The sequence below is a fragment of the Protopterus annectens genome, chromosome 4.part0, assembly GCF_019279795.1.
Source record: "Protopterus annectens isolate FY-2018-M chromosome 4.part0, PAN1.0, whole genome shotgun sequence".
Taxonomy (NCBI): Eukaryota; Metazoa; Chordata; order Ceratodontiformes; family Protopteridae; genus Protopterus; species Protopterus annectens.
The window spans coordinates 1,954,892,962-1,955,037,140 of NC_056733.1; positions in this window are offsets into that span (position 1 = coordinate 1,954,892,962).

Sequence of the window (144,179 nt, forward strand, 5' to 3'; positions counted from 1 at the left end):
TCCCATTAACTCAGACAACAGATACAGAACAGTTGCATAGCTAATGGAACACATGCATATATAGGACCACAGTTATAATAACAGCATGCAGGTACATTGATGGTACCATGGCACCAGTGTTGGAGTATTTCAACATAGCACATGCATGGAAACAGATTTAAATAATTATCAACCAATAGGACATATGTCTCAACAGAACAGTGAAGTCATTACATACCAGTTGAGTTGGGTATTTAGTTTATTGTTAGACATATGGTGGAGGGGAGAGAAAGATGTCAATTAACTAGTATATTCCTGTAGTTCATATTACTTTCCTAGTCAGTGCTGTTATCTGTACCTTACAAGTATTACTACACTACCCTATTTCCTTAGTTTTGACAGTGATATGGCTGTCATCATCTTTATACATGAACTGGTTTTATCTGCAGTATACACCTCTTACCTGGTATACCTGTGGAGGAAATGTTTGTTAAAACTAACTGTTTCTACACATACTCCCAGATTCCACGTTGATGTGCACATATCTGTCCATCTCTTTCTGAACATACTCTGGCCCTGTCTTGACCACATGCAGGAGAACCAGGACATATCTAGACTATTGCCCTCTTCAACCTTCAGTGACTTACCACACTCTTATACAGGCTTTCCTACACAGTTCCATTATGTAGCACAGTGTGGGTGACCGTGATCGGTGATACCTTATTATTCAGAGCAACTGCAACACTCACAAATCCATACAATGCCAGAGTAAATAGTACCAGTACAGTGTATCAAGCTTTTTATTTCTCAGCACAGTGTTCATATCTGACGTACCTGTGGGAGCAATGTTTGTTAGCACTACCTGAATGTTACCACTCAAAGTACCAGATTACACATTAGTATTATGCACATACAACTCACTGTTACTGTGCACACTCTGGTCACAGCTTGACAACATGGGGGTGTAGATAGGACATGCTTGGCTTATTACTCACATAACAGTTTTGGGAGTTGCTAGAGTGATAGGTTTGTTCTCATAGATGTGTGACAATCATTTGTATTCCCTGTTTGCTGCCTAAACATCTGGGATCATCCCACAGACTTCCCAGGGGGACAGGGTGACAGGCAGCAGATATGGGCCCATATACTGGACATTCTGGTCTTATCTGTACAGTTGTGGGGTATGATTCTATATGCAGCCTACTCCCACTCCCAGGATTCAGACTGTGTCTTTGTCTGCTACAACTAAAACACTGTCCATCAAAGTTGTGTGTGATATGTAAATATTGCTGTATATCTCCTATCTGCTTTCTGTCGTATAATTCTCCTGTAGTTTTGCATTCTGACCTTGAATTACAACACTCTTATACAGGATTTCCTAGACAGTTATATTTTGTAGGACAGTGTGGGTGACAGTGATGAGTAATACCTTATTATTCAGAGCAACTGCATCAGTCACAATGCCATACAATACCAAAATAAACAGTACCAGTACAGGGTATATTTCTTGTATCTTTGGGCACAGTGTTTGTATCTGACAGACCTGTGGCAGAAATGGTTGTTAGCACTACCTGAATGTTGTCACACACAGTACCAGATTCCACATTACTATTATGCGCATGCATTTCACTCTGTTACTGTACTCACTCTGGCTACAGCTTGACAACATGGGGGTGTAAATGGGACATACATGGCTTCTTTCTCTCATAAGCTTTTGGGTAGTTGCTAGTGTGTCAGCTTTGTTCTCATAGATGTGTGTCAATCAGTTGTATTTCCTGTTTGCTGCCTATATATCTGGGATAATCCCATTGATTTCTCAGGGAGCCAGGTTGACAGACAACAGATATGGGCCACTTTACTGAACATTCTGGACATATATGTACATTTGTTGGGTATGATTCTGTATGCAGACTACTACCATTGCCAGAATTTGAACCATTGCTTTGTGTGTTAAAAATACAACAGTTCATGTCTCCATTTCATGTGCTATTTGGATTTTGTTGTCTGCATTTTCATTGTTTTCTGTCTGTGTCTCTCAGTTGTACTACATGACCTCTGGGGATTACACCAGTCAAATACAGGCATTCCTACACATTCTGTTTATGGTGCACAGTTTCGGTAACAGTGCTTAATACAACAGTACTATTATGTGATTGCAAATCTACATTACCATATGATACCAGAGTATACACATGCAGTCCATTAGTTAGATCTTTATTGTCAGTCTATTATGCTTTTATTTACATACAAACTATATGAGACTCTTCTTGCTATATTCTTCTGTGTATACAGTACTTGCCTTAAACAATGCAGGTTTTATACTGGCAATTAATTTAGTAATATGTTTAGATTTATTTCCTATGACAGTACATGCAAGAGTATTACTAACCTGCCTCGCATCGCAACCCCTCCAGGTGACACCCATATGCTTCCTGGTTCATGGCCCGCTCACTTGCAACTTTGAAAACATAGATGAATATTTAGCCATACCTATCCATGATATACATGAGCTGGCAATTATTACATGGGTATATATTACCAGAGTGAAAGCTGAAAACTGCAAATACCATTTGGGCGAAATCAAATGGTCAGAAATGTGAAATGTCAGAAGCGTAAACGGAAATCACCTATGGGGATATTTTCCCTTTACCTCAATGTAGTGCAATCTCATAGCTGGAATATTTAAGTAGTGGGGGTGCAGCCCCACATAGAGAGCAGGGGCTTGCCCCTGCCCAGAGCATTTAGGTAAGTTTTTCTTTTTTTTAATTTTTTTGTTATGTTCGATGTTTTAAACATTGCTCATATGGTTTCGATCATATGCGAGTTGATGTTTAAAACCTTCGGACATATAAGGGCATACAAAGGGCAATTTCAGGTGTACTCTCCAGTCCAGCTGGTGAATCTGGGTATCCTGAGGCAATGTTAAAACTGCCTCATGTACACAGACAACCCTCTCCTCCTGCCACAAAACACTAACATATGCGAGAGATGCAATTATACAGCCAAACTGGAGGCTAAGCTGTCTCCACCCAAGACTGGAACAGACAGTTAAGTGGAGAATTTTAACACTTGCACCACACCTCCAGCCACACATAGACCTACTAAACTAGCACTGGCAAAAAATACACATAAATACACAAAATCATACTGGGAGGCTCTAAAAAAAACCTGCAAAAGCATCAAAGACCTCCAAAGCAGACACCCAAACAACCTGCACTTCCCGTCACAAACCAGACAGCACATAAACCACAAAATCAGTGTGCCGCATAATCACAGCCCTTAAGGTGAAATAACATACCTAACACACTAGTAATAGGTGACTCTATAGTCAGACAAACTGCCATCCCACTCACTAGGCTGGACAAGCAGAAGGTTAATGTTAGCTGCCTGTAGGGAGCCAGAATCCGTCACATAATGCAAGCACTCAGGTCACTCCAGAACAAGTACAAATATGGCTCTGTCATTGTTCATGTTGGGGTGAATGACCCGAGACGTACCTCCCTGGACAACATGAAAAGAGACATGGAAGAGCTCTCTGATCATGTAGCCCAGGCTGGTATGACCCTGACCCCGAGTAGCATCCTGCCCTCACCAAGAATGATACCTCAGTATAAAGAAAAAATGATCAATTTCAACAATTGGCTAAGCTTCTGTTGTCATTCAAAGGGGATCCAGTGTCTGTCAGTCTGGGAAGTCATACTCGACAAGCCACATTGCTTTGCAAGAGATGGCTTGCACCTGTCACCCCTAGGCTTTCGAATACTGGCCAAGGCTCTTGCTGCCCACATAGTGCCTTTTTTAGGCAAGGCTCAAAAGTCAAACCCACCTCCGTAAACAGCACAATTAACAAAAAAACTGAGGGTTATGCTACTCAACGCCAGGAGTTTAAATCTCAAAATGCACAGGCTTGAACCACTCCTCAATATGGAGAATGTTGACATCTGTGCAGTAACTGAAACCTGGTTCAAGGCTCCAGAGAGCACCCCAGCACTACCGGTCTACAACTCGTACCACACGTTTTGGCCACAGAACACAGAATGAAACACAAAAGAAGGGGGTGTATCCATATTCATCAAGGATACCTACACCTCCAGGTTAGTGGCGCAGCATGATATCTCTGAGATTATCCATGTGCAACTAACATCAGGCAAATCTGCAATGTAAATTGTGGCCTGCTACAGATCACCCTCCATGACCCAGGACCACCACTGCACCTTTCTGGAGACACTGGAAAACATGAAGGTCCTACTGAACACCCTGATATCGAGCGATTTCAATTACCCTACCATTAACTGGGAAAACTACTAGAGTACAAACTCCCAGGCCCAGTGCTTCCTGGAATTCATAAACTCAAATGCCCTGGATCAACTGGTAAACTCCCCTACCAGAGGTGAAAACATACTGTACTTGGTCATCACAAACATGGGCAACAGGTGTTCCACACCCGTCACTGGTTAGATCAGACAATAACTAATCACTCTGGATGTCAACACCCCACCACCACCCCCAACTAAGGAAACCACAGTAAAAAAAAATTTCTAAAGCAAACTTCACCTTACTTAAGACAGAGGCAGTAATTTTCACAGCCCCCACTCTAAAGGATAACACTGTCCAAGATGCCAAAACCTTTACAAATGCACTTTATGAGCACCTACAAGGATGCATGGATCATGCCATCCCTAGCAAAACCAAGATGTATTCCTCTAAGAGAAGGAAACTAGTCTGGTGGACCCCTGTCATAAACAGGCTATACAATAGAAGGAGGAAACTAGTTCAGAAAAAAAAGCAAATCCCAAGAAGGAAAGACATCTCTTATCAGTAAGAAACTAAGGTCCCTCATAAAATCATCCAAGGCTAACTTCAAAAGAAAAATAGCCAAGGATTCAAAAGATAACCACAAAGCCTTCTTTAGCTATGATAAGAATCTAAGTGGCAACTCACAGATATGCACTGAACTTGTGCAAAACAGCACAAAATATACTGAAACTACTGATATTGCCAACATCCTGGCAGATAGATTCAGTGCAAACTTCATCCCACTCTCACCCCCAAAAGGACCCACAACAATACCAGAAAGGTGTAGTGTCCTGGAAATCACAGATGAAAATAGCCCTTTCAAAAGCCAAAAACACAGTGTTAATGGGGCCAGATGGTGTCCCAGGTTGCATCTTGCATGAACTACAGAACAAACTTACCCCCCACCCAAAAAACGCTGTTCAACCTTAGCCTTTCCACAGGCTACATGCCCATAGAATGGTGCACAGCAATGGTTATTCTACTCCACAAAGGAGGGGTCACAACTGACCCTGGTAACTATCGCCACATAAGCCTGACTAGACTGGTCTGCAAGGCTATGGAGCGCATCTTCATGGAACTCATTAACAAAGACATTGGGAACCTCCAAACACTTGACCTGACCCAGTTCGGCTTTAAGAGCAGATTATGCCTACTAAACCTGGTTGACTTCTTTGAGACAGTCACCAAGGCCATAGACGAGGGAACGGTTGTTCACACAGCCTACCTTGACCTCGCCAAGGATTTCAACACCATTCCCCACTCAGGTATTACAGAAAAACTAACCAGCCTGAACAGAAACCCCTACTTCACGAGATGGGTTGCCAACTGGCTTACAGACAGAACTCACACGGTAAGAATAGCGGGTTCCATGTCTGATTCTAAACCAGTCACAAGTGGTGTCCTGCAAGGCTCAGTCCTGGGACCCCTACTGTTTGGCATATACTTCTCAGAAGTACAAGCAAACACAGGAGGACTATGGCTAACCAAGTTCGCTGATGACCGCAAACTGGGAGCCACAACTGACACTTTAACTGACACGGACATCCTCCAAAAGGGCCTTACTGAGACGGACACCTGGTGTCAAAGTCATAGCCTCCAACTAAATGCCAAAAATGCATAGTCATCCCATTTGGGAAAAACAAAAGCCCACAAATTACCACATAGGTTGCAGCCCCCTTAATACAGAAGAGGTAATAAGAGATCTGAGGACTCAGGTAGATAGTAATTTCTCTTTTGACAATCATATTGACAAAGTAGTTTGGAAATCCTTCTATGTGGTCCATGTAATTTCTAAAGGGTTCACATCTAGAAATAAAGAGATTATAGTGCCCCTCTATTCGTCACTCATCAGACCCATCATAGAGTACAATGCCCCATTTGGGATGTACCTCACAAGACACTTCCAACAGCTGGAGAGACCACAAAAGTACTTCACCAAGAGGATTACTGGCCTCAAACATATGTCCTATGCAGCCTGACTGAAAAAACTCTGGCTGTACTCAGTGACATATCGCTTACTCACAGGTGATCTCTGCCGGACCTACAAAGCCATGTCCAACTCAGAATTGATGGACATGCTCCACCTAAAGAAATCCAAATCACTGCGAGCCATGCACTCTAGTTAGCTAAACCTCGCCACAACAATAAATAGAACATGCTGTAGGGATCGATTTCTGTCACAGAAACTCCCCATGCTTTGGAACAAAATTCCAAACTACATTAGGCAGAGGCCCTCACTAACACTCTTCAACAGAAACCTTGACGAGTGGATGGGTAACAGAAAATACACCCCTGGGATCACTTCATTGGCTCTGCTTGACAGAGGATCAGTTAATTAATCAATGGAGTGGCGAAAGCCAACACACTCTGACTAGATTTATAAATGCCCTCAGGCAGATAGCCTAGTACCTACCTATGAACCTATAATATAGACCCTATTACACACATAGTGGAGTGATACTTACATACAGCTGGGGCAGCCCCAGCTATTCTAGCCTCTTGGATCCACTGCTCCAAAAGTCCCTTTTATGCTGCTTCAGGTCAGCATAGTGATGCCTGACCTGCTCACCAGTTCGGGGTATGCCAGTGGCACTGGTGAGGTCACATGCAAGACAGTCACAGGCATCCACCTTATATTGGGAACCCTGGTACTGGCCCTGCAGCAGTCTCTGTTCATGGTCTTTGACAAGGAGTCCTGCCATGACTCTGGATTCCTGGATACCCCAGCGCTGCACCTGGAAGCACACACCCTTTCCCCTTCCTAACAAGGTGCCTGTAAGGAGAAGCTACAACCAGTTATGAGATGTATTCCTACCTGTTGGTTTTAAGTAGGGCTGATTTCCCACACTTTGCTGTGATTGGACAGTTTTGAAAAGGCTAAGCTATGGGCAATCCTGCTTACCTAAGGTTGGCAATGTTTAAAGTTATATATCAATGAGCAAATTGAGTTAGCTGGCCTATACATTGCTTACACCTACTATGCTGGCCTTTGCAATGCTTAGCATTGCTTACAACAGACTTTGCATTATATTTTCTTTTTGGCATTGATTTATTATTCATTACATCTTATATATATGTCTGGTGTCCATGATTCATGTGTACCTACACTTTATGGGGTCCTTGTGTTTTACTGGGGACGTCAGCACTCTATTACAATTACACCTCACATCTGGGCTTACTGCTGTACTCCAGTTCACATATTTATGTTATGTAGTGGGTTATAGAACATATGACTGTATACTGATTCCTTTCACAGGTTCAGTTTGATTTTACTATAGTGAGGATTTGTTTGGTGATACCGCATTCTTCTGCTGTGATGGCTTGGTGGTTAACTACTGTGACTATACTATACTATAGTGTATAGGGTCCTGGGTTCAAGACCAGCAAGGCTGTTTATTTTGTTGCTGGGCAGGACAAGGCCGATTGGATACAGAGTTATTAAGGCACTTTTGAGCAGTTGTTATTGGGTTTGTGTGGGTTTGCACGAGGGTAAGCAATGCTAACCTCCAGTCAAATATGCTCATAGAGAGTTAGCTTTAATATTACTTAACCTGTGTGCACATTTGCTTACCTCCACACAAACACACTTAAATTCGCTTAATAGTGCTTAAATATGCTTACCACTGCTTATTGGTGCTTACACTTGCTTACTAGTGCTTACTCCCACTTCCAACTGCACTGATTTAGATGGTAATATGTAATGGTTCTTGAGAAGGTGGGGGTTTGGAAGCTGTATGGAGTTATCTTTCATGATTCTTGTGTACATACACTGTATGGAGCCTATGTGCTTATCTCTGGACTTTGCAACATTATGACCACTGACACCTCACATCTGCATTTAATGCAATACTCCAGTTCACAAATATATGTTATTTAGTAGGTTATGCAAGTAAAATATTGGTCATAACATGATTTGACATGGAAAATGGAATGTGCTGCAATGGGACTCGAACTGGGAATGCCTGCTCATAAAGCAAATGCTCTGCCCACTACACTATTGCTATATTGCTTCATTTGCATATATCTTTCTTGTTATCCTCTTCAGCCATTTAAGCTGCATTAACTGTAGCTAAGCAATGGGCAAACCCAACCACCTACAGTTAGCATTAATCAGATTCATAATAAAAAAAGGTTTATTTATTTGGTTTGTATTTACTATTGCTGTTATACATGTGGGGGGATGTTGCTGGGGATATGCTGACACCTATGAGTGGTCTCACTCATTCCTTTGGCCTTTCTGCTGTTCTTCATTGCAAGGGCATGTATATTCTGAGAGCTCTGCTCTTAGACACACCCCCTGTACTCTTACAAACTCCGTGTAAGATTAGCAGTTCAGGCAGCACACCTTCATTAATATGCATGGCGCACTGCCGTCCTGCTCCTAAACGGCTGCTTCCATGCAGGACTAAGCTAGTCCTGCACAGAAGATTAGTAAAGCTGGGGGTATGTTATTTTTGACGAATATAGTAGCTTCTTCTAAGTCATTAAAGGTTCTCATCTCATTGGCAAAAAGTATTTTTATCTTGGCTGTAAAGGCCTGCTGTGCCTTAGTGTTTAGTTTCAACAGTTTTATTGGCCAGACCTTTTTCCTGTGTTCTAGTATTCTGTAAGAATAATCATTGTTAAACCTTATCAGGCTTTGATTGTATTTTAAGAGTGATTTTTCTCCAAGCAGATGTATTTTAAGAGTGATTTTTCTCCAAGCAGATTTTAATATTGGTTACTTGTCTAGAAATAAAAGAAATTTTATAACTATGGATCTAGGTGGAGTATTTGTTGAGTTAGTGCTCTATGCGCCCTTTCAATTCCAAATGAAAGTCCCTCTTTCAAGTCTAAAAATTCAGGAATCCAGGTTATTAAGAATGAAATAATGTCTTCTCCTTCAGTGTTTTCAGGCTGACCAAAGATCCTTATGTTGTTTCTCCTTTCCCTGTTTTCTAAGTCATCTATTTTGTTAAGCAGCCATGTATTCTGTTTAAGCAGAAATTCTTTTTGGAATTCTTCCTGTTTGAGTCTCCTTTCAGTGTCATTTAGAGAAGTCTCTATATATGTTATTTTTGTATGGTGTTGCTGTAATAGTTCCTTAAGAGTATCAATCAGTTTTTGAGAATTTAATTTGAGATTTTCTTAGTCATTTTTAAAGCCATCCATCTTCAAAGATAGCTCCTGTAAGGTAGATGTCATCAATTGTAGTTCTTTTTTCAAAGCAGCATCTGGATGAGAATTCCTTGAGTTGTTCATATTCAGTTACTCAATATATTTCCAAGTTACTTGACAGGAACATTTTTGTATATCTCCATCAAAACTGATATGTATGTAGTTTATAGATTTCTGATGTTTAAACTTGAAAATAATTACATTTTCCTATATTATTACATTAGTTTATGGAGCTCTCAAAATTCACTGCTCTCAGCTGGCCATCTAGACTCCGCCCCCCTCTTTACTATTACTATCTTGATGTGCAGTGATCATGGGGTTATAAAGGGTATAATGTTGCTACACAATTCTGCCAAACTGAAATCACAGCCAGTGCAAAGAAAATGAATAACAGATTATATGGAAGCAAAACAGTCACTATGTAAAACTAACTGGAGTGATGTCTTCATTGGAAAAGCTACAGGATGAATGTAGCAAGCTATGATGAGAAATTGAATGCAAAACATTCAAAAAATGTTTAACATTAGCATTTTGGCACACTATGTCATGAGGATATGTCTACAAGAACAATATATCTGTTTAAGGTGAGGGACAAAAAATATAAGAATTGGAAAACATGTTGAACTGCAACTTTGAAAATGGAAGTAAAAAGGTTAGACAGATAGACAAATTAAACATAGAATAAGACAAGCTCAAGAATAATTTAAAGAAAACTTATATAGAGATGTTAAGCATAATAGGAAACCATTTTGTAGATACATAAGATTTGGTAGGAGTAAAAAGGCAGACATTGATAAACCATGTAGATTCTAAAAATTATTCACAGATGTTACAGATTATAGGTATATTTACAAAATCTTATGCAAAGCAGTTTGGCTCCACAAAGATGGTGATAAGTTATCCTAGTGGCATCCAGGTAACCTCAGATACTGATGTGAAAGTAGATTATATTAAAAAAGAACTGTGCAAACTGGGCCCAAACAAAGCACAGGGAGTAGATGGCATTATTAATGATGACTGAGAATGATTTGGTATGAATTTACATTGCCACTATATATGTTATTAACTAGGTCATTTAAATGTAGGGAGATTCTTCAACATTGAAGACATTTGATTATTAAACAGGTCTTTAAGGGAAAGAGGAGTAGGACAAATCCATAGTCATACAGACACATAGATTTACTTTCATGCTGTGTAAAAAGAATGGAGAAGGTTATTTTGGATAAATTATTGTCAGATATTGAAATGTTGGGACTTTAAACCATACATCAACATGCAAATGTTGAAAATAGATCTATAACCACCTGTAACATGATGTTCTATAACAATGTAATAACTGCTATAAATGAAAAACTGTACTGTGATGAAGTTTATATAGACGTAACTCTTGATAGTGTCATACACAAAATATTGACCAATAAATTAGAACAAGTAGGTATTGATGTACTCTTAAAAAGATGGATAGCTGCATTGCTACAAATAAGACATGTCAAGTATCATACAGCATTTGGATAGGTGAAATTACAGGTTACAGTCATGGTGTCCCACAGGGCTCTGTCCTAGGACCTAGCTTGTTAAGATTGTATCTTACAGCTCTATCTTGTTCAACAGAAGTTTGACACTCTGTATGTGGATGACTTGAAAATGAGAAACTGAGTATATGCATTACAGATAGGGTATGATCTGCAAAGGAACTTGATTAAATTGGCCATTTGGGCACAGAAAAATAATATGCTGATAAATGCATCAAAAAACTAAGCATATGGGATTTGGGCAACATAGATTGAAAGGGAAATACTTAATACAGCACACAGTGGTTGAAACTGTAGCTTCATTTAAGGACCTGTGTAAAGGGGGTAGATCTAGCTTTGAGTTTTTCTAATCATACTACAGGTTGTATAAAATGATTTATAGAGTATAGGAAATCTAAAATGATGAAATCATTGTTTGTTAGTAACATTAGACCAGCTGCTGCACGGACAGGGATTAAAGGTGGAGGTGACTTGCTTTACTTCAAAAATAAAAATACCTCATGTCTGGTCAAACTCAATGCACTTGAGCTATTCCACATTTGAATCAGCATAGGCAAAATCCCATACCACTCCCTTGCAGGTTATAGGTCCCCCTTTCTGACCTAGGAGACCCATAACATATATTTAAACATATTGGAAACACTCACCATCCAAGCCAATACCATGTTCATGGGTGACTTGAATTACCTTACTAACAACTGGGAATCATAAATGACACCAAACATACAGACACAAAGATCTCTGGATTTTGCAAACAAATTCCCTGGTCAAGATTGTTAATACACCAAGCAGGGGTTCAACCATACTGGATCTGGTCCTCATTAATATGAGAGAGTGATGCACACTCCATAATGTAATGTCTTCCCTAGTAAGATGAGACCACAGAATGATCTCCTTTGAAGTAAAAATAAAACCTGGAACCCAAATTTACCCTGGAATATTCAGGAACTATTGTAAGGTTAACTTCCTACTATTAAGTGATAACCTGGCAAAATGTCAAGCCCCATAAACTCTGAGAACACTGCTGCCAGCATACAACTGTTCACAGAAACCCTATACAAGCATGATGATAGCTGCATAGAGGCAGCTGTACCGACCAGGAAGAAGTATAGAACTAACTCAGAGCTCTCAGATTATGTAGCCCAGGCCGGTATGACCCTGACCCTGAGCAGTATCCTACCCTCACCAAGAATGATGCCACAATACAGAGACAAAATGATCAGCTTTAATAATTGGCTTAATTGCTGGTGTCATTCTAAGGGGATCCAATGTCTGTCTGCCTGGGATGACATGCTTGACAAGCCACGCTGCTTCTCAAGGGACGGCTTGCATCTGTCACCCCTGGGCTTCCGGATATTGGCAAAGGCTCTTGCCACCCCCATAGTGCCTTTTTTAGGCAAGGCTCAAATGATAAACCTACCGCCCTAGAAAACAAAAATGGAGAAAAACTAAGGGTAGTACTGCTCAATGCCAGAAGTCTAAACCTCAAGATGCACGCCCTCGAAGCCCTCTTAAGTATGGAGAACATCGATGCCTGTGCTGTGACTGAAACCTGGTTCAAGGCTCCTGAGAGCACCCCAGCACTATCAGGTTATACCTCATATCATGCGTTCCGGCCCCAAAATCCGGACCGAACCACAAAAGGAGGGGGAGTATCCATATTCATAAAGGATACCCACACCTCCAGGTTAGTGGCAACGCACGAAGCATCGGAGACCATCCAGGTGCAATTAACCATAGGTAAAACTGCCCTACAGTTTGTAACATGCTACAGACCACCTTCTCAAACTCAGGAAACCCACACAGCCTTCCTGAAGACACTGGAGAGTATGAATGTCTCTCCAAACACCATCATATTGGGTGACTTCAACTACCCAAACATAGACTGGGAACATTACTCAAGCCCTAACACCCTAGCCCAAAGGTTCCTTGAGTTCATAAACTCAAATGCAATGGAACAACTAGTCACCATTCCCACAACAGGAGAAAATATACTAGAACTGATCATCACAAACATGGGGACAAAATGCTCCGCACCGGAAGTATATCCCTCATTGGTGAGATCAGACCATAAATTAATCTCACTGGAGATCCACATCCCGCCCCCACCCCCAGCAATAAAGATCACAGTGAAGAACTTCTCAAAAGCAAACTTCACACTTCTTAAGACTGGAGTGGTATCCTTCAAGGCCCCCGAGCCAGTGGAAACCACAACCCACGCTGCTGAAACCCTTACAAATGCCTTCTACGAGCACCTCCAGGAATGTATGGATCAAGCAATCCCTAATAAAATCAAGACCCTTTCCACCAAAGGCAGGCACCTGGTCTGGTGGACCCCAGCCATAAACAAACTCTACAATAAGAGGAGAAAGCTACTACATGACAGAGCAAAATCCCTAAAAGGGAAGGCATCTCTGGTCAATACTAACAAAAAACTCATAAAATCATCCAAGGCCAACTTTGAGAGAAAAATCGCTAATGACACAAAAGACAATCATAAAGCCTTCTTTAGCTATGTTAGAAACCTGGGTGGAAACTCCCAGATATGCTCAGAATTAGTCCAAAATGATAAAAAAATCACTGAACCCACAGACATTGCCAACATACTGGCAGACAGGTTCAGTGCAAATTTCTCCCCTCCCTCCACCCCAAAAGGAGAATTATCTATCCCACCAGAGTCTAGCCTCCCAAACATCTCAGATGCCCAGGTGAGAGCTGCTCTCTCTAAAGCAAAAAACACAGCATCAATGGGACCGGACGGTGTCCCCGGCTGTGTGCTACACGAACTCAATGAGGAACTAAACCCACACATAAGGCTGCTGTTTAATCTTAGCCTTACTACAGGATACGTACCCAAAGAATGGCGTACGGCAACTGTGGTCCCACTCCACAAAGGCGGTGCTTCTACGGACCCTGGAAATTACCGCCCCATAAGCTTGACGAGCCTTGTCTGCAAAGCTATGGAGAGGATCATAATGGAACTCATAAATAAAGACATTGGGGACCTACAGACACTGGATCCTACCCAATTTGGCTTTGTCAAGGGCAGATCCTGCCTCTTGAACTTGGTCGACTTTTTCAAAACAGTCACTAAGGCCATTGATGAGGGTAAGGCAGTTCACACAGCCTACCTTGACTTAGCAAAAGCGTTCGACACAATACCCCACTCGGGCATCATAGAAAAGCTCACCAGCTTAGATGTAAACCCATATGTCACAAGATGGGTTGCAAACTGGCTCAAGGACAGAACACACAGGGTTAGAGTTGCTGGTGCCATGTCAGACACTAAGCCAGTCACGAGCGGTGTCCCACAGGGCTCAGTCCTGGGCCCCCTCTTGTTCGGCATTTATTTTTCTGAACTGCAGGCAAACATAGGGGGATTGTGGCTGACAAAATTTGCAGATGACTACAAACTGGGCACCATAATTGACACTCCATCAGACACAGACGTCCTCCAGAGAGGTCTCATAGAAATGGATAACTGGTGCCAGAGCCATGGCCTTAAGCTAAATGCCAAAAAATGTATAGTCATACCCTTTGGGAAAAACAAGGTAAACCCTAATTACCACATAGGTGGTAATCCATTAAACATGAAAGAAGTTATCAGGGACCTAGGGACCCAAGTTGACAGTAACCTCTCTTTTGACACTCACATTGCCAAAGTGGTTAGGAAGACCTTCTACATTGCCCACCTGATCATGAAGGGATTCACATCCAGATCAGGAGAGGTCATTGTACCCCTGTACTCTTCACTTATCAGACCAATGATTAAGTACAATGCCCCATTCGGAATGTACCTTACCCGACACCTGCAGCAGTTGGAAAGACCCCAAAAGTTCCTCACCAAAAGGATAAAGGGGCTCAAACATATGTCATACGATGCCCGACTGAAGAAACTCCAGCTCTATTCAGTCGCATACCATCTGCTCAGAGGTGATCTGTGCCTGACATACAAGGCCATATCCAACCCGGAATTAATGGACATGCTCCACCTCAAAAAATCCAAATCCACCAGAGCCACGAGAGCAAGAGACTTAAACCTCAACACGGATATAAATAGGATGTGCTGGAGGGACAGATTCATCACCCAGAGACTCCCTACACTATGGAACAGAATCCCAGTCCATGTGAGGCAGAGCCCCTCACTGACTCTGTTCAAGAGAAATCTTGACGAGTGGATGGGAGATCGTAGGTTTACCCCGGGAATCATCTCTATCACTGCTGGACAGAGGCACAGCAAACTAATGGGTATAGTATTCTCATCCTAAGGGGTGGTGAAAGCCACACACACTCTGGCTAGACTTATAAATGCCCTAGGGCAGATAGCCTAGTATGAACCTATGAACCTATGAACCTATAACTGAAAAAACAAGCCACCCTGGTAGATCACAGTATCAATAGGTTGTATAACAGTATGAAGAAAATCTTGACAAAAACTAGGAGGTACAGCACCAAGTAGGATAAAAGCACAATAATCAAACAGAACAAACAACTCAGAGGACAAATAAAGTCTACCAATGCCAAATTTGAAGTAAACATGGCCTCCCAGTCTAAGGACAACAATGTGGCATTCTTTATCTATGTCCACAACCTCTAAGGCAATGCACAGTTATGTGCAGAGCTCATTGCTAATGAATTCACCTATAATGATTCAGAAGATATAGCTGGCAACAAATTCAGCTCCAGCTTTACCCCTCTCTCCCCCTCAACCTTCACTCAGGAAATATAACCCCCCCCCCCTGCTATCACTAGGAAGCAGATCCTTAATGCTTTCTCATAGGTTCATAGGTTAGTACTAAGCTAACTGCCCTTGAGAGCCATTTTAAGCCTAGCCAATTATCCATTGTGAGACTCAAACCCTGCACCTTGTGTTTGTAAGGCAAACACCTTAACCATTAGGTCACCCTGAGCAGCCTCTAAGGTGAAGAACACTGTATCAGTGGGCCCAGAAAATATCCAGTAGGCCTTCTAAATAGCATGAAGCCTGATGTATCAGGCTTGCTGGAATTATTTAACTATAGCCTTCAAACAGGCTTTGTGCATCATGAATGGAGAACAGATAAACGGTCAACCCTCTGCACACAGTTGGTCCACCTACAGACCATGGAAACTACAGACCCATAAGTCGCCCTAGTCTCATATGCAAAGCCATGGAAAGAATTATCATAGAAATTGTCAGTAATGATATAAGAAACCTCATATATTCAACCCAACTCAACTTTTGCAGGTCATGCCTAATCAAGCTTGTGGACTTATTTGAGAAGGTCACCAAAGCAATGAATGATGGCAAAACAGTTCACACTGCCTACCTTGACCTGGCTAAGGCATTTGACACAATACCCCACTCAGGCATTGTTGACAAACTCAAGAGCTTAGCTACAAACCCTTATGTCATCTGGTGGATAATCAGCTGGCTCACAGACAGGACCCAGGAAGTTAGAACTGGGGAGTCCACCTCTACAAAAAGAGGCCAGTCTCAAGTAGAGTCCCTCAGGGAGCAGTCCTGAGGCCACTCCTTTTTGGCAATTACTTCTCTGAAATTTAGGCCTATGTCAGTCAACTCTAGCTGACTAAATTTGAAGATGATTGTAAATTAGAAGCTGTCACAGAATTCCCCAACAACACCCATGTTCTCCAGGAAGGACTGGCGCAGACAAACAACTGGTGTCAGAGCCACGGACTAAAACTAAGTGCCAAGAAATGTATAATAATATCCTTCAGGAAGACATCCACCCCATTGACAACACACCCCTAAGAGATGACCCAGTAGTCAGGGACTTGGGAACACACACAGGCAGTAATCTAGCTTTTGACCATCACATTTCTACAATAGTAAGGAAATAATGGTTACCTATTATATTCTCAAAAGCCGCCAATGCTGAATCCGAAATTGTCAACACGAGAGAATAGCGAAAGTGCAGAATGTTGAATGGGTAAATGGAAATCTCCATAAGGGGAAATTTCTGTTTACTTCAATGTAGTGTGGTCTCGGAGTTAGTATATTTAGTGGTGGGTGTGCAGGGGGCTTGCCCCCCTGCCTACACCCTTTAGATTTTCTTTTTTTTTTAATTTATTTTTTCTGAACATTCAAAATTTTAATGGCTTGATCATTAAAAATTAACCTTTAGTGATTCAAACCATGAAACTTTCAGTGTTCTAGTACAGACCCGAAATAATTTTATGTTATAAACAAAGGTATACCATCTAAGTCAAAGAAAGTAATTGTTCTATTGTATTTAGCATTCATCAGATCTTTCATTGAGTACAATGCCTCCTTTGGTGTGTACCTACTCAGGCAAATCCAACAACTGGAACATCCACAAAGGTTCCTCACTCAAAGAATATAAAGTGTAAGTAACATATCTTATGTAGACCACCTTAAGACCCTCTCCCTATATTCTGTCTCCTACAGGTTGTTGAGGAGATATCTATGCCTGGCATACAAGACATTGAGAGACCCCACATTGATGGACCTCCTGCATATTCACAAAACAAACAGCACCAGAATTACCCATGCTAAAGACATAAACCTTGTCTGTGATATAAATAGAACCTGATGGAGAGATAGATTTGTATTGCCAAGACCCCCTTCTCTAGAACAGATGCCGCATCCAAATTAAACAGAGTTCCTACCTAACCCAATTCAAGTGTAACTTGAAAAATTGGATGAGGAACAGGAACTTCATCCCTCATTTGGCACCTCTGTCTCTAATGGACATAGGCAGCCTGTAAATGGTTCATCTCCCAGGCTCCTGCTTGTAAATGTTTCATTTCCCACCCACCTGATTACACATATCAAGGGTACCAGAATGTGTCAGAGATTTGGGACGAATGGCTAGGCTTAAAAATGTTTTTGCAATTGTTAGCCTAGTAACCCACTATGAACTTATAAACTAATGAACTAAAATATCTGAACTTTTACAGTGTCTCATACAGATATTTAAGAGGAGACCTTATTGTGGTATCTAGAGACAACCATCTCTGGGAATAGTTATCAAAAAGTAGTAGAGCATCATCAGACAACCTATACAGGAATGAGAAGTGTACTAACTGTGTCTTTGAGAAACTAGCTGATGGATGGCATACACTTCCAAACTACATTAAAGCAAGTACTAGTTCCGAATGGAGAGATAAGTCAGCAAGCAAAGGAGAGTAGTATTGCTGAAATTGAATTCATCTTCAAGTCTTGGTGAGTACCTTCAAAAGTTGGACCCTGTTTTTCACAAAATCTCACCAAGACGGCACTGATACATAGACACTATTTTATATAGCATATATCATGGACAGAAGTAAATCAAAAATAAAAAAAGATAGCTGGGTGCACAAGACCCAGGATAAAAAAGTTCCCAATCCTGGTAGGCACACTGGTGCCAAGACTGGAAAATGACAGTGTAGAATCCTCAAAATATGGAAACATTCCTACAATGGGCCCCTCTGTTGAAGGAAGTAGCAATCCACAACAATCACAAACATCTATAGGCCAAAGAAGAGCCATAAAGACAATAGAGTGGACTATTGAGGATAAAAAAAATTATATATTGTTACTATTATGCAAAAAGCCCACAATTTCCAGGCATAGGATATACAAAATGATTTAAGAGAGAAATTAGAGGAAAGAAAAATACTTCCACAAGAAAAACTGTCCGAAGCCTCAAATAAAAATGTGTGTTCATTAATACACCAGATTTGTGAAAAACATTATATAGACCAAGAAACTTTAACCTGTTTTTAAAAAGAAGCATCGGAGGAAGGGCAAAAATATAAACAACAAAACCTAGAAATTTTTGAAAAATATAAAAAAGAAATATGGCCATGAAAAAGAAAGAGATTTGATATGGTGCAATATTTATGCAAATTTGAAAGCTAAATGAATCAATACAAAAAGGCAGCCCCAAAGATATTTGAAGAAAAATATAGACAAAGGCATCCAGATATGAACAATTTCACAATAAAAAAAGTAATATCGCAAAGATGAAATGTAGAAAAGAAGATCAGAAAAAGTAGAAGCTAAAAAAATAGAAGCTGAAGTTATGGGATGTGGTATAAAAGGTCTAACACAGGTTACATCACAGCATGATGGAATGAATCCCCAAAGTAAGGAGAAACAGGAAGATCAGGACACATCTGAAGAAGAAATATGAACATGGAAAAGAAAAATAGATTTAATATGGTGTAATATTTATGCAAATGAGAAAGAAAAAATAATCAATACAAATAGAGCAGCACCAAATATACTTGAAGAGAAATACAGGCAAAGGAATCAACACATGGAAAACTTTACAATAAAAACTAAGACAAAGAAGAAAAGTAGAACAGAAGTATAATAATGGAGAAGTTAAAGAAACAGAAACTGAGGTTATGGAGTACCTGCAAAGTGAAGGATTCAGTGCAGAAAATCTACCTTAGAAGGCACCACAGCAGAATAGAGCAATAGACACCCAAATTAAGGAGAAACCAGTGGAACAGGAAGCAATTGGGCAGTTGCCATGTGAAGATATTTTGGAGACTTCCACAGGAAAACAGTATAAATGTTCATTTAAAATTGGAGAGCAAGGGAAGGAACAACTGTGGCAACTCTGACACAGTCACTGTTGAAGAATGATTGACCAGTGAGTTCTCATATGACAGATAAATGGATGAGACAGAATGAAATTGAAGAGAATGTGCGACAGTAAGATGCTATAGAACTCAATATAGAATGCTCGCAGGAATGGAGAACAAGGAATGTGCCCTTGGTTTAGAAGAAAATGAGTTAACAGAAGAGCTGCTTGATCTAATATAGATAGATAGACATATTAAGATCAATGAAAGAAATAGATCACAGATGGTCAATAAAACCCAAAAAGTCAGAAGTCTGATAAAACAAATAAACACAGTAATTAAGACTGTCCATAGAGAGCCATGTGATATAACAGAAGTAGACAAGATATATTACTGTGCAGCTCAATTAATAACAGATAAAATTCTACCACAAGAACACAGGATAGTAAGGGAGGAAAGGGATAAACTGAATACCATCATGGAAGTATCAAACAGAGAAAACTATAAAGCAATTAAGATGTGTCAGTGCTAAGAGTATAGAAGAGGGAACATATCAACAAAAATACTCAGAAAGATAGACATGATAAAAGCAATGAGCAGTATTATAATGGATCAGGATCTATCTTGCACTATTGCAAATGACAAACTAAAAATCTCAGCACAGGCAGAAAAACTTACAAGAAACATAGATAAAAAGGAAAAGTACAAAATAAGCAACTTATTGATGACTCCAAGAAAGTCTAAAAAGAATTGGGAAACAAGGAAAATGGAATGGAAAGACCACCCAAAAAAAGAAGAAATAGATACATTTTGGAGAAAGATTTATGAAGATCCTGTGGAACATAACAAAGATGCTAAATGTATACAAGAAGTAAAGGAACGAATAAGAAGTTCAAAGGTACAGGATATGAAATGGGATGAGGTAATGGCCAGAGACATTGAGATAAAGTTAAGGAAAGCCTCCAATTGGAAAACTCCAGGCCCAGATGAAGTACCTAACTTCTGGCTAAAAGTATTAATGTCTTTGCACGTAGATTTAGCCATGAGGAAGAACTTTTAATAAGCGCACCCCAAACAGACACCAACCTGGTTAACAAGAAAAACAATGCTCTTACTTAAGAGTGATTCTGCAAGTTATCCTAAAATTATAGACCGATAACTTGCCTTCTGACAATGTATAAATTATATACCGAAATTGATGCTGACAGTTTATAGTCATTTAGAAGAAAATTCAATCATGAAAATAGAACAAAAGGGTAATAAAAGTAAGTCATATGGAACAAAGGATTATCTGTTGCTAAATAAAGTCATAATGGAGATCTGTAAAAAGGGGAAGAATCTATGTACAGCATGGATTAACAATAAAAAAGCATTTCATAGTATCTCACATTTATGGATAAGAGTGTTAAGTGTACGGTGTTCTTATACATTTTTACCAACTACATCACAGTGACCATGAAACAGCCACAACCCACTTTGCAATTAACTCATGGTAAAGGACAAATTATTATTCCAGGGATAAAAATTCAAAGGGGGATATTCCAGGGTAACTCCCTGTCACCATTGCTATTCTGTCTTGCCCTTAACCCTTTAATCTGTGTACTTAACAGATTAGGCCATGGCTATAATTTGGCTCATCGAAAACAACAAAGTGTAAAGATTTCACATCTTCTGTTTGTCGATGATTTAAAACTGTATAGTTCATCAGATGAGGAAGCACAACTGCAAGTAGTCAAAAGTTTCTCAGATGGCATAGGAATGTCATTACATCTTGATAAATAAGCAAAAGCAACCTTTAAAGTAGGAAAACTGCAGCACAAAGGAAACTTCAGTCTGGGACAAGAATGTGATATAAAAGAACTTGAGCAAGAGGGGGTGTGTAAATATTTGAGAATTGATGAAGGATCAACAATAAAACATGAACAAATGCAAATAAATCTTAGTAAGAAATATTTTAGAAGACCTACATTAATCCTGAAAACAGCATTGACATCTAGGAACAAAATTCAAGCTATAAACCAATTTGCTTTTCCTGTCCTAATTTACAGATTTGGAGTGATTGACTGGCCACAAAACATGTTGGAGAGATTCTTCAGGAAAACAAGAAGGATGCTTCATGCTCACCAAATGATTTTTAAAAATCAGTGCATACCAAGATTATATATTCCCCATTCCTAAGGAGGTATGGACCTCCTTGAAACTGATTACATGTATAGATCTGCAATCTTGAGACTGCACACATCTGCTGACCTCAGAAGACCCAACTGTAGTGAAAGTTTTGAAACATGAGGAGAATAAATCTAAGATGACTTCCCTGCTTATTCTAGCAGAAGCATATCGGCATCAAGCAGGAATGGAAATCAAACCAAAAGTAGATAAAAATCAGGTGGCAACTGAACATGCCAAAAAAACAAAAGAAAGACTATAAGGTAAAGGATCAGATGAGATGGCAAGAAATGTGGAAAATGCATAAATACCATTGCAAGTATAGAAAACTTCTGGATGAACATTAATGTATATCAGGATCAAATACAGGAATGGTTTAGGAGAGGTGAATTCAAACCAAAAGATGAAAGCTTAATATTGGTGGCCCAAGATAGTGGTCTTCATAAATGTTGGTTTACAAAATCCATTGAACATGTGGGAGAAACAGACAAATGTAGGTATTGTGAAACAGAATTGTAAACAGTTTCACACCTTATTGCTGGTTGTGACATACTAATAGCAGAAGGATTGTTTCCTGAAAGTCATAATAATGTGGTAAAACTGTTGCACTGGGGATTGTGCAAACATTATGCATTGAAGTGGCTGATAAACACTGGAAGAAACACGAGCCACAAAGCATCATAGAAAATGATGAAGTCTACATCACATGGGATTACCCATTACCAACAGTTCAAAAGCCTGATGCGAGAAAACCAGATATAGTGGTCCATAAAAAGAAGACAAAAGTAGCACTGACCATTGAAATCACTACACCCAGTGACTACAGTGTCTTGCATACAGAGAAACACAAAGTCATAAAATATCAAGATTTGCAGGCAGAAATGAGAGCACTGTGGAAGATATCTACCCAGACAGTTTCAAGAGTGGTAGAAGCAATGGGTCTTATAAAAAAAAATCTACAACTGTATTTAGATATATTACCAATACATGTACTGGTACTTGGTACATGGAACCTTGCAAAAAAAAACATATAACTAATGACAAAAAGTTATACTATAGCTCTGCTCAGCTTAACAACAAAACCAATCCTCAAAAATTTTGGTCAACTCTCAACAATATCCTCTGTCCTGGAAAGCCCTCTAACCCCTCCCCATACCCTAACTCTTTCTCTCAGGAAAGAGCTACCCTCCTGAATAAACACTTTATCTCTTCCATCCAAAATCTGGTAACCTCCAAGCCAAACTCTACTTTGACATCCACCCCTCCAAGTCCCACTAACACAATTTTATTTTTATTTGAGCCAGTTCCCATTACTTACATCAAATCTCTACTACTCAAGCTAAAACCTTGCTCTCCTTCCACTGACAATCTCTCCTACATTCATCAAACTTGCTGCTGACTCAATTGCCTATCCTATATCTATACTAATAAATCGGTCTATTCTGGAATCAACTGTCCCCACTCTTTGCAAATCTTTCTTTACTATCCCTCTTCATAAAGGTGGAAACTCCACTGACACCAAAAACTACCAACCCATTGCAATTCTGCCCCCCCTCTCCAAGATATTAGAAAAATGTATTCACTCATAGCTTCTCTGTCACCTCCTCACACACCAATTACTTACCCCTACCCACCACAGCACCACCACTGCCCTCCTATCCTTCACTCATATCATTGCAGAGGCCCTAGACAACAATAAACTAATTTCCTGTCTCTTCATAGAGCTCTCCAAAGCCTTCTATACTGTCTCTCATCCTCTACTACTATCAAAACTTGCAAATCTCCACCTATCCCCCTCCACACTTGCCTGGTTTAGTAGTTACCTATCTGGCAGGGAACAATCTGTCAAATGGCTCTCATCCTCTTCACCTTTCCTTCCCATCTCCACTGGTGTTCCCCAAGGCTCCATCTTGGGACCCCTTTTGTTTAACGTCTTCACCAATGATCTTTACTCCTCATGCAAAAAATCCTCCCTTATTCAGTATGCCGATGACTCCACACTTATATCCATCTCAAATAACATTCCTGAACTACACTCCTTGACCCAACAAGCCCTACTATCTACTGAACAATGGTGTTCTCACAACCTACTGATCCTAAATCACAAAAAGACCAAACTCCTACTTTTTCTTCACCATTCTTTCTCATCACAAAACCTCCTTTTTTATTACATCTTTTAACAATACAACTATCTAGAGATTCAGATATTATTACTAGGCTAACTGCTCTCATAGACCATTTTAAGCCTAGCCAATTACCCCCTGTGAGAATCAAACCCTGCCACCTTGTGTCTCTAAGGTAAACACCTTAACCATTATGCCACCCTCCCACCCTATGTGAAACCCACACAAAACACCTAGGGGTCATTATCGATGACAAACTAAAGTTCAACCTACACATAATCCGGTGTATAAAAAAAAAAAAACAGAAACTGGGTCTGCTATATCGGAACAAAAAATTCCAAAACCCTGAATCTAGACTTACCCTGGGCCAGGCACTCCTCCTCCCCTCCCTCTTATATGCTGCCCCAGTTCTTATCAATATCCAGGCCTCCACTCTAAACAAACCCCAACAGACTTAACATGAAATAGCCAGATTCATTACTAACTCCCCATACAACTCACACCACTGCATTTCTTTAAACTATATATATATATATATATATATATATATATATATATATATAATATATATATACACTCTCTTCAATGGCTTGAACCTCCCCAATTTCTGCTATCTTATCAATTTCATATGCTACACTCTATTCTTTATAAAACCTCCTTTTGTCCATCTCTATCTTCCTTTGTCTCCTTCTACATCCCATCCCAGACCCTCCGTACGTCTAACCAAAAATTACTTGATGTTTACCACCCAAAAAGGTCAGTTGGCAAACTACTCTACAAACACTTCCTTGCCCATGCTTGGAACAAACTTCCCCTTGACTTACGTTCAGTCTCCCACACCTCACACTTTAAAAATGAACTAAAAGCTTATTTTCTCAATTCCAGGACCTGCCCTTGCCATGACCCCACCTAGTCTTCCTTCCATTTATGTACCCTCAAAAGGTCCATACTTAGTACCTCATTACACCTCTCTCCAATGTGTCTACTATGCATTTGCATAATTTTATACAAACAAAATTATTGTTGACCTATTGAACTATATCAATGTAAAATGATGTTACTAAGCTTCTTTTTAATGCAACTTTAACTTTATGCGTGTAACCCAACATATGTGAATCTTTTTGCTATAACTGCTATTATATCAATATTGTTTAAAATTGTACTTGTTTAAAAATGTACTACTGGAGCTTTTCTCCTCGGGTCTCCACTGAAAATGGGCCACAAACCCAGTTGGACAAACCCAGTTAACAAATGTCAATAAATAAAATAAATAAAATAACTCCATACAAATTCCAGTGGTAGTCATTACTGGGCAAATTGCAAGTGCTGCGAAGGACACTTTTGGCTGACATCAAAGATTGAAACAATACTTATTTCATAAACTTCAATCATACTTTGAATTAGGAATGGGTTCCATTCCCGTCATATTAGAAACCCAAAGGAATGAGAAATTAAAAGAATGAGAAGTGAAGTAACTAGGTCTTTGAGGGACTAGCAGGTGGATGGAATACTTTATCAAATTACATTAAAGCAAGCACTAATTCAGATATCTTAAAGAACAACCTGGACACATTATGGGAATAACCATTTTCGTATATTGGTAGGCTAGAAGGGCTTAATTGCACATGCCTGAAATATCTGTATTTATGTATGCATATGTAGCTTGAGAGCTTTTCTAATATATATTTAATCAAATATTGATTTATATCGATGCACTTATATAACATTAGTATCTCAAATACTTGTAATGTGGTTCATTATCTAAGTATTCATTGATGTTTTAATATATTAAACTCTTTCAGATACTTTTACCTGTGTATGTACATATTTTATGTATAGCCTAATTAACTAAGGGAAAGGTTCCATGAACAATTCACTGACATGATAATGTTTAAATAAAACAAGAAAAGTAAATGAACAACAAAAGAAAATAAATAAATAAATAGAGGTTAACTTCTCCTAATTCAAGCCATTTACAACACGTACAGTCAATAATATAGTAACTCCCACACATTATTGTCTCAGAAGCCCAGAAGTTCCTAATGAGACTTCTGGAGATGTGACAAAAAACACACTAGTTTTGCCTTTGTGACCAGTTTAATATTGATATAAATTCAAATCAACGATCAGTACTGAGTAATAGCAAAACATAATACCATGAACATTAGCAAGTCATAACCATGAGATAATAAAGGCAGACAATCAGACTTGTCAAGCTTGTTATGGCCTCCAAGCCCCCAAAGACAGATCATATTAACCACCAAAGTTGGGGATTAATAGCTGTGCCCATAAAGAAATTGACTTTGAAAGCATGATTTTAGTCTCTTGACCTGTGAATACAATAGACCACTGAACTATAATGGGAATCACAAGGTGGTTAAGACTGTTAGGATACTGACCACCAGCGTGTATGAGTATGCTATTCCTCCATACATAGTTTATAACAGAAATTAATTATCGGGGGGGGGGGCATGACCAGCATGAGACCGGGATAGCAGCACTTCTTCACTGCTTTGGTACAAAAGATATCTTTATGACAGGAAATTTTTTGTTTGAATAATCCTAAACAGTTCATACTAGTAAATTTTGATAGCAGTTGGTATTATAAAGGATTATTTCAAGAAAAAAATCAAAAATCTAATAACTTTCCTGTTAAAAACTGTGTAAAAAGTATTTTCTTTCGCTGTGTCTGGCAGCAACATGAGCTACACTAAGGCAGCACTTCAGGATTCTTCATGTAAGAAAGTGCTTAATTCACTTTTTTCTCATATTCAAGAATTATCATTAAATATGGACAGATTGGACAATAAAATTGATAATTTAAGAAATATTGCTCCAAGCAAATGGAACAGATTAATGAGTTTCTTCAGGTATTCAAAACTCAGATCTGTGTCATTGAAGATTCCCTTCATATTATGGATGGAAGGCTAAATGAAGGCGAAAACAACACTGGATTTTTTATTGCAGCAAAATAAAATCTTTTCAGCTAAAGTAGATGACCTACAAAATAGATCTCAAAGGATTAATATTCATATATTTGGACTTCCTCAAGGTACTGAAGATTTTTTTATATCTTGGAGTCTGGATGGGTCTGTATTGCCGCTGGAATCTAGCCTGCTAAGCATTACTGCCTTTTGGTCTGTGGAAGGTACTGAAGGTAACAATATGATTTATTTTTTAACTGCCTGGCTTTCTAGACTTTAGATCTCCCTGAAGCTCTCTCTTTTGGGATATAGAGAGAACACTGGTGTCTAGGTAAACCTGCTGCAAAACCTGGTTCTTCTCTGAGATCTATAGTGGTGAAATTTATTTCATCTCAAGACAAAGAATTGGTACTTAAAACTGCATGAGCTAAGTCACCACTTAAATATGATAGAAATGTTGTGCATTTTGACAATGACTACTCAACAACGGCGATGGCAAAAAGAAAATCCCTTCAATGTATTAGAGAACTTAAAAAGAAGCAAGTGAAGGTACATGTATTGTTTCTGGTCAAACTAAAGATTTTCCTTACAAATGGGGTTAAACTCTTTGAAGATCCTGACCCTGCTTTGTCAGTTCTACAAACAAATACAATGTTTGAACAAACTGAGCAAATGAATTGGACTAATATATCCTCAAAGAGGTATATAGATTCAAATGGAAGCAAGATAAGTGAGAAAAAGAAAAAAAACATAAGGCGACAATGAAGATAAATTTCCTTTCTTCAATCCTTACTTACAAGGAAAATAACATGCTACAAAAGCACGTTTTTTTTTTTCCTTTTTGTAAACAAGCACAATTTTAGTTTATATAAGCCTTTAACAACAAAGCAAGAAAGTACAACATAATGACTTACAGCATAAATAGAAACTTGACTACAAGCAAGTAAACTGCATATGAAAGGAAATTAATTTTTTTCCTGCATTATATTTATTTTACAATTAATTGACAATCTTTTCATGAGTTGGAACAAAAAGTTATACATTTTTTAACAAAAACATTCAGTGTTTATATTACTATATAAGTTGCAGGCTTCTATATGAAATTCCATGCTTAGAAATTACTGCATATTTTATTTATGAAATAGAAAAGACTGCAACATGACACATAGTTGATCTCACATTTGTTTATCTTATATAGTTGCTATTAGAGGCTTGAACACAGCTTATATTCTTAGTACTGTCTTCCTTTATTGATGCTTTTGGGAAAAGTAACAACCATGTTAATTTCTAATAGTTACTTAAACAGTGTATTATACAAAATAAGATCACTGTCAATTTAATATAAATTGAATATAAATTATCCAAAGTAAATACTTGCTAGAGTAATATTTAAAATGAAGCTTTGTTAAAGCTAATAATTGCTTTCTAAAGCTGCAGAGAAATCCAATATGCAGTCTTATATAATAAGCTATTGGTTTTGCTAGACAGAATGAAATGTGAGGTGGGGTGGGGTGAATATAGTTGTTAAAGAAGTGTCGTTTATAGTTGTTTACTAAAAAGTGGTTTTAGTATATTAAACTACTTTAACACTATCAACATGAGTGAAAGATTAAGCTTATTCTTTTATGTAATGAAAATAATTGTTATCTGAGGGCTGTACTTATGTAAAGAGCTTCGGTATGATTTAGAAACGAAGTTCCTTTCTCTCAGGCTCAGGCCTTCTTCTTTCACTAGAGTATGTGAAGCTTTTGAGGTAAAACGTCTGAAATAATTTGAAATTCCCTCCGTTACTGAAATAATAGAACTGTTCAAGCTTGGAGATTTGGTTTGACAGGCAGCTTTGGAAAGATAATTTAAATAAAAGGTGGAACCTTCTGAATATGCATTCAATCAAATTTCACAGTAATAACACACAGCTACATAAGCTAGCATAGCAGAAGAAAGGTTAATATCATGTTACACGAAGCATAAAAGCTTATAATTGAAATAGAAAAAAAGTGTATTTTGTTCAAAGGTATTATTTGATGCAAATAAATACAAATATAATATTTAAAGTTTTATTTTTATGCAAAATAGATAAGTATAGATAAAACACACGGAGGTTCCAAAGAAATGAAGGTGCTGGGGATTTATCTTTGTAATAGTAAACCATAGTCTGTGTTCTTTAATAATTTGTTTGATATATACAGTTAGGAAATGTTTTTTTCCCTAGTATATAGGTCTAAAAATGAAACAACTGTTCTACTTATTTATATTAATAAAGACTTATAGGATACAGCTATACTTTTAGCTAATTGTTATTAGAGTTATATGGTAGAGTTGTTTGGGGATATCTTTCTTCTCACTATTTGTCAGAATAGTGGATGAGTTGGTTTGCTTGGATGGTTAGACTATTCAAACATGGAGTATTAGACTCTATGAGGGGTAGGAGAGGTTTTAGAAGTAATTGTTTTATGACAATCTTACTTATTGCCTTTTTACGAGTGTCCACAAATGTAATTATTTTGTTCTAAGATATACTCTCAGAAGTTAATATTTGTATGAGCATTATTAAGCAGTTCTTTATAAGTAGAGTGCCTTTGTCTATGATAAATAAATATATGTTTCTGATCAATAGGAAAAATGACATTTATTAACTGTATTTCTGTAAATGTTAATGGATTAAACAATGGAAGCAAGATAGGTAACTTAAATAAATATCTGAAGCTGTTTAATTCTCAGGTCATCTTTCTACAGGAAACATGCTTATTAGCAGAAGATATACATAGACTTACTACTAAGAGTTACACTATATTACCTAGTTCACAACAGATGAGAAAAAAAAGGGGAGTAGGTATTTTATGGAATAATTCTTTATCTATGCCTGAAGTTATGAGAACAAATCAAGAAGATAAAGGTATGTTTTGGACTGATATTATAAAATACAATACGAAGATATTAACTCTTGTTAATGTGTACTGGATTCCAGGAATAGGAGTCAAGACAGGTGATCAACATTTAGAGTAGGTAATTCAATGTGCAAAAGGCAGTATCATTTTGGCAGAAGACTTTAACTGTATATTATCACCAAGTGATACTACTACAAATAGTAAAAGGAAAATTCATCTGCCTGCAAAAAAGTTAATGACATTTACTGAATTAGGGATATAAAAGAATTTTCAGAGCCAAATTCTTTAATCTTTACCATTATTCTCATAGGCATGGAACATAATCCAGAATATACAAAGTTTATATCTGTAATGAACTAGTAGACAATACGGGCAAAATTAAGACTAACTTGCCTATTTTCAGATCATAATGCAATCACTTTTGAATTGTCTGAACTCTAATAATAATGTTAAAATAAGAAGAATACCAGCATATATAACAGGTTTACAAGAATTTAAAGTCTATTTTCTTAAAGAAATGTCCTCCTTTATAGAACTTAACAATACAGTGGATACTTCAGAAATCTGTATATGAGACACTCTAAAAACATATCTTTTTGGTAGAATCACTAATTGGCTATCAAATAAAAAAGCAATGGGACAAAGAATTACAAGGAATACAAGGAAAACTTGAAATATTGAACTTAGAAAACCAGAAGAATAATACGTGGACATTTTAAATCATAAAACCAAAATCAGTCTTGAGATGTTTAAGATAATTAACTTTTCTAGCAACACAAAGTATATGTGCAATCCAGCCACCAAAACAAAATTATTCAGTAAATCCAGTAACAGAAAATAAATCTATTCACATAGAAAGAAAAGAAAAGTAACAGAAATAGAAAATATTCTAAAGGAATTCAGACATTATTACAATGGAATTAATCAAAACAATATACTAATAGATCCAGAAGAAACAATCAAACCATTTATTAGAAAAAATATAAAAATGAGACTATCAAATGACCAAATGAAATTAACTGACAAACTGATTTCTATGTCTGAACTTCAAACCCAAATTTCTAAATTGAATTCTAATAAAGCACCAGGTAATAATGGAATTATATCTGAACTTTAGAAACTGTTACCTAAAGAAGCCCTACATATATTACATAAGTTTTTTTTTATAGTTAAGGACTTAACTAAAGTTTTTCCTTCTTAGAAATATACCATTATCTCTCCAATTTAAAAAAAAGACAAAGATCCTACTCAATGCTCTTCATACAGACCCATTTTACTTCTAAATGTAGATTATAAACTGTTCATGGCAATTCATGCTAATAGACTAAAACACATTCTACCTTCTATGATTGACGAAGATCAAACTGGGTTTATTTTAAATAGAAACACCTATGATACTATGAAAAGAATAATTATAATAATCAACTATGCAAATAACACAAATGAGAACTTAACATTAATGAGTATTGATATAAATAGTGCTTTTGACTCTGTCAACTGGAAATATCTTTTGCTAATTCTAGAAGAATACAAGTTTTCTTTTTCTATTAATTTTGCACATCTTATTAATCTTCTCTAGACAGATTGTTTTCCATATGTCAAAATAGGTACTTTCACATCTGATTCTATGGAAATATTAAAATGAACTAAACAAGGATGTCCTCTTTCAAATCTGCATTTTACCCTAGTTATGGAAACTTTTGCTAATTTTATTAGATCAAATACAGATGTAAAAGGTATTAAAATAATAGAATTCAAGGTCTAAAATTCAGTTGTTTGCAGCTGACATCTTTTTGACATTGAGTGATAATAAATCTATTTCTGTAACTTTTTAGCAATGGAACTATTTCAAAGAAAATGTGTTTTAATATGTAATGATAACACAACAAAAAATACCAATATACATAAATAAGAATAAAATCCCAAATAAGTTCCTTAAAAATATTGTTAAAGAAAAGAAAATGAATTACTTCGGCATAACCATAATGGATAATATTAAAGATATAGTAAATTTAATTATACTAATTGTATAAATAAGGTAAAGAATCTAATGGAGAAATGAAATAAAATTGTCTTTACAATGCAGGAAAAACTCTCTATTATCAAAATGATTATCTTGCCAAAAATCCTATATATTATTCAGTCATTAACATTAGCCGCTATGAAAATCTGTATTAAAGAATTGAACACTTTCATTTTTAAATTTCTTTGGTTCCATGACAAGCCAAGATGCGCATTAAATCATCATATAAGAGACTGTGAAGAAGGAGGAATAGGACTAGCAAACAAAGAATTATATTCATTATCACCAGTTATGAAAACAATGTCTTTGGATTAACAACAGTTATACAGCTAGACAGAAAGATTTTTTAGGAAACCTTTTTATGCATTCTAACTATAATAGATATACTAATAATTGCCTTATATTAAATAATATTTATTTTTGTTATTAACGTATTAAATTATAGGGAAATGCCACAAAACAAGTCATTCTTACTTCATTGTGACTATATTAAATGCTTTTAAAAATGTATAAATAGAAGTCTGGCTTATAAAGCATGGATTCTCCTTAAGTTTTCTATAGCATATACTCAAAATAATATCTCTACTTTAAAATTAGAAACAATTGCTGCTTTTAAAGAGAATAATCTGTTGTACTGGTTTCAGTTAATGAAATACAAAAAGCTGCACTCAGTAGATTACATTAGGAATAAATATGATTTGGCTAAAGAAATGTGGTTAGATATACAATCTTGTAAGCTATATATAGAAGGGAAATTAAGTCAATGTAACCAATGTTTAGGGATCATGTCCCAAAATTGATTGAATATATCATATTTTTATTGCAACAAATTACCCTGGGTCATGGTCTCTTGTCAAAATTTTATAAAGTGGTAATTTTACCCAAATCAATAATAGACCACCAAGTGAAGAAGGCAGAAAATATTTCTATTATCTAAACATACTTATTCATCTCTTAGATGGCATTTATTTATATGGAAGTTTTTACATAGGTTTTTCTTCACCGCTCATAAAGTTGAATTGGTGTACAAGGACAAGCAGCTTTGTTGGAGATGCAGGAAAGAACTTAAAGCAATATTGGCAACATGTGTTCTTTGATTGTACTGTCTTGATTCCTTTTTGGAATAATAATAATTTTTACAGGCATTTTTGGAGATAAATTTATTTTATCTAAATCATTAATTTTTTTTTAATACCCCTATTCCCACTTGTGTTAAAAGAACAAAATATAACACATTGTAGACTGAATTGACCATCTCCAGAAAAGTGATCACACAAAACTGGAAAAATGAATTTGCTCCCTCATTTAAAGAATCCATAAGTTTAGCAACAGAAGTAACTCATCTAGAAATTATTACAATCAGATTGAGAATGAACAGAATTATCTTTTGTGGACAAAATTTAAAGAACTGCTTGACAAGCAAAAGTAAAAACAAAATATTCTGGAAGTGAACAGACATGTAACAGGAATGACTAGAAGGTTGATGGACACTCTAGTAAATAGTTATTTTCTTCGTTTCTGTATTTATAAGATTAAATTGTTTATTTTTCTTACATTTAAATATGTATGTACATTTCTGATTACAAATTTTGTAGTGGTCATGTTTTATGAAAATTTAATAAAAACATTTTCAAAAAAAAAAGAATGAAATTAATTACCAAAACACACTAATCAACAATTACTATTCAGGCTAAAAAAAGTCATTAATAGACAAGGACAACTGTAAATTGCATAGGTTAAACCTAATTCATTCAATTGGATTCCATTAAAGTCATAACAATCCTTGTCTGGCTCTCATAAGTCATTATACTGAGTAACTTGGATGTCAGTCAATCCTGCTGCTTGCGCTATCCAATAATTGATGAAGTGTATTGTTAATTCAATTGCTAAAACTCTCAGAGTATCTTTCCATTGTAGTCTTGGTAGCATGGCAGATCAACAAAGATGACCATGTCAGGATGCAGAACATGTAACCTACGAAGGTCACATAAAATCCTTACTAACATAAACTTTTTTGGGATCAGAGTTAAATCATTGACTCCAAGGTGAAAGATTTGTGTGGTGGGAAAATCCCATTTGTATAATGGCTTTTTGTTTCCAGACATCTCACAGTTGAATGCAAGACAAACATTAGAAACAGACTCAATGAACTACCCAAACATCGTGAGCCAAAAAAATGTAAACCTATTCTGGCAAACTGTTCCACTCAAAGCCACTATTTGGATAAAAGAGTGCCCCAGAATCTGTAGCACCTTATTCTCTGAGTAGTAAAAAACAATAGTGCTGCTTAATGTAAGAAAAGAAAGCATCAGACATCCATCTACCCATCATCTTTAAGACTTTGGTTAAATGCCTTTCAAGTGAAAGATATGAGGTCCTGCATATTAAGAAGGAATGTGAGGAATAACTATTGGTGTGAAAGCCTTGTTGTACTAGAGCTTTGTGTAGGGCTACAGTAACTTCAAATAATCAGTTGACCTGATTTTACTCAGAAAATAGGACTAGAGTGAGCAGTGTTAGGCCCTATCATATGTTAAGTGGTTACTCAGTGGACTGGACAAGTGAAATAAGATTTGACCCTGTCCAAGCTGATTTGGTGCCCCTTAGTGGACTGATCTGTCTTGGACTTCCTCAACCAAAAAAGTACATAGTCCTTGGTTAAAAGCATATTGTCCCAGTGCAAACACCATTGTATCTCACTTACTGTAAATGCCCCAGAATACAACCACATAAAAAGTGGCCCAGAGAATGAAAGAATAAAAATCATCCATTGATTGATAAACAAATTGGCCAAGAGAATGAGTGCATAAAATTCATTCACTGAGCAATAAAGACCCATGACAATGTGACCCAAAATGTGGTACCCTGTCAGTTTCCTGGAATCTTGCAGCACTACCTTGAGATTTTCTCAGATCTGTATTAATCCGTTAACAAGCCCATGAATAGAAAAGTCAGGGAGTCCTAGCAAATGAGCTTACTAGCTAAAGAATGTTAGGTATATGAGTACTGTGCTGGGTGGTACACTTAACAAGCATCTATGTAAGAAACTTTAACAATACTGGAACATCCCAATGTTTGTAGTGTCAAGGTAATCTCTTGCAGAAAAATTTAAAAACTTTAAAGATATGGAATAAGTTTTTTTTTTTTTATATTTGGATCCCAGGACTTAAACAGAAGAGTGCTGGATAATCTTCACCAGTCAAACTTCCAGAGAAATGGATTTCCCCTGTGGAGCCACATCTGGTACCAATTTATGACAGCTGGAAGCAGGATAAATGTTCACCAATGCCATTCCTCCTTTCTGGTATACCCACATAGACTTTATAGACTTTTTTGTCGAGGGTTTGGACCACACTGTTAAATTATCAGAGTAAAATACAGCCATCCTGTTGCAAAACTGTTCTTTTCAAAGCAACATGGCTACCTAAACTGGCAGAATTTCTAGGAAGATGATACCCTTTTTTCTTCTTATCAGTCCATGAGATGAGCCGTTTAGTCATGTATCATCTGCCTCTTGGAAATAGCCACCCATCCCCACTAGCCTTGCTACTGTATCAGTGAAAAGCACCAATTCATCAAAAGAAACCCAAGGACCTGTGCACCTACATAACTTCATTGACTCTAACTTTGTTAACTTTAAGAAACCTGACAATTGTGGAGCTGAGGCTTTGCAACTTGTATACAGGGAGTTTAAAAGCAGAGACTGAGTCACTAAACAGTAGACCCAAACAGGTATTGGCAAGGCTGAGGCCATTCCATTTGTCAGTATTCAAAGGTACTCTCAAGTCACTGCAATGCTGCAAGAAAATTCAAATGCCTACTTTGGGATTTTCCCTCCTTTCACCTATTATCAGGTAATCATCTAAATAATAAGATGGCTTTTCTGGTTGTTTTTATCAATTTGTATTTGGACTGTGGTATTGGTCAATTATGGCCAGTGATCCTGATAGTAATTTCTCTAAAATATTTCGTGAGGGAAATGCAGACACCAGTCAGAGATCAATGGACAGCTTTATTGTGACTGCTAGTGAATGAAATACTAACATGGAGAATAGGTCTGTGCAGTCTGTGCAGGGATATAAAAAGTTGTTGGAAAAGATGGCCAATGAATGTAGACAATGAGGTGGTAATCCTTTTGTGTTTGTGGGCATGCGTGCCATGATCCATATGTCTGTGGACATCCAGGACTCATTAGTGGAGTTGGAAAAGTTAATTTTCAAAGAGACTTCTGTCTTTTTTTAACATTCAGAGCTTGCAATGATATGTTGAGCTCGACATATCTCCAAGGGGTCTATGGGCTGCAAAGGACCCTGCTACACCTTTTGATTTATCTAGTGAGGAGGATGTACAGTTTAAGTCCATATGGGCTGCTGCTGCACACAAGTGTTCTATGGAATGGATATTCAGTCTCATAGAATGGGACGTATTGAAGCAAAAGCATCTTAAAGAGCAAATTTCTACTTTAAGTTCCGATACTAATAATAAATAAATATTAATAACTAAATAAATAAATATTGCTGTTGCCTCAGGACTATGCTGCCTTGATAATCTGCTAGCAGGCATTAATGGTCGCCTTCGGAGTTTCAAGGAGAATTTAGCGGAGAGAAAGAAGGGCAAAATACGGAGAGACCTTAAAGACTATGAATCCATGTGTGCCTTTGATAAGGGAGCCAACTGCAAAGCTGCTCGACGTCATATGAGTTTTCAAAGGCAATAGGAAGAAGGTTGTTTCTAGGGACAGTTGTTTACATCTTCAGAGGATAATTTTACATCCCCAACCTGGGAGGAGTAAAAGGATTTCCCCTAACATCCCTCCAGCTCAAAACCCAGAACAACTACAATGGACTTTTCATACAGGTGAGGGGAGAACTAGTTATAAAAAATGTCAAAACTAACAATGGATACAGGAGTGAGGGCAGAATTAAACATAAATAACAGGGAAAATGGTATTAACAAGGAAACTGCTATCTCTACTGTTGTGAATAATTATGTAATTACAGGAGGGAGGGCTTTGTTAAACGTAATAAATGGGGAAATGGTATTGAAAATGAACCTGCTACCTCTGCTGTTGTTAATAATTATATAATTCACTTGTCTGGTTGTGAGTTATCAGTGGCAGAAAAGGAAGTATCGGATGGTGGCATTAAGTTTGTTCCCACTGTCCTACCATGGCTGTATTTGTGAAAGGGTGATATGTTTAAATTCGTTAGAAAAGTCTATTTAAAATTACATTTTTCTATAAACGTTCTTAATAATAATTCTAAGAATGTTGATACAGATGAAAATGAAAGTAATGAAAGCTTTTACTTTTGTGAGTCAGACTTAGCTGCAAATGCATATTGCCTGTTGAATACTTCTTATATAGATTATAGAAGTGAATTTATTCCACCTTTTAATCATGAAACAGTACAACAGTTTGTGTCAATGTTGAATTATAGTATTGAAAAGGAATATATTAAATTTTTTAAGAATATACTTACAATGGAATATAACCTAACAAAGAGTAAATGGCAAGCATTGGTCTCTTTGAACAATAGACGTGACATAGTCTTCAAGCTTCAGATAAAGGTAATAAGCTGGTGATAATGAGTGTAAATCAATTTTTAAAATGTGTTACCAACATCTGAATAACTCATAAGTATATGTAAATACTGATATTAGTAAATACCAGTGTGCCAAGTTGGAGTTTGATGAATTGGCACAGAAAGGCTATAGACTTGGTTATTTTTAAAACGAGGACAAAGAAAGAAAATTTAATACTAATTCTTGTGAGATGGCATATTTTTACTGTCTCCCAAAGACATGGATAACCCCCCAGGATGGCCTATAATATCGGCCTGTAATTATTTTAAACACCATATGAGAGTTTTTTTACAGTTATTTGCTCCCTTATGTCACTAAATTATAGCCTTATGTGAGAGACACTTTCCATTTTTTGGATTGAATTTCAAATGTTGTAAGAAAAAAGGCATGTACTGGATCACAGTTGATGTAGTAAGTTTGTATATGAATATACAACATTAGTTTGGCATAGAAGCACTTTCTTACTTTCTAGGGGACAGTCCAGCATCAGTATATATTATAGATTTAATTTATTTTTGTTTGATGAATAATTATTTTGAATTCAATGGTAATTTATATGAGCAGTTATTAGGTACAGCAATGGGGCCATCTTTTTCCCCCATGTATGATAATTTATTTATGGGTTACTTTGAATTTCAACATATTTTTGTTTCTAATTTTTTTAAAAAGCATGTAGTTGGGTATTTTTGATTTATTTATGATTTTTTTTTTATGACAAGATGGATTGGATTGTGTTGGTGAGTTCATTGATTATTTGCAGAAAAATAGATTCAACTTGAAATTTAGGGATCTAAAAGTAGGACAGAAAGTTTTTTTTTTTTTTGATATTGAGCTAGAAGGTTTGGATGAACAGCTAATACATACCAGAGTACATAGGAAATTTACAGATGACAGCCAATATTTAAATGGACAGAGTTGCCATCCAAGTCATACTATTGCAGCACTCCCATTCTTGAGAATGAGAAGACTATGTAATGATATGACTTGAATATACTCGAAGATAGTGTCACAGAGATTTTGAAGGCAGATGTACAAAAAAATAAGTATGTCATCAGGAACAATAGAAAAAAAAGTAATAATAAAAAAATAGTGGATAGTGGGACTGAAAAAAATGTATTTTATTACTACATACAATCCTTTTAGTGATACAGTGGTGGAGACTGTAAAGTACTATTGGAATCATCTGGTTAGACATGCAGATTTTCAAAATTTGTTACCTAAATCACCCAGCATTTCATTTAAAAGAGGGAGAATTGCTGGGGATATGATTATTCATGGAAAATTTGTTCGTCCAGAAGTATCCATTAATAGATATATTACTGATACATACCCCCCCTTTTAGAGGTAGTAAGCCATGTGGAAGGTGTTGCAGTAGTAAATATATAATACCATACTTTCCATGTATAAATGGTATAAAAATATGAGGCAAAACAAGTATATAGCTATGACTTAGTGGGAATTGTGTAGGCTATTAAGTGTCCTTGTGGCAAATTGTATGTGGGGGAGAGTAAGCAAGCATTTAAAACTCACCTACAAGAACATCTTAGAGACATAAGGAAAGGAAGATTAGAGAGTCCAGTTGCTTGCTATTTTACAGAATTCCATCAAGGAGATGAGAGTGGCTTGAAAGCTATTGTTTTGGATCAAATTAAGTGTGGCTTGTATGAAAGTCAGAATATTAAAAGAAAATTATTATATAAGGAAACTGTTTTTATTTTGAAATGTGATACCCTGACTCCCAGGGGTTTGAATATTGAATGAAGCTGGAAAGTTTTTATTTAATAGTATATGGTATGCAATTATTCAATTTTGTTATAATTGATGGCAATTAATGAATAAGTATATACGTTTGTTGGTGTGCTTGTAATAACTTTTACTCTGTAATGGCTGTATGCTGAGGTGCTAAGAGGTCTGTGAGTTTTATTAAAATAAGTTTTTGGCAAAAGTTCTGGTGTTTTGTGACAAATTAGTAATCTGGGATTACCTGGCTTTACTGGCTTTCCTGGTTGTTTTTATCAATTTGTATTTGGACTGTGGCATTGCTCAACCATCTAAATAATGAATGGAAGATTGCGTGGGAGCCCACTGCTGCCAAATTAATGTAGAACTGAAAGTTTCAAAAACTGAGCAGAACTTTAAAGAGCAGCCCATGGACATGGTGCTACTAAAGAAGAACAGAGAAGACAAAAGAAAACATTATTGCAAAGCCTGATGAGGAAGAAGCAAGCCACCTGCTTTCTGAGGTAGTAAGAAAGTTCAGCTACTAGCTACTATGTAAAGAAAGCAAATACTGGCCGGTGAAACTGGATACAAAGTTTAATTAGCACTTTCATCTGTTGTTACACTTGACTTCTTCAGATTAAAACAGGAAAGAGCTAATTAAACTTTGTATCCAGTTTCACCGGCCAGTGTTTGTTTTCTTTACATTACTGTCTTTGTCACAAAAAAAGAAGCCTGCCTGAAGGTGGAGCATACTGTCTTGAGCTAGAAACTTGCTCATTTAAACCTATGCAAAGGGAATACGTTGGCTGACCTAATTTCGACCAACACCTTTTCAACTAATGATACTTTTCACAATGGGAGCAAAGGTAAGAAAATCTGCAAGCAAGCCACAAATGTTTAATATTCTTGAAAGGTCAAAATTATTTAACTTTTAACTGGCTATCTGATGAGTTGATATCTCCCAGGTTATAAGCTTATCAAGCATGACATTAAGTCAAATGCTGGGGTGTCATTGATCTCACTTAAGGGACTGTTCTGTTACTTTTAACTTCCATAACCACTGGTTGACTATGATGCCCCCTACCCCCACCACATGAATGCGATGTGCTTCCCTGAGAGAAAGTAAGCTAGAATGGGGAAAGACTGATAAGGATCTTTTTCAATGAGGATTGCCATATATTTATATATATATATATATATATATATATATATATATATATATATATATATATATATATATATGTGTGTGTGTGTGTGTGTATATATATCCAATAAACTCCAAAATCCAATAATATCAGCTTTTAGCTATTGTTTTTCCAGAGGCTTTTTTACCTAGAGCAACAAGAGCTGTAGCAATACCTTTGAACCCTGAGTTCTCAGCCTCGTGAATCCTCTGAATGCCCTCCATATCAATTAAACTGAAGATACCTATGTAATTTCCCTGAATAGCACTCTCTTTAATATTTAAAGGAAATTGGGCTGTATCATGCATACCTGGATGTGTGGACCTAACACAGCTGTCAACTGCCATGGGAGCCGAACATTGCCCTGTATTAAGGTTTGTGTCAGTTTTTCATGACCTTCTCAATGAAAGGAGAAGGAATATATAGCAGCAGCTAAATTATGGGTATCCCTCTATGTCCCTCACCTTGATTTTTAAGCTGAAATTTTATTTGCCAAGTGGTCAGCCCCTATGGCTGGTTGAAGTCACCTTTTGCTATGTAAATGGCTGTCTTGATGTTGTGCAACTTCCAAATCTGAAAAAAGCCCTGGACCTAGAAGGTTAAACACAGCTTGCAGAGAGTCAAATCATATAACATTAAAGAAGATCTGATGTTAGTGAGTTACATCAAACCAGTGTAAAAAAAAATAGAACTTATATTAACCTCTATCACTAGAACTCCCCAGCCAGTCTCCATGACTCTCACAAAAAAAAAAAAAAAAAAAACAGCAAACATATATCTATCCCCTGAACATTTTTTTTATATTTATATAATTAAAGTACAGTGCATTCCAAGAAGCTAAAAAAGTATCTCTCTCTTTGTACTCTGTTGATTGTGTGAGAGTGACTATCAGTCAGTTATTAACGAAAATGTGTTATCAAAATTCACTACCTGAAACTTCATAAGGTTGATATTAAGCCAGATTTAATAAACCAAACATGGTCTGTTTCTACCATGTGGTTGTAGTATAACACAAAATAAGCACTGTGTAGAAGTGTGCACCAGAGCACAAAGAAAGTAAACACTGTGGTATGCTAATTACAACATAAGCAGCTGAATTGCATGCTAATCAACCAATCCAACACATTGGAGCTATTCAACAAGTGATAAAGCAACCGTGTAGAGTCAGTGCTGGTTTTCCTTGTGAATTCCAAAACCTATTGCAATACAGCCATGGAAAGGAGTCTACATGGAAAGACTGTTAGGGGCTGTTGCTGCTTAATTAATTTTTATGTGCAACAGTCTGAAGCCTATGCTGCTGCTAATAGACCCAGGGCAATAAGGAGAAGAGTTTTCAGGCCTAGTTTAACTTTACATAACCTACATTATGTGGAAATTGTAGAGCCCTGCAGGACAGACAGGGACACACTAAAAGAACTCAGCAGCTTCTGCCTTTGACAGCTCAGAGCCAGGTTCAACTAAAGGGAACCCATCCCACTGGAGACAGTTATGTGCAGTACTTAGAATCTTGCCTACAGCTACCTTTTAGAGACCAACAGTAAACATGCTGGGGGTGTCACAGGCATCCACATATAGGATCCTCCATCAGTTTCTGAATGCTATGTTCCAACATGCCAGTGACCACATATATTTTCCTTGTGCTCCTAAAGAGAGAGCAAGAAATATGCAGAAGTTCTACCATGTAGCACACTACCCTGAAGTACTGGGTGTGACAGATTTCACACTTATAGAAATTAAGGCACCACCTGGGGAACACAATTGGGTCTACATAATCAGAAAGGGCTACCACTCTATTAACTGCCAAGTTGTGTGTAATGCCAGCAGAATCATCTTGAACATGTGTGCTGGCAACCCTGGCTGTTACCATGACTCAAATATCTGGCACATCTCCCAACTGTACCAGATGTTCGTTAGGGAGGATATCCCACATGGTCATTTACTGGGGGATGCAGGCTATGCACTGGAACCATGGCTGATGACATCCATCAGAAATGCACATACACCCACAGAAGAATTCCAGAATGAGGCACATGCTCAAACCATAAATATCATAGAGCATGTGCTTGGGCTGTTGAGATCACAGTTCAGCTGCCTAGATACATCTGGTGGAACCCTGCAGTAGAATCCATGGACATGTACTGAAATATTCACAGTATATGCCAAGCTTCACAAAATCATCCTGAGAAAACAGCTTCAGCAAGATCAGCAAGGGGAAGCAGCACACATCACACTACCAATGTCAATGTCACCAAAGCCACAGGCATATGAGGAGTCAGAAGGGGAACCACCAGCTGCTATGGGTGTATGCAAACATAGCCGTGCTCAGTATGCCTTTGCATTATTTTTTATTTTTTATTTATTTTACATTTGTTGACCGGGATAGTCCGACTGGATGCATGTCCATTTTCAGCGGAGACCCGGGGAGAAAAGCTCCAAGGGTAATAAGCAGATACAGCATTACATAATACCAGCATTACATATTACAAACAGATTATTTACAGAGATTACATAAGTAAGCAAGTTAAACAAGTTCCACAGGTTAAAGTTAGTCCTGAGCACAAGTCAGGATTAAATTAAATTACACAGTAAACTGGTTAACAGATTTTACACATTCAAGTTAGCCAGGCTTGATACATTGACATAGCCAGTTAAGTGACAAATGTTGTTTGAGTCTAGTTTTAAATTGACCTAAGGTAGAAAGTAAGGTAATATCAGCTGGAAGTGAGTTCCAGGATCTACTTACAGAGTTTGCAAAGAGAGAATCACCGGCTGTGTTATTAATTTTGCTAGTCTGAATTAGTAGTTTGTTAGAGGATCGAAGCGGTCTAGGATTGTTATAGGGGGTGATAATATTTTTAAGTGCAGGAGTATTGTCCGGATTATAGAGGATTTTATAGGCCATAATCAGTTGGTTATACTGGATTAGGCTAGGTAGTTCAAGCCAACCAAGCTGATTTAGATTGATGCAATGATGTGTCCTAAAAGGCAGCCCAGTGGCAAACCTGGCAATGTGGTTGTAGCAAATTGAAAGTTTGTTAAGGACAGTCTTGTTCAAATTCGAGAGTAGAGGGGATGCATACAGAAGGGTTGAAAGAAGATAATTAGCTAAGAGACAAGCCATATCACACTCACTCACCACCTAGGGGCCTAAAACCTTTCTCCTATACACATGTATGTAGTGACATTGATGGCAGGCAACTCTCACAACCTTTACCTCCCCATGTATTTGCTGTTTTGTGGTTGCATCAGATTGAGTCAGTTCTGAACTAAAACTGTGGCAACTGCTGCATTTACAAGGTAAGTCTTGAACCTGCAGTGTATTGTATAATAATACGAATAAGTGGCATACCCTTGTATTTCATTACTTGGTGCTGTAAGAAAGTAAAAGGTGGGAGATTTTACAGAAATTATCTTAACGTGTGAAAGCAGACTTCTATTTCTTATATGTGTTCATTTTTAAGTAGTAGGCCTCAGGCATCAACGATTCACACAGTCATACCTCTCAAAAGTACTGATGATCACTGCATGCCCTCAGTTTAGAACCATACGTTTGTACTAGAAAATCATTAAAGAGAGAAGTTGGAAAGTAATAATACATATTTCCTTTTCTGACTTCACAGCTCTCACAAGATCATCCATAATAAAATTGGGAAGTTCTGATGCTATCAACTGTCTAATGTTCTAAGGTGAATATAAGTCAAAGGTGCAATAACCAGTTCATCACCACAAATACAGATGTACTAAGTACTAGGTCAGCTATGTATCGTGAGCATCAGACACAAAACTTATATATTCCTGCATCCAAAAGATAAACAGGGATATGTAACAGTTATCACTTGCACAGTGTGATGTGGGGGAGGGGGCAAGGATCCTAGGCTAACACAAAAGGTTGGTGAGTGTGTGTGTGTGTGTGTGTGTGTGTGTGTGTGTGTGTGTGTGTGTGTGTGTGTGTGTGTGTGTGTGTGTAAAAAGAGAAGAAGGCAGACATTTGGATAAACCAACAAATGGAGTTACATGGTTGAACTATGTAACTTTTGTGTGTGTCTGTAGGGGTCCCCCAGGTGAAATTGGTGTGTGAGTGTCTGCATGAACACAGCCACTCTGTGTTAGCTGTACATTCTGGTATGTAGGACTGGTGTGAGCCATGCATGGTAGAGGTGGCAGTTCATTGTTGTCATCCCCAACCACGAGAACTCTCTCTGCCAGGAGTTGCACTGGCTCATCCAAGTGCACAGTCAGATGCACTGCTGCTACCTGAATGGGACTGATGTCTGCTGGATGATTTCTCTTACTGGGGATGCCCAGGACCATGACCCCATAGCCTGCCACATCTGGATGTGGACAGCTTACCTACTGACAGAGCACTGGAAGTTCTTCCACTATGCGAGCATGATCGAGCATGGCCTCATTGGCTAACAGTAGATGCTGTGGCTGATCTACATCATAAGGATACCATTCACTCCCAGCAGATGTTCCTTTACAGACACACCCATTCCATGACAGACACCCTTCTTTCCATCACAGACACCCCATGTTCCAACATGTCATTCATCCAATCCATTGAATCTGCAACATAGTGGAACAGTCACACATGTCAGCCTGTACCACATCTACAACCATAAGTAGTTGCCTGGAACACCTATGGTAATGTGCCTGTGCTTCTATGATGGCCCTAAACATATGTTGATTCTCATTGGAAGAGACACCTGAAGCAGGTGGAAGAGGGACAGTAGGCCTCCTCTGAGCATCCCTAACAGCCCTCCTGAGTGGCACCTTGCCCACATGCATAGTCAACAGGCACTGAAGCCACAGTAACCACACTTCCTTGATTGACTGTCCCACCCTCCACCTGTCCAATTTCTGTGGGCTCACTGGGATGGGTAGGCATAGGCCTACTGGCTGTGTCTGATGGAACAGCAGGGTATGGCTGTATGTTAATCTCAGTGTCAAATTCATCCTCTGCAGCCCCCCTGACTGTCCCTCTGCTTGGCCACCATCATCATCAGAGTCTGCTGATACACTGACATCAGAAGGCAGAGGTCCTACGTTTCCACTGTCATAATCACATGTGATGAAAAGCAGCAAACACAGGAAAAAATTAATATACGCTACTATAGTCCAGTATATGCTAACAAACTAACAGTGGTGCCACTATTACAGAGCGTGCAGCAATACAAGCAACAGCTCTGACATCAACATCACACATAAAAAAGATTTATTTAAATTGCTCAGCAGTACTGAGATAAAAATGTTTGTAGTGCCATCTGCATATGGTATTCTCCTCTGCAAGCCAAAGGTCCTGGAATAAATTAAGCAAGAGGTAAGGGCAACATCATTACAATTAAAAGTATCACAGGGGGTAATATGTTCAACCCTTTATATGTCCATTAACTATACTTTCAACAAGAACTTACTGACCAACCTAAGCTAATCAATCAGAATGTGTTGTTAACTGTAGAAATCTTCAATCCCCCCCAAAAAATTCTTGTGACACAGAAGTAACATACTGATTTCAATGATTTTACTATACAGCAGTTTTCAACTGCTGAGAACAAAACCTACATGGAAGCTCCTCCTTGGACATGCTTGCAGTCCCTGACTCTGTGGTGCCGACATCCAGTACATGCTGTTCTCTACTCTCCTGGTAGCTGTCTGCATCCAGTGGCCAGGAGCTCTTCGTTCAGAGTAAGTGGTGGCTCCGTAGCAGGCACTCCCCTAGTAACCATCTGGTCAAAGCCCACTGTAGCTACTCTTCTCTGTGTAGATTTGAACATATCAGTGGCCTATTGGTGCACCTGCTTGTATATCCTGCCGTAGCCACCCACAACATTCACATCATCCACAGTCTGTGCCAAATTTGCATTCTGCATGCCATATCTCCCTCTCCCCTTTCAAGCAGGAAGGCACCATGTTGCCTAAAGGCATACACTATCACCTGTTTCTCAGCATCAGTGAAGGGGGTCTCCAAGGATTGACACACCTGGGTGGCATACTCCTAGGTGTCCTAGAAGACAACAGAAGGATAATACACATAAGTATCATAAAACTACATGATAACTGTTCCCGGATTAAACAGTAAAGGTATCCTCTCAGTATTACCCACTGGAGAAACATAAAACAGTCTAGAGATGTGAAATGTAAACAACAGGCTGGATGCAAAAAAAGGAGAGTAACAATATCAAAATATCATTGTTTGTGTCATAACAGTAACTCAACTTTGCCCCCCCCCCAAAAAAAAAAAGAACAGGCAAATGACACATTTTGCTAACAAACCATCTTTGAAATGCTAAAAGTGCTATCAAAGGAACTGTCCCTGAAACATTTGTACATATTTAACACAGATGATTCCATTTTAAGGTATTGGCACTCATGTTACTTGTGAAATGTCTTGCCAAACATGCCCATGAGTACACTTCTAAATAATGCATACAGACAAAAGAGCAACAGCCTTTGCATCAGTTGTTTCTTAAGTACATTCCGGCATATGCAGTATGTAGTTGATAAAATACAAACATACCTTCTGAAGTTCACTAATCCTCTGTGCAGATATATCCTGAAGAAACAGCTATGACCATTCTTCTCCACATAAACAAGTCTTCTTACTATCACTTTGCCTAGCTATATGGTTGCTTTTCTATAATAGTGTAGATACAAGGCTGTTAGCATGGTAAAGATGCAAATGAGGTGAACTGATTAGAGTTGCTGAATCCTAAATACTTGGATCTGTGTATGTGATGTAAACATAGTGCAGGCACTCCCTTAGTTTTTGTTTTTAGTGGATTGCAACTATGAATGATTACTGGCTGGGAGAAGGAAAACACAACAGTAATGCAGTCTGCTTTAGACTCAGTGGGTGTGTCAGGTTAGATCTACAAAGTGTTAGATGTAAAGTTGGAAATGTAAGTAAGCAGCATACAGTTCACAGGTTGTGTTCCTTAACATTCAAGCTGTCCTTCATTTGTTTGCAACTGCATATGTTACTATTTCCAGTTAATATCCTCACACATTTCATGGCCAATGATATAGAATGGGTTACAGTCTACATATCTCAGATTACTTATCAGATAACTGAAGAATGACCAACAAACACAGAGAGGTGAGATAGAGCTGTATATTTGCAATCAATAATCATAACAGGTTGTGTGATCTACATCCAAAAATTCTACATATACTATCTACAGTTGTATGGTTTCATATTACTGTAGATGATGTTGCAGTTGGTTGTTTACAGAATGATTTCAGTTTCTTGATGAAAAGCTGATTGTGTGGAAAAGAGAGATAAGGCACCCATCCTGTGTTCTGAAAGTTCACTGGAGTGAGAGTTCAAATCCAGATCTATGAAGACATATCTCATGTGAACCATCGTTTTCTAGTGTTTAAGTCATAGATTGAGTTTTCCTTATTTCAACTACTTGCCCTTTTTTTCCTTCACTGTCATGTCTTTTTGTTTTTTTAATTATTGTTCTTTTCTTTTGGCCAGTGTTTGTGCGATGCAGTGCATAGCTCAGTCATGGAAACAAAGGAAATAAATTACAGATTTGGCTGCTCTTATCTCATTTGTGCTAAGCGGGGCAATGTGCAAAATAGACAACTGAAGCACCCAGGAATCAGACAGGACATAGATAGCCAAAATAGAAACCGAATACATTCAATTCATTCTATTGGGCACAAGTGGCATTGCACAGCACCTAACAGAGAGATCTTAAGAATGATTATTAAATTATGGAATGCAATGTAACTAGTATGTGGCAGCAGGTACAAGTGTAGGGCTGGAATACAGATTGTCCTGGGTTCCAGTGCATGGTGCGCAACCTTTTGTTTTTGCTGTTGTGACATTAATGATGAGTGAAACATGAAACATGAACAACTTTTATTTTTTTTTTTTTTGTTAATAGGTATAAGTGTATACACTTGGGACATGGTCCTACATTCTACTAGGATATACCTGTATACTTTTACTGTTGTTTTCCACTTTCTATATTTCAATCTATATATATAACAATAAAGATTGGAACTGTGATTAATTAGAGATATGAGGTACTAGACACTATTATGTTGTTTTTTTTTTATTTATGTGTTTTTTTATTATTATGTATCAGATTTATTATTCAGATAGATACTTACAGTATACCTACAGTATATACTGTACTATACTTATAATTCTGCTTATCTGGCTTCACATTTTCCTCATTTACACATACAGCACACACTCTATATCCTATAAATAACTTCATGTCACATACATACAAGTGTAATAGCTTAGACTGTCATTTGAATTTATCTATGATTCCTGACTATGTCTGAGCAGCACTTCTTCTGTGGCAAAGATGGAAAATCAATGCTGTGGAAGTAAATGCCTTATCCCTTATGCATAGGTTTCAATCTCACAGAGGAAAAATGAATTTTCTCAGTGTAGAAAGGTAAAAACAAGTGCGGATGGTCATTACATTAATGGCCCCAGTGCATGTCTTCAAACCTACTTCACCTAAGAGTTACCTACCAATTTCCTATATCTATTTCCAGGCTATATCAGTAGACACCCCTCAAATTAAGGCCAAGTGTCAGATTAACCTTTGAGTTGCAATTATTTAATACTTCATTGCTTGGCACTGCTTCTTTCCTCTTACCATCATGCAAATGTGCTGCTTAGTTGCTCACACTCCAGTAAATAAGATACCCATAATGGCAGGAAAGCATCAGTTTCCATTGCTCTAGATCTGCTGTTATATGGACATGGTGTTAATGGGGAAATTGCCATATTTAGGGCATAGAGGTGGAGTGTCCAGGAGTCCAGGATATTTATTGGACTCTTGGAAAAGCACCACAGCCAAAAGCTTCTGAAGGGGACTATTCTGGCTCCCAGTACAAGTCTGAGGCATGGGATAGTTTAGCCCAAGGTGTATCCAGTGCCACGGGTATTCTGCACATTGGAGATTAATGTAGGCATACTTTTAATGACCTACAGAGGAGGAAGAGGGATACTCTCCTCCGTTGGTTGGAAGAATTTAGGACTCAGGACATCCCACATCTGTGTAAGTATCAACTAAAGACAGTACATGTAAGACTTAGAAAGCTGAATATAGGCAAGGTTGATAAGCATAATAATCTTCTGTTCTTTTCTGTTTTTCCCCAGCTGCCAGAGATTGGGAGTTCAATGTCCGGGCCTACTGTGCTAGACTGGAGAGACTGAGGAAAGCAAGTGGTATGTATGCAGCAGAAGAGAAGTGTTGTTGTAACATTAAAAGTTAAAGATAGATTTTTTGGTATATTATAGAGTTGCATCAAACTGAGAATGCATATCCCAATTGTAAATGTAAGTACGTTCACCTTAGTCTGTAGCCCAAGCCAATTGTAAGAGTCCACTATTAGACTTTTGTCAGAGGTTGTGGGTTCAAATACCACAATTCACAACTATGCCATACTGTTATTTCTTCAATAATATTTACATTAAATTAAAACCAATATACCAGTGGCACAAATGCCCTGATGTAACCTGTAATCTGTATAATTGCAACATGCATATGTGCAGTATATGCACATTTCAAGGATTACTTGCCACAATCTGTAGTATAGTGTATATCTGTTAGGAGGTAGACTTAAATGTAAAACTTAAGATAATAGAGTTATATAATTAAATTAATGCATTTTGTCACATATGATGGTACTAATCATTTCTTTTTTATCCTATCTCTTTTTTTCTCTCACCCAACCCTTATAGTATGGTTAAAAGTATGGATGAAATGCTGAAGTCTGATGACTATAAGGCTATTGCTAAAAGAGATAGTAATGCTATTACTTTGCCAGTTAGGAGGACTATCATTTTGATGCATGACAGCCAAAAAATTACTGATGATTTATTTAACTATCTTATGGTTAATGCACGGAAGTTACCAGTTATTTATGACATATCCAAGATAAAAGTTTATTGAAATCACCTATGAGACCGATAGTTTCAGCAAGAGGATGGGTCGCAGAACCCATATCAAAATATTTAGAAAAGGAGGTATGACCCTGGCTATATAAGGCTACTACTATTTTAAAGGATGCAACAACATTTCTTGAACAGTTTTATGAATGCTCGAGTGGGAAAGTTGAAAGTGAATCTTATTTTGTCACACTTGATTTTGACTCATTATTTATGACCACTCCACGTAATATAGGAATTGAGAGTATATGTTTAATTTTGTACAAGTATTCAGATTATTCTTTAGATAAGATCTATTTGTTATGTGGACTCTTACAGCTTGTGTTGGAAAACAATGTATTTTTATTCCAAACAAGTGTTTATCACCAAAGGGGTAGCTTAATACATACACCAATATAGTTATGTTTGTCTGGGCAGAGAAATATGTTTTATCCACATTAAAACAGTATAATGACCACATAGGTTTTTATAAGAGGTTTGTGGATGACCTCTTTATGGTTTGGATAGGTAACCACTTAACTCTCAGTAAGTTTTTAGAGTACATATCTGATACTGTTACATTTTTGAAGTTCAAGTATGAAATATTGTTTTCACAGATCACATATTTAGATGTGATGTTGAGTAAAGATATGGCAAGACACATTGAAACTCAATTGTATAGCAAGTCAGTTAAGAGAAATAGCTATTTGCATCGTACTTGTATACATCCCTCATTTATGTTTAAAAACATAGTTAAGAGTGAAATGCATCAAACAGCTAGGCTTAATATCTCCGATATTAATATGGCCTAACAATTACATTCTATGACTATAGATTTTTCTAAGCGGGGATACACCAGTAGAGAAATCCAAATGGGTATTGAAATTGTTTGCCAACAACACAATAGTACAGCAAGACCAGTTTTCCATTCAGTTGAACAACAAATTGTCATGAAAAAAGTTGGAAACAACGAATAAGATGTATGTTAACATTTAAGAAAAATACTTATGGTTAAACAAGCCATAAACAAGTATCGGCCTATTCTAACAGATATACCTGAGATAAATAACATAATACATTCACAACCGAAATTTGGTTACAAAAGGTGCACTACACTTAAACAGATATTGTGTTATAAAGAACAACCTAAGCAATATTTTAATCTAGTGAGCAATAAACAAGGTACTTTTAAGTGCAATGTTTGTGTCTATTGTGCTTTTATATATACAGCTATAACTTTTAGTTATTTTATATATACAGCTATAACTTTTAAACATCCAGTGTTTAGATATAATTTTATTTTAAATGCTTATAGTAACTGTAATACACAAAATCTTATTTATATGGCTATATGTAGAGAATGTGATGGCTACCATATAGGCATGACAAATAGAAAGCTTAAAGAACGTATAGGTAATTATCTTTTAGATATAACATGAAAAGTTATTATTAATGCATTGAACATATTTTAAAAAAAGGGAGTGTGCATAGTTTTAAGGTTTTGATTTTAAAGCTTATGTACAGTTGAGTGGTGGTAATATAAAACTCCTTACAGAAAATGAGGAAATGTGATTGATATTCAGGATGAGCACACATATACCACCAGAACTTAATCATGCTTTCACATTAAATGCTATGCTCAAGTGTTTACACGAAGAAGTGTAATTAAGTAATTTAGGTCATGCGATTTGTCAGGTTGTTTTAAATACACGTTGATGTTCTTGATTTTTATGTGTTGTCTGAAGGAGCCTGCTGGTGAAAGTTTTAACTTTCAGTAGATTAAAGAGACAAATTCTCCTGTTGTCTCCAGTGTTTTTTATTTTACATGATTATTCTAGCCTTAAGTTACCAGAATAATAACCATTCACTGCTGTTCCTCCTCATAATTTATGCACTGTAGGTCAGTCATCAGCTCAGTTTGGAGATTAGAATTGTTAACTTATCAGTCCATTTGACATGTTTCTGAATTTATGTGATGGGACAACACCTAGATAGTTATCATACAATGAAAACTTTCCCAACTATTGATTGCTTGCACACTTGACCCGTTAGTAGTGTTTTCTTCGTGTATACTACCTATAGAAGCTATCTCACTGCTTGTTGATGCAAAGGCATCCAGATTGAAAAACAATCTATCCAATGCCTGTAGCATGTTAAGCTGATAGCGGCATTTCTGTAAGCTATCTTCCCTGCTACAAATTTTACACCACAGCGTTTCTACATCACTGGTTCCCAAGCCTGGACATGGCTCGGCCTACCTCATGGTGTTTCACTAAAGGTAACCTGAGCCTAGCAATTTAACCAGTTGTACTTGCTGTTCTAGTGGCTTCTTGACAAACTAAGCAATTATACTGTGGGTCCTATGCTGAAATCTGTGTTTTTCTGGTCACTAGTACACCAGATCATTTTGATCACTACGGACCTTTATGGTACCGACTGTTCTCTAGCCTGTCCACTGCCTTTGGTAATACACCACCCTCGTAGTGTTTTTCCTTTAGTTCTAACTAAGAGCAAGCTTACCTATCTAGCAGCAATTACCTGTAAAGTGAAAATTCATAGGTATTTAAGGCTGCCGCTGGCTTCTGTAACAAGCCAACAATGGCACAGACTGCCTCTTGCTTTCTAACAAACCAACCTTGGCAATTGATTTATTCCTGGCTTGTATAACAAGCCAATAAAGTAAAGTGGGAATTCTCATGTATTAGAGACTGCCACTGGCTTCCGTAACAAGCCGACTATGGCACAGACAGCCTCTGCCTTTTTTTAACAAGCTGACTATGGCTATTTCATAAATTCTGGCTTGTGGAACAAGCCGATAAGGTAAAGTGGAAGTTTCATAGGTATTAAGGCTGCCACTCACATCTGTAACAAGCCAACAATGGCACAGACTGCCTCTGGCCTTTTAAACAAGCCAACTATGGCAATTTTACTATTCCTGGCTTGTATAACAAGCCGATAAGGGCACACACTGCCTATGACATTATAACAAGCCGACTATGGCAAGTTTATTAATTCCCTATTCTCAGGCAGATCTTACTCTGAGCATAACCATATTCACCTTGTTTTTTTTTCCATAATTGGTAATTTACTCTCGAGCAGCTCCCCCTAAGCGCTTACTCTGAAGCCTAGTTTTTTTCTTGAACTCTATTCCTGATTAGCTGTTACTGTGTAATTGCGCAGTCCTTCTAGCCTGTCCTGACCTAGCACAGTCCTCCTTAGTATTTGTGTAATTGATGACTGTCTATTGTCTATTAAATAGGTAGGAATACCTTTTACTTGTACCCTCTTGTTACCACTAATTCTAGGGATATATAAATCTTGCTGAAAGTGTTTTATTGCCATGCAGTATTTAAATAATTGCTTGATTATGTTTTTCATCTGCTGCTACCAGGGTTAGGTTATTGTGTAACTGCTATTTTTTAACTTATCTGCCTCTGTGAATGACTAGTTCCATCTGATATACAAGGATATTGCACTGTCTATTTGCTATCTACATATACGTATAGGTATAATATACTCTGTACTGTTTTATTTGCTATCTGCATATAAGTATATGTGAATGTTTTAGTATTATATACCCACTCTTAACTTGTATGTGCTAACTCATGTTTCTAATAACTTCCTTGTCTCTCTTGCCTCCTTAAGTTCCCTGCTCTACTTGTGCTTCCAGCACTAATCAGTTTGAACCTAAAGGAACCCCTGCAACTAACTGCAACACACCTCTCAGCCTATCTGCCCTACAAACCCTATAACAAGGATACAAGAAAGTATGTGTATTAAACAACTCCTGCCTGAATTGCCATTATACTAGTGTACCGCTGCTACAGGTGGTAATTTACGTATTGAGCTAAGGCAGTCGGCAGCCTCATCGCCCCGTTCTATACATAAATCACTCTCTCTCTCTCCCATCCTCCTTAGAATCCCTCCTTTTGCACTAAGCACCCACCTTTCCCCTGATTTCTCCATCTGACTCCTTCCTACATCTGCCTGCTTTTTTAGGCCTGCCCACTAGGTGGCACCCTTTACCCAGCCTCACTCCCTTCTCATCCTCTCTATTACCTAGCTTCTTACCCAATTTCTCCTTTTATACCTGCACTTGCTATCCTATTCTGCCACCTCACTTTGTTCTACTTATTGTCAACTACTACCTTTCCTAGGAACACCTCCCAGTCCCTCTGGCTTTTATCTCATCTTGCTTTGAAAGCTTACCTTCACATATTTAGTCCTGCTGATTGTTTTTCCTCTACAACTACTCCATTCTCTGTGTTTACCCACTCCGTTCACCCTGCGGGCTCACTCCGCTCCTGTCCCTGCCCCCAATTCCCACCCACCCCCAGGAGTCCTACTCTTATACTATCTAACCACACCTCTTTCTCTTCCCATTACCCCTCTCTCCACTTCCTATTGGCCTTCTTCTCTTTCATCGCCTATCCCTAACCACTCCCCTCCATAATCTCCACTCCCTCCTATCTTTACTTACTCCCACCTTACATACTTACATCTACACATATATAGAACAAATAGCCAATCCTTGTAAATGGCTAATCCAACCAACCCTCTTCTAATTCTACTATATTTTACTATTTTACCACTACCACTTCTAACCAGTGCCTATCTACTCTTGTCATATGAACACCCAATATACTAACTACCCCAACCAACAAACCAACTCTCAACCTTTACCACACCTACATAACCATGCAAGCATAACATGCTCACCTAGCTACCTACATGCAAAGTATCATAGAACACTTCACATTAAATATAATACACTATATCTCAAAAGAGTGTTATCTCTTTACAGCAAATTCCCTAACCCAAACTATCTAGTACAACTCCTCAGAGTAAAGGATATATATTCATCCTAACCCATGCCCAACAACAACCCCTATCTCCCTTCACAACCATAATCAATCTTGCAATTATCCCCTTACCAAACCTTCAAACTCTCTCCTACTAGCTCATCTTAATATACGTAGTATCAACAACAAAATGACTCAACTCCATGCTCTCCTAGAAGTATATTCCTTTGATATTATCTGCCTAACAGAAACATGGCTAAAGCCTGCCATCAAAGATAATGAAATTATCCCACCTGGATATGATATCCTAAGTGATGACAGAGTAGCTATGAAAGGTGGTGGGGTTGCTTGCAATTAACAACTTACAATTGCAATATATCCCTAGACTCCAATACTGAAATTCTCATCTCTAAACTTGAACTTAACAATGCTAAATCAATCTATATTACCTGTATGTATTTTCCCCCTGGTAATAACATATCCACCTTGGAAAATATCCTCTGCTGGCTATCACAGCACCTGACTCAAGAAACCATAATCCTAGGCGATATAAATTTAGACTGGAATTCCTATAACAGTACTCTTCCTACCACCCACATAAACCTATATGGTTTCTCTCAAACAATTACCTCCCCCAAAAGAATAAATAAAGCTAACAAGAAAGCAAGTATATTAGACTGGATTCTCACAAACAATCCCACTTACTACTATGAGTATGGAACCCTCCCCAATGATTTAGGTGGCCACTCACTTACCTACATCATCAGACTAAAAGCAAACACCCCTACTCCAATCTCTATCAAACAAATTAGATTCAAAAAGAAATTTAACCCTGACCTGTTCCAAATGGAACTAAGAGCATGTAATTGAGTTCCCTTAAAACAACTTCCATTAGATGAAGTTGGTAATTTCTTTAATTCTACCTTCCTAGCCATTCTTAATCACCACTCTCCATCCAGATCTATTAGAATTAAGGCCAAGTCTTCCCCATGGCTTTATTATGAAACCAAACTCAAAAGTCATCTCAGAAATAAACATTGGGCCAAATGGAGAAAGACTAAAAGCGCTGCTGACCAACAAACCTTTAGACAGCTAAGAAATGACACAAAGAAGGCCATACTCTCTGATAAACAAAACTACTACTTACAATATCAACAACCTAACCACAACAACCCACAGAAATTCTGGGCTAGCATTAAGCAGTTTCTCCACCCAGGTCAAGCCACTACACCTATTCCTCAAAATACAGATAGGAAAAATCCCATCCATACAGCTAATACCTTCAATACCTTCTTTACAGATGCTATCCAAACACCAGCTAGTCAACTATCACATAATACCTTCACATTACCTTCATGCTCCTCTACCCCACCTCTCACCTTTCATTTCAAACCTGTCCCAACCACATTTATCCAAACCCTACTGAATAAACTGAAACCATGCTCCCCTTCTGCAGACCTACTGCCTTCTGAATATCTACAGCTATCATCCAAGGCTGTTGCCTATCCTATTTCCATACTGATCAACAGAACTATTACTGAAGGTTACATCCCCACCTTACGGAAAGTCTCCCATATTATCCCCCTACATAAAGGTGGACATTCCACTGAGCTATCAAACTATTGCCCCATTGCCTTACTTTTGCCTTTAGTTAAAATTATGGAAAAATGTATCCATAAACAACCACTCCACCACTTAATAGAAAACAATCTACTTTCTAACTGTCAACATGGTTTCAGACCTTCACACAGTACTACCACTGCCCTCCTTTCCTTTGCTGACTACATTAACAGGAACCAAAACCTGAATAATATTTCTTCTGCTCTATTTATTGACCTGTCTGAAGCATTTGACATGGTAAACCACCAGATTCTCATTAACATACTTAAATCTCTGTCATTAGACCCACTTTCCATAAAATGGTTCCAATCCTACCTTGACAAACTATAGCAAACAGTTCTTTGGCATAACTCCTTATCCGCCCAACTACCTGTTTTCTTAAGTGTCCCTCAGGGGTCCATACTAGGACCTCTTCTTTTCTCTATATTTATTAACGAACTTCATCTAGCTATCCAACAAGCCACTTGTATACAATATGCTGATGACTCCACATTATTATGCTCAGCTACATCCTCCCATGACCTTCACTCTCCCACCCAAAAAATATTCAACATAGTTGAACAATGGTTCACTCAGTGTTGCCTTCTTTTGAACCAAAAGAAAAACAAACTCCTCCTCTTCACTCCAACTCAAAAGTAATCTCCACTGCATTTCTCTGTGGCATCTACCAATGGCACAATAATATCTCCAGACTTCACCTCCAAACTACTAGGGGTCACCATTGATAATAACCTTAACTTCAACATCCACATCAACAGTACTATAAAGACTAAAAAAAAATGGCACTCTCTATAGGAATAAATGCTTCCTTTCTCCTACTGCTAAAACTACTATCGCCCACACTCACCTGATCTCTACTCTCCTTTATGCCTCACCCATCTTTACTAATCTCTCCAAGAATAATCTCAGCAAATTAGAAATGACCTATAATAACATTGCTAGATTTGCTACAGGCAACCCATTTCAAACCCACCATTGTATAAACTTAAACCAGATAGGATGGTTAGAACTTCAACACCTGATTAAATTTCATAAACTAACCATTGCCCACAACATTCTCTATAAACCTTCCAGCACTCCAAGTTTAACAAACCTCATTACCCCCTATAAAAATCTGAAGTCCTTACGCTTATCACACAAACTTCTTGTATGCACCTCTAAACCTAATAACAGGGCTGGGGATTCTCTCTTCTCTAATACTGTTGGAAAATCCTGGAATCTTCTCCCTAACCTCACTCACCTCTTTATCTCTCTTTAAAAACAGACTTAAACTCTACCTCAGATGATACTGGCTATGCCCCTGTGCCAAACCTGACTAGTTCTATACCTCTACAAACACATCTTACCTATCTAGTCCTTACTATCCTCTGTTACATCTTCCATCTGACTATACTTTTCTTATCTACCTTTTTCTACACTATTTATATCCTCTTTACATACCTTTTCTTAAGTAAATCCATTATATCTTCATTACACATACAACTTCCTTTTCTAACCTGTACTATGTCTCCATACACTCTACTTTCCCTATTTGTTTAACTCTTAACCTCAGTGTCCGTCCTTTTAAAATCCTCCAGGCTTTTACTGCACTGTACCATTGTCAATTACTTTTTTTTTACTATGATAATTGCTATTTTTATTATTATAATACCTGATGTTTGTGTGTTGTTTGTACTTATACTTTTGAAACATGTCTTTGGAGCTTTTCTCCCCGGACCTCTACTGAAAATGGACATATATCCAGTTAGACTAGCCCAGTCAACAAATATAAAATAAAATAAAATAATAAAAAGTAGTTGCATTTCTCTGTTGCCGGCAAATCTCTTAATGACATGCATTTGTTTTAACAAATCAGAATTTCATTGTTTTAAATACAAGATACTGCCACAAGAAATGCATAAACATATCACTTATAAGACTAGGGGCCTGATTTCAAAAGCCTTGATCTCTGTGTAAGTGACCATTTGTGCTGAGAACATGTCTTCTGGAATCTTGTCCCATAGTAAGCCTATTTTATAGATTGGCCTTACACCAAAGTAAGTCACTTAGAATGAGAGCAAGTCTTTTGGAATCAGGGTGTACTTACACTGAGAGCAACGGTTCTAGAATCAGGCTGTAGGTAATAAAATAACTCCTAATGACATACTTTTGCCATCTAATAACATTTCCAATGTAGTGTGAATATATCAGAGTTATGGAAATGAAAATTCTGATGCAAGAGTAAGGCAAGTGATTTTGTATTTGTAACTGTCTCCAAATTAAATGGGTGATACTGGATACTGGGAGTGAATAGGAAATCATATGTAAACATACCCATACTTATTATGTAGATCAGGAATAAAACTGTCCAAGTGTAAGATGCTTCCATCAACAAAGAGGCTGTGTCTGTTTATGTAGGTATTTTCATTAATTATTACTCTTAGAGCACAAGAAAATGTACAATTTCAAATCACTATAAAAATACAGTATTCCTTGTCTTGCTGTTGTCAGTGACATGCATAAAACTGCTGAAAAGATGCAAAGCAGCAGTGATGTTTCAGCTCCATACAGCATGTTTAACTTTCTCATTTTACCTCCTTCACTGGGAGTCATGGCATTGGATATCTTATATAACAGAACACAAAATGATGCCGCATTCTGAGACAAGAATGAATTACTTCATAGCAGTAGCTACATTTCTCCTGATACCTGTTGTCAGGTCTTAGTAGGAGTCTTAAACAAAGAAATAGAGTTCCTCAAACTCTAAAGCAAAAGGAAATGAAAATGTAACAAGGAAAACAAGTTATGCCTGTGAAATAAATAGAACAAGACAAAAGATTCATCAGAGTGAAAGGTGGGTGTTTAGTACTGGAAATGAAAATGCATGCATGTTAGATGTAAGAGACTTGCATGTTTACAGTTTATGGAGATACAGAAAATGACTGATTGGTCATAGGATAAAATATGAAAGCTCTTATACCTTGCACATATCCTTAGGGTACCGACTCTCTTTTAGGAATAGATCATAGTATAGGACATGCAAATTGGAGTTTATCTCACATGAGCCAAGAAAGCTGATGTCATGTGTGAACTAACATACTGGAAAACTTGTGACCTCAAATCATATTTTGGACAAGGGAATTGACTGCCATGTGTGCCTCTGAAATATAGAATAAGAAAGTCAAAACACACATATAATACATGTTAACAAAGAATAACAGTCAACAAGTAGTAACTATTTTCAGGGTTAATGAAAACTAACTAATGGCTGATATAGGGAAATAGAATGCAAACTAAGAAATAAACTGTAAATTGCAATGTATCGTGACATAAAAACATATTATACTGCTGCCCTGCAATACCCTGCTAAGGTACTACCTGACAAGCAGTGTACAATTTGTGACAGCATGTAAATGCAGAAATACAGAATACAAATTACTACTTAATTAGCACATATTAGTAATGCTGGGCGAGAGAGCTTAGCCCCACTGCACTACCTTAGTAAAGCATGTCATCTCAAAGCCTAAGCCTCCCTCTGACCTTACTGCAGCTTACCTTAACACATTCCCACTGCAGCTGACTGGATTAGTTTTTTTTTAACAGCACATTTTATTAGGTAATGTATACTAGTCAAGTATTGCCAATGTAGAAATGCTTTATCGAGCATCAAGCCATACAAAATGCACAGGACATCTCAGTATGTATCAGGTTACAATTCTACACTGTTTGTGTAATTAGTCCAAACAATCTTTTTGTGTATCACCCCAAAATATTTATATTTCCCTCGTACTGGACCATCCATGTTGATTAAGTCATTAATTTGTTCTACAAGATCAGACTGGGAAGGAGGGTTTACAGGTTTACATTATTTTATTATGCATTTATTGGCTACTGGATATATCAAGTTTAGCAGACCTTACTCTTGTGATCTAATAGGGAAAGTTACAATATCTCCCAAAGAAAAACTTGCCTCATGATCATTACATGACCTGGCCATAAAACCTCACATTTTTGTTGGTACATGTATTTATAACTTGCCAGTATGTAGCAATCCCAAAACACATCTCCAGTCTCCAGTTACTCCAGTTAGACATCTCTAACAGGTTGGCGAGGTGTTGGGGTACATCCTTTCCAGTCTAACTCATGTATAGAAATACTGAAATCAGCATCTTCGTCTGAAAAATCTGATTTTCTGACATCTAGCGATGCTTTTGAGATTAATAGGAGATTGGCTCAATGTGTGCCATTCAAGATAATGGCTAACATCTTTTCCCACATGTACTTGTGTGTCTGAAAAAAAATCTAAAGGTTCATAATATATGATATAGCCTATCTATTGAAAAAAAAATCTAAAGGTTAATAATATATGATATAGCCTATCTATTGAAAAAAAAATCTAAAGGTTAATAATATATGATATAGCCTACCTACTGAAAAAAAAATCTAAAGGTTAATAAATATATGATATAGCCTATCTATTGAAAAAAAATCTAAAGGTTAATAAATATATGATATAGCCTATCTATTGAAAAAAAAAATCTAAAGGTTAATAATATATGATATAGCCTACCTATTGAAAAAAAAATCTAAAGGTTAATAAATATATGATATAACCTATCTATTGAAAAAAAATCTAAAGGTTAATAATATATGATATAGCCTATCTATTGAAAAAAAAATCTAAAGGTTAATAATATATGATATAGCCTATCTATTGAAAAAAAAATCTAAAGGTTAATAATATATGATATAGCCTATCTATTGCCCCTTTACAGTCAGATGTTAATTATTGAATCTAGAATCAATGTTATCCAACTAGGCTGGTCTTGTTTTTTTGACTGTAAGGAGTCTATTACTTCTCAGTGTGTTTGCTCTTTTAGTATGTAATGCTATACCACCTTATGGGAAGACATACTTTTCCCTGAATTTATTTCAGGCATTTAGATCTTCAAGTCTTAATAAGTTGTTTTCAGTATAAGAGATTAGTACACCTCCTTATCTATGCATGGATTTGAATCAACCAGACCCCTATTTCCTATTATTTAATTGAGTCCACTGCTCTGAGGTCCTTCAACCATGGCAAAGTTAAAAAGTGCTGAAATCACTCTTTGACTGCCCTTAGCAGTTTTATCACAATCTTATGATGTGTCTTTAATTATATAACTTTTTAAATTGAAGCTCCCCAAATATTATTCAGCATCTTCCAAACAATGATTCTAAAATTCCAAACCAGTTTGATCACTTATCTGGTTTGATATATTCCCCCAAATAGCTTAATCTGGGCTGTAAGAGCATATCATCCAAAGTCTGGTAAGCCTATTCTTCCCTGAGAAAGCAGAAGTGATATATACTTTCAAATCAATACTGTTTTTTTATCCTGTTAACTGCATTCCTTTAGGGATATGTTGATTCTTTTTCAGAATGCATGTGTGAGGGGGGATTGTTAATGCCTGTGACACATACAGGATCGAACAGAGGATATCTCAATGTTCCTGTTTTCCTTTTTGCACCATATCTAGGAAAATTATTTCCAGATATTACAGTAAGCCTTTTGTTTTTTTCCAAAATGATATCATAAGTTGCTTTCAGAGTGGACAACAGTGATGGACCAACCTGTAAACCCATCTATGAGAATATCTTTCCCTCTTCTAAAAAGGAGTATTCTGTCAATAACACCTGCTGTAGGGTATAGTTTATTGTTTTGTTCTAACCTGATTTAAATTTTTAACCTGATAAAGAACTACATTTATTTAGTTCTTGGAAAGGTATAACAATCTTTTTGTCATGATCTGAGTAGAAGCAACAAGTCATTTACATATTCCAAATGTTTTGATGTCCTCTGTATGGGTAGCCAGATATGGGAAACCTGTCTAACAAGAGACTGTGAATAGTAATGGAGATAGAGACCACCTGTGCCTTGCACCTTACTTTATCAACATAGGAGAGTTTAATCTATGATTTAATTTTATGGAGGTTGATGCTCCTGTGTACAGGTTTTGAAGAATCAGTATATAAATCCTTGGGGGAATTTTAAATGCCTAAGCAAATTCCACATATAATTCCATCTGACCCAATCAAACACCTTTTTGGCATCCAAATTTGTTAACAGCAGGGGGTATACCAAAGATGATGCTGTTAATTACTAGAAAGGTTTTAGTCAGGTTATGCATAGCATCTACCCCAATGTATTACTCTGGACAAAATCTTTAGTAGTTGTGTAGTGATTATTGCCATGAATAATTTATAATCACGGTTTAAAAGAGATGTAGATCTTTTCTTGATTTATGGATCATGACTAATTTTGCTTTCTTTCATGAAGGGGTTTCACCTCTCAAAATACTATTGCTTAATTTTGTGATAGTTGGAACAAAGGCTTCATTACTCTCTCTGTATATATACATGCACATGTATATATATATATATATATATATATATATATATATATATATATATATATATATATATATATATATATTTTTATTTTTTTTCCCTAAGGAGATACAGAACTTAAATGCTGAATTATCCACAGTAAAAAAAAAATAACAAGCATGCACTTTAAAGCATACAAATTACAATACCTTTTAGAAAACACTTAGGCTGAAAACAACTTCTGGTCTTTTCAAGGAATACTGTTTCCAGGTTTTTCCTGGCAAGCTGCCTTGCAGATAAGCATCTCTTCCCCAGAGCTCTCTTCAGCTTTCAGTAACTTGGACATTAACTACTCCCATGAGCTAAACAGCCTCTTCTTTTATATACTTTTGCTAGCACCTGCACCTGATTGTCAGTCATGTTTAATTTCCTTAAATGGTTGTCCTTTTACATACTGATGTATAAAGTAATAACACAATTTATACACTTTTTTTGTGAAATTATTATGTTACATTTGCCACCCCCCCCAATTTATCCATCCATTTTAGGCCATTGGGAGGATCTATATGTCCTTACAGATTATCTGCATTATGGTGGCTGGGACTAGGCTTGTTTTGTACCTTAAATCTAAATGGCTGAAATGCCACAGCCCACCCATATAATTTCATACTTCCATCTGTCTGTTCTCATAGCCAGAGCATTGGAGCATGATCAGTCACAGGGGTAAGCTCTCTACCTAGCAGGTAGAATCAGCACCTCAATTACCTGAGTGCCCATAAAATGTAATATGTACTCATATTTAGTGTCAGAATACTTAACCTTTGTCATGGTCAACATTTTATACAAATAAGGAGAACTGGGATGCTCCTTTCTGTCAGTCCTTTGGGACAAAATGGTGAATAAATCAGGCAACATTCTTTTTACATTTATTGTAAAGTTTGATGATGCTGGATGTCCATCATGACAGCTTGTTTTTTACTTGAGGCTCTGGCTTTGATTCTTTCTGGTACGGCCATGTTTAAACACTTATGTAACTGATTGTATAGGACTTCAGTGTAAGGTTCAGCATAGATATCACTTCCAGCTTGGGGTGGGGCTTGTAATGCATTTATACCTTCACCTAGGAGGGTATACTTTGCCTTGGTGATGTTGTTTAGTCTGATTTCACCCTTTGTGAGTTCTGGGGTTAGTACCAGCTCAAAGCTGAATGATTTGTGCTCAGTTTTAAATAATGAAAGTCTGACAGTTTTGTTTTACATGTTGGTGAGGACCATACCTGGAATGTTTGTTCCAGGGCATTTGAATTAACAAATTCAAGGAAATGTTGTGCTAGTGAGTTAGAGCTAGGATAGATTTCCCAGTTAGCGGTGGGATAATTGAAATCCTCCATAACCAGTGTGTTAGGTAAAATTTGGATTGTCTCTAGTTTGGTCAAGTAGGCTTTGTGGGTGTCGTGACCCATGGAGGGGGACCTATACCTGGCTATGACTTAAGTGGAAGTCTTACCCATCATAACCTGGACCTGGAGTAACTCCATGGAGTTGTCTAGTCTAACTAGATGAGAAGAGATTGAAACACCTCCTCCTTTGGTTTTCACATGTTCATTTTGCAGTCTAAAGGTGTGTAAGGCATTGTAGCCTTGCAAGGCCAGGGAACTTTCTGAGGCCTTGAACCAGGATTCTGTGACTGCACAAACAACTACATCTTCTAGTGATATAAGTGCTTCCACGGGGTGCAATTGTTTGGATTAAGCACCTAGTATTTAGCAGCATGACCTTTATTTTGTTCTGGTTGGTTAATTTCATATCAGTGATGTTGTTGTCGAGATCTGACCCAAAAAATGCACTATGGGGGAGGCAAAACCCTTTGACAGCAGCCAAAAGCCTAGCGTTGCCTAGTGCAATCCATCTCTGGGAAAGCAGCTAGGTTTTTCAACCATCGTTTCCCGGGCTGACAGGAACTGGACCCCATTTGAATGACACCAAAAACTGAGCCAATTATTTGAATCAATCATTTTTTGTTTTTACTGTGGCATCATTCTAGGTGAGGATAGCATGCTACTCAAGGCTAGAAACATGCCTGCCTGGGAAACATACTCAGAAATCCTAACCAGGTCTCTCTTCATATAGTCCAGTGAGGTACATCTCAAGTCATTCACACCAGTATGAGCTTTGACAGTGTCATAACAATACTTGCTGTTGAGGGACCTGAGTGCAGGATCAGCAATTTGGTTTACTTGGCCACGTGCTGTTCCTGTTTTTATGTCAGTAACAACACATGCCAATTCAGGGAACGCATCCTTGAACATGTTGGTAATATATGCAACTGTGTTTCAACTAATTCCTTGGCTTGTCATGCTTCCTCCATTCCTGGACACAACATATTTAGTTTCAGGATTCTGCAATTGATTTTGCCTAATATAAGGGGAGGTGACTTTAATAATTAGATTAGGAGGATGTATCTGAAATGGATTGTTTCCCTGCAGGCACATAGATCACCTGGATTGAGCAATGGTCTACCCCTTAAGCCTGCCTTGAAGGTGAGACGGTAGTTTTGTTTAGCAGGTTTTTGTTTCATTGGTTGTTTTAATTGTTTTATGCTTTTATTGGTTAATTTATAAGTTATATGTTGAAGTTGCTTTTGATTTTATTTCGTCTGAAGAAGCGACAAACCAGCAAAAGCACTAACCATTTAATAAACACAATAATCTTTTTATTACATCTCATTTCTTTTTGATGTGGTAGCCATTGTGGCTGACCTATGTTTTTGTTTTTCAGATTTGAGTGTATGCATGATCTGACATATCCTGGCACTAAACAAACAGCTGATCGTGACTTTCTGCTTCTCCAACCTGATGAATGTGACATCCATGTGTCTCACTATTGAGTCTCCAATGACAAGAAGATTTGGTTTTGACTGTTACACCTTACTGGTTTGGTGGGTGAGACACTGGCATTGCTATGTGTCATGGGTGCTGTGGTGACTGTGTTAGTTGTAGCAGTATTCGGTTTTGGAGGTCTCTGGTGTTGTTTTGATAAGTTTTTCGAGAGAACCTCTGCTTATGTGGATTTAAGTGTTTGATGCATACTATATGTATGAGCAGTGGTACGTGTATTAGTAGTGGTACTATGAGCATATGTAGTGATGGGTGAGTTGACCACCTTCTCTGTGTTACTGTTTTGAGCAAGAAAGAGCATGGATTCTAGATTTTTGGTGTAAATACATCTCTTGCACTCTGTACTAGACTGTGTTATTAGGTTGTAATTATTAGGTTGTCTTTGTACATGAGACAATTGCTACACTGCCTCAAGAGACCCAAGTCAACAAGGTTAGTAGAAGAAACAAGGGTAGTCCAACTGTCCATAATGCTAGGTTGAAGACTGTTGTCACTAGGAGTGGGTATTCAGAATTCAGTCATAGAGTAGCTCAGTGGATGGATATTTCTGCCTGTGTTTTAGGGAAAAATTTGTTAAATTTAACGGTCTGTCTTTGGCGCACAACTGTGTGGCAGTGCACAGTGCTGCATGACATGCAAACAAGCAGAAACCTGCTCAAATGCAGGCCTAAATGCCAGAAGCTAAAAACTTGAAAAACACTTTATAAAGAGTCAAAAGGACCAATGAGGATGCTATTCCAAGCCCTAGCCCAGCCTCTCTATGCCAGACAGGTCCCAATCAGCACAATTATCTCACAAAAGTGCAGATAAGCCTCTTACAATCCAAGATGGCCTGGAAAATGTGCTCAGAACAAACAAACCAATCCCAGAAGCAGCAAGCCTGTATTGGGACTATGCTACAGCTACTAGCTACCCCAGTTTCAGTGGGAAACACTAAAGAATGTTTAAAACAGCAGAAAAATAGCAATGAGGCACTAAAACAACTTTAAAACAGCAGAAAATCAGCAAGGAGGCTCTAAAGTATGTTTTAAACAATTAACAGATCAGTTATTTAAACATTGCTTGGCAGGGAATCCAGAACAAGCAGAAGAGATAACTTAAAAATAGTGAAAATACCAGTAAATACTTAAAACAGTGAAACTAACAAAAAATCTTTGTAAACAGTGAAAAAAGTAATACAATTTGATTTAACAGGCAAAATAAAGCAGACAATTGTAGTACCACAGTGTAGTTTAGTGCTCAGTAAATAAAAGTAAATAAATACACTATAAAAGTAGGTGGCAGGCAATAAAAAAGTACAGTAAATAGTATAAATAAGCAAAAAAATAAATAAATAAAAACCAGGCAACTTACATTTGTTTGGAAGCTCAGAAGCCTCTAGTAAATAAGAAAAAAAAATGAAAAAATACAGGTAAGATACATTTTTTGGAAGCTCAGAAGCCTCTAGTAATCTAGTATCTCAGCTCAGAATTGTGACTGGTAGCCCACCTCAGTTCAGCTCAGTACAAACAAGAAGAAACCTGTTCAAATGCAGGGCCTACATATCAGAAGCTAAAATTTTGAAAAAAAAAATTAAAAATTCAGAAGGACCAATGATGTTAATACAGCCTATACTGGGTATGTACAAGCCAAAACCTCTAAGAATATAGGATATTTTCTAAATGTGCAACAGAATTGGGGCATTAGTTTTAAGGACCCTGTCCCTCAACCGTTGGATGGTACCTAGAGCCCAATAGAAGCCAAAGGGGAGGACATTGTATTAAAACTGTCATTCAAGGATAGAAAATGCAGTTTTGCTTTTAGCTTCCTCAGAGAGGGAAAAATCTCAGTTACAATAGGTTAAAACCTTCCTTAGCCATTCCATTAATTCATCTATCTGTGGTGCAGGGTTGTTGTGTCTTTCGGCTTTTCCCATTTAGGGGTCGCCACAGTGGAACTCCGGTCCGCTAATGATTGGCAGTAGATTTTTATGTGCCGAGTTGCCGGCCCTGACGCAAAACCTTGGTACAGGGTAATTGTCAAAATTAGAAACAAAGTGTGCTGCTAGCTATGCTTGTTGCCAATAACATCCTTCTGTATGGAACTCCACTCGACTTTAAGTTGAGGATCTTATATTAAGCAGGCATTGCAGTTTATGCACACACACATGGCTACATCATTTCAACTGTAAATGCAATACCTGCATTCATTGTCGAATACCAGTATGCACTGAAGACTGGCAGGGATCTGCTGATTATGCTCCCAAATACTTTGCAACCTTGATGACTGCTCAGTAGGTATCACCCTTGTTATGCATCTGCTTAGAAGCACTATTCTTCTATAGACTGTTCTTAGCTTAATGACTCCATCTGCTTTTGGTGCAAAAAGTATGGGACTATTTCATTCGCTCATAGCTTCTTCAAGTGATTGCTTAACGTAATATTCTTACTTCCTCATGAACTACCTTTCCAAACATCTGCTGAGATATGATTGTCAAATGATAAGGAATTATGAATAAGAGTGCCTAGATCTTAAACAACCTATTTTCTTTTTTATCAGGAATAATTTGTGTAGATTCCCTGTGCTTATTAAATTTTTGGCAAACAGCATCAGTGCCAGTAAAACTGAATATAGTATTTGAATAAGCTAGGGTGAATTTATATCACTCCTGTGTTTTTATATATATATATATATATATATATATATATATATATACACACACACACACACACACACACACACATATATAGATGACATGTTACCTAGATTTGCAGGAATTCTATCTTTAATGGCATGTATAGTATTGCCCCATACATAATGCACCTAGAAGGCAACACAGAAACATTCTGCAAAGTAAATTATATTTGTAATCTTGCACATTACACAGTTCTTATTTGTAAGGTGGCATCCGTGTTATTCACTGTGAACAACTGTATTTTCAACACATCACAATTACTACAGTTTCTGCATGATTTACTTACACACAATGTGTTTGCACTGGGGGGTATTGTATTAAGCTTACTATCCCTGTTTTGGTGGTTAAAGAATTCTGACAAGCATTTGTTTCTTCTAACCACATAATGTGCTGTTGTTCACTAAAACTGGCCAGTGTTTGTTAGTGCACATATATGCAAGACATTATTTCAACCACCTTTTCTAGCAGTGGGGGATTAGTACCACCCATCAGGATACTGGATATAATGCTAGGCAACATCAAAAGTTCCCTCAAAGACCATGTTTTTTGACTTTGTATTCAAGGCCAGTCATCAGTTCTCCTATGACAGACCATGCTGAAAAATATGGTAATTCCAATTAAATAGTTGAACATATACTACACTTAAGAATGACAGCCCTCTAGGCATTTGCTACATGCACAATCATCATTTATACAATACACTACCTTTGCCAGTATACTGAGTTTAGGCCTCAACATATGTGAAGAAACAGAAATACTGCCATGCCTTGTGATTTTTGTTGTATTGAGAACTTATTGCATATATATTCTGCATATGTGTTTCAACCAACCTTTTTGGCAGTAATCAAATTTTCCCTTAAAGAAAAATGGCCATAATGCCTGATCATGACAGCAAAAGTCATTTGAAACACTGTATTTGCTAGTTTTATAAATGTTACCAGAAGCCAGTTCCCCTAGGGGCATTCAAAACTTTAATGATATCCTTAGATAAAAAACATATTTAAGAATGTAATTTTACCCTCAAATATTTACTCCTTATCATTTCTGACTTACAAGGTGATTCACTGCCTTTGTTATTACAAATAATTTAGGACTCTTCAGATAAACATAACATAAAAGTCTGTCTTTAAACTTTTCCTCTGTAATACAAAAATAGTGCATTCACATTTTGGATATTATTTATTTATTTGTTTGCATTTGTTTACCGGGAACGTCCACTGGGCCAAAAATGAGCCAATTTTCAGTGGAGGCCCTGGGAGAAAAGCTCCACAATAAAATGAACAATAATACAATGTAAAAAAAATCCAGAATAAAATTAACAATAACATAAAGAAGGCATAGCACAGTAAATACTTAATGTTCACAACATACAATACCTAACATAACATACTACACACAATATCTAAAATAACATACTACACAGTATAATAAATCTGTATGAACAGTGCAGTAAGATAGGAAGGATGCAGCTGACAGTTGAGAGCCATGGTGCAGTATTACTGTAATATTAAGGATGTGGTGGATTAAACAAGAAAATATCATGAATATTTAACCATGCATTGGAGGGAAATATAACAGGCATTACTAGCAGTCTAGTTAAGTAGGAGGTAAGAGGTATAAAAGGGGTTATCTAAGAGGAATAAAGAAAGGGTAGTAAAGAGGGGAGAGTTAGGTTTTGGGAAGTGATGTTTTGACACATGTGCACAGCCAGAGGGAGGAAAGCTATTATCTCAGGTACTTTTTAAAGAGAGCTGGATTGCTAGTATACCTAATTGATGGTGGGAGGGTATAGTTTTGAGATAGTAAAATAGTAGAGCAGCTAACCAGCTGAGAGGTGTGGTTTTTCAACATTCTAGAGTAATTGGTTTGCAGATTGGAGAAGTCTATTTAAGACTAAGTTAACATTCTGTGTAATATGCCAAGTTAGCATTCAGTGCAATTTGAAATCTGTCTGATTCTGATCTGTGTAATATATTTTCCCTGTGTAATATTTTGGGTACTGACGAAGACATGTAAGTGGAATAGTCTAGGTGCATGTCACTGTACTTGTTACTGCACTGCATAAATGTCTTACTGTTGTTATTTTATTAGCATTAGTATATGTGTTATTGCTGCATTAATATCAGTATATCTTTTATGCACATTGAGTTTGAAGTAATGCAATTTCATTCAGTTGCACTTTTGTGCAGTCTGAATGACAATAAAGATCACTTTGACTTTGATTTTGACTATTTGGGTGGTAGAGAGTAAGTAAAGATGAGAGGGCATGGCAGTTAGATGGTTTGTAAATATGTCTGTGTGAAGTGGTTAATTGTAACTAAGTAAGGTAGGCTGGAAGATCTAGCCACTTTAGTTGGCATAATGAGGAACAATGGTGAGGTGAGAATTTTGAGTTGGTTACAAATTTTGCAATTTTATTCTAACATGTGTCTAGTTTGAATTTCAAAGAGGGCTGGCTATTGGTAAGGATGGGTGCCTCCATATAGAAGCGATGGTAGCAGAAATGAGGAGGCTAGGGATAGTTTAGTGGAGTGGTTTAGGAAGTAGTTTTGTCTATAAGGATATCCAGTTTTTGATATTTTTTTTTTATATTGCTGTGAATATGCAGATCAAATGTCAGATTTTCATCCATGATGACATCTAGTAGTTTTGTATTCAAAACTACTTCAATGATGTTGTTGTTTTGAGAATTAATACTGAATTCATTCTTGTTTATGGTGTGTTTTTTAGGGCTAAAAAGCATGAGCTTACTTTTGTTGAGGTTTAGGGTGGGACGGTTATTAGTCATCCAGATTTTGGTGCACATAAAGGCATTTTGAGTAAGTTGTTGAAGTTCAGGTATTGACTTGGCAGTGAAGATGACGGTTGAATCATCTGCATACTGGATAATGGAACCTTGAGTAAGACTGGTGTGAAAGTTGTTTATGAATATACTAAACAGAAGGGGGCCAAGTATGGATCCTTGTGAACTCCGGCGGTTGTGTTAAGAAATGGTGAGAAAGATCATTGCCATTTAGTAAACTGTTGCCTGTTTGTAAGTTAGTTAGTAAACCAGTTTAAAGTGGATGATGAGATGCCTAAGAAAAATACATTAGTGAGAAGAAGAGAGTGGACGACCGTATTTAAGGCCTTTGAAAGGTTGAGAAAGAGAGATGAAACAATTTTACTGGTGTCTCTGGCCTGGTTAACTGTATCCATAAAGGATATAAGAGCTGTAGTAGTACTATGACCAGGCCTAAAACCATGCTGAGTAGGAGAAAGGATTTGATTTTGAAGCAGATAGTTAAGAAACTGAGTGTGAATGCATTTTTCTAATATTTTAGAGAGAGGTGAAAGGATAGCAGTGGGATGGAAGTTGGAAATGTCAGAATTGTTTCCACGTTTATGGAAAGGGAGAATATAAGCTATTTTATAGATTGAAAGTATGTAGGACTGTTCAATAGATCTATTACTAAGTATGCTGATGGTGGGATAAGCGATAGAGTTAGCTGCTATTTCTAGGAATTCAGGAGGTAAGTTGTCAGGTGCATTAGTGCCAGGTTTAAGTTTAAGAAGAAGTATTTTTATAGTAGAGATTGGGATGGGTGATAGAGAAAAGGAGGGTTAAAGAGGAAATAGTAGAGTTTTGGGAAGATGGATCTAAAGGGGTGGGGTTAGTTTGTGGAAAGGAGGTGGTGAGGTTAGTTATGGTATTGATGAAATACGTGTTAAAGAGGGAGGCTATATCTGGATTTGGACAGGAGTTATTGCTTGAGCCAGGATATAGTAAGGAGTTAATTGAACTTCAAAATTTTGGGGGATTTTGCTTATGTTGGTTTTGAAGGAAGAAGTAGTGTTCTTTTTTATTTTTGATGACAAGTCATTTTACCTAATCATGTAGTTGTTTGTATAGGGTGAGGTCTGAGGGATTTTTGTTTTTTTTTCCAGTGCTTTCCAAGCTTTGTCCCTCGCAGTCATGAGTTGCTTAGTGGGTTTAGTAAGCCAGCTGGCATGTTTAATTATCACTCTCTTTGCACAAAGTGGACTTAAGCTACTTAGGATCTGAAGAAATGTAGAGTTGAAGAGGTCAATGGCATCATAAAGGGGGAGTAACTTTAGAGAGTCCCAGTGGACACTTTGTATAGTTTTGTTAAGGGTAGTTGAGCATAAATGGGATAGGTGTCTAGTTTGTTTATATTGACGTTTATTATTTCCACCCAGCTATTAAAGCAGAGGACAGATATCTCCAAACTGGAAATCATGTATTATGTCTGAACGGGACAACAAAAGTTCCTCTGAAATGCTAAATTTGCTAGCTTTATATAAGATGCCATATGCAAGTTCATTGAAGACTATTCAAAATTAAATAGATCAGGCATTTTTAAGTGTATTTGTTTATGCCCTGCTGTCTGCCAATCAACAGCTCCCCATAGTCAAGGACTCATTCGTTCCTTACAAGATGAAAGCTGCTACTTGCCAAGGTGAAAGCCAGTCGCTGAAGCACTGTGCTGACAGCTCTTCAGGCAACTTTTAATATGCGGCCTAACTCCTAACACTGGTGTCGACATGAGTACGGCAACCTCATGGAGTAACCACTAATGCTCTGATATGTAGGCATGCCCACACCCGGACATGACTCTACAAGGGCTACTGCACTGGCTTGGAAGGACCCAACCACATTCTTTCCTGGGGCCCTGTTTTTGGATAAATGGATTATGGTACTTCTCTAGAATGCCAGGTCTCCACACGGAAAGAGTCACCGCAAACCTTCCTTCCACATGAGTGTATTAATATAAGCCCTGTTCCTTTCAATCACCCCTCCATGGCTCTTCCAGCTTGCTGAGCTGTTAGTTTATTTTGGTCATCTGAATCACAGTTAGGGCTTTATCCTCCTGTGTCACAGAGACAGAGTACAAACCCTTAATTTTAATAAAATACTTAGGATCAGATGGAAAACACACTCATGAATGTCATTCTACACTAAAGGGTTTCACTTTATCCCAGTCCTGATTTACATAGCAGCTCCGTACACAGAGTTTGATATACTATATGCAGTAAAAGAAGTGCTGCCTTATCCGGTGACATATATATGATTTTTTGATTGTCTGATATAATGATAACATAATGAAATTTTGAGTATGAATTGCATTTTGCTACCCTAAGCAGACGTTATTCGCTCACACATAATGGAAATGAGTATAATGCAGGCTGCAAGCTTTGTAGATTCCAATGTCTATATAGACCTATTAGGAGAACATCAATACAATATTATACCTATAAAACAGTCTGAGTCTTCCTTATAAAACATTTTGGGCAGCAAGTACGGATATTTAGTTCTAAGCTGCAGTTAGATTATACTTTTAAGTGCAGAGGTAACAGAAAAACTGCACAATTTATTTTTGAGTACAAAGTCGCACTTTCTGGTAATTCTTCCTACTTTTTCTGTAACGGCATTTCAAGTCCTGGGAAACAGTATTCAGGGGCAAATAAATAAAGGTGTTAAGTTTGAAAGCAAAATATATGTATGATGTATGAGAAAAAGTACAATGCACATATTTGTTATGAAATGACTCTAAAGATATTTGCACAGAGTGCCTGATAAATTGTAACGATGAAGTAAGAAACCGAAAGCTAAAGTATTGGTGTTATGTCATGGTATTATACAATTATACCTTCGTATTCTTTGGTCACATAATCTGTGAGTGGAATGTATCCCTTCTGAGCTACATCACCTTAAATGTGAAATTACATGAACATAATGGCCGCATTTCTCTCCGAGACAAGCATTCTAGTGCAAAGAGCAATTTCAATGAACATTCAACAATTATCATGTAACTACCTTTTAGTTCGAATATAACCTCCCTGACAAAAATATAGTCACATTCTGTATATTAGTGAAGTATCATAGTGAAGACAATAAAATACATAATGGCCAGAATAATAAATTTCATCTTGCCACTATTAGACACATGCACTGCCCATACTAATTCGTATCAATGATATTTCCAAACATAACATGCCTCCTAATCTATATCCTCAAAGGATAGTCATCTTCTATGTACACATCTAACATTCTGTTGTGATAAAAATGAAATAAATAATATCCACAGTAATTTAGTCCAGCTTTTATATATATATATATATATATGTATATATATATATATATATATATATATATATATATATATATATATATGTATATATATATATATATGTGTGTGTGTATATATATATATATATATATATATATATATATATATATATATATATATATATATATATATATATATATATATATATATATGTGTGTATATATATATATATATATATATATATATATATATATATATATATATATATATATATATATATATATATATATATATGTATACATATATATATATATATATATATATATATATATATATATATATATATATATATATATATATATATATATATATATATGTATATATATATATATATGTATATATATATATATATATATATATATATATATATATATATATATATATATTTATATATATATATATATATATATATATATATATATATATATCTATATGGGTCTACTTTACATGATTGACAGCTCAAATGTCCGACTTTCATATGGTCGTGACCATATGATAAAACATTTGAAACATCGACCATGTAAAGTAAACACCATAACACACACACAAAAAAAATAACTCTATTTAGCAGGAAGACAAACCCCCCCTGCACCCCTCACATCCCCCGCTGCTTAAATATACCAACTCTGAGATCGCACTACATTACGGTAATGGGAAATCTTCCCATTCGGCACTGTATGGAGATCTCCATTCAGATCGGTCAAGCTTTTAAAAGTTCAATCACAGGGTCTCGGCCATATGAAAGTCGAACTTTTTAAAGTTCGATCATCTGAAGGGGACCCATATATATAATATATATATATATATATATATATATATATATATATATATATATACACACACACTGAAGAGGCATTTAAGTGAGCAACTCTTAGTCGACATATAAAGACTGATCACACTAAAGCACGAACGGTTAAAAAAGTGAATTCTTTACTTGGAAAGACACACACACACACACACACACACACACACACACACACACACACACACACACACACACACACACACACACACACACACCCTAACTAAATATACCAACTCCAAGATCGCACTACAGTTGGGGAAAGGGAACACTGTGTAGATGGCCAACTACACCTTTGCCCTGAGTCTATCAAGTCGAATCCAGAAAATACCGACAGCCCAAAACCACAAAACCTCAAATCGTGAACACAAACCATATACAACACCACACATACACCACAATACCCACAATACAAAAAGAGCACACACACAAACACAACATCACACATCTACAAACCTACAGTACATATTAGCAGGTAGGCAAGCTCCGCTGCACCCCCCCACCCCTTACTTATATATACTAATTCCGAGATCACACAAACAGAGAAAGACAGTAAACTCACACCCAGAGATTCTACAGTCCATCACACACACACCATCACATCCACTACCACATCCAACACTTAAACACTCATAATTTTACCTGCCTAATCTAACTCAACACATACAACTTACAAACACACTCACACTCAAACACCTACCCAAAACCCTTACAAAACAGACACCATCCACACAATACACTATACATCATGTAACATAAAGCAATAACTGCGAATTCGACTTAGTTGGATTTGCGATTATGCACTTTCACTATTTTGAAGATTCTACTTAATGGTCTCGAGATACTGAAACTATACTGAAACTCAGTCTTTCAGTATTTCGAGATTATAAAGTGAATATACACACACACACACACATACACGCGCGCGCTCACCCAAACAAAAATCTACAAATATTGTTTCACATGCATCATGTAACAGCCCTCTTCTTTGAACTATGGCACATGCTTTCATGCACAGCTTGCCTCCATACTTATAGCCACCTTTCTGTGTATGCCACTGATGTTAGCTTGCAATGAAAGGGAAAGAATAAATATCCACAGTAATGAACTTCAACCTGCTGTGTTCAAGCATTTATACACTGTCCTCACTCTCCACCATTCCAGAGTAGTTATCATTTCACTATGATAATGAAACAAACCTTTGCACTCATCCACAGTGTTCACACCCCAGCACATAACTACTTTAGGTTATTTTATGTGTGATCACCAGTCTTTGAAATACAGGGAAAAGTATGCAATACATTTTATGTCAGTATTTCCAGATGCCATTTTAATCAATCAGCAGTAATATATTCCACTATAGCAGTCATTGGGAGAAAGTATGTATGCATGCATGCCTTCTACTACATCAGCAGTAGTATACTCCACTACAGCAGTCAGTGGGAGGATGTATGTATGTAGGTATGCATTTTACTAAAGCAGCAGTAATATACTCCCCTACAGCAGTCATCAGGAGGAAGTATGTTTGTTTAAAGGCTATTATACTATAATTCACCTTGATTCTACAGCTACATTACACACCCCAATCACCAAAAGGAAGAAAAAAGAAAGGATAGGAAAGGATGGCTGCAACACTAAATAAATAACACAGCAATATAAACTTGCCCTTTCCTTGGGTATCGGCCTTTATAATTGACTAGATCTGATAATGAACATTTTCAGTTAGATTTAATTTTTCTTAATATAAAAAGAAAAAAATGGAGTTGAAATTTGGCATTGCACTATCCACTAGTTGTTGAAAAAGTGATGACTAATTTGCAGATGTTATTGGTGACTTGCTTCAACTGCAGAGTCCATGTTAAAGTCTTTTATAGTATTTCAGTGGTTTGTGAATTGACAGAAAAGGTTGAAAAAGTGTGAATTATCTTATAAATAAGTTAACTATTATTTAAATATATAGGATTATCTAATTAGTCAAAACAAGTAAACATTGACTGCCAAAATGTTGACCACATGAGGTTGAGAATGTAAATGTCAATGCAGTACTATGCATGTTCAGAGAAACAAACTCAGAGCATGTAACATCTCAAATCAAAAACAACATAAAACACCATTTTTATGGGGGGGGGGGGCAAGCCCTTCTGCACCTCCCAACTAATGATATACTAACGTCAAGATTGTACGAATTCTAGGAAAGGGCATATTTCCCAACCCACAAAACTGTATGATTTCACACACCTGTCGACCATCTTTTTAGTCCAACAAATATGGTCATCCAATCAGATGTTACCCCAAAACTCATTGGACAATGCACCCAAGAAGACTGAAAAAAACAAAAGACTGAATCCCAAAAGATTGAAAATTCAAAATACTGAATGATGGAATCTGCGCCTTCTCCACTATTGTGCAATCTTGGAGTTGGTATATATAGTTAGCAGGGGGAGTGGGGGGGCAACCTCCCACATGAAAGATGCAGGGGGGGGTTGCCCTCTGCATTAAAAATATGTTCAGTATTTTGAATATTCAGTCTTTTGGGATTCAGTCCTTTGTTTTTTCAGTCTTCTGAAATAGACCCATATGGATCCCTATTACATAGGTTCATAGGTTCATAGGATGCTACTAGGCTATTGACCTAAGGGTCCTTACAAGTCTAGCAGTTTAGACCCAATATAATCCTAGATAAGAAATAATGTCTATGCCCAGATTTTTCTAGCAAGGATTACCCATGTCCAGGACAGAAGCAGAGTCAATCACGAGCAGAAATTTACGATTCCCCATTCAGTCATCCAGGCTACGCTTAAACAGGGGCATAAAGGTGCTCTGCTTGACATGAATAGGAAGCTTATTCCAGAAAAAAAGCATATTACTTTATCAAAAGAACACAAGACCAAAATTGAAAAGATCGAGATGAGAAGATCATAAGTTTAAAATAATAAATGTTGACATTGCCAAAAGTAGAAATCATAAAATATCAACTATGCATGTCAGACACTGGTCAGAAGTTCTGAACAGATCTCACGGACACAGACAAAAAACAGATACCGCATTTAAACACTTAATTTTAATAAAAATGTGGCTTTTTCATTGCTTGTTAATGGAGATTGTGGTACAGTGAAGATGTAGAAAATTATCTTTTTCTCTGCTGTATTGCGATCTTGGAGTTTGTATATATAATTTGCAGGGGGCGTGGAGGGTGCATGGGGGCTTTGCCCCTGCAGAAATGTTGTAAAAATGTATATTTGCTGTAAAGTTATGCATTTAAATGCAGTAGCTGAATTTTTTCTGTGTCCATGATCTCTGCTCAGATGTGCTGGCTGGTGTCTGACATGCGCAGTTGAATTTCATTCTTTTTAGTTTCTGCAATGTAACATTTCAATTTTTTGAAATTACGATCTCATCTTGATCATTTAAACTTCAGTTATCTGTTAATTCCATCTACTGAAGGAGATCCATCTATATTTATCTATATATATATATATATATATATATATATATGGATCTACTTAATATGGTCGACATTTCACAATGTCGAAATTCATATCGCCGAGAGCATATGATCGACATTTGACAAGTAGAACATAAAAAACAAAAAAAAAAAACGTACAGCAGTTGGTCATAAAACCATGGAAGCATATAGTTTCATTTTTGTTTCTATTTTTAGACCATTTATAGGAAATAAAACTGCACTGTAGATACATAAAAATGCTTCCAGTTTTATATAATTCTTTGTGGAACTTACTTCATTTGCAATTCTGTACTACCACCTACTGTTTAATGATGGTCATGAGCTTGCTAATAAACATGGAAAATTGATTTTTAGAAGAAATAAGAATATGTCAAGGGCTTAGAAAGTTAGCAAGGATATCAGACTCATGGTTCTGTAGGGTTACCTCTTTGTCATGGTTAACATTTTCTATGACCCAGAGTGACATCATTACAAGAACCCATTTTGTGCGCCAATGATATGCCCCTCTCCAACCCAGGTTGTGTCATTGTATCGCTTGGAACCTGTGGACATTGAATTTTCCTACTGCACCCTCCACCTGGAGTGATATATTTGGAGATGTCTGATGTACAGAATGATTCAGCTATATTCTGGACAGAATAACCTTACCTAATAAAGCATACATCATGTTTGCATGTGCAGCATTGCACTGTCCCTATATGCTCATCATTGGTGTAGAGAGCTATAAGGGATGCTGCAACTGCACTTCTATGTTATACCCATTGCTTTCTGTGAGTTTGTTTTGCAACTTTCTGTTTAGTGTCTCTTAGCCTCACTGTCATTGGTGAATGTTGTTGTTGTGCCGGCTGTGATGAAGGCAGCTGTATTAGGTCTGGAGGTTTGATGAATAGGTTTCTGATTCACTTGCTTTCTAGTAATTACATTATGTAGGATGTTATGAACATCTAGCAAATGATGCCATGGGCATACTGTTGACCTCCATACATATTTAAGCTGTAGAGCTTTGCCTTCTGTAGATGGAATAGGCATACTAAGGCCTTTCTAGTTTTCATCTAGGAGACAGTGTTGTTCATCAATGCCTTGAAGGTTTCTTATGAGCACCACCAACCTGGACTACAGCAGAAACACAATAGTCACATAAAGGATGGGTGTGACATTTCGACACACTATTTTTTTGCTGTATGTATGTCTACTTATCAAAATGCCAGTACTTAGAAACTAGCTAGCCCGTTGGAATTTAACCTATGCAGGAAATGGCAAAAAAGACGATTGTTCACCAGGTGTGGGAATCAGGGGCACTGCCAGGGGCTGTGTGAACACACTGGTTATCAGTCTTTGTATACTGCACACTACTTAGTAGCTGGTGAAATGGATTCCTTTTCTATTGACATTCAATTATACATGGATACTGGGTGGGGGGGCTTTATTGCTATATGTGGCCAATTAATATCACTGAGTAAAGACACAGAAATCATGGATGGTGATAGCTCTAACCCTTGGTGTGATGGGCAATGGATATGTTCATCCACATATGGGAATAGCATAAATGTTCATAGGTCCATAGGTAAGTACTAGGCTAGTTGCCTTTGCAGTTCATTTTAAGCCTAAGCAATTTCTCTCTTGAGATTTGAATTAACCCATCCTGTTTGAAGTTAGATTGGCCTTACCTATCCCATGGTTGATAATTATGTATTACCAATAGTGACAATAGCTGGGATCATTCCATAGATAATCTGATTGACACACACATGCGATAAAACATTTAGCAGCTACCTCTTTTCATTAGTAGTACAGGGGGTAGTTTTGGAGTCAATTTTCTATTACCAATCCATAGTTCCAAATTGTGGTTGAATAATGACAGGGTTGACCTTTGTTTTACATGGATGTGGAGTCTGTTCAAGAGCAGCGGTATCCCTTGCGTGATATATCTGTCTCTCCAAACCACTTTGCTGATGTTGTAAAAGAGGTTTAGTTCAATGGACTAGGGTATTTCTAATGCTATTTGACTTTCTGGTGTGCAGGAGGTAAACCAGTACTGTGTCAGAGGATGCCTTATATGTCAGACACAAGTCACATCTTAGCAGTCTGTATAATACGGAGTATAGTGACAGGGCATTGAGTTGGTCCATATATGACATATTATTTAGGCCTTGTATCCAAGCTATCTCTGTGGGCATTCCAGTTGTTACATGTCATGTCATATCAAGTAAAAAACTATGTCTTCTGTAGCCTGATATATGTGATATACCCAGAGTTTGTCTTTTGTAAGGTCCCTGCAATAAGCATGGTAAAATACACTCATTTTAGTGTCCCTAATATAAAGTCCACATATTACCCCGATTATCTTTGTTGGTGAAATATTTCAACAAATGTATGTATAATATCTCAGTCTACATGAAAACAATCTGTTGACTGCTGTTAGCTGGTAGCATGTAATCAGTTGGTAGTGCCATTTTTATTTATGCAGACTACTATTGTGTTGATTGTAGTAGTTGTGAAATAGGGACACTAATTCTCAGTGTATACTGTTCCACCAATGTTACTGCTGCTTCTCCAAGTACCTTTGCTTGTTATCACATGCTTTCTGATCTTACAGTGCCATGAAATGCACTGTGCACTTTATGAGCTATGACAATGAATCATGAACTGCTTTCAGCGGAACTCATTTGCATCTCATTTTATACTTAAAAAGTCTGTGTGCTTTCATTTGCATGTGATTGGATGGACATTTAGTTCATGGGACAGTACTAGGCCATTTTAAACCAATTTCCTCAACGTTGAGAGTCAAACTCTACATCTTGTTTCCAACAAGTAAACACCTCAACTATTATTACAACCCCCAGCTTTCACCAAGTCACATGGTGTTTTCCTTACTAGAATCACAATATACACGCATGTGACCACATGTACAGCACAAGCTGACTACTTGCATTCACAGGCAAACTGGCTTTTGCCTAGGATTTCATTTAGTTTTCATAGAAAAGAGCCATAACAAAATGTAAACGTGCCACAAGTCAGTGCTCTGCTGTCACTGCAGCTATCTGGATCTCAAAATCCATCTCATGCAGAGATCTTCGGAACCACTGGCCCACTCAGTGAGCTTTATAACGTCCCGAGATGTGCATTCCATTAAAAGTGCACCTTTCCCCCGGGGAAAAAAAATTGCCCAAAAGGGAAATCAAGCAATCCCAAATAAAATCAAGACCCTTTCCAATAAAGGCAAGCCCGATCTGGTGGACCCCAGCCATAAACAAACTTTACAACAAGAGGAGAAAGCTACTACAAGATAGAGCAAAATACCTAAAAGGGAAGACATCTCTGATCAATACTTGTAAAAACTACGATCACTCATAAAATCATCCAAGGCCAACTTTGAGAGAAAAATCGCCAAGGACTCAAAAGACAATCATAAGGCCTTCTTTAGTTAGCTATGTTAGAAATCTGGGTGGAAACCCCAGATATGCTCAGAATTAGTCCAAAATTATACAAAATCACTGAACCCACAGACATTGCAAACATACTGGCAGACAGGTTCAGTGAAAATTTCTCCCTCCTCCCCCAAAAGGAGAAATATCTATCCCAGCAGAGTGTAGCCTCCCAATCATCTCTCAAATGCCCAGGTGAGAGCTGCTCTCTCTAAAGCTAAAAACACAGCATCAATGGGATCGGATGGTGTCCCCGGCTGTGTGCTACACAAACTCAATGAGGAACTAAACCCACACATAAGGCTGCTGTTTAATCTTAGCCTTACCACAGGATACATACCCAAAGAGTGGCGTAAGGCAAATGTGGTCCCACTCCACAAAGGTGGTGCTTCTATGGACCCTGGTAATTACCGCCCCATAAGCTTAACAAGCCCGGTCTGCAAAGCTATGGAGAGGATCATAATGGAACTCATAAATAAAGACATAGGGGAGCTACAGACATTGGATCCTACCCAATTTGGCTTTGTCAAGGGCAGATCATGCCTCTTGAACTTGGTCGACTTTTTTGAAACAGTCACCAAGGCCATTGATGAGGGTAAGGCAGTTCACACAGCCTACCTTGACCTTGCAAAAGCTTTCGACACAATACCTCACTCGGGTATCGTAGAAAAGCTCACCAGCTTAAATATAAACCCATATGTCACAAGATGGGTTGCAAACTGGCTCAAAGACAGAACCCACAGGGTTAGAGTTGCTGGTGCCATGTCAGACTCCAAGCCGGTCAAAAACGGTGTCCCACAGGGCTCAGTCCTGGGCCCCCTCTTGTTCGGCATCTACTTTTCAGAAGTGCAGGCAAACATAGGAGGATTGTGGCTAACAAAGTTTGCAGATGACTGCAAACTGGGCGCCATAGTTGAAAATCCATCAGACACAGATATCCTTCAGAGACGTCTCATAGAAACGGATAACTGGTGCCAGAGCCATGGCCTTAAGCTAAACGCCAAAAAATGTATAGTCATACCCTTTGGTAAAAACAAGGTGACCCCAAGTCACCACATAGGTGGCAATCCATTAAGCACAGAAGAGGTTATCAGAGACCTGGGGACCCAAGTTGACAGTAACCTTCTTTCTTTTTGACACTCACATTGCCAAAGTGGTTAGAAGGACCTTCTACATTGCCCACCTGATTATGAAGGGATTCACATCCAGATCAAGGGAGGTCATTGTTCCCCTGTACTCTTCACTTATCAGACCAATGATTGAGTGCAATGCCCCATTCGGAATGTATCTTACCCGACACCTGCAGCAATTGGAAAGACCCCAAAAGTTCCTCACCAAAAGGATAAATAGGCTCAAAATATGCCATATGCTGCCCGACTGAAGAAACTCCAGCTCTATTCAGTCCAATACCATCTGCTCAGAGGTGACCTGTGCCTGACATACAAGGCCATGTCCAACCCGGAATTAATGGACATGCTCCACCTCAAAAAATCCAAATCCACCAGAGCCACAAGAGCAAGAGACTTAAACCTCAACACGGATATAAATAGGATGTGCTGGAGGGACAGATTCATCACCCAGAGACTCCCTATGCTGTGGAACAGAATCCTGGTCCATGTGAGACAGAGCACCTTGCTGGCTCTGTTCAAGAGGAATCTTGACCAGTGGATGGGAGATCCTTGGTTTACCCCGGAGATCATCTCTGTATCACTGCTGGACAGAGGCACGGCAAACTAATGGGTATAGTATTCTTCAACCTAAAGGGTGGTGAAAGCCACACAACTCTGGCTAGGCTTATAAATGCCCTAGGGCAGATAGCCTAGTATGAACCTATGAACCTATGAGAAATAATATGGAAATACAACAAAACCAGTTGTGATCATGCCAAAAGTGTGCAGTATCATTGTAGAATTATTAATATCTAGCAGCATGGCAGACACGTTACATATATCTATAATATTTTAAATAAGTACACTATAGGAATTGGATGACAGCTCAAGAGACAATGATATGTGAGTGAGATATATTCCGTTTATGCAGCAATTGTTCTTTTTCTCAGGAGACTGAAATAAAGTAAAAGCATAATTTATTTGAAGAAAAATAAAAAGATCAATATAAGTGGTTGTGCTAGAAAATTATAAAAAAACTCAGTTAATTCAAATGAAATAAAATGCCTTTCAAGTGTGGCCATCTGGATCCAGAGTAACCTTTATTTTAAAGGGCCCTGATATTTTCTTCATTTTTAAGTTATCAGCAGTTCATAAAACCATGGAAGCATATAGATTTATTTTTGTTTCTATTTTTAGACCATTTATAGGAAATAAAACTGCACTGTAAAAACATAAAAATGCTTCCAGTTTTCTATATAATTCTTTGTGGAACTACTACTTCATTTGCAATTCTGTACTACCACCTACTGTTTAATGATGGTCATGAGCTTGCTAATAAACATGGAAAATTGATGTTTAGAAGAAATAAGAATATGTCAAGTGCTTAGAAAGTTAGCAAGTATATCAGACTCATGGTTCTGTAGGATTACCTCTTTGTCATGGTTAACATTTTCTATGACACAGAGTAACATCATCACAAGAACCCATTTTGTGCTCCAGTGATATGCCCCCCTCCAACCCAGGTTGTGTCATTGTATCCCTTGGAACTTGTGGAAATTGAATTTGTCCTACTGCACCCTCCACCTGGAGTGGTATATTTGGAGATGCCTGATGTACAGAGTGATTAAGCTATCTTCTGGACAGAATAACATTACCTAATAATGCATACATCATGTTTGCATGTGCAACACTGCACTGTCACTATATGCTCATCATTGGTGTATAGAGCTATAAAAGCTGCTGCGACTGCACTTCCATGCTATACCCATTGCTTTCTGTGAGTTTGTTTTGCAACTTTCTGTTTAGTGCCTCACTGTCATTGGTGGATGTAGTTGTTGTGCTGGCTGTGATGAAGGCAGCTGTATTAGGTCTGGAGGTTTGATGAATAGGTTTCTGATTCACTTGCTTTCTAGTAATTACATTATGTAGGATGTTATGAACATCTAGCAAATGATGCCATGGGCATACTGTTGACCTCCATACATATTTAAGCTGTAGAGCTTTGCCTTCTGTAGATGGAATAGGCATACTAAGGCCTTTCTAGTTTGCATCTAGGAGAAAGTGTTGTTCATCAATGCCTTCAAGGTTTCTTATGAGCACCACCAACCTGGACTACAGCAGAAACACAGTAGTCACATAAAGGATGGGTGTGACTTCAACACACTATTTTTTGCTGTATGTATGTCTACTTATTAAAATGCTAGTACTTTGAAACTAGCTAGCCCGTTGGAATTTAACCTATGCAGGAACTGGCAAAAAAGACGATTGTTCACCAGATCTGGGAATCAGGGGCACTGCCAGGGGCTGTGTGAACACACTGGTTATCAGTCTTTGTATACTGCACACTACTTAGTAGCTGGTGAAATGGATTCCTTTTCTATTGACATTCAATTATACATGGATACTGGGTGGGGGCCTTTATTGCCATATGTGGCCAATTAATACCACTGAGTAAAGACATAGAAACCATGGCTGGTGATAGCTCTAACCCTTGGTGTGATGGGCAATGGATATGTTCATCCACATATGGGAATAGCATAAATGTTCATAGGTCCATAGTTAAGTACTAGGCTAGCTGCCCTTGCAGTTCATTTTAAGCCTAAACAATTTCACTCTTGAGATTAGAATTAACCCATCCTGTTTGAAGTTAGATTGGCCTTACCTATCCCATGGTTGGTAATTATGTATTACTAATAGTGACAATAGCTGGGATCATTCCATAGGTAATCTGATTGACACACGCATGCGATAAAACATTTAGCAGCTACCTCTTTCCATTAGTAGTACAGGGGGTAGTTCTGGAGTCAATTTTCTATTACCAATCCATAGATCCAAACTGTGGTTGAATAATGGCAGGGTTGACCTTTGTTTTACATGGATGGGGAGTCTGTTCTAGAGCAGCGGTATCCTCTGCGTGATATATCTGTCTCTCCAAACTACTTTGCTGATGTTGTAAAAGAGGTTTAGTTCAATGGACTGGGGTATTTCTAATGCTATTTGACTTTCTGGTGTGCAGGAGGTAAACCAGTACTGTGTCAGAGGATGCCTTATATGACAGACACAAGTTACATCTTAGCAGTCTGTAGAATACAGAGTATAGTGACAGGGCATTGCGTTGGTCCATGTATGACATATTATTTAGGCCTTGTATCCAAGCTATCTCTGTGGGCATTCCAGTTGTTACATATCATATCAAGTAAAAAACTATGTCTTCTGTAGCCTGATATATGTGATATACCCAGAGTTTGTCTTTTGTAAGGTCCCCACAATAAGCATGGTAAAATGCACTCATTTTAGTGTCCCTAATATAAAGTCCACATATTACCCCGATTATCTTTGTTGGTGAAATATTTCAACAAATGTATGTATAATATCTCAGTCTACATGAAAACAATCTGTTGACTGCTGTTAGCTGGTAGCATGTAATCAGTTGGTAGTGCCATTTTTATTTATACAGCCTACTATTGTGTTGATTGTAGTAGTTGTGAAATAGGGACACTAATTCTCAGTGTATACTGTTCCACCAATGTTACTGCTGCTTCTCCAAGTACCTTTGCTTGTTATCACATGCTTTCTGATCTTACAGTGCCATGAAATGCATCATGAATCATGAACTTCTTTCAGCGGAACTCATTTGCATCCCATTTTATACTTAAAAAGTCTGTGTGCTTTCATTTGCATGTGATTGAATGGACATTTAGTTCATGGGAAAGTACTAGGTTTACTGCACTTGCAGACAATTTTAAACCAATTTCCTCAAAGTTGAGAGTCAAACTCTGCATCTTGTTTCCAACAAGTAAACACCTCAACTATTATTACAACCCCCAGCTTTCACCAAGTCACATGATGTTTTCCTTACTAGAATGACAATATACATGCATGTGACCACATGTACAGCACAAGCTGACTACTTGCATTCACAGGCAAACTGGCTTTTGCCTAGGATTTCATTTAGTTTTCATAGAAAAGAGCCATAACAAAATGTAAAAGTGCCACAAGTCAGTGCTGTGCTGTCACTGTAGCTATCTGGATCTCAAAATCAATCTCATGCAGAGATCTTCAGAACCACTGGCCCACTCAGTGAGTTTATAACTTCCAGAGATGTGCATTTCATTAAAAGTGAACTTAACATGCTACTGACAGGCTTAGGCCCACATTCTGCAATATTTATTCTGCACAAAACAAATTCCTAGAAAATGTAAGAGGGGCACCTAAGGGGCTGCATTACAGCATTTGTGCAAAGCATTGCTAAGAGCCTCTGTGCTGGAAGCAACGCAACACCAAATAGGTACAAAATGCACAGAATACCTAAAAGGATCAGTAGTTGTGACACTGGAACATTTGTAAGTTGACCAAATGGAGTATAGTAGTGGTCCCCATAATGCTCTATGATTATACTTTGGCAGTGAAATGCACCCACAGTAATGGCAATTGGAGAGATAGAGTACAGCAGCAAAATCTAAAACATTTACTAAAGAGCAAAGGTAAATACAGTTAGAATAGGTTAAAGATACAACAACATACATGAATACAGTTTACAGTCTTTATCTCAATGAATCCATATCAGGCTAAGCCCAGAGGTATAGGAACATGATCTTAGTTACAATATATTGATCTTTGTAACACAAAAAAGGCTACATAACAACAGCCAGATAATACTGTTAAGGCAGGGCTTCAGTGATAGGACAGCATATTGGGCGGTATCAGACATTTTAAATTTTGGAGAACAGGGATGGCTAAGAAAGATATGTAACAACAAGGAATGAGACACACAAGCCTGGTAAGGAAGAACAAAACAAATGTGCAATTGAAACCACAAAAGAGGGGAAAGCCTGAGAAAAATGAGAAGGGAAACAAAGCAGGTATGTATGAAATCAGAGATGAACAGCAGTCTGGAGATGAGACAATGAACCACGGATGAGGTACATTAACAAATAAGAAATGTACATTGGCCAAGACAATGTATGAATATAACACCCACAAGCTTTTTAACTGCCAGAAATGAGGAAAGTGGCAGACATGGCCACAACGTGACAGATATGCATGTAAGCATGCACTTACAGTACATATAATACATAAAATGGAAAGGATACAGTTACAACAAAACAAAATGCATCCACATGTAGCAGATGTACAAACTGTCATCTACAAATGTTATGCTGTTGTTATTGTCCTAAGGCATGTGAATACAGGCATGCAAAACAAACGTGTTTTGTGGTAGGCACAATATACAGTAAACTGCACTCCAAGCTCACATCAGCAAAACTTAAATGGAAGCATGGGTGACCTCTCTAAGGCATGCAAACATAGGCATTCAAGCAATTGTGTATTGATATATTTAGCATGTGAAGTACCAAGCACAGTCTAGCAATAGCAGAAGGTACAAATGGCTCCTCCCAGGTATGCAAAGACAAAAATAAACATGAAAAGCGCGGTTTTGCAGACCAACAGCAAGCAATGCACAAGGCAGTCACTGCTAACCCTCACAATGGTATGCCACTGCATGCAGAGCCAAAGCATCGTATATTGTGAAAAATGTAGAAAGATTTTTGGTGGAAAAAAATAGGCACTACACATGCCACTAAAATGTAAACTGGTGTAACACTAGTGCATAGATCCATCCCAAATATGTCAGCACATGTTATCTAAAAGTGTATGTATTCAGTGCCTGTAGGACATTAATAAGACACTGGTCATCTCAGTCATGCTGGTAACACCAGTCCAGCAAGTCTTCCTTCACCACACCACGCATTACCATGAAAGAACAACATTAGCTGAAACTGTACATTTAGGCACCCTCAAAGCAACCACGCCTTTTGGACGCCTTCTATACTGAGGTGGTGAGTCATCTGATGAGTTGCTGGTCTTGAGGCACTCACCCTCCAAGATTGCAAAATTTCCAGTGTAGCTTCTGAACGTAATAAAACACACACATAAAGAAGATGATTAGACACAAATTATACACTATTCATGATGCTAAAACACTAGTAAGAAAAAAAAGAAAAAGAATACCACCTCTCAAAAGTGCCAGAGTGTACAGCTACTGATGTTATGTGACTAACTTCCAATCTCTCCTCCCTGCCTGAAAAACATAAGCAGCTACAGCAATGATCACAGCCATAAGTGTACAGTCAGCAAGGTATACAAAGACTGTGCCATCTATCAGGTTGAAAGTATTATTGTCATCAGTGTAAAGCATACACACTCTTTCCACATGGTGATCTAGTATGCCAAATGTTAGTTCTCTAAACCAGCCCAGCTTCTACATCATTATACTATCCATCTGCCCGCGCCACATTTTTACAGCACTGACATGAAAACTAGCAGCTGTACAGATATGCCATACAACACAGGGCACTGGAATTTGTTAATGGGATGGACAACAGGCATCCACACTAGCATATTTAAAGGAATTATCAGGCAATATGGTTGAACTCTACTTCCATAATTTGTGTCAGTGATGTATGACTGGTCAACATTAACCACCGACATTCAGTGATGTGAGTAGAAACAGGCACATTAAAACAGGCTGGAGCACAATTCCTTTCTGATGTTCCCATGTGTGACTTTCATAAGAATATATGACAAAGGCTGCACAGAAAAACAAGGCAAAGATATATCTATACCACATTTAAAAAGGGTGCAGAGGATAGAAGATGTACAGTGCAAGTCTGTGGTCTATCAAAATGCTAAATCATAGCTAGCATAGAGTTTACAAAAATGAGAAAAAGTATATAGATACCCATCAATGCAGGTGTATCTCAGAGGGAAAAATGTGCCGAAATATAAAATCAAAAGATGATGAAACGAAAAATGCTCATTAAGAAAATTTGCAGTTAACTAAAACCAGGCAGATGGTTTACTGCAACCTGCTTCCAATGGCACCAATGACCTTAAAACCTCCTTCTGGTGAGGTCATTGAACAGACAGCATACCCAAACCTCAGTTCACCAGACTCCTGTTTGCTATCAGAGGTAATTAGCTGGATAGACTTAAGCAGGTAAATGATTAAATGGAATATTCTATGGTCTAAAGAGGTGATCTCAGAGGACATTACCAAAGTCCAATCTTCATTCAATAATGCTGACCACCTAAATGCTGTGATGCCTTTAGCATGGAAAATATGTTCTGACGCATGCAAGTCTGTCTGAAAAGTAAGAAATCTTCAGCATAAACTCCATAAAGGAACTAAATCACAGGAATATGATGTTGTTATGAGTGGATGGACTGTTACACTTGATATCTAGTTCATACGAACCCATATCTCATTGCTACTGTAAATGCCCCTTTGAATATCCACTTGAATTTCTGCAGAATGTTGCACACAACACACCTCACTGTTGAGTTGTGAAGAGCATTACAAAGACTTGTCTATATGACCAAGTACAGAGTATGTGATTACATAAAATTTAATGGAAATGAAGCTCATTAATAATGTAAGGTGCAATGGCACCCATAAATAAATGGGTACTCTCTGAGATGCCATTTTTGCCAGAATCAGTTTATGAATATTCTGTATGTGGAATTCAGTTGTCTAGACTTAGATTTTTCAATATATATGGCAAGTGCAGTACCAATATACCAGTTTGCTAGCTGTTTGAATGTGATTGCTCATATGTGGATTGCATGCAACAGAAAACAAAATAGTTGTTTTCCTGTTAACAAGACACAAACATATAGCAATGTAGTTTGATGAAGGTGTAATTGAGAAACTAGTTTGTTTGCACTGGTAAAGAGCTAGATATATGAGGCTAGTTTGTGTTGGTGAGCTGTCATGCTTTATGTTTAACTGAACTACTTTGCAATATCACAGCAGATAAGAGGTGGATGGGCACGTAGTAGGCATGAAACTGTATGGATCCATGCACCTTGCAAAGAGTTTGAGTAGGGATATTGTGCAGAGAAACAGATGCACACTCATCTTCTGCTGTTAGGTAGGTGGAGACACATTTTTTTTTTGCTACATGGCCAGTGATGCATGTTGACCACTAGGTTATTACTATTCTATGACTATTTTATGATAACGTCAGTACATCAAAACACAAGATGCTGCAAGAAAATTGGTAGCAGTTTTAGATGGAGGCAGTGTAGACATAGCAAATCATAGGTTGTGTAGAATATGCATTGTTAAAGGGTATGTGCAATAGTGAATACATCTTCTTCAAAAGCCTTCTCCACAAATTATCTTTATCTAACAATTGTTCATTCTTTGCCCAAACAGATGAATGAAATAATGAACTGCTAAAATAAACCTTTCAAGTCAAAGCATGCATTTTAGAAAATGTTACCTGTTTTATCATTTGAAATGCACACAGTTTGCTTCTGCTCTGCATTGAATACATTAATGGCAATTTCTTCTCTAATTAGGCCAGATTTTTATTTATTTATTTCATTTTGCTAACCAGGTAAGGTGTTTGTCAAATAATGACTATTTGTGGGCTAAGCCCTAAGAGGTAAAAGTGATCGAGTAACAACACTGAAGCACTAATGTACAAACTTAACCTTTGTTACTCAGGTTATATTCAGTAGTAATGAAAGAATGTCTAAATCAATCAAAAATAATTAAGTGACAACAATGATGCAATCATTCAATAGTAACAAGAAAAATGCCAAAAGAGTAGTCAAGTAACAATCACGATACAATCACATACAAACTGTCTGAGTAGCCTTTGATGACCTTACAAAATGTCATAGTTAGAAGTACAAAGTGGCAGCAAGACATATACATCTTTATATGGGGTGGAGTTAATCCTTCAAATATGGTGACACCTGGCACCAGGGAATAAAAGAGAAGAATTACATATAGATGGGATTTTGTTAATTAGGCGATATGTCCTGTAGTAGGACTTTTCACCTATGCTGATGATGTAGAGGCAGTCTGAAATGGAATACTTTGTTATGACAGTAAAATCAAATAGAAGAGAATGCTACAATTCTGGGGCAAGTACAGAGCAATGCAATTTGGTAGTGGGGCCCTGCAATGAAGGACAACTGACTCTACCCTGACTTCTCAGGCTGTAGGTTGTAGTGGCTGGAATGAGCTTCATTGTGAGAAAAGAGGGGGTATCTTACTGAAGGCATATAAAAGCAGAGGTTGGCTGTGGCTTTGTCAGGAGGTCAGTGAATTTATTATTATTATTATTTTTTTTAATTTGTGATGAGCAATGTCTTTAGTTCAAGAATGTCTTCTTGTAGATGAGCTTGGATGATGTGATGCTCTTGGCTGGCATATAGATTACCATGTTTTTTGCATATAGAAGATGCATTTCAGGCAGAAACAGTGGTATCTTGCTTATGAAAATTGATAATAAGAGTAAGACAGATATGGATCCTTGCAAGACAACAGAATCAGCACGTGTATAATGATTCATAAGGAAGAAGCTATCTTTACTGTGTAGGATTTATTTGAGAGGAAGTATAAAAACCACCGATTGGCTTCAGGGCTGATGTCAATGACATGGATGTGAAAAGCTATTGTGGAGCAGTTTAATGCATCAAAGGCTTATTTCAGGTCAATGGAAATAACCCTTGTTAGATTGTCTTTGTCCATATTAATGGTAATGCCATCAGTTAAGGTCCAAAGATCAGCTAGAATACTTGGCAAGCCTTGATGTTATACTGTTTGCTTCAGACAAAGCGATATTTTTGTAAGAAATATAGGAGTTATTTTTAAAGTTATTTATCCAGGATTTTGTCCAGAGTAGGAGGTATTGGGAATGGTTGCAATGACTTGGAGAGGAGGGGTTGGGATCATTTGGTACATGTGTGATGTAGTTTGACTTCCTGATTAGATTATGTGCATGGTTGCTGGTGTGAGGCATAGATTACAGATGCATTTTAGTTGGGAGAAAATTGAATCTCTACAGTAATAGAGGAACCAAATGTAGATTTTGTCAGACACAGTAGGAAAATCAAGTGGGATTTCTTCAAGTAGGGTTGGGATTTTTCGGTGTTTTAGAGAAGTAAAAGACAGGAAAGCATTCCAAAGAGCTGGAGGGGGCCAGGAGGGGACTAGAAGTAAGGAGTAAGGTGTTAAATGGGAGAGAACCTGGAGAACTGTTAAAGAAAGTACTCTGGAGACAGGCTGCTAGATTGACAAGGAAAGTAGCCATGTGTGGGTAGTTCTTTGTAGGTGATTTCCCAGAGATTTGATTAATTTCCTGCCAAAAATGTTGTTTTGGAAAGTGTACCTGTAGAAGTGAGTTTGCCTTGATGTAATTAGTTTGGAGTTATTTTTACAGTGTGTGTTGGTTATATTGCAATGTTTTGTGTAATGAACTTTATTATTTGCCATGATGTTTCTATTCCAAGATATCCAGGCTTCATTTTGAAGATTCACAAGTGCTTGTAGTTCTTTATATATCATAATCATTCTCATAGTGTTTTAAAAGTCTGGAAATTATTAGGAAGTGGGTGGCCTAAAGTCAGGGGAAAAGTTGAGTAAATTTGTGAGCTGCATTGTTCGTGTCAGTAAGGGACAGTATTGGTGCCCAGTCAGTAGTGGATAGTTGATGTATTATGGAAATCTGAGAGGAAGACTTAGATATGAAAGGGGGAATTTTTATTTTTTTTTTCAGTCAACATGTTCAATGAAACAAGTCAAACAATCAACACATGTAGTAAATATTTACAATGATAATGTATCATATCCATTAGTACTGCATCGGAGTTTTCCCATTTCATTGAAGACATTACTGGAAGTATTATACAATATAGCACATGTTAATAACTGTTTACATACATTAGGCTCTTGTCACCTGTGTTTTTCATTCATTCCATTCCATTTCTTGAATTTCAATAAACTGGCTAGCATTTCTCTCTTTTATATCTAAGAACACACATTCTCAGCAACTATCGCAATGAAAACATTCAATGTGTCCAAATGATAACACTTCCAAATTTCCATAACAGATCATTATCTTATTTACTTTTAAACATGTTAGCATAGGCAGAAAGGTATTGTTGAAAGCTCTGACCACACCTCCATATCTTTTTTCATGCCTGTCAGTTTGTTAAAACTTTGCAAAGTGCACTGAAAATAATTCTGCCACTGTGGTTCTTCTCTCTTTTAGACGTTAAATATAGTAGTCAATAGTACAGATAAATTAATTGTAATCCATTATAAATGATGGTTTGAAACTGAATCACTTGATTAGGTATGTGCAATAACCAAAAATGAATATTTCTTCCATGTGGTAAGAATTTCTAGGTTTCCCATGTAATTGCATCAAGTGTCCGATCTCAAATTTGAATAACTTTCAAGCAATCTCATAGCATATGTGTATAATCATCTTGGGGCACACACCATCACTGATACATGGATGTAGTCACATCTTTATTATTTTTAAATCTATTGTGTGAAAAATAACATGTATGAAGTAGTTACATGCAAGTATGCTGCATAAGGTAAGGTAAGGAACATTAATATCTGCTAAAATATCAAAAATGTGTTTCCACACTGTATCCGATAAACTAAAGTTTAGTCATTTAGTTTTGAGCAAGTGTTTACTTGCCCCAGAAAAAAACAATACTGTTTGGCATTTTAGTTTCTTTATTCTTGTCTCGGCAAATTCATCTTTGGCGTTATAGACTTTTGGTAATGTAAAGTACATCTATATATCTACTTTCTCTTAGACGTGATATAAAGTCTTTTGATCTCAAGTATTTTTCTTATCCCTTTCAGTAGTTTTGGCATAATGGTTAAAGTTTTCACCTCATAGATGTAGGGTACAGGGTTTGATTCTGACCATGGGTTATTGGATAGGCTTAAAATGGCCCTTCAAGGCAGTTAGCCTGGTATGCACCTATGGACCTATGAGCTATCCATGAAGCTTGTACATTACCTATCATTTGTTCCCTGACTTGTAAGAACTGTCACCGAGGAATATTTGGTACTTTAACATCTCTGAGCTGACATCTCACATATCTGTGACATGATGATAAACGTTTCTTATCCAGTTTTGGCATGCTAACACATCTTTATCAATTTCAGTTTTAAGGTGTGTCCATAATCCGGTCCCTATCCATACAGTCCTTTTTTTTTTGTCTCTCTGCTCATTTCATGTAAAATGTCCATTCAAGCCAGTCCTCTAGTCCTCCCGGGCCTTATACTTTGTTCAAAACAGTACATCTGAAAACATAGAAATTTCTTTCCACCTCTAGACTGAAAATGCTGTCTTACCACAGCTACTCTCTAGTCTCACAGATTTGGAATTCCCCACCCTCCTTGTTGAAGCATCTTATCCACCATATTTCTTAACTATGTCTCTGTCCTTGCTGATAGTAATCAGACATCTTTTTTTCTGTAATATATCATTGTCTTTGTCCAAACTGACCAATGAAGGTTTTTCATGAAAAACAATACTTTAAACAGAAGAAACATTTTACGAACTTGTAACCTCAGTAAAAAATAATAATAATAATAAATAAATAAATACATAAATAAATAAAGGAAAAACTTATGCTTCCATGAATTAATTTGCTGATTAAGTTCCTGTACCTTGGTTTTGAGATTTAGCTCTGTTACCGCTCCTATATCAACTGACAAAGGAATTCCCATATATACAGATTGCTGCAACATTTCCTTTGGGCAATGCTGCCATCTACCTAATTCTGAACTTATATGTGATGTTTATGGAAATTATATCAGACTTCTCAACTGTCCCTATTTTGTAGGCACACCCCGTGATGTTTCTAAAAGTTTTGTTCCATTCCATGACCAAACATGATCAAATGGAGAACTTTTAATTTGTCCCAGAACTGTGATAAGCATTAAGTTTTGTGTTATCCAACCAAATAATGCAATTTTCCACAAACCGAGATGTAAGGATGTATTTACCCTTTGAAAGCTTTAGACTAAATTGTAAGAAATTATTAGGCAAGCTTTTATCCAGTACATTAACAAACAAGTATAGTGAAAGGTGTCTTCCCTTTCTAGTGCCCCACTATAATTCGATGAGGTCTGAAAATAAACCATTAGTGTTTACTTTAGCTATGGGCATTGAATAAAATAATTTACACATACTATTAAAGGCTTCTGGAAATCCATACTGTGCTTTGTCTTACCACATACAATTCCAGTCAACTGCATCAAAAGCCATGTGGAAATCTGTCAATGTTGCCATTGCTATGCAGTTTGCTTTTTAAGCTTGTGTCTGTAGATTCAACCACAACTTAATCAACTCTTGTCTGCAATCCCCCCCCCCCTCCACCACATGTTTAATAAAGCCTTGATAGTTAGAAGGTATAAAACCCATCATTAATGCTTCCAATCTATTAGCTAGTATTTCAGCATAAATCTTTGTATCTATGTTCAACAGCAATATAGATCTATAATTTGGTGGCATTAGCTTATTCCATACAGGTATAGATTGTAGAATAACTATCCATTCCAAAATACAATTGTTTAATACTCTTAATCTCTTCTTCAACAAATATGTCAAGAATTGGGTCTAATACCTCTCAACCTCTTAGAACAAGAAATCTGGACAAAGCCATAAATAAAAGTGGGACAAAGGCCCAAAAATAGGGACCATTTTTTTTAATATTGCTCTTATAAACTTAGAAAGTTAATAAAATAACAGGGTTTGCATTGGCATGAATTTTCTGAAGAATATAAAGTCTGAAACTCAAATGTCTGTCATTATTTTCAAATGTCAATCTTGAATTATGTATCACTAATTTGCCAGCAAACCACAATTTTATGAAAAACAGACCAAAAATATGAGGCCAAAATCTGGACACTCTGGAAAAATCTGTACAGTTGAGAGGTATGCTTCTGGTAGTGAAAAAGCTGTTCTGTTTGCCAACGTTCTCCTGAGTCTTCCAAAATATTCTCTTACATTGTGCACTTTTTCTGTATTTTGTTGAAAATTTCGCAAGGTCAGTGAACTTATTTCCAATGATTCTTGATACTTCACAGATTCTGTAAAGCATTTATTATTGCACTTGGGCTCAAAACTAATTTGTTTTACATTAAGAGGGGCCTTTTGCACTCTGCTGGGAGCAGAGCTGAATTCAACCCATCCAAGGCGGAACTTCTGGTTTAAAGTTTATTGTGTTTTAACCTGGTAAGCCTCAGGGAGTAACTGTGTAAAACTGATATCTATATATATATATATATATATATATATATATATATATATATATATATATATATATATACCTTTGGCAACTTTTGCCTGAGGTCTGCATAGATTCTGCTGAAATCCAAAAGCATACATTGCTAAAATTGAAAAAAAAAAGTATTTTTTTAGTTTTCTTTGCACTTTGATGAGTGTATTTTATCATTTTGCTGCCTCGTTTTGCTGATTTTTTCTGTATATTTCTGCATTTTAAAAATGCTGTTCTATTGCTTTAAGTCGTTAGTACATAGCATAGAGTAGATTCAAAACTGCTGAATGTAGACTGTATTGTTACATCTGAGCACTATTCCAGTCATCTTATATTAGGAGGGCCCTGCCTGCACCCTTGTGGCAGAAGTGTGTAGTTTGAGACTCATCAGAGTTGGAGATTACTGGAGGAAAACTCATTGTGTGCATTCCCATTAGCAGTTTAGCTTAAATGTGTTTAATTTTACCTATATTTAAGCCTTATATTTGTGAGTAGCTGCACACTGCTCAATGGAATTCAGTGGTGCACTGTATAGACGCAAACACCTTGAAAGACAAGGTTCTCCTAGACATCTGTTAGTGAACCCTCCCAAGCTTCCCTGCTGCACTGCATGAAACTCAGTTGTGCACTAAGAAACATTGCAGTAGTTTCACCCCTAGTTTACATAGGTTCATAGGATGATACTAGGCTATTGGCCCTTAGGCCCTTATAAGCCTAGCCAAAAATGTCACCCATATTCCCTCAAAGTCAGCACCTGTTCCCCTGTCCAGCAGGGACACAGGTGAGATACCAAGGGTATATTTTCTGCTTCCCATCCAGTCATCCAGGTTCCTCTTAAAGAGGGCTAGAGAGGTACTCTGCTTGACATGGAGAGGGACTATATTAAATAGAATAAGCCCCTTTGTTAATCCTAAAGCAAAATATAGTCAAACTAGCCCACTCTCCAGTTGCAGTTATGATAAAAACCTGCCAAAATGGATGGTCTCTTTCCAACCATTTTTCTGGCCAGCGTGATTGACATGAGCAACCTGAGGCAATGTAGTAATTGCCTCATGTATACCGACAACCACTTACTCCTAAACCAAACAAATACAATATGTGAGAGATGTAATTACATTATGAATTTGGAATCAATTCTCTCACATAGCACCAAACCAGACATCAAACAGGTTGTCAGCACAAACACACACATCGCTTTTCATACAAAACAAGGTGATAACACATAAACCCACATAGGCAGAGGTAATCAACAGAAGCCTACCAAAAGATCAGAGACCTCGCAAGCGCAAACCACATGCACACACTGTAAAGCAAAAGGAATCCACTACACATAACAACACACAAACCAGTGTCAGAACAAATAGGCCCGTAATGCAAAACACCTCAAAACCAAATGTCCTATTCATAGGCAACTCCATGGTGAGACACACAGATGGCACCCTAAGCCAGGCTGGACAAGGAGAAGGTCATGGTCAGCTGCCTGTCAGGTTCCAGGATCTGTCAAACCCTGCATGCACTCAAGTCACTCAACAACATTTACAGCTATGACTCTGTCATAGTACATGTTGGGGTGAATGACTTCAGTCGTATCTCTCTGGATTATATGAAGGGACACAGGACTGAACTCTCAGATTATGTGTTCCACGCAGGTATGTCCCTAGCCATATGCAGCATTCTACCTTTACCCAGGATGATGCCACAATATACAAAAAAAATGATTGACTTCAACAATTGGCTCAGCTTCTGTTGTCATTCCAACGGAATCCATTACCTGTCACTCTGGAAAGACATGGTTGAGAGACCACACTGCTTTGCCAGAGATGGACTTCACCTGTGTCTTCTAGGCTTTAGAATACTAGAAAAGGTACTTACCTCTCTCACACTGCCTTTTTTAGGCAATGTCAAAGCAACAAAATATCTGAAGTAAAAAAAAACACTCAAGACAAACTCAAGGTTATACTGTTTAACGCTAGGAACCTAAACAGGAAACTGCACTCCCTGGAAGCACTCTCACCTTTGAAGATGCTGATATCTGTGCAGTCACTGAGACATGGTTCAAGGCTCCAGAGAACACCCTGCCTGTGCAAGGCTACAATGTCTTCTCCACTTTCAGACCTTAAAACGAGAGTAAAAGAACCAAAGCTGGATGTGTATCTATCTTCATTAAAGCTAAATACACCTCAAGACTGGTTAAATAGTATGACTCTTTTGAGGTACTCCAGGTCCAGCTAATTATAGCTAAAGCATCCTACCACATCATTGCTAGATACAGGTCCTTCAACATGAACCAAGAGAAGCACACCATCTTCCTGGACTTACTAGAGTCACTCACTGTACAGCCCAAAACTTTGGTCGTGGGTGATTTCAACTATCCTTCCATCGACTGGGTGACATACATGAGCACAAACATGATCACCCTGAGGTTCCTGGACTTTGTGAATACAAATGCCATAAAATGTCCTAGACATAGTACTCACCAATATGGGGGAGGGGGGGGCTCACAGCACTAGCCCCTGTGTGTTGCAAAGCAGTCTCTTACCTTGCTCTAATGGAAATGCTGCACATCCGCAAATCAAATGGGACAAGAGTCACTTGCTCCAGATATTTCTGTCTAGCCTGTGACATTAGCAGAACATGCTGCAGAGACAGATATATCTCCCAGAAATTGCCTTTCTCCACTGTAGTGTGATCTTGGAGTTGGTATATTTAGTTAGGTGGGTGTAAGGGGCTCCACAGTGGGAAATGTGGGGGGCACAGCCCCCCAGTTTGCTGAGTTTTAAAATGTATAGTGTTTGTTAAGGTCGGTAGCTGGCCCACTATGTTTTTTTTTCCTGTGAAAAAATTCGCTGAAAAAATTATTCCCTAAAATGAGTTTTCACTTAAGTGAGTTTGACGAATAGTCATTCACTGAACAGACTATTTGACAAACTGATTTAGACCCAATTCTGTGATGGTTAGAATGCCAATGGAGAGGGAGGACAGATAACTGCTACTCTGTCCACTTCATATGATGTACTTTTGGCATTGATTACGTCACATGTGAGTAAGCCTGAGCTTGTTGGCTTTAGGTCATTCAGTGAGGTAATCAGCAAATGTGCTGAGTGATTTGAAAGAGGGATAGTCACAATGGCAGGGAAATGCTGTTGGGGGATGGGAGTCTGTAGTGTGGAGCAGTGTGTGATGAGTGTTGTAAAACTGAAAATAAGAGGAGGTGAGAGAGTGAAAGGAATATGAAGGATTTGTGATGAACATTTAAAAAAGGTGAAGAACACTCCTGATAAAATTAAAAAAAGAAGAATGTATGTGAGCTTATGCTTGTGCTGGAGTTGAAGTTAGGTTTAGAAAGGAGGAGCAGCAGATGTAGAGTACATAAGGATGTTGAAGTGGAGCTGAACAAGGGACTAAATGTAAAGGTTAATACAGAATGCATGTCAGTATTATTACACAGAAACTACCCTACTGTATAACCTAAAGCCAACACACTCAAGCTTTAAGTGGGTGCAGTTTAAAACTAATTAGAAGATGTGGATACAAGGGGTTAAATATGTTAGCCAAGGGGGGTGACTGGGGATATAGGGTGCGAGAGCAAAGTAGTGGGACACTCCCCCATCCACCCACACATTAATGTGAGCCAATCACTCTTCACATGCACAGATTGCACAAATGGAAGGACTTCAGAGTGCAATGGATAGGTAGGTATCAAAGATTTACTATTAAAATCCTATACCATTGCCCTACTAATAAAGCATTTACAAGAAGGAATAGCTTAATACATCCATGACTCCTAGCAGCATTTCTGAGGCAGTGAGTAGACAGAGCCTCTGTTTTGTGTTTGAGGTGTTTATTTAGACTTAAATAGTTATATTTGTGTGTGGCCTTGTTTTTCCACGTCTCCACATAAAGACTGTTCACATACAGTAATAAAAACAATAAAATAAACCAGAGTACTCTGCAATAATACTGACAGCAATGTCATAGCCTTTAAATAAGTTGCACATTTTATACTCTCTATTAGGTAATGAATTATTCCTTTGAAAAAAAAAGTTGTAAACAGCCTGGTTACCTAACAGTGCACTAGGATTATTAACTAGGGGTTGAAATAGACGTGATATGTCATGTAAACCTATAAATGTAGTCAGATTTGAAGAAAATTGAAATTAACAAACAGCTTACACACCTTAAGACTGATTAAATTATTTTCTCTAAGAATGGTAGAATAAAGCAATTAAAGTCTAAGCTATCTAGATTTTTTCCTCAAATTATATCCATGCAACACATGTGGCTTTAGATATTTGGATATTCACACATAGTTTGTTTTCCACCAAGTGTGAAATGCCTATGAGAATTCAGTTTACCTTAACTCTTCAAAATATAACCTGGCATTAATAAAGCAATTCAGTTTTCCTCAACTCTTTAAAATATAACTTGGCAATAAGCTATTTTGTACAAACTTGAGTTTGAGTAAAAAGTCACTTTTATTAGTAAGGTGATTTGACTTGGTATAGTTTTATGTTACCTCTCAGTCATTAACACTATTTAAAATCAATTTTAGAAACTTTTCCACAAATAATGATTAAGTATTTGAAGGCCTATAAGTAAACAAAGAAAAAAAATAATTATTTATATATATATATATATATATATATATATAGAGAGAGAGACAGAGAGAGCTGATAATCTGCTTGGAAACTATTGACACAAATTATTAATTGTAAATTTTCTAAATATTTTTACTTTTCCCATTTTTGTGTTTCTTCACCTATTCTTTAGTTTATAAAGAAACTTTTTTAAGTAAAGACTCCTTGTCATTGCTTACTTCATATTTATGTTTAAGTAATCACATGCTATAAAAGTATCACCCTACCTTTTGTTCTTTTGTTTGTCTGCTGTCTTTCTATAAATATGTATAGCTCACATACAGGTTTACATACTAGCAATGCTTGCACTTATGACCTTCTTCTTTCATTGTTCAAAACTGTTGTTTAAAATTAACAAAATATTTAGTTAAAGAATAAGGTGTGAGAGTGGGCACTGTTAATACCTTTGGGAAAGATTCCAGCTGCAGAATTAAAGCTGTTTGTGGCCATGTCCACAAAGTGCAGGACAGTTAGCTGTGTGTCATGAACATACTTGACTGAGTACAGTGATTCAAAAAGGATCACGAGGCTGCAAGGCATGCCATGAATGGGTGGTCTGCCATCACCTGGTCTGACTAAACTGGAGGGATAACAATATAGCATTCTTATGTAAGTTGAACTAACCATAACTGCCAATGTTCAAATAATCACTGCAGCAGTAGACCTAGCTACATGGGTTATACGTCCTTGGTTTGAGGAGATTAGGGACTTCTTTTTGGAACTCCCTTTCCATTTCTTTTCAAATATCTGTTTACCTGAATTCTGTTGAGACCATTTATTCTGTTTTCTGTCAAAAATGGAAGAGGAGAAATAAATACATTGAACAATTCAGAAAAGGAGAGCTGAAAAATCTTACAGAGTCCCTGGATCAGCTTGCCCCTTTCATCTCACTTTTTGATCACCTCTGCAACTGAGAGGCTAAACACCGAATCTCTATCCAAGGGAGAATTTAAAATGTAATTTTAACATCATCTGGAAAGTCCTAAGAATTTAGTCATGCAAACCTCCTTAAAACAGTATCAGTGGCTATAGCCCTAAAAGAAGTATCAACAGAATAATACATACACTACAAATAATGAATAAGTAGTATCTTGTGGAAAAGAAAAAAATAAGTTATTTAAAGCAGATTTTTTCCTCACAAGAATAACCTGCAGATAAAGCATTCCTCATAATTTCACAATTTGTTAAAACAAGCTTGAACCAGATATTTCATAATTCTGAAAACCTTATCAGAAACAATAGGATTAGCATTAACTAATTATATAGCAGCAGTGGGATCAATTATGGCTATAGCTTCAGGTCATGTTAGGGAATAGTGCATAAAAATGTAAAAGTCTGATGAATTTTATTCATCCTATCTACCTTTTTAGTGGTTGCTAGCTAACCAACAGAAGAATTGCATACAGTAACACACACATTTTCTAAAACTGGCAGAGGAGGAGGAATGGGTGTAAGTTCTGGAAATTCCTTCTGCAAAACTCATAGTATTTTCTGCAGGACTGACAAACCACAGTTTTCTCCCACTGAAAACACTTGCACATTCGAGCAATAGTCTCAGAGAAAAAGAAATCCTCACAAGGAGAATATGAAACGCAACTCTTCTCTGAGTCTGAATTAGAAATCTGAGGAAAAAAATGAACCTGTCCCTGCATCTTCCTATTCAGAATCTTGAATCTCTTCAGAAAAAAGAGTAATTTTATTATTATTTTTTATTTTACCAGAAATGACTTTACAGGAAGGATCAATAGCCTGAATTAAACAGTGAGCCAGACCAAGTTAACTACTCCTGTCTAAAGAAAATTGAGGAGGAGCAGATACATGTTTGGTTTTCTGTTTCTTTTTAATTGTAAAAATGGGATGAACTGTGTGAAATGTAAGCAGTTGCTTCCTCAAGGATGGTCACAGCATGCCTGCACAACAGAGAAACCTTCATTGTTCCCTCTTCCAGGAATAACTCTTTCCTTTGCCCATAGAGGGGACTCCAGCAGCCCCAGAGGGCATAGCTAACCCCAGGTCCATAGTGGCTATAGGTACTACACAGGAGGGATCCAGGGTAAAAGATGAGTGTTCTGAGCTACAAAAAATGGCTGCAGCAGAGCCACCCACTTGTGAATGAGGTGAATTGATAGCTTACTGTGGTGGAAAAGGCTGTTCTTTAAGTTTTTCTTTTTGTGGCTGGAATAAGGACTGGCCATGGGACTGGTAGTCTCTTTGTGGTTAAGCATAAAATGGTGACTCCACAGGGAAGACAAGTTGTAAGTGCCAATAAAAGTAGCAGTCCTCAAAAGTTATTTATTTATTGCCAGAAAAATACACATTTAAATGCACTTTTGAATACTATACCAGAAAATACATTTTCGGTTAGTTAACACTACTTTTAAACTGACAGAAAAAAAATGTGGTCCAATTAAAAGTATGTTACAGTCTTGAGACAGTCATTTAAAACACAGTGCAGCACTCCTGGCTTTAAAATAACTTTCTTAAACAGGAAAGTAATAAAATATCATAAATTTAAGAATATGATTTTTTTTTTCCTCAAAGGAGACTTACCTGCCAAGAAAAGGAAAATACAAGCCGATCACTGATCCTCAAAACCCACAGAGGAGCATAGTCTTCAGCAGCAGGAAAGTTCTGAAGAGCTTCACTCCCAAAATTGCCTTTTAGTCAGATCAGCTTGAGTTGTTGACAGTTTGACTGCGTGGAAGGTGCCCTGAAACTTTGGAAGCTGTCCGGCCACTATCTCCTTGGCAGGATATAGCCTATATAGCTCAGGCTACCAGATCAGTGATGAATACGAAGAACATCATTGGGTGGTTATGTATTCCATTGCTGTCTACCTCAAGGTGTACTTTAAGTAGGTGCCCTCCTCATATATAAATATGTAATGCTCACATTAATATTCATATGATAGCATACAGAGATGTCTTTGCATGTATATTTTGAAACATTTTCCTTGGCAACATATAATGTCTTCCAACACTGGATAACTAAATATTAGTTAGCAATGCAAGGATAAGTATGCTTCTTAAATTTTCACTCCATATAACACCTGCTATGTACATGAATATGTACTCAATTATAATTTTCTTCATGATTCACACCTATCACATATGTGCTGCAAGCTATCAGCATCTGTGCACTATGCACACAGCGCTTTAGGTTTCCCATTAGACATTACATTATTCTGATGGTTTAGTTTCTCCAAGACTTTTAGGTTTCTAATACCATGACAGGAGTGGACCCATTCCTAAGTCAAAGCATGATTAAAGTTCATGAAATTAATGTTGTTTCAATCTCTGATATTAGCCAAAAGTGTTCTTCACAGCACCGACAATGTACCTAGAACTGACTCCTTCAGCAATTCATTCACAGTTACATGTATCGGTATCATATCTAAATAAGACTGCAACTTCTTTTCATGAGACCCATCCTTCCTACTACAAGTGGAATTGTCTGGGTGTCCTTCCTCCATATTGCCCTCGTATCTGCATACTAATCCTTATATTTTATGGCTTTGTGTCTCTCTATACATAAGCCACTGTAATCACTTAGTGTAGTTAGTGTAGTAATTTCAGTGATCAGTGATACTTTTGTCGTCTTTTCATGGACTACTATACCCGGTTTTCTCACAGCTGTTGTATGAACTGCTGGTAATAAATAATTCCATCTGATATAAACTTCATCATTCTCTATAATGCTTTGTGGCTTGTGTTTCCAATACTTCTCATCTACTTCAGTATTGTAATGTTTGCACAATCCACAGTGCAACAGTCTTGCCACATTATTATGCCTTTCAGTATACAGGCCTTCTGCCACTAATGTATCACAATCAGCAACAACATAGTTTGCAGTTCTGTTTTACAGATCCTGATTTGTCTGTTTCTCCCACATGTTCATCCTGGGCTGCTGATATTAACTTTTCATCTTTTAGTTTAAATTTGCCAGTCCTTTACCATCTCTGCTTCAGATCCTGATTGACATGAGGTTGTTCTAGGTGTTTTTTGTACTTGCAACCATATTTATACCTTTTTCACATTTCTTATCTTCTCATCTGACCCTTTTGCTTAAATACTTTCTTTTGTTTTTTTTTTTTGGGGGGGGGGTTGGCATATTCAGTTGCTGTCAGATTTTTGTCTACTTCTGGTTTGGTTTCCATTCCTGCTTGACACTGATATGCTTCTGCTAAACTAATTAGGTTCACACTGCTTGTATCTGGTGAGGTCAGCAGATATGCATGCAGTCTTACGATTGCAGGTCTATACATGTAATCAATTTCGAGGAGGCCCACACCTCTTTTACAATGAGGAATATATAATCTTGGTATGCACTGATTTTTATGGATCATTTCATAAGAAAAAGCACTACTTTTCTATTCCTGCCTCATTGATCCATTACCTTTTAATGTCAGTCAATCACCCCAAAATTGTAAGCTGGAACAGGAAGAGCAAATTGGTTTAAAGCTTAGACTTTGTTCCTAGATGTCAGTGCTATTGTCAATATTAATTTCAGTCTTTTAAAATATTGGCTTAGCTGCAAAGTGGTTTGCCACTGTTTCATGAGGTTATCGTTTTAGGAGACATTGACATAGGTTGGAAATCTATTTCTTCTGAATTACCGAAAAATAACATAAATCTAGATGTTTTTTTCCCAGCTCATTAACTTTCCTACTCGGTATAATAAACACTTTACACAACAGTCTATTCTAGACTGTTTTCTAGTATCACATCCTACCAACTTTACCTCTATATGTACACTTCCTTATTCCCTAGTGGCCATCTTACAACATTTGCTATTAGAGCCAGTACATACCAACCAAAAAAGGATACTTTAAAATCAGTCTGTAACCTACTTTCTCTCAGGACAAATTTATGAACTACTTATGAAAATAAACTGGACATCATTAAAACATCTCCATCTAGAGGAACCTGTGCACTATTTCAACAACACTTTTCTTAATATACTTGATACTCTGGCCCCAGTACGTACTAAAATAATTAAAACAAATCCTGCTCCTTGGTTGATCAAAGCTTGTAAAAATCTAATGAAAGAAAGGGATAAAGCCTGGAGTCTCTGGAAGCAAAATAAAAGCAAAGAAAAGCTAATACTATTCAAGCAACTCTGCAATCAAGTAAAAAAACAAGTGAGCAAAGATACCAAGTATACTACACCCACCTCCAACAGCAGCAGAAAACCAACCCTAAAAAATTCCGGTCTTCCATTTCTAGCTTACTTAACTCAAGGACAAATAAGAAGCCAGAAGCTCCTCCTTCCCAAGTAGCTAAAAATATCAACACCCACTTTATACAATGTATAGCCCACCTAATCTCTAAAATCACCAATACCAGCTACTTTTTCTCAACCTCCTCAACTACATACAATAGTGTCTATTTGTCCAGTTCTGACCCTCTCTGCCATAATAACCAAAAGCACCACTCCAACAGCTCAACCACCTTATCTTTTCAGTCTATACCTACAGCCATCATAAAAAGACTATTACTAAAACTTAAAGTCTGCTTGACCTCCACAGATAACCTCCCATCTCAGTACCTTAAATTAGCTGCTAATGCCATTGTGTATCCTATCAGTATACTAATTGATAGATCAATATCAGAGTCACTAGTTTCTAGCATCTGGAAAATGTCTCAAATTAATTCCTTTCACAAAGAGGGAAATTCGACAGAGCTTACCAGTTTCCATTCTATCACCCATCTCCAAAATACTAGAAAAATGTATACACAAACAACTAATTCAATACCTATTGCAAAATAAATTACTTACACACACTCAACATGGTTTCTGACCAAACTGCAGTGCATCTACAGCTCTCCAATCCTTTACTGACTTCCTAAATAGGGCTAGAGATGCAGGTAGCTTAGTATCTGCCGTATTTCTTTACCTTTCAAAAGCTTTTGACACTGTCTCTCATCCCTTACTCCTAGACAGGGTTTATAACTTAGGTTTTACCCAACCTATCCTATAGGGATATCAAAACAAGCCATAAAATGGTAAAATGAAATCTTCCCTTTTCTACATAACCCCACTGGAGTCCCACAAGGCTCCATTCTTGGCTCCCTGCTCTTTAATATACTTACTAACAGCCTATATACTTCCTCATCCCCTGAAACACTAATGCAATATGCTGATGACTCCACAGTTATCTGCACTTCTCCTACACCTCCCCAGCTGCTCTCCAACACACAATAAACATTTACAACTGTGGAAACCTGACTTACTAATTCTCAACTATGCCTTAACCTCTCAAAAGCACAATTATTACTTTTCCTACGAAAAAAATCACCCTACGGACACTGATCAATTTAAAATACAGTCAGTCGACAATACTATTATTGAAATAGTCCAACACCCAAAAATTACTAGGGGTCACTATAGACAGTCAGCTGAAATTTGATCTCCATGCCCAGCAAAATATAAAGAAAACTCAGCAGAAACTAGGGGTTCTGTGTAGAAAAAACACTTTCTGGACATTTCAGCAAGAGCCATTCTTGCTAAAACTTTCCTTCTCCCCTTTCTACTACATGGTGCCATTATTCTTTCTGACTTACAAACCTCAATTTGATCCAAAATGGAACAGTGTTTCAACAAGGTGACCAAGTTTGCCACAAGCTCAAAAAGCCACACACATTATTGTGGGCCCTTAGATGAGCTTAATTGGCTAGAACTCCCTAACCTTCTACATTATGTCCAGCCCTTAATCTTACACAATATACTCTATAAACCCTTAACCTACCCAGCGCTAAGCAACGTTGTCAAATCCTACAGTCCCAACATAGCCCTTGGGTCTGAAGACAAAAAACTCATTATTATCTCCAAGCCCTATAAAATACTGGGACAGAGCCTATATGCTTACTCTGTTGCAAAAGTTTGGAACTCACACCCCCTATCTTAAAGAACAACTTCCAGCTTAGGTTCTTTCAAAACTTTTCTAAAATTGCATTTTAATAAGTCATGGCTCTTCTCATGCTCTGGTCCTGGCTAATGTCACCTTTCCTTTCCTTTCTACTATTCACTCTCCTGTCTGATCTTGTCCCTTACGATCATTCTCACCACATCTTACATATTACTAACAAACTCAGCAGAATATAATAATCTTGTATCTGTTATTCATACATCCTATACTCTTCCCTTTCTCTACCAACAATACTTTCTCTAGCTTCAATAATATTAGAAACATCAATGATTTCACTTTTGAAAAAAATGTACTTTTCTCACAACCCATGGGAAAATATAATGATCTCACAACCTATGTTTAAAAACAAAAAATATATATACTCTATAAATGGTAGATACCTCTCAGGGAACTAAATCATTGCATTGTCTGTTTTGAACATGATATAATCTTGGTATGCACTGATTTTTATGGATCATTTCATAAGAAAAAGCACTACTTTTCTATTCCTGCCTCATTGATCCATTACCTTTTAACGTCAGTCAATCACCCCAAAATTGTAAGCTGGAATAGGAAGAGCAAATTGGTTTAAAGCTTAGACTTTGTTCCTAGATGTCAGTGCTATTGTCAATATTAATTTCAGTCTTTTAAAATATTGGCTTAGCTGCAAAGTGGTTTGCCACTGTTTCATGAGGTTATCGTTTTAGGAGACATTGACATAGGTTGGAAATCTATTTCTTCTGAATTACCGAAAAATAACATAAATCTAGATTTTTTTTTCCCAGCTCATTAACTTTCCTACTCGGTATAATAAACACTTTACACAACAGTCTATTCTAGACTGTTTTCTAGTATCACATCCTACCAACTTTACCTCTATATGTACACTTCCTTATTCCCTAGTGGCCATCTTACAACATTTGCTATTAGAGCCAGTACATACCAACCAAAAAAGGATACTTTAAAATCAGTCTGTAACCTACTTTCTCTCAGGACAAATTTATGAACTACTTATGAAAATAAATTGGACATCATTAAAACATCTCCATCTAGAGGAACCTGTGCACTATTTCAACAACACTTTTCTTAATATACTTGATACTCTGGCCCCAGTAATGCTAAAATAATTAAAACAAATCCTGCTCCTTGGTTGATCAAAGCTTGTAAAAATCTAATGAAAGAAAGGGATAAAGCCTGGAGTCTCTGGAAGCAAAATAAAAGCAAAGAAAAGCTAATACTATTCAAGCAACTCTGCAATCAAGTAAAAAAACAAGTGAGCAAAGATAACCAAGTATACTACACCCACCTCCAACAGCAACAGAAAACCAACCCTAAACATTTCTGGTCTTCCATTTCTAGCTTACTTAACTCAAGGACAAATAAGAAGCCAGAAGCTCCTCCTTTCCAAGTAGCTAAAAACATCAACACCCACTTTATACAATGTATAGCCCACCTAATCTCTAAAATCACCAATACCAGCTACTTTTTCTCAACCTCCTCAACTACATACAATAGTGTCTATTTGTCCAGTTCTGACCCTCTCTGCCATAATAACCAAAAGCACCACTCCAACAGCTCAACCACCTTATCTTTTCAGTCTATACCTACAGCCATCATAAAAAGACTATTACTAAAACTTAAAGTCTGCTTGACCTCCGCAGATAACCTCCCATCTCAGTACCTTAAATTAGCTGCTAATGCCATTGTGTATCCTATCAGTATACTAATTGATAGATCAATATCAGAATCACTAGTTCCTAGCATCTGGAAAATGTCTCAAATTAATTCCTTTCACAAAGAGGGAAATTCGACAGAGCTTACCAGTTTCCATTCTATCACCCATCTCCAAAATACTAGAAAAATGTATACACAAACAACTAATTCAATACCTATTGCAAAATAAATTACTTACACACACTCAACATGGTTTCTGACCAAACCGCAGTGCATCTACAGCTCTCCGATCCTTTACTGACTCCCTAAATAGGGCTAGAGATGCAGGTAGCTTAGTATCTGCCATATTTCTTCACCTTTCAAAAGCTTTTGACACTGTCTCTCTTCCCTTACTCCTAGACAGGGTTTATAACTTAGGTTTTACCCAACCTATCGTATAGTGATATCAAAAACAAGCCATAAAATGGTAAAATGAAATCTTCCCTTTTCTACGTAACCCCACTGGAGTCCCACAAGGCTCCATTCTTGGCCCCCTGCTCTTTAATATACTCATTAACAGCCTATATACTTCCTCATCCCCTGAAACACTAATGCAATATGCTGATGACTCCACAGTTATCTGCACTTCTCCTACACCTCCCCAGCTGCTCTCCAACACACAATAAACATTTACAACTGTGGAAACCTGACTTACTAATTCTCAACTATGCCTTAACCTCTCAAAAGCACAATTATTACTTTTCCTACGAAAAAAATCACCCTACGGACACTGATCAATTTAAAATACAGTCAGTCGACAATACTATTATTGAAATAGTCCAACACCCAAAAATTACTAGGGGTCACTATAGACAGTCAGCTGAAATTTGATCTCCATGCCCAGCAAAATATAAAGAAAACTCAGCAGAAACTAGGGGTTCTGTGTAGAAAAAACACTTTCTGGACATTTCAGCAAGAGCCATTCTTGCTAAAACTTTCCTTCTCCCCTTTCTACTACATGGTGCCATTATTCTTTCTGACTTACAAACCTCAATTTGATCCAAAATGGAACAGTGTTTCAACAAGGTGACCAAGTTTGCCACAAGCTCAAAACCCACACACATTATTGTGGGCCCTTAGATGAGCTTAATTGGCTAGAACTCCCTAACCTTTTACATTATGTCCAGCCCTTAATCTTACACAATATACTCTATAAACCCTTAACCTACCCAGCGCTAAGCAACGTTGTCAAATCCTACAGTCCCAACATAGCCCTTGGGTCTGAAGACAAAAAACTCATTATTATCTCCAAGCCCTATAAAATACTGGGACAAAGCCTATATGCTTACTCTGTTGCAAAAGTTTGGAACTCACACCCCCTATCTTAAAGAACAACTTCCAGCTTAGGTTCTTTCAAAACTTTTCTAAAATTGCATTTTAATAAGTCATGGCTCTTCTCATGCTCTGGTCCTGGCTAATGTCACCTTTACTTTCCTTTCTACTATTCACTCTCCTATCTGATCTTGTACCTTACGATCATTCTCACCACATCTTACATATTACTAACAAACTCAGCAGAATATAATAATCTTGTATCTGTTATTCATACATCCTATACTCTTCCCTTTCTCTACCAACAATACTTTCTCTAGCTTCAATAATATTAGAAACATCAATGATTTCACTTTTGAAAAAAATGTACTTTTCTCACAACCCATGGGAAAATATAATGATCTCACAACCTATGTTTAAAAACAAAAAATATATATACTCTATGAATGGTAGATACCTCTCAGGGAACTAAATCATTGCATTGTCTGTTTTGAGCATGAAATTCCTTTTTCTCTGCATTATGCTAAGAAGTTGTAATACCTCTGTATGTTATAGGTGTGTGTATTTATGCTTGTATATTATGGTCTGTACTTGGAGCTTTTCTGCCCGGGCCTCCACTGAAAATGGGTTCTTTTTGACCCAGTCAGACTAACCTGGTAAACAAATGTCAAATAAATAAAAATAAATAAATAAAGGGCCTCTCTAATCAGTGTTGGGTATATTTTATGCCTCTGTAAGCATTTCTTTATCCATGAACTTGAAATGCTATCAAATGCTTGTTTGTAATCTATCCATGCCATACTTAAATTCTTCCATTTTTACAGTTCTCCATTATGAATTTATTTAGCAACAAATGATCCTTTTGTCCATATGTCTTTCATTTGTTACCTTTCTTTTCTGTTGCCATGATTGAGTTTTCTTCTAAATGACTGTAATTTCTGTTGCTATCATGTCCATTATACAGTTAATACATCATTGTAAGGTAAGTTATTGGTCTATAGTTTTTAGGATAGCTTGCAGGTTCACTCTTAAGAAGGAGTATCATTTTTCCTTTTCTTAACCAGGTTGGTCTCTGTTCAGGATGTACATATTAGTAGTTCTTACTCATGGCTAAATCTTTGTATAAAGATGCTAATACTTTTAGAAAAACTCAGGTACTATATCTGTGCCTGGACTGTTCCATTTTGGAGCGTTTCTTAATTTTGTTTCAATTTCTCTGTCCATTACTTCATCCCATTTCATACCCTATACATTTGATCTTATCCATTTAACATCTTTGTTATGTTCCACAGGGCCTTCATAAATATTTCCAAAATGTGGTTATTTCTACTTTCCTTGGTAGTGTTTCTGTTCCTTTTGTGTTGTTTTCCAATTCTCTGTAAACATTTTTTGAGTCATCAATGAATTGCTTATTTTGTAGTTTTCCTTTTTATTTATCTGTATATCTTCTACATTTTTTCTGCTTGTGCTGATTTGTTTACTTTATTATTTGCAGTAGTCTATGATGGATCCCGATCTGCTCTGATACTGGGCATTTTTGATGATCTGTTTCCACTTCTATACTCTTCAATTAATAACACTTCTTGTCTTAGTCGCTTTATAGTTCTCCCTATTTGATACTTCCTTGGCGGCATATGATTTCTTCCCTTCATTTCCCTTATTACTCTGTGTTTTTGTATTAACACTTTCCCCCGGATTTACTAATCTTTTGTGCAGGACTAGCTTAGCCCTGCACGGAAGCGACCGTTTAAGAGCAGGATGGCAGCACGCAATGCATTTGAATGAGGCGCGCTGCCTGAGCTCTTAATCTTACACGGATCATGTAAGAGTGCAGGGGGTGTGTCTAAGAGCAGATCTCTAAGAATATACACTCCCCTGGAATGCAGAACAGCAGAAAGGGGTATGCAATGAGTGAGACCGCTCACAGGTGACCGCATATCCCCACCAACAATCCCCCTTGTGTACAACTGCAACAGTATATATGAATAAAATGAAGAAACCTTTTTTTTTAAATCTGATTAAACCTGACCCTAGGTGTGCAGGTTTGTCCAACGCTTAGCTACGCTTAATGAAGCTTAAATGGCTGAATAGGATAACAATGAAGATATATGCAAATGAAGCAGCATAACAATAGTGTAGTGGGCAGAGCATTCACCTTACGAGATGACCTTCCCGGTTCGAGTCCCACTGCAATAGATTCCATTTTCCATGGCAAAGCACATTATGAGTAATATTCATGTTGCATAACCCACTAGATAAGATATTTTTATGAACTGGAGTACTGCAGTAAATGCACATGTGAGGTATCAGTATCATAATGAATAAGGCACTAGTAAGCAGGTTTAAGTACAAATAAGCAGTAGTAAGCATATCTAAGCACTAGTTAGCTGGTGTAAACCCATTTGTGCAGCAGTAAGCAATGCCTACACTGGTTAAGCAAGTCTAAAGCTAATTCCCTGTAAGGAGATGTAACAGCAGGTTAGCAGTGCTTACCCTTGCGTAAACACACTTACAACTGCTCAAAAGTGCCTTAATCACTCTGTATTCAATGACACTTGTTCTGGCCATCAACAAAATAAAAAAAACATGCGGGTCCCAAACCCAGGACCCCATACACCATAGTCATAGTAGTTAACTGCCAAGCCATCATAGACATACAAAAGAATTAGGTATCAGCAAACAAGTCCTCACCATAGTAAAACCAAACTAAACCTGTGAAAGGAATCAGTATACAGTTATATTGTCCATAACCCACTACATAACATAAATATGTGAAGTGGAGTACAGCAGTAAGCCCAGAAGTGAGGTATAATTGTAATAGAGTGCTGAAGTCCCCAATAAAACACAAGGACCCCATAGAGTGTACGTACACATTAATCGTGGATACCCGGCAGATATATAAGATGCGATGAATAAAAAATCATTGCCCAAAAGGAAATATAATGCAAAGTCTAATGTAAGCAATGCTAAGCATTGCACAGGCCAGCTTAAGAGGTGTAAGCAATATGTAGACCAGCTAACACAATGTGCCCAGTGGTGTACCCCTTTAAAAAATGCCAACACTAGGTAAGCAGATTTGCCCATAGCGTAGCCTTTTCAAAACCATCCAATCAAGGAAATGTGCAGGAAATCAGCCCTATTTAAACCCAAGAGTGGGAATACATCTCATAACTGGTTGTAACTTCCCCTTGCAGACACTATGGCAGTAAGGGGAGAAGGTGTGCACTTCCGGGCGCAGTGCTGGTGCATCCAGGAGTCCAAGGTCATGGCAGGACTTCTAGTTAAAGACCATGATCAGAGACTGCTGCTGGGCCAGTATCAGGGCTCTCAATATAAGGCGGAGGCCTGGGACCGTCTCGCCCGTGACATCACCAGTGCCACTGGCATACCCCAAACTGGTGAGCAGGTGAGGCAACACTATGCTGACCTGAAGCGGAGTAAGGGGAACCTCTTGGAGGAGTGGCTTCAAGAGGCTAGAGTGTCAGGGGATGTTCCAGATGTGTGTAAGTATCACCCCAGTATGCGTATAACAATTGTCAGCTCAGGCATATCATGGATAGGTAAAGCTTAATATTCCTCTTATGTTTCCCATAGCTGCAATGGAGTGGGCCGTAAACCAGGAGGCCCACATCAGTCGTCTGGCAATGTTGCCATGCGAGGCAGGTCAGTAATACTCATGCTTTTACTGTCATAGGAAATAAAAATAAAAGTAGTAGTAAATTAATTGTTAGTATAAAAACTGTATTGTTCAGGGCAAGTACTGCATACACTACAGAGTATGGCAGTAAGAGTCTCATATTGTTTGTAAGTCAATAAAAGTGTAATAGCCTGACAAAACAGGTCTAACTGCTGGACTGCATGTGTGTATCCTGGTATCATATGGTAATATAGATATGCAATCATGTAATAGTACTGTAGTATTAAGCACTGTTACCCACACTGTGCACCATAAATTGAGGTCATTAAGTACAACTGAGAGAAACATTGACAGTAAACAGGGAAAATGCAGACAACAAAATCTGAATAGCACATGCAACTGGGCAGTGAACTGTTTTTTTAGCACACACAGCCACAGCTCAAATCCAGCCAGTGGTAGTAGTCTGCATACAAAAGCATTCCCCACAACTGTACAGATATGTCCAGAATGTCTATTAAAGTGGCCCATATATGTTGCCTATCAACTGGTCCCCCTGGGAAATCAGTGGGATGATTCCCAGATGTAGAGGCAGCAAACAGGAAATACAGCTGATTGACACACAGCTATGAGAACAAAGCTGGCACACTAGCAACTCCCCAATACCATATGTGACTAAGAAGCCACATATTTCCCATTTACACCCCAACTTGCCAAGCTGTGGTCAGAGTGTGTACAGTAACAGAGTGAGATGTATGTGCATAATAGTAATGTGGAATCTGGTACTGTGTGTGGGAACATTCAGGTAGTGCTTATAAACATTCTTCCCATAGGCCTGTCAGATACCAACACTGTGCCCAGAAATACAAGAATGATAAACAGTTGCTCTGAATAATGAGGTATTACACATCACTATCACCCACACTGTCTTACAACATAAAACTGTCTAGGAAATCTGTTTAAGAGGGTTGTAATACAAGGTCAGAATGCAAAAGCACACTGGATTAATAAGACAGAAAGCAGATAGGAGATATACATCAATATCTATGTAGCAGACACAACTGTGATGGACAGTGTTTAAGTTGTAGCAGACACAGCCATGGACTGAATCCTGGGAGTGGAATTAGGCTGCATACAGATTTATATCCCACAAATGTACAGATGAAGCCAGAATGTCCAGTATATGTGCCCATATCTGCTGCCTGTCTGCCTGTTCCCCTGGTAAGTCTGTAGGATGATCCCAGATGTTTAACCAGCAAACAGGGAATACAAGTGATTAGCAAACATCTGTGAAAACACACCTGTCACTGTAGCAACCTCCAAAACAGTTAGGAGAGTAATATGTCAAGTATGTCCTATCTACACTCCCATATTGTCAAGTTGTGACCAGAATGTGTACAGTAACAGAGTGAGATGTATGTGCATGATACTAATGTGTAATCTGGAACTTTGTGTGGCAACAGTCAGGTAGTGCTAACAAACATTGCTCCCACAGGTACGTTGGATATGAACACTGTGCTGAGAAATAAAAAACATTATACCCTGTACTGGTACTGTTCACTCTGGTATTGTAGGAAATTGTGAGTGTTGCAGTTTCTCTGAATAATAAAGTATCACTGGTCACTGTCACCCACACTGTGCTACATAATATAACTGTGTAGGCAAGCATGTATATGTGTGTGCCAGGTCACTAAAGGTGGAAGAGGGCAATATTCTAGATATGTCCAGGCACATCAGCATGTGGTCAACACATGGCCTGAGTCTGTGCAGGAAGAGTTGGATAACATAGTGTAAAACATCAACCCGTAATCTGGGAGTATGTGTACAAACAGTTAGTTAGTGTTAACAATACATTCCCTCCACAGGTATACCAGGTAAGAGATGTATACTGCAGGTAATACCGGTTCATGTGTAATGATGATGACAGCCATATCACTGTCCAAACTAAGGCTATAGGGTAGTGTAGTAAAACTTGTAAGGTACAGATAACAGCACGTACTAGGAAAGTAATGTGGACTACAGGAGTATACTAGTTGTTAATTGATATCTTTCTCCCCCCACCACCATATCTCCAACAATAATCAACATACCTATCCCAACCGGTATGTAATGACACCTATGTTCTGATAATGTCCAATTGTGTGATAAAATGTTAATAGTTGCCATGCATGTGCTATATTGAATTATTCCAACATTAGTGGCATGGTGCCATCAATGTACCTGCATGCTGTTCTTATTACCACTGTGGACCCATATATGCATATGTTCTGTTTGCTATGCAGCTGTTCCATATGTGGTGTCTGAGTTAATGGGATTATCTATGCCTGCTGTTATACCTAACCCTGGAATCTGTTGACTATTACTAACCCACAAATGATGATGTAATGTAAACACTATAGGACGCTTGGGAAGGCCGGTCCCAGCGGACCCACCTGTCCTACCTCAGCTGACCGTGGCACTGGGCACCAGCATGTCTGGGGCCTACTCAGGGGATCTGCCCCCAGAAGTGGGTACAGAGAAGCACCTTTTTCACCACTTTCTTATCAACCCGCTTTTCCTTTCTTTACTTTTAAAAAAATTAGCATGTGGGTAAGTGGGAGTAAGCACTGTTAAGCAGCAGTAAGCGGGTTTAAGCCTGTTTGCATGGGAGTAAGCAATGCCTACACAGGTTTAGCAATACAGAAGCTAACTGAGTATAAGAAACTGTAACCAGAAGTTAGCAGTGCTTACCACTGCACAAACCCACGCAAACCCGCTTACAACTGCTTTAAATTGCCTTAATCTCTCTGTAACCAAGGGCCTGTGTTCTGCCCAGCAACAAAATAAACAGCCTCTGCAAAGCTCAAACCCAGGACCCTGCACACCACAGACAAAGGGATTTGTCACTAAGCCAAGCCAGCTATATATAACCCTGATGTTTTCACAAACATATTCAGCCCAGACATTAAACAGTACAGAGAATCTATTCCATCATTTAGATGTATGTGTGTATGTAAATGTATTAATATCTAAACAGATACAACATATCTATATATGTAGAGATATATTTATATATATATATATATATAAATATATATATATATATATATATATATATATATATTTGAACATATATACATGCAAATGACTACAGCAACACATATATATGTCTACACCTATATGTCAACATATACACAGCAAGGTACATATATGTAAGTAGATATATATCTATGTAGGTATAAACGGACATAGCTATATATAAGTAAGCAGCTATATATATATATATATATATATATATAGGTATATATGGACATACATGTGTAGATATCAATGGGAAATTAACTAAAACATAGATGTCCACGTGCACCGTTAATGAGGTTGAGAGGCCCCAAAAATATACGTCTTGCATGAATAGGTGTACCCACCCCCCACAGCCAAACATGTCCACCCTGCAATACACTAGCAAGTGTTGCAGATCCCATAACCAGGACCTGACATGACATGGGCACAAGATGTTAACAGTACTACATCCCACCTGCATGATGTCATGCTGGTATTGCTAACATATGCAGTACAGTCTGGCTCCCATAGGAAATGTAAATGGTGGAAGCTATCAACTTTCCCCAGGATAGATATACACAGACACATATATGCAGATACAGATATACATATATAAATATATATGTATACATATATATATATATAGATATACATGCAACTACACATACACATGCAGAGATATGTACAGTAAGATATTTATGTAGTAGGTGCACACAATATGGAACAGCCACTATGCCTACAGTTGACACCTTAATGACTGGACACTGGATGAGCCAGCCATACAAATGACAGTCGTTGCCTGCAACATATACCCACAGAGAGGTCATAGGATAAAACACGACACACAGGTTTGCAGAAATGGAAAACCATTATTTGTGTACTATTACAGATTTATATGTCATATCATATATCTGTTCAAACACTGACATCCATATAAACAGAGTAATGCAACTGTGAAACAGGTATACTAATACAGTAGTCTGAAAAGGTTCACAACTGTTGCTGTCCAGGCAAAGCCCTTGAAATAGTACAGTAGTAATGACAGACTGGGCCACAGGATACCAAATAATCAACAGTAAGTAATGAAGTAATGCAGGGGTATAGTTCAGCAACCTCTATCTACACTCTGTACACAATCACTAGATGGTAAAGACTTCAGCTAACCAAAACACACTGTTCAAACTCAACCTTTCCACAAGTTACATGCCCATAGAGTGGCGCACAGCAAAGTTATTCTGCTCCACAAAGGTGGAGCCACAACAGACCCCGGAAACTATAGCCCTATAAGCCTGACTAGCTTGGTCTGCAAGGCTATGGAGTGCATCATCATGGATCTCTTTAACAGAGACATTGGGAACCTCCAAACACTGGACCCTAGCCAGTTTGGCTTTGTTAAGGGCAAATCATACCTCCTAAATCTGGTGGACTTCTTTGAGACAGTTACCAAGGCTATAGATGAGGGAAAGGTGGTCCAAACAGCCTACCTAGACCTCACAAAGGCCTTCAACACCATTCGCCTATTCTGGTATTATAGGCAAGCTCACCAGCCTGAACATAAATCCCTACATCATGAGATGGGTTGCAAACTGGCTCACGGACAGAACCCACATGGTCAGAGTTGCGGGAGTTAGGTCTGACTCTAAACCGGTTACAAGTGGTGTTCCCCAGGGCTCAGTCCTAGGACCCCTCCTGTTTGGCATATACTTCTCAGAGGTACAGGCAAGCACAGGAGGTCTATGGGTGACCAAGTTCACAGACGACTGCAAACTAGGGGCTATAATTGACTCTCCGGCTGACACAGACATCCTCCAAAAGGGTCTCACTGTGACAGATACCTGGTGTCAAGACCATGGCCTCAAGCTAAATGCCAAAAAATGCATAGTCATCCACTTTGAGAAAAACAAAAGTACCCACAAACTACCACATAGGTGGTAGCCCCCTAAATATGGAAGATGTAATAAGGGATCTGGGGAACCAAGTAGAAAGTAATCTCTCCTTTGAATCTCACATTGCCAAAGTGGTTAGAAAATCCTTGTATGTGGCCCACCTAATCACAAAAGGGTTTGCATCTAGATCAAAAGAGGTCACTGTGCCCCTCTACGCATCACTCATCAGACCCATCATAGAATACAACACCCCATTTGGGATGTACCTTACAAGACACCTGCAGCAGCTAGAAAAACCACAGAAGTACCTCACCAAGAGGATCACTGACTTCAAACAAATGCCCTATGCAGCTCGACTGAAGAAACTCCAGCTGTACTCAGTTGCATACCGCCTACTCAGAGGTCATCTATGCCTGACATACAAGGCATGTCCAACCCAGAATTGATGGACATGCTCCACCTCAAGAAAACTATATCCCCTCATGCCATATGCTCTAGGAATCCAAACTTCACCACAACAATAAATAGGACATGCTGAAGGGGTAGATTCCTGTCCCAGAGACTCCCCATGCTCTGGAGCAAGATTGCAATCTACATTAGGCAGAGCTCCTCCCTAACACTCTTCAAAAGAAACCTTGACGAGTGGATGGGAAAGAGAAAGTTTACTTCGGGGATCACTTCAATGGCTCTGCTGGACAGAGGCACAGGAAACTAATCTAAGGGGGTGGTGAAAGCCAACACAATTCCGGCTAGGCTTATAAATGCTATCGGGCAGATAGTCTAGTACCTACCTATGAACCTATGAAATGGAATGTAACTGTTACATGACAAGGCATAACTGACACCATCAGAAGCACACTGACAAATAAAACAGTCTTTATGGCAGGAGGCAGTAGGCTTGCATTAACCTAATTTATAGTAAGTAATGTCAATATAGGTGAATTATATGGTACTGTACATCCAGATACCTTAAGGCAGCTCACACCTGATACCCCCACATATTGTAACAGCCTAGGTTATTAACTGTGTACCCCCCAGACTCAATAATACAAGCCCATATACCACTGTTACATACACTGGCCTCTGCAGTGCATATGGGCACACATGTATGGCGTAGGTGAAGCCCACACATATATTGCCCCAGCCCCACCGTATGTGTGGGAGATACAACAGCAGTGGAATGCTGGCAGGAAAGGCAGCGTGATATATGTATATGTGCATATGTATCACTATCTGTATATGTGTAGCCATATATCGCTCTGTATATGTATATATCTGGATGTATATATGTATGCACATATACATACCCATCTATATATGTCGATATGTATATGTGTATCTATTTATATAGATATCTGGATAATTATATATACATATATTTCCACCATATGCCCTGAACATGGAGTGTAGGCCTACCTTAGCCCATCTAGTCCCAATTATGTAGTGCAAGGGGATATCAGGTATGTCTAGCAGGTATATTAGTAGACTATTGCTACTGTAATAGTGATTTTCTTCACAGACATGGTGGGTGTGGGAGGTGACATCTGCTTTCCACATGTGCGTCATAGGCTACTGACGGACATCCTAAGGACATCATAGTACAGTACCACTGCTAGCATGTAATGCTACTGTGGACTACAGCAGAGATATTGGCCAACATATGTGGAGATTCTGACACACTCTGGACAGTCCAGAGGTATATACAGAACCCCTTAGTGCAAAACATGTGGACCAAGCCTGACAATGTGGATGTTGGCCATGTAGATGGGTATAACACATAACGATTGGTATACATATGTCCCCATAGGTTATGCATTCACACACCCGTCTGTCCTGACATACTAACTGCTGGTACAGAAGTGCCATGGCCACATACTACCCACTAGATATTGACATACATCTGTACAGCATCCCACTGCTCTGTCTGGCATACATGACTGTTAAGGGAGACCCGGCAGCAATACATCTGGCAAGTATCTGGACATGACATCTCACTGGTAAGTACACTAAGTTGCTAGGCATGTAACAAAGCACTGCACAGGCTACAGGCAGACTGGCTCAAGTATGGCCTACATTTCCTATGGGGAAATGCACATGTATCTGCATATATAGCAGGCTCTACAGCCATGTCACAGCAAAGGGAAGATACACCTGTGTGACAGTGTATAGCTACATCCAATGTGAACACAGCCACAGCCACATATAATATGCTAGCATATTACAGTATATGGACTATCTGTTCAACAGCATCCTCATATGTGCCACTCACACACAGACCCGACATATACTGGGCCACTACACAGTGTGGTATGATGCCTGTCTGTGGTATGGGACATGTGTATGTATGGCCATACAAACATGTAAGCCGATTTGGAAACATACAGTGGAGCAACATGCAACATCAGATAGTACAGGACCAAGAACAATGACATCTACCACAGTCTGTACACAGGCCAAAGTACATATTAACATTACAAACACTGTCAACATTCACCATAAATATACAGACCTCAGTACTGTACACACAACCATAGAATGTCCATGTCATGTCATCAAATATAACCCCTACTGTACATAACATGTGTAGCAGTCTGATATCTCGCTGGCTTGTTATCAGATATGATGTCACTAATTATGGTGTACAGCACATATGCACTTCTTAATGCTTGACATATATACAAAGGTTGACAGAGGTGTGGCTGGGAAGCACATACACAAGGCCAGTATTGGCATGTTGCTGTGATAACCTCATATATTTACTTTTGTAGCAGGGTTTCTTGCAACATATGTCCTATGAGGGATATGAAGTCAGTAACTGTCATGGTTCCACCACCTACAGACTGCAATCCTCACACTACCTTCTGCAGTTCACGGATAGGTGCTCTGTGGGTAACACATGACACCAAAGGCACCACACACTGCCCAGTCTGCAGATGATCCTACAGATGGGGATTCCTCATACTCAGAGCACTGACATGGCAGGTATTGCAAAATGTAGGACAGCCATATCCACACACACCAATAAAAGTATTAGGTTCTATTCAACAGACCGGTTTCGGCAGTTACTTTACAGAGCCTTCTTCAGTGTTTAAACTGAATACAAAAAAAGAACCTATTTATAATAAATTCCTTGAATCATGTGATTCATTATTAATGTTCATTGAGACCAAGCTTAAAGAGCCCACCAAATTTAATAATCCATTTTTTCTCCATTGAATTCAATAAATCATGCCAGCCTAATTTATTGTTTCTGGAGCTCAAAATTTTGTCAATAATGATGAAACTGAAACATGCATTATGATGATTTAAAGAATGTTTGTATAAGGCATTAGTTTCCCTCTTATTCCTGATATCACTGAGATGCTCTGATATGCATAGTTTCGATGGTCTTGAAGTCTGACCAATATAAAATGCAGAACAACTGCACTTGACCAAGTAAATGACCCAATCAGAGGAACAATTAGCAAAGAATTATATATTATACATCTCTGGGGTATTTTGGCTTGTAAAACTTTTGGTTTTAAGTAGCTTCGTGCAATATGTGTAATGTCCGCAAGGGAAGCATCCAAGTAAAGGTTCTCCTGATAATGTAGTTTGTATGGTGTGACTGGTTTTGCTATCACAGTGTTTGAAATGATTAAAGAAAGCAGATACGTTTTTGCCTTTACGAAAAGAAAATGAACATCTATCACCATGGATTTCCTGAAGTCTGGGTTCACATGTTAATATATCATGTTGGACCATATTGATCAGTGTATTGGTGTTACGTCCATAAATGGTGATGAATCTGGGAGATTCGGATTTGGATTTATTGCTGGACTTATAAAGTAATAAATCTTCACGTTTCATACTATCATCAATATGTTTGGTGTGTACAAGATGACCCATTTTGTATCCACGGTCGTTAAATCTGTGTACAAGATCATCCCTGAAGCGTGTGTATGTGTCTTGATCAGAACAGATGCGTTTAATATGCATGAACTGAGATTTGGGAATGTTTTTGCAAATGTGTGGGGGATGGAAACAGCAGGCATGGAGTAGTGAATTTTCAGGGAATTTACGGTGAATTTCTGTAGACAGCGTATGATCTGATGTACGGCAAACCAAAACATCTAAAAAAATTATTTTATTTTTATCACAGCTGACAGAAAATTCGATTCCCCATTTATTATTATTCAAATAAGTGATAAATTCTGAGAGATATTCACTATCGGACCTCCATACCAACCAGCAATCATCTAAGTACCTACGCCAGATGTCCATCCCATCAATATGAATATTGTGAGACCTGTCATAAATGACCTGTTCTTCAAAATATGCCATGAACAGATCTGTGTATATGGGAGCAAAAGAAGCACCCATGGCTGTCCCCTTCATTTGCAAATAACATTTTCCCTTATAGAAAGCAACATTCTTAGTCAGTACATGTTCCGTCAAGCACACCAAAAGAGTGTTGAAACCTGGCCTATATAGTTCTGTCTTATTGAGCCAATATTCCAAAGCTTCCAAACCAGCCCAATGAGGAATGTTTGTGTATAATGATTTAACATCTAAGGTGCAAAGTAACCAGTCTGGCTCAAGTTGTGTGTCTGAAATGATTTGCAAAAATTCAGTAGTGTCCCTGATCCTGGATCATACACATTGTAAAAGGGGGTGTAAATGTTTGGTTAGAAACAAAGATAATGGCTCGGTTAATGAATTTTTGCCAGAGACAATGGTTCTGCCTGGGGGGTTGTGAAGATCCTTATGAATTTCAGGTAAAAAGTATATGTATTGTGGGCAAGGATTAGTGATGGTGAGTTGAAACTGTGTATTTTTTGTAATAATCCCCTCTTCAACAGCTGACATCAGGAAAGAATCAATCTGTTTTTTTAAAAATAGGTGTGGGATCCATAGATAATTCAGAATAGTAACGTGCATTAGATAATTGGCTAAATGCTTCATGATCATATTGTGAAATATCCAGAACAACAATTGAACATCCTTTATCAGCACCAATAATAACCAACTCATGATTGCTGACTAGATTAGTGATGTTGTCCAAATTCATCAAATTATTTCATTTTGCAGAACTCTTAATTTAAAACTATTTTTTCAGGATCAACAACCATCAAAGATCTCTGATGATTTTTAAAAAACAAATTGATTCTTTCCTGATGTCAGCTGTCAGATGTCAGGGACACTTCTGAATTTTTGCAAATGTTGAGATCCAGAAATAATAAATTAGGCTGGCATGATTTATTGAATTCAATGGAGAAAAAATGGATTATTAAACTTGGTGGGCTCTTTAAGCCTGGTCTCAATGAACATCTGTAATGAATCACATGATTCAAGGAATTTATTATTAATAGGTTCTTTTTTTTGTATTCAATTTAAACACTGAAGAAGACTCTGTAAAGTAACTGCCGAAACCGGTCTGTTGAATAGAACCTAATACTTTTATTAAAGTATTTTCCATTAATTCTATGTGCTTTGTTTGCTGGTCCATTTTTGCTAGATGTAGTACACTTGCCTGTCCACATGACAAGGTGCCAGCGACAACAGGGACGTGCACACATTGACACACTTGGCAGGGCCAGGAATACAACTCATTACTAGTGAGATTGCCACAACACATTACTGTGCAGGTATCACATGTACCACAGGGTCATACAGAGTTTATATGGGCAAAGGGTATGGGGAAGTGTCTGACATCAGACAGAATGCTTCAGTATGTCAATGGGGGTTGTAGTGAGTGCGAATGTGATCATACGCATCATACAACACACACACACACACACACACACACACACACACACACACACACACACACACACACACACACACACATCCACACACTGTGCCAGTACTGACATGTACGGGTGCAATTCTTCATGGGGGTGTAGTGCTCGACTGTGCCAGATGGCTATGCAAGACTAGGTGATGGGTATACCCTGGCATCAGGCCACATGACAATGGTCTGCATTGTGGCTAAGGGGTGTAGTTTCTGGATTTGCCCACACAGGTGAGTATTGTATCCATCAAGTCACCTAGGTGAGTATTGCATGTGGCCAATGGTGTGCATCACTTTCCATGTATGTGTTCCTTAGTCCATGACATGGGCAGTGTCAGGGATGTGCACACCTCCCGCATGCATGTACAGTGACATGTGGAAATGTACCTGGGGTGTCTGGCCCATGTTGTGTACACAGATTATCATCAGATGTGCCAGTCTTGGCATCCTGTGGTGGGAACAGGTAATGGACAGCAGGTTTACCCTCCACCTACATTGATAGCATGCTAACTGCATTCCCTGGTGTCTGTGGCATCTGTTCATACATGGCATGTTTTCAGGCACAGTATGTCCTTTGTGAGTCATATTTGATGGCACCACAGGTGTTGCAGGTGTCCAGTGTGGAACATGGGGAAGGTGCACTGTCTGCATGTACATGCCTATTGGACAGATGGATAGGGTGCCATGCCCTCTGTAGCCCACTGGAATCAATGTAGAGTTACTATCAGTGGGTAATATGCTGTGTACTACCAACATATTGGTTGTTGCCTAGGCAAGTATGTGCATCTATGAGACATGGGTTGAGAGGGTTCTCTGGGTAATAGTGGTGTTGCTAACTGTATTAGCCTGGCCTTGATGTCACATGTATGGGTATGGATCTGCACCCCAGCCTCTTGGCTATTTCCCATCTGTTATCCCTCTATGGTGGACATTGTGATACATACTAGGGCCACCATATAAGAAATTTACAAAACTCACTCCACATCAGGCCCAGTTGTTCACACTCACAACCACCTCCACACAGGATGAGTTACACACACACACACACACACACACACACACACACACACACACACACACACACACACACACACACACACACACACACACACACACACACACACACACACACACACATGCACCTGTCATGCTGAGATTCAAACTCCTACATAACGAGTTTATTACACTACAGGACTACGCAGTTATAGTATGCACCATAGAGATTACTGGAGTACACCTTCCCCAAAGGTGTATTTCACATTGGATGACATCGGCAGGATTGCCAAAGTAGGGCAGTTGAATTGTAGGGAGTGTGGCTAGACTAAAATGCATTTCTCCCTACACAGACATTGAAACATACACAGTACATCCACAACCAACATGTGTGGGTATCGAACCCCTAACAGAGTTCTATATCACACTATAGCATGGAGCTGTTATAGGATGCACCATGGAGATTACTGGAGAACACCTTCCTCAAAGGTGTATTTCACAATAAATGACATCAGCAGGATTTTCAAAGTAGGGCATTTGAATTGTAGGGAGTGTGGCTAGGCTAAAATGTATTGCTCTCTACACAGACAGAGTCAGACAGACACACACATAAACACTTGCCAAGTCTGGGATTAGAACTCCTACCTAACTAATGTATCACACTACAGCAGCATGCAGTTAAAGGATGCACTATGTAGATTACTGGGCGACAACCTTCCCAGAGGTGTATTTCTAGGTAGATGATATCAGCAGCCTTGCCAAAGTTGAGAATTTGAAGTGTAGGGAGTGTGACTACCCTAAAAATCATTGCTCTCTACACACACACACACACACACACACACACACACACACACACACACACACATATGCATGCCAAGTCCCAGATTATAACTCCTACCTAACTAATTTGTCTCACTACAACAGTATGCAATTATAGGATGCACTACGGGGATTACTGGGATACAATCTTCCCAGATGTTTATTTCTAGGTGGATGACATCAGCAGCCTTGCCAAGGTTGAGCATTTGAAGTGTAGGGAGTGTGACTACCCTAAAAAGCATTGCTCTCTACACAGGCAGAGATACACATACACACACTTGCCATGTCTGGGATTAGAACCCCTACCTAACTAATTTATCACACTTCAGCAGTACACAGTTATAGGATGTGCTATGGAGATTACTGGGCTACACCCTTCCCAGAGGTGTATTTCTAGATGGATGAGCATTTCAATTGTAGGGAGTGAGACTACACTAAAAAGCATTGCTCTCTACACAGACAGAGACAGACAGACACACACACACACACACACACACACACACACACACACACACACACACACATACACACAGTTGCCATGACTGGGATTGGAACTCATACCTAACTAGTTTATCACACTACAGCAATACACAGTTATGGGACACACCATGGAGATTACTGGGCTACACCCTTCCCAGAGGTGTATTTCTAGATGGATGACATCAGCAGCCTTACCAACATAGAGCATTTCAATTGTAGGAAGTGTGACTACCCTAAAAAGCATTGCTCTCTACACAGACAGAGACAGAGACAGACACAGACACACACACACACACACACACACACACACACACACACACAATTTCCATGCCTGGGATTGCAACTCCTACCTAACTAGTTTATCACACTACAGCAGTACACAGTTATGGGACACACAATGGAGATTATTGGGCTACAACTCTCCCAAGGGTGTGTTTCACAGTGGATTACCTCAGCAGCCTTGTCATAGTTGAGCTGTGGGAGGGCAGTGTGTGTGCATGGGCCATAACCCATTCATCTAGAGATTGACACATCACATGCGGCCACACACAGGGTCATATTAGGCAGGTACGTGTATACAGATGCTAGATGACTACTTCCTTGTGCAGTTATGTTGCACAGCTAGCAGATGTACCACATAGTCTGTACTGCTGACAGATACTGGTGGCTAGTATTGACAGTGAGTGAGAGCTGAACCTCATGTGGTTGTGGCGTTTTGGCTGTGTGCTGGGTGGGAGAGGCCTGAATGGCTCCTTGCCACAGTCACCCTTTTCCACACATCTTTGTATATCTACCTTTGGCTTATTATAGTGTGTTGTCCTTAGATATATGTCTGCATTCCTGTCCACTGTGTGTGCAAAGCATGTGTGGTACATACTGAGGAGTGTCTGCACTAACATCTGCAACTGCCAGATATGTTTGGTCCACTGGTGTTTGCAGACATGGCCTTCATGTGTTTAAGTGTGTGAGCATGCCTAGTATGCCCATCTGTATTGAATGTGTGAATCAAGTTCAGGTAGTCTATACTGCAGTGCTGAACTATGTGTTGTACACCTACAGGTCGCATACTGTTTCTGCAGGGTACGATCACTTGGCATTGGCTGTTACTACATTTCTACATAGGATAGGGGGCACACCTGACTATTTCTACATTTCTACACAGGATTGGGGGGCACACCTGACTGTTACTACATTTCTACATAGGATGGGGGGCACATCTGACAAATTTTACATTTCTACACAGGTTTGGGGGGACACAACTGATTATTACTACATTTCTATGTAGAATGGGGGGCACACCTGATTATTTATACATGTTTACACAGGATTGAGGATTGGGGGGGCACACCTGACTGTTACTACATTTCTTCATAGAATGGGGGGCACACCTGACACTTGTACACATTTGCTACGACTGTACTGGTATGTCAGGTACTCCAAGTCATTCTGTAGTCTTATCTATCATGCTGCCTAGAGGCAAACCAATGAACTACAGATCATAGTGTGTATTTACCTACATATTAGTTTCAGACTTCTTACCTTTCAGACTGACATTCCACTGCCTGACCTGCTGTATTCTGTCTGTGTAGGCCTGGGGGGAGGTTACCCATAGGCATCATTCAGAGGCCATAGCACAGCCTTTATTTGTGTTTGTCCACACCTGTCCTGCTGGCTGTGACTGTTGTTGGGTATGTGAACACCCCCTGACTGGCATGTGTGAGTCACTTACCTTGTGGGTGTCTCAATATTAAGGGAGGTGCTGCAGGGCTGCCTATGTCGGATGCACATAGTACACTCCCTACACATGGTTGAGCACAGGTAGTGTAATGTTTGGCATCCCTTTTACTGTATGTGAGAGTCAGAGAGAGGTGTTATTCCCTCGGTCCCTCCTGTGTCAGTGTATGTGCTATGCGTTGCCTCTTTGCCAAGGCCAGGGAATTCTGGGCATGCCTCCTTCTGCCTACTGGGGCAGGCTCAGGTTGTTCCTCCTCTGAGTCACTCTGTGCCTCTGCAGGCCTTGGTAATGGTGGGGGGGGCTCTTTGGCCCTGCCCCATGCTGTTCCTGCTGCAGCTGTTTCCGCAGGATCATATTGTGTAGCATGGCACATACGAGGACAATTTGGCTACATGTAACTGGTGAGTACTGCAAGGCTCCACTGGATGTGTCCAGGCACTGGAACCATGACTTGAGCATCCCACATGCTCTACTATAGTTCTGGTCTGTGCATGTGCCTCATTATGGAGTTTTTGTTTGGGCGTGTGTGCATTTCTGATGGGTGTCATCAGCTATGGCTCCAGTGCGTATCCAGCATCCCCCACTAGGTGACTGTCAGGGATGTCCCCCTGGCAAATCTTTGGTACAGCTGCATCAGATGCCAGATGTGGGAATCGTGATAGCTTCCAGGGCAGCCAGTGCAGACATTCATTATTATGCCCTGGGCATTGCACAAGACCTGGCAGTTGATGGAGGGGAAGCACTTGCAGTTGATGTACCTATCCCACTCACCAGGTAGTGCTTTGATGCATATGTGCATGCAGTCTACAGCACCCACTACCTAAGTGTATTCTACTATTTGGTGGAACAGTTGCATATTGCTGGCCAATGCCTCATGGGTGTTGGGAAAATATACGTGCTCACCGACATGTGCTGACATGGCATCCAGGAACTGTTGGAGTACCCTGGATGCTGATGTCTGTGAGATCCCCATCATAGTTGGCCTTTGGAAGGTATCTGCAGCTAGTATTCTTAGGCCTACACATACCTTGGTATCCACTGGGATGGGTACCCCTCTGTTAGTTCTGTGTGTATGGCGTGGTCGGCACAGCTCAACAATTTGCTGTAGGAGGTCCCTGTCCACCCTACAGCACTCCACTATCTCCAACTCATCTAATCCCTGGTAGGTTACCCTGGGTCTGTGCACTCTTCTCCGTCTCCTCACTGTGAGTTCGTGGACAGCCTTCACATCCTCACCACCCTCAGCTTCTTCCACAAGTTGTTGTATGATAGCTATTGCAGACCCTATCATTTGCTGTTGTGAGTGTTAAAAGTGTTCTGCTTGTTTACACCGGTAGTGTAGAGTGTGGGAAAAACCAGAGGTGTTTGCATAGTTTATGGTAGTGTTATGGGCTGGGCTGGTCTGCTGCCTGTGTAATTGGCTGATTCTGATACATTTCACCTGCCAGCTGTGCTTGTTCTCTTTGATTACCTTCCTACTGCTGTATTCCCTTCCCATTGCCTTCCTGTTTAAGCCAGTTGGCATCTCGCACATAGTGCTCAAATGTGAACAGTGCTGTTATTTCCTGGTTTAACTTTTTCTTTCTTCCTGTAAAACCCGGTGCATGGTGCGCACACCCGCTTCGGCAATGTAGAGAGTGCTAGACAGATTCAGACACACATTCCCCTAGGTTAGCTGTGCTAAGCTAGGAGCAAACCTGAGCCACAGGGCTCCAATACGCTTACAGTTTGCCTGACAACCCCCTATGATGTCAGCTATCTTCTAGGCTTGCACCAAGCTATTTCTACTCTTAGACTTTTGGGACCTGACTAGCATGCTGGGGAAAACTGGGATTCACTATCATTCCCCTCATTTGCATAGGATTGCATGCTAATGCATAGTTACATGTCTCACGCTTAGCCTCCCCCCTTAGCAACCACTACTCACTGGCCATGTTGTCTTCTGCCTGCTATTGACTTGCATGGCAAAATAGTGGTTTTAGTTAGAATGCTTAATTTAGGTTCATTTTGTTATTTTCCACCTGATCCCATTTGCTCGCCGCTGCCCTACACTTAAACAGCCAAGATCAGATAAAACAAATAAGTACTTTTTTTTAAATTTTTTTTGCTGTTTGCAATGCCAATGGCCTTATACTTTGCCATTGGCATGCTTCCTAAGTGATATGCAGCCTTTATTTGAAACTGTCACAGCTCCGTTTTGGATTTTGCAGAAATGTACTCGGTTACTAACCGAGTACATTTCTACAGATTTCACTAATCCTGCATGGCCGGTTGCAAGCTTCCTGGATCACAAAATCACCTCACTTGCATGGATTTCTCCTGAAAATGGGGTGATTTGCATACAGGGGCTTAGTCCGTGCAGGACTAGTGCAGGAGCGCTCGAGCACACCCCTGCAGGCTGATCCTGGATCGCACAGCAGACATATTGCCTGCTAGAGCTCCTGTACTGATCTTGCATGCCATACAAGGCATAGAGAATCCAGGTGACTATCTGTTATTAATTTAGGTGTACAGTAATATATCCTTTTTACTTCTGTTACTTCACATGAATTTATGTTAACAATCTTGATTACCATGTTCATTTGTTTTATCACAGTTCTAACATTTTGGGTCTTATTAACTTTCAGTAGTCTATTTATTTCATTGATCTTAATATGTCTATCCATCTCTGTTATATCAAGCAATTCTTCCCTTGGATCATTCCTTCTGAACTGAGTGGACATTATTTGTTCTCCATTTCCTGTGGTCTTTCTACAGAAATTTCCAGAACATCTTCCTGTGACATATTCTCTTCAGCTGCATTCTACATCATTTGTTGCTCTTTTGTATGGGGACACACTGGTCTATTATTCCACAACACTGACTGTATCAGAGTTGCCAATGTTTAATGCTCTTTCCTTTACTGTGCAACTCAAATTTAAATTTTCTGCTGGTTTCCTACTGAGGTTCTAGAGTATCTTCATGTGGCAAGTGACTAGATGATTCCTGTTCCATCTATTCTCCATAATTTGGGGACGTATTGTTCCATCATGTTGTGACATTACCAGAGATGGGTTTTCTGCACTAAATCCTTCATTTTGCAGGTAATCCATAACTTCAGTTTCTATTTCTTTAATTTCTCTATTACAGATCCTCTTGTCTGTCTCCCAACTTATTTTCTATTTTTTTGTATCATGAAATTTTCCATATTAAGATGCCTTTGCCTGTATTTTTCTTCAGATATCTTTGATGCTGCTTTTTGTAATGATTAGTTTTACTTTTTCATTTGCATAAATATACTGCACCATATTAAGTCTATTTTTCTTTCCCATATCCATATTTCTTCTTCATATGCATCCCGCTCCTTATGTTTCTCCTTACTTTGGCGCCTCATTGTTCCACCATGCAGTGATATAACCTGTGTGAGACTGTTCCATAACTTCAGCTTTTACTTGTTTAACTTCTACTTTACTAATTTTCTGTTCTATGATCCCCCTTTGTTATTTTATTTTTTGAATTGTGAAATTTTCTATACTCAGGTAACTTTGCATGTATTTCTCTTCAAATATCTTTGGAGTTGCTTTTTTTTTTTTTTTTTTTGCATTGATTAGGTTTGGTTTTTCCTTTGCATAAATATTGCACATTATCATATCTCTCTTTCTTTTCCTTGTCCATGTTTCTTTTTTTTTTAACTTTCAAAAATCTGCAGGTTTTACTCTTTATATTTTCACACTTCTTCAGTTGCACCATTTTCCAAATAGCCCAAAGTTTTTTGGTCTAAAATAATATTTTTCATGGATCTGTTGTATTAAGGAACACAAATTGGCATTTGAAGCTTTTGGTGTCTTTTCTTGTGCAAGTATTTTTCTTTTCTCTAATTTTTCTCTTAATCTTTTTGAGTATCTTCTGTCTGGAAAGTCTGGGTGTCTTGCATAATAGTAACAATATATAATTTCGTTCTTATTCTCAGTAGACCATCCTATCATCTTTGTGGCTGTTTTTGGTCTTCCATTTTTCATGTTTTTAATGGACTACTACTTCCTTCTGCAATAGCGGGACCATCCTCTCCCTGAGCCTGGCCTAAACACATGGTAGGAATGTTTCTGTTAATTTTTCTAGTCCTGCTACAAGCGCACATACCAAATTGGGCATTTTTTTATCCTGGGACTTGTGCACCCAGCTGCCTTTTTATTTTTAACTTACTTCTGTCCATGATATATGCTATATAAAATACAGCCTATATATATAAGTGTTGTCTTGGTGAGATTTTGTAAAATTAGGGTCCACCACATGAAGGTACTCACCAAGACATGAGTATGAATTAATTTCCAGCAATTCTACTCTCCTTTGTTTGCTAATTTTTATTATCTGTCCATTCAATCCCCTTGATGTGTGTGAATGTTGTTGTGTAGCTAAAAACTTGCTTGCAAATATAAATTATTTCCTTTGTATTCACATAATGTGCACTCATCACCTATGACCACTATTATTCATTAAATAAGGTATGTTAAAACTAGTATGAATTCTCAGCTGGGTGATTGCCCTTTCACCAGTATGAATAGACTTATATGACACACAGTCTTTCAGGGAGTAACATTAGTCAACCGTTTACTGTAATGACAGCACCTCTAGTGCCTTCCTCTGAAGCATACAAGACAGAGAGATATTTTTCTCTAGAGGAGTTAGGACACAGGGCTGCCATGGGCATCCCTAAACATTGTATCCGGTGGGCTTGACCTGGCGATGGTGCTCAAAATATCCAGCTACCATAAAACAGGGCTCAACCACAGCATAAAAGCAGACAGTAGCAGTTCATATGGCAGAAAATGAGAGCAATGATGACCAGGGGATCAGAATGTGTAAAGAATGCACAATTTGACTTTAGCAGAACATATGCTGGTGCAAGCCATGTACTGCCTACCAGAATGGGCCCTGGATTCCTTAAAACTCTTTAAAGAGTGTTACTCATCCTGGCCACTATACAAAGCAGTGCTGAAAGACACAGCAGAAAGAATATGGGTGCTCAAGAAAGGATGAAAACAGAATGCCTAATTGTGATTTCACTCTGCACATGGAGACATAGATTACAACAGTGCCAAGTAACAACTTTTGCTCCATGCAGTTTAAGATGTTGCACATGGACATTCCGCCATTTACAGACAAGGAACTGGAATGCACAACCATCATCATTTTGGATAGTGGCCAGCATCCTTAGCTGTAAGAGGATTGTAGCTTCACAGGTGTTTACTAAGCTAATCACCACAAGGGCCTTTTTAAGACTAGCTATGCACTCCAAACATCTGACTGGTCCAGTGACCTGAATGTGTGTGTAATGTAGTGTGGAAGATGCTGCCCCCTAATAAGCAGCTGACCTTGACTTTCTCCTTACTCAACCTGGTGAGAGACACATCAGTGTGTCTCACAATGGAGTCTCCAATGACTAGAATGTTGGATTGTGTGGTGGTTTGCCTTATGGGCTTACAAGTAAAGGCTCCATGAGATGTGGCTGTATCTTTTGACACTGGCGTTGGTTTGAAAGAGTGCATTTGGGGCTGCTGCGGGTATTTGTTATGTTTTCTTCATCTAGTAGGACTTTGAGGTTTAGGAAGGTTACATTTAAGTGACTCAGCATATGTGGGTCAATGTGCCTGCTCTGAATTGTGTGTGATTGGTACAGTGTATTTACTACTGACTACCTGATTGACATTAAGAGTGCTTATATGTGACAGCTGTGTCTCCAGTGACATTATGTAAATACATCTCTCACATACCATATCAGTTTGTTTGAGAATTAACTGGTTGTCGGCAAATAAGTAATTTCTATATTGACTCAGGACTATCAACCAAGCTGGTAAAGGGGATAGTGGTAAAGTTAAATCCATAGCAATAGATCCTTTTTTTATTTATTAGACAGTTGGAATGAGAATATAAACTAATGTCACAAGTATCTGGTTTGTAACTCTGGGGGCAGTGTTTGTCACTACAATCTAGTTGTCCTATGTGCAACTAAGTACTGAATTCATTGTGTAAGCCATGAAAAGCATTCTGTCAAACCATGGCTGACCATCTGGAAATGGGGCTTCATCTTGAACATTGAGTTTATAGTTTGCATATTGATACATGTATTGTGACTGTTGATGTGAGTTCACTTAGCCTGCTGGAGAAAATGTTCCCAATTTAGGTTATTAAGGCTCATAATAGGCTGTTTATACAAGATGCATTCAGCTAAGAACACGCTATAACAATCCACACAACACGATGGAGCCCAACAACATATTATGGGGTATATCAACTATTCTACCTCTGTGTTTTTCTACTGAGATACCCTGAGTGCATTCTGATGCCTTTACAGATAACGACTGTCATGCCTGTGGTGGCAAGATTTAGTGCTCATAAACAGATGTTAGAGTTTATGCCAGCAGTTCACAAGACATGTACATCTCATTGTGCACTAGATTAATAATGTTATGGCAAATGTACGAGAGAGGCATGATATTTCTCTGGGTACTTAAAGTTTCTGTAGTGTGTTAAGGTAGATATCTTTGTACCAGACAATGCCATATAATTTGTGCAGGGACATACTGCAAGTGGCAACCTCACATAAAATGGTGTTTTCCTATTTACAATTTCTCACCATGATCTGGTTTATCATCATGTCATTGTTGACATATAGATCTCTGAGGTTCTTGTGTTAAACCACCTAAATCCTTGACTGGAAGCTTAACATACTTGTTTGTTATCATGTCATGCTGGATTACACACATAGTAATAATCCAAGATGTTTTCTTTTAAGTATATTGCAAAGCACCTATGGCATGAACTTTCAGCAGAATAAACACTTTATCACATTCCTGCTTGGTCTATATACTGTGCTATGTGACTCCTGTGCAGGAAACTGTAGATAGTATATAGGTGCCAATAACTAGAACTTTAGGTAGTAACCACAACCCTTTATAATTCATAAATATGTTTGATTAACCTCTCTGTTATCTTTCTTTATTTAAACTTTAAATGCATATACATGCCCAAGAATTTAATTTCCTAAAATGCAGGTTGCAAATGTCAGTTAGCAGTATTGTTCATATCTGGAACTGTGCTGTCAAGGCATACATCTCTGTGTATTCATAGTAAAACAGTAGAGTGGATAAACCTGAGCCATAAACCAATGATGGAAAAAAATTCAGTCCAGTTACATTGGCTATGCAAAACCCCAAACACTAGTATACCAAACAACTCAAAGAAGGTTGGATGTCAGTACAAACATCCTCCACAAAATGCCAAAAGTTACTCTACCACCATAAAGCAATGCATAAAAATCAAACTGGAATAAATAAACCACAGTATCTATCATCTTTCAAATACCACAACTTAATATTACACAAACCTTTGCTGTTTGTTTTTTCCCATCATTTCCCAAACTGAAACATATTATTTATTCATTTATTTGTGTTTTTTACCAGGATGGTCCACTGGGCTGAAATAAGCCTATTTTCAGTGGGGATGTAGAAACATCAGTTTAAAATATGTACAGGAAGTAGTTTCTCCTAATGAGTATGGGTTTATAAGAGTTATAATCTGGGACATTGTGAGGTTACTATGTATAGCTAGGATATTAGTAGGAGTTGATACAGATTGGTATGTTGCTCTGCTTGGTATAGTTCGGTATATCTTTCATGACTGACTGTCAGAGCATGTTGTGCATTTTTGCCTAGGAGAAATTATACACTTGCATGAAGCAGAGCTGGAAAGAAAATCAGTTGAAGTTATAGCCTAAAGCTAAGAAAGGCAAAATGATAGGACACTTAAGACAGATATTATACAGAGAAGTATTTCATGAGATGTTAGGTATTGTCAAGTACTGGGAAGTGTAGGTTTGGAACAAGTGCAGTGCCATAGAGAGAAGAGGTATTGTTTCAGGGATTTTTTAAAGAGGGCTGAGTTACTGGTAGTCCCATCTCTTTAATCTGAGGTGACATCATCACCTACTACATGAATACTTTTACAGGAAGCATAGATTAGAGCTTAAACTAAACACTTCTGAGTTCATAGAAGGCTGAATTTAACTATTCACCATTGACTACGTATGTTCCAGTATTTTATTCCTTGATATATCAACCTGCTCCCACTTGCACAGGAGGAATCCCTAATCACTTTAGGGATACAGAATCACATCAATATTTTAAAGCAAGATTGCAAGATTGGGTTTCTGTGTTAACCAGATGAAGCTCAAAATTATTCTTCTAGTTCTTTAGCCAATAGAATGGAATAAGAATCCTCACATGCATTATCATATGTAAGAGTTCAGGGAAACAGCCACTGTCGCTCCAAACTATCTCTGTCAATGGAAAGAGCAACAAATTCCAGAAACATGTGCTGTACTGCAGCATATCAAAAAATGTAACTATGCTACTTCTTTATAAGAAAATCAAGTTTCAGTCCTGGTTATGGCAACAAAGTTGTCCAATAATTAAATGTATAATTGTCTCATATTTTCTTTGAGGTAGCATGAAGATATTCAACATCTCTGTTTTACTGTTGTTTACCAAATAAGTGACAGATTATCAAAAAAAAATGACTGGATAGGAATGTTATGAGGAGACTAACAAATAGGTTAACTCAATTGTTTCTCCCTCCAACTGCCAACTTTACTATTTTTCCATTAAAGCTTAAGAAAAAAATGTTCAAACACAAGGACAAATAATTGCAGGGGGACAGCAATGCACCATACTGGACTTTCACTGATTTGAATTTTGCCTGAAATGGACCTTTGTACACAACCATTGTGGATCCAGTACACAGCTCACACTTAAGTTGTCTCACCTTAAGAGAAAGTGCAGAGTTTTCCAGGATTATAAAATGGTGGCCTCACTACAAATTGTCAGCAGCTTTATCAGCATCTGAGGTAAGAATCAAGTAGGGGTATGTTTTACCACAGGCATACTTCAGAAGAGGCAGATATTTTCTGATGTCAGAAATCTAACTGATTTTCCTAAATCCACAGTGATCAGAATTAGCAAGTCAGCTGATAATACCCTGGAGCCTATGGCACACACCTTCATTAAAATTTTGTAGCTGACTCTAACCAATGAAATGTAATATAAGGGTCTATATTAGATCAGCGAATGCTTAAATAAGCGAACGCTGATTGATCAACCTTATTTTAGTGAATGTTAAAAATATCGAAGCAACAGAAACTCAAATTTTTTCCTAGGGAAAGAATTTGGTTGTCCGTTTCTGTTGCTTTGGTATTTTCAGTGCTGTGGTGGAAAGTTACGGGTCAGATTCAGGTAAGTGTGCGATTGTGTGGATGTGAGTGTTAGGGTGGGTTAGGTGAGTTAGGGTTAGGGCTCGGGTTAGGTATGTGTGAGATTGTGTGGACATGAGGGTTAGGGCAGGTTTAGGTGAGTTAGGGTTAGGGAGCAGGTGAGGTGAGTGTGCAATAGTGACGGACCTTAGGGTTAGGGTTTGGGTTAAGGTAAGTGGATAGTTAATGGTGTGTACATAGTTTAGTGTAGGGTTAGGTGAAAGATTTTAGGTGTATGTGTGTGGATTTCTGTTTGTTTGGTGTGCTTGTATTGTGTGTATGTGTTTTGGATCAGCGATTTTTTTACCTAGGAAAAAAATCGTTGATCTGACAGTTTGAGATTGTAAGCTTTCGCTTACATAAGGTCGCTCAATCAGCGTTCACTTTTTTAAGTGTTCACTGATCTAATATAGACCCCAATATAAGCTCAGATGTACTTTTAATATTTAGCTTTAAAACCACTGATGTGCAGGCATGGTCCATAATGCTTTTTCATGTTTCACTGAACACTGTCTGTTTTTTTTTTTTTTACTATAACTATACTCATGTCAACAAATTTTACTCTAAGATCATTAACTCCTTAAGGCTTTCTTTATGTGTTTGGATTTCCTTGAACTGTCTCTCATAGCTTCTATTTTTACTTGTGTGCTACAGATCAGACAAGCCTAATTGATTTTGTAGCCCTTCTACTCTGAAAGAATCTGATATGCCAAGGGTAAATAAAACATGAAGATCTCAAGAATGACATTCCTATAATAAAATATATTACACCTCTATGATCACAGGCTGAATTCAACTATAGTCTGAAAGCTAGATTTTTGACAATTAATTGGAATGAGGCCATACATGTCAATTGGCTTCTCCAGCTGATTTTCAGACTTTTTCTGCATCAAAACCTGAGTTTTTTCACTGACAGATGGGATCATATCTACCCACTTTAGTTTTATCCTCTTTTGTGTATGAAAGAAACAATCCTTATGCAGTCTTGTAAATGATGAAGAGGCACACCCTGATTTGCCATTATTCATCACATCCCCTTATCTGATATAGAAATAACACATGCACACACAAACTACCACTTTAAAAAAACACCATACTTTATCTAACAGGATGTTTGCCCCTTACACCCCCGATACTGGGATTTGCCCCACCCCATTATCTGCGTAAACCAAATCCTAAGTTGCACAAACTCAAAGAGGATGAAAAAGGTGTAAAGCAAAAATGAAAATCACTTTTTCCCTCTTCCAAAATTCCTATAACCAAAATGCAAATTGAAACCTGTCGGATAAACCCAGTTTTGAGGTAGTAAAAACTGTCAACAATAGAAGCAGTTTTTCTACTGCATTGCTTTGTGGCATGATAACAAACCACATGACTCACTGCAGTGGTCATGGCTCATTCAAGTGTGACATAACATTTTCTTGGCAGCAGGAAACAGTGCATGTCTCTGCTCTACCTTTAAGTGAAGTCAGCATCTTTACTATCCTCCTTTTCTTCTCCTCTTACTCCATCACTTCCAGTAATACATTTCAAAGTTCACACTGTTTCCATGAAGAAGTGGTTTTGCAGATCAAAGTAATAGCTGATTCCTGTAATATCTTAACTGTGCAGTTTCCTGCCCACTCTGTCCTTCATGATTAGGATGACCCCTTCCCATATTTCTGACATGATCCTATGAACCCATATCAAGCTGTCCTATCTCTTCCTGTAAATCAAGTGAGAATTTTTACCTCCTCTAGTCCCTGTCATGATCCGTGCATTCCATGCCATGACCTCTTCTGGTGGCATTCATCTGGCTTCCTTCCAGGAGCCTTAAATATAATTCTCTATTTATGGCCTCTAGAGCTATTTACTGTATTCAATGTGAGGCTTGTCTGGTAGCTGCTATAGCATTGGCTTTTTTGGGTTTAGAGTTCATCTCCATGAAACTTCAGCCAGCAATCTGTTGGATCAGCTTACATCTGATGAGCATTCTCAAATCTTTTTCCTCATCTAATGCCCTAAGTTCCATTCCTTCCAGCTGATATGTCACGCCACAACTGCTATGACCCAAATGCAATACCTTGCATTTTATCTGGATTGAACCTGAAAAGTCATCTTTCCACCCATTTGGTTGGCTCTTTCTAAATTCATCTTTTTCCCTGTCCTCCATCCACCACCTATCCCCTTAACTATGTTTTATCCTCGTGGGGGCTGAACATGTTCTTTCTTCCCACAGATACATATGAAACAAGCACTGTGAAGAGTAACAGACTGAGGGCTGACCATTGCAGTGCCACAGAAGTTAATTGATATTAGTAAAAAAAATGGTTTGCTTCATTAGGACTTTAGCGACAATTATGTGGCAAAACAGTGATACCTAATATACCCCCCTACCTGTGCTAATTTAAGTGTACACTGGTTTGAGGAGAATGTTGTGCTGTAGAAAGGCATTACTCATTTTAAGAGAATTATTGTCTCATGGATGCTCTTACGAGATGATTGGTTTTGCACATGGCAAGCAGACGAAATTGCTGCAAATGTGTTTGTAAACTAGATAAACTCTAGATAAACTCTACTTAAATGTTGGTCACTCATAATATTCCCAGAAAAAAAAAAAAAAGATTTGTTCTTAGACTTGAAACTCATGGCAGAAATATGTAAAAATATTCAAAGCAAAACTTATATAAAACCTATAAATATTTAGCTAAACTGTTTTGGAAATGCAGGACCCCTAACCGGGAAAAGCCGAAAGAGAGAGAGAGAGAATGTACAAGAAATATTTTTAAGGAAGGGTTACTCTGAATTATTACAAAAAAAGCAGCCTTTGACAGAGACAAACTGTTGACTTAATAACACAAGCATGATGAGACAGTTGCATAGCATCTTACTTTTATTACTGAAAATAAAGGAGTAGCTTGAGAAATAGGACATATATCGTCTCAATGGTATGTTTTATTGTCAAATGCTACACTGGAAAAGAGGTGTGCCCTTGCATTTGAGTGTCTTGTTTTCCACTTGGAAATAAATAAATACACAGAGTGAATTCAAAACAGAAAGTATCACACCTAGTTGATGATTCAATTTCAAGAGGTGTTTACATTGTGGCCTTGGCGGGTATTAGGTTGTAGGATCTCCCTGTTAATCCATTGAATGTCTGTGTTTAACTGAGAACAGTTTCTTGTAACTGTGAATTGCTGAGCACACTAGAACACAGTGATTTCATATCCACACTGTAGATTATTGTAAATGTTTTGCTCTTGCTGAAGGACAGCTATTAACTGATTCCCCTGCAATTACATATTTATGACTGTTGCTCCATGCCATTAATTCTGCATTTCCCAATTGTTTCTATGTTTCTATTGCTTTCATTGCAATAGGATTTTGTTCTTCTGCTGATTGCATTGTATATTTACTTGCCATTCTGTTAATACTGATTTAACATAACTTGCAGTTCTCTACTGTTATGTTATCCAAGCCATACTACAAAGTTATTTTTGTTATAGTTTATCAATTGTCACTATTGCATTCATATATATTTGTATTGCAGATACGGATTTGCTGTGAATTATTGGCAACCAATCCAGATTGTTAGCTGTTCATACTGTATTCACCAACTGTGAGCCTTCTCTATGTTACTGTAATTGGTAAATTCTGCTATTAATTTAGTGAAATTGTAATCGCCCACTGTAGTAGCAACCAAGTCATATTTTTAAGCAGTAATACTCTATTTATCAATCATTGTTGCTGCTCTCACATTGATTGAATTTACCAGTTGCTGTTGCTTTTATTTTAATTCTTTTGTTTGGACAAATGAGTCAGACTTTAAATCATAATTATTTTGTGAAAACCTAGCTATCTATTAAGCCAATCTCAGAGCTTGTGCACCTATTATTGCTTTAAAAGTGCCAGCCTGTTGACTCTGTGGTACATTTGTGAAATACATTTATGATGATTATATCTCTGCTACACTTTCTTGCAATTTACCTAGATTGTGCTGCACTATTTTTCTTACATCCTTTTTCAATAAGCATAAAAGTCCTTTCCTACAATATCTTCATTGGAGCATCCATCCAAGATCCTGGAACCATGAGATCACAGTCTCCCGTATTATCTGTAGATGGACTACGACCACTAGGCCCTCTGACACAATGTAAAAAGTGACTCATGCTTACTGATGGACATTTTCTTCTACCATAAGCTATCTCTCAGATACCAGGATTTGTTGTGTCATGATAACCCTCATCCCCTCACCTCGGTACACATGTGACATGGTCATTATGCAAGTGGAAATGAAAGAGTTGAGACTAATTTCCTTGGGTCGTACAAAGAGAGACATGACAGCACTCTAAGACTACATCCCTGAAGTTTGTTTAAAATAGGAATGATTCCACAATATTAATAAAAATAATTGACATCAATAATTGGCTTATCTATTAGTGTTGTAATAATGGGCTCCAAATTATATCTGCCTGGGATGAAATGACTGACAGCTCTACTTGTTTAGGCAGAATGTCTGTATCTATCTCTGCATTGCTTTCTTGTACTTCTTAAAGACTTCCAAGGAAAGGCAATGACTCAGGACTCCTTCATCTCCTAGTTAGCAACAATAAAAATCCCTC